General features: G+C 48.5%; 1 protein-coding gene across 1 annotated transcript; it reads left to right on the top strand.

The window, feature by feature from the left end:
* The first annotated feature begins 79,833 nt into the window (after positions 1-79,833).
* LOC132588759 (26S proteasome regulatory subunit 10B) lies at positions 79,834-125,462 on the top strand. The gene is made up of 14 exons (XM_060261173.1): positions 79,834-80,006; positions 88,303-88,382; positions 89,885-89,924; positions 91,069-91,121; positions 93,399-93,466; positions 97,976-98,090; positions 102,287-102,374; positions 102,712-102,773; positions 102,871-102,994; positions 107,035-107,096; positions 109,999-110,119; positions 111,359-111,439; positions 119,066-119,137; positions 124,956-125,462. The coding sequence occupies exons 1-14, from the start codon at positions 79,922-79,924 to the stop codon at positions 125,072-125,074; spliced, it is 1,170 nt and encodes a 389-aa protein (XP_060117156.1). The 5' UTR covers positions 79,834-79,921; the 3' UTR covers positions 125,075-125,462.
* The last annotated feature ends 18,403 nt before the right edge of the window (positions 125,463-143,865 follow it).

The raw sequence follows: 143,865 nt of genomic DNA, 5'->3' as shown, positions 1-143,865 counted from the left end.
TAGATTCTTTTCACACAGACTACTGCTAAGACAAGTCTCCCCCATCCTATAACCATGCATTGGATTTTTCCTACCTAAGTGCAGAACTTGACATTTATCCCCGTTAAAATTCATGATATTGGTTTCAGCCCAGTTTTCCAGCCTGTCAAGATCATCCTGTTTTTGTCTTCTACTGTATTTGATGACTAACACAAATTAAACTTTCAATTTAGCATCATCTGCAAATTTAATAAGCATTCCCTCCATTCCTTTATCCAAATCATTGACAAAGATGTTGGAACAAAAGAGGTCTAAAAATACTGGTGTCCAGGAGACAAAGGGGGCCCACCCACCACGATAAGGCTATCGTTTCGTTTTTATAGGAAATAAAATTTTCAAAAAAAATACGTAAGCGGAACAAAGGTACAATTAAAACTTTTGCAAAAGAAATGTATATACATATTTTAGTAATTATAGTGCACGTATATTGTACATTTTACTGGCAGTATGCAGTAGATATTAAATGTCAATACAGATTGCATTTTCTCCAAGGGAGCCGATCTCTGCCAGCTGGAGATCAGTTGCCAAAGCGGGAGATCCCCAGGCCCCACCTGGAGGCTGGCAACCCTAAATACCAGGGATGGCCAATGGTAGCTCTCCAGACGTTTTCTACCTACAACTCCCATCAGCCCCAGTCAGCATAGCCAATGGCTGGGGTTGATGGGAGTTGTAGGCAGAAAAAAAACCATCTGGAGAGCTACCGTCGGCCACCCCTGCTAAATACAATGCAAATTTTAATTGCATTACAGTAATAATACCGGAACTTCTATTTTCAAGCGACTAAAAGGACATAAACATTTTTAACACATTGTTTAAGGGGGCCCAAACTTCATCAGGGACCCACTTGCCATCCAGCAAGCTGACACCCTAGCCAGTCCATAGAGTTGCCAAGTCCAATTAAAGAAATATCTGGGGACTTTGGGGGTGGAGCCTGGAGACTTTAGGGGTGGAGCCTGGAGCAAGGTTGTGACAAGCATCATTGAACTCCAAAGGGAGTTCTGGCCATCACATTGAAAGGGACGGCACACCTTTTCAATGCCTTCTTTCCGTAGGAAATAATGAAGGATAGGGGCCCCTTCTTTTGGGGCTCATAGAATTGGACCCCCTGGTCCAATCTATTTGAAACTTGGAGGGTATTTTGGGGAGAGGCACTGGATGCTATGCTGCAAATGTGGTGCCTCTATCTCAAAAAACAGCCCCCCGCCAAAAGCCCCAGATACCCGCAGATAAATTTTCCATTATACCCTATGGCAGGGGTGGCCAAAAACTGTGGCTCTTTCACACATATTGTGTGGCTCTTGAAGCCCCCACTGCCCCGTTGGCCAACTTGGAGCAGGTATTTGTCTCTTTCATTCACTTCTCCAAGCCAAGCCAGCAGGCAGTCTGGAGAATTCATTTAAAGTTGCTTTCTTTCCACCTCCACATCTATTTGCATCCCTTCCTTTGCTTCCTTCCTCGCGGCTCTCGGACGTCTGACATTCATGTCTTGTGGCTCTCAAACATCTGAGATTTATTCGATGTGGTTCTTACGTTAAGCAAGTTTAACCGCCCCTGCCCTATGGGAATTGGGTCTCCAAAGGGAAGAATGGAGGGCCCAGAAGACACTTCTCCCGCTCCACCCTGCTTTCTGATGATCCTGAAGCGGGGGGGGGGCTCCAAAACCAGGGGGGGATCCCCCACCTGGGGATTAGGTAACCAAAAAGAGTCACACAGGATGTGGAACCGAAGATCAAGTGTTGGCACCGTGTACCACTGACTCCTGCAGTGTTGGCCCTTGAAGATAAGACCCCAATCCAAAAGTACATGAAAACATTTCCAGTCATTTTTATTAATTTGCTCAGGGCGGCTCACGTGGACCAAAAGGGTATGGAAAAAATCCTTCCGTATCAAAAATTAATTTCCACAAGGGAATGAAGCCGACAGGAAGAACCGATCTCTTTCCTGTTTCACTGGAGGCTTTATCCAAGCCATTGCTTAATTCTATTTATACTACAATTTCCTCTCACAGAACGTCTCGCTCGAAACACTTCCAAGAATCTACTGCTTCATTCCCTTGTGAAATTAATTTTTGATACTGAAGAATCTTTTTCCATACCCTTTGGGTCGACGTGCGTCACCCTGAACAATTAATAAAATTACTGGAAATCTTTTCCTATACTTTTGGATTGGTTCTTCAAGGGCTAACTCTGCTAGCCAGTTTGGTGTGTCCTGGTGAAGTGAGCGGACTCTTATCTGGGGGGGGGGGGAAGGAAAAGGAGATTGTAGGCCGCTCTGCGACTCTGTCCTTGAAAGGGCAGCTTCTGGGAGAGCCCCTCTCACCCCACCCACCTCACAGGGTGTCTGTTGTGGGGGAGGAAGGTAAAGGAGATTGTGAACTGCTCTCAGACTCTGTCCTTGGAAGGGCAGCTTCTGGGAGAGCCCTCTCAGCCCCACCCACCTCACAGGGTGTCTGTTGTGGGGGAGGAAGGAAAAGGAGATTGTGAGCTGCTCTCAGACTCTGTCCTTGGAAGGGCAGCTTCTGGGAGAGCCCTCTCAGCCCCACCCACCTCACAGGGTGGTCTGTTGTGGGGGAGGAAGGAAAAGGAGATTGTGAGCTGCTCTCAGACTCTGTCCATGGAAGGGCAGCTTCTGGAGAGCCCTCTCAGCCTCACAGGTGTCTGTTGGGGGGGGCGAGGGAGGAAGGGAAAAGGAGATTGTGAGTTGTTCTGGGACTCCAGTATCATCATCATACTCTTCTGTCAGTGGTACACGGTGCCAACGCTTGATCTGCAGTCCCGCCAGGGGATTAGCAACCCCCTGCCAGTCCGCCACGGCCAACAACTCCCTCCCCCCCAAGCCTTGAAGGAGAGGCGACCGAAGGCAAACTCACCGCAGGAAAGTTGCCGCGCATGATTGCAGCTTCCAAGGGCGCGGGGCAGCGCAGCCAGCAGACGGTCACGAAGGCGGAGGGGAGCCCAGACGGGGGCGCAGGTTTCTCTGGACTCGCTCGCGCTTCGCCTCCTGCTGCTGCTGCCTCCGCCAGCCCTCCGGTATTTATCAGCGGCTCAGCCGGGGAAGCGCCGGGAGGGGCCCGCCCGCAGGCAGGGAGGCAGGCGGATTCTGGGCTTCCGCCGCAGCAGCCGCCAGGGGGCGTGTTGACCCAGCGACGCCTCCTTTTTCCCCGGGCCGGGCGCAGGGAGCCGTCCAGTGGGCAGATTGGGTTTCGGAATTTATCACTTTTGCAGGATGGATCCAGAGTAGGGTCGCCAATCCCCAGGTGGGGAGGAATAAGCAACAAGAAGTAAAAGTCCTCCTTCACCCAAAGGGGGATTAACGCGTGGAATTCACTGCCACAGGCGGTGGTGGTGGCTACAAGCATAGCCAGCTTCAAGAGGGGATTGGATAAAAATATGGAGCTGTGGTCCATCACTGGCTATTAGCCACAGTGTGTGTGTGAGTGTGAAGTGTGTGTGTATATATATATATATATAATTTTTTTGGCCACTGTGTGACACAGAGTGTTGGACTGGATGGGCCTTGGCCTGATCCAACATGGCTTCTCTTATGTTCTTAAGTGACACAGAGTGTTGGACTGGATGGGCCTTGGCCTGATCCAACATGGCTTCTCTTATGTTCTTAAGTGACACAGAGTGTTGGACTGGATGGGCCGTTGGCCTGATCCAAAATGGCTTCTCTTATGTTCTTAAGTGACACAGAGTGTTGGACTGGATGGGCCTTGGCCTGATCCAACATGGCTTCTCTTATGTTCTTAAGTGACACAGAGTGTTGGACTGGATGGGCCTTGGCCTGATCCAACATGGCTTCTCTTATGTTCTTAAGTGACACAGAGTGTTGGACTGGATGGGCCGTTGGCCTGATCCAAAATGGCTTCTCTTATGTTCTTAAGTGACACAGAGTGCTGGACTGGATGGGCCATTGGCCTGATCCAACATGGCTTCTCTTATGTTCTTATGTGACACACGGTGTTGGACTGGATGGGCCATTGGCCTGATCCAACATGGCTTCTCTTATGTTCTTATGTGACACAGAATGTTGGACTGGATGGGCCATTGGCCTGATACAACAGGGCTTCTCTTATGTTCTTATGTGACACAGAGTGTTGGACTGGATGGGCCATTGGCCTGATCCAACATGGCTTCTCTTATGTTCTTATGTGACACAGAGTGTCGGAGTGGATGGGCCATTGGACTGATCCACCCCCCTCCTCCCCTTATTTGTCAACCCACCGGGGGATTGGCAACCCCACCAGTTCACCACTGCCACTAAAGGCAAACTCACCGGAGGCATCATGATTGCGGCTTCCAAGGGCGGGGGGCAGCGCAGCCAGCAGACGGGCCTGATCCAAAATGTCTTCTCTTATGTTCTTAAGTGACACAGAGTGTTGGACTGGATGGGCCGTTGGCTTGATCCAAAATGGCTTCTCTTATATTCTTATGTGACACAGAGTGTTGGACTGGATGGGCCGCTGGCCTGATCCAAAATGGCTTCTCTTATGTTCTTATGTTCTAACTCGGAACAAAACGAGGCTCTGTGAATGCTGTTTTGCACCTAGGCTGGCCAGTCTCCAGGTCCCAGCGGGGGTTCTCCCGCTTTCCCAGGCTCCTTCCCACCTCCTCCCATCAACCGGCCAGCAGGGGGAAGCCCTGCCCCCACAACCATCATGTGACTTTCCACTTCCGGAGGCTTCAGTCTTTACCTGGAAAGCCTTCCTCTTGGGATGGTGCGTCTGTGTCTTTAAGGCTGAAGGGGAGCGGGGCGGGGAGGCAGAACAACATGGCTATGAAAGGAGCCCAGACCCTCTGTTTGTTGCACAATCCTTGCAGAGGTTGTTTGCATAGTGGGAAGGTAAATTTGAACCTTTGCTTGCCCTGTGTTACTGTGAAAAACTTAGAAGTTCAGCAACTCGTGAATAGAGGTGTCAATCCTAGGGTTGCCAAGTCCAATTCAAGAAATATCTGGGGACTTTGGGGGTGGAGCCAGGAGACATCAGGGCGGAGCCAGGAACAAGGGTGTGACAAGCATAATTGAACTCCAAAGGAGTTCTGGCCATCACATTTAAAGGAACTGCACACCTTTTAAAATGTCTTCCTTCCATAGGAAATACTGAAGGATAGGGGCACCTTCTTTTGGGACTCATAGAATGGGACTCCCTGGTCCAATCGTTTTGAAACTTGGGAGATACTTTGGGGAGAGTGACTAGATACTATACTGAAAATTTGGTGCCTCTACCTCAAAAAACAGCTCCCCCAGAGCCCCTGAAACCTCCAGATCAATTCCCCATTATACCCTATGAGAATCAATCTCCACTTAGAGAATAATGCTCAGCAGACGTGTTCCCCCCCCCCCATTTCTGGCGACTCTGAAGGGGATGGGTCTTTCTACTCACAAGTTGCTGCCAACTTCTTCAAAGTAACACAGACACACCATCCCAAGAGGAAGCCTTTCAATCAGCGACTGAAGCCTCCGGAGGTAGAAACGCACATGGTCCTCCGGGGGCGGAGCTCCCCCCCCCGCCAGCCAGACTCCCCAAGGAGACGCCACCCAGCAGCCGGAGAGGATGCAAGGACTACAAGTCCCAGAATGCACCTCGCGAAGGGAGGCAGGACTGGAGCGAATAGCAGGCCGGCGGTGGGTGGGTCTTTGTGACCCGGAGGAAGGGAGAAGCCTGAAGCCAGGCAGGGAAAGAGACACGGCACTGTTCCACCCCCCCCACCCCCGCTATCAGATTTTTAGAGAGCGGAGGATTAGGCTGCTAATTCAGGGGTCTCCCAGCAGGGCGGGGGGGGGGGTTGGGAAGCCTAGTCAATCCCCAGGTGGGGCCAGGAGATCCTCGGTTTGGAGGCCCTCTGGAGCGTCAGGGTCATCATAAACAAGGGGGGTGGGAAGGCAGGGAAATGTCTGCTGGGCCATAGGGTATAATTGAGAAGTAATCCCGGGGTATCTGGGGCTCTGGAGGGATGGTGTTTTGAGGTAGAGGTACCACATTTTCAGCGTAGCATCTGATGATTTCCCTCAAAATGCTCTCCACGTTTCAAACAGATTGGACCAGGGGGTCCAATTCTATGAGCCCCAAAAGAAGGTGCCCCTATCCTTCATTATTTCTAATGTAGGGAAGGCATTAAAAAGGTATGTGGTCTCCTTAAATGTGATGGCCAGAACTCCCTTTGGAGTTCAATTGTGCTTGTCACAACTTTGCTTATGGCTCCACCCCCAATGTCTCCTGGCTCCGCCCCCAAAGTCCCCAGATATTTCTTGAATTGGACTTGGCAACCCTATTTGCACCAGAGTGCAGAACTTCTAGAGTGCTTTTAGGTTTTCCACTCTCCTGCCAATGCTTTTCCATCCCTACTAGTTCTTGATTTGAAATATTTGATTGGTTTCAAAGTAGATGGGGGGAAAGGGGTGAAAAGGGGAGAGAAGCAAGGGGGCATGCTATTATGTTTCTACAGGGCTTTTTTTGTATCAGGAACTCCTTTGCATATTAGGCCACATCCCCTTAATGTAGCCAATCCTCCAAGAGCTTACAGGGCTCTTAGTACAGGACCTACTGTAAGCTCTTGGAGGATTGGCTACACCAGAAGCGTGTGGCCTAATATGCAAAGGAGTTCCTGCTACAAAAAAAGCCCTGTGTTTCTACAATATCAATATAGAAGAAGAAGAAGATATTGATTTTATATCCCGCCCTCCACTCAGAAGAGTCTCAGAGTGGCTCACAATCTCCTTTACCTTCCTCCCCCACGACAGACACCCTGTGAGGGGGGTGCAGCTGGAGAGGGCTCTCACAGCAGCGGCCCTTTTAAGGACAACCTCTGCCAGAGCTATGGGTGATCCAAGGCCATGCTAGCAGGTGTAAGTGGAGGAGTGGGGAATCAAATCCAGTTCTCCCAGATAAGAGTCCGCACACTTAACCACTACACCAAACTGGCTCTCCTGGTGTAGCCAATCCTCCAAGAGCTTACAGTAGGTTCTGTACTAAAAGCCCTGTAAGCTCTTGGAGGATTGGCTACATCAGGGGGATGTGGCCTAATATGCAAAGGAGTTCCTGCTACAAAAATGACCACTACACCAAACTGGCTCTCCTGGTGTAGCCAATCCTCCAGGAGCTTACAGTAGGTCTTGTACTAAAAGCCCTGTAAGCTTTTGGAGGATTGGCTACATCAGGGAGATATGGCCTCATATGCAAAGGAGTTCCTGCTACAAAAATGATGTATATACAGAAAATTCATCAGCCAAGTCCATGTACAAATAGAAATAGTAATTGTGAGTCATAAAACAGACAAACTTATGATCTATAATCAGCATCTTAAAGTAAGTATGGGTCAGTCAGAGTACATAACTTCTTTCTACTACTATTCCATGTAGCGAACAGGTTATGTCTGTACATGAAACCATGATAAAAAGGATTCCAAGGGTTTTTTTCCTATCTTGTATGGTACTATCTTTCAGAAAGATGAAAGTGAGTTCAGTTCTGCTGTCCCTAGTATTTTTTTTCAATCAGTTCTTGCTTTTTTGGCATTTCTGGGTATTTTCATTGTTTTGCAATTAAAATCCTTGCTGCAGTGATAATGTGTGCCGTCAAATGTCATATTTCCCTTGAGTATTCCGTGGGGAAAATATTCAGTAAAAACAATTCCGTCTTAAATTGAATTTGTATTGAATTTAATTGAATTTCTCAATATCTTTTGCAGTAATTCATGAGCCGTTTCCCAATATTTTTTCACTGTATCACAAGACCACCACATATGATAACATGTCCCCATCTGTTCCCATTTCCAACACTTATTGGATACATTAGCATACATCTTAGACAATTTTTCAGGAGTCGTGTACCGTCTATAAAACATTTTATGCAAATTTTCTTTAAAAGTAACAGTTCTAGTCATGTTTATATTAAATTTCCAAAAAGCTCCCCAAGTGTCCATATCAGCATTATGGCCCATGTTCTGAGCCCATTTAGTTAATCTTTTACAATCTCATCTTGCATCTTCATTTGCAACAATAAGGACTATATTTTCTTAATCATGTTATTCTGTCAAACCCATTTTGTTCCTTGGAAAAACCCACAGACTTGTCTTTAGCATCTCTAGAATCAATTTGTAATCTCAGCCACCAGTCTAAAATCACATTTTGTGATTTGAGCTCCTCATTAGATTTTAAGTTGTCAGTATCTTTCAGAAGTTGTTCATATCTTAATATCATATCTTGAGATGATAAGGCAGATTGAACAAAAGCTTCCACTGGTGAGACTCATTTTGGGATCTTTTGATACATTTGCAGTTTCAGCCATGCCCACGTTGTGTAGAGGGATTTTCTCAACAAATGATTTTTAAAATAGCTATGACCCTCTGTTTTTTGATATCACAAATAAGCATGGCACCCCATAGTGAGATCATGGCCTTCTAATAGCAAGAGGCGGCTGAGAGGTGATATAATCACCATCTTCAAGTACTTGAAGGGCTGTCATATAGAGGATGGTGTGGAATTGTTTTCTGTGGCCCTGGAAGTTAGGACCAGAACCAATGGGTTGAAATTAAATCAAAAGAGTTTCTGGCTCAACATTAGGAAGAACTTCCTGACCGTTAGAGCGATTCCTCAGTGGAACAGGCTTCCATGGGAGGTGGTGGGCTCCCCTGCCTTGGAGGTTTTTATACAGAGGCTAGATGGCCATCTGACAGTAATGAGGATCCTGTGAATTAGGGGAAGGTATTTGTGAATTTCCTGAATTGTGCAGGGGGGGTTGGACTAGATGACTCTGGAGGTCCCTTCCATCTCTATGGTTCTATGATTCAGTCAAACAAAATATTTATTATGATCATAGATCAGAATAAAACAAAAAGGTATCAATCGAGGGAAATAATATAAAACTAGATAGAAATTTTATCTTGCCCTGAAATAAAACAAATCAACTTGTTGCTGTGGATCTCTGACCTATAACCAGCTGCAAAAATTTTTGCAGTTAATAGTTGTTCGAGAGTTTGTCTCTTTCAGAAGACTCTGCAGAATTCTAATTATTCTAATACTGCAGATTGTTATTTTTCAGTACCACTATTGCAAATTTATTCTAACTTAATTGGCTAACATACCTCAGTTATTTTCTAAATTGTCTAGGGACAGTGTGTTCTAGTTAATGACAACAATTTCTCCACATGTAAACACAATCACCAAATTATTTTAAAATAGTATGTTCTAGTTAATGACAACTGCCCCACTTGTAAGATAAACACTGGTAAATATAAAATGCTTATGGCTTGGTGACTGTGTTTATCTTACATGTGGGGCAATTGCTGTCATTAACTAAAACATACTATTTTAAAAATAATTTGGTGATTGTGTTTTCATGTGGGGAAATTGTTGTCATTAACTAGAACACACTGTCCCTAGACAATTTAGAAAATAACTAAGGTATGTTAGCCATTAAGTTAGAATAAATTTGCAATAGTGCTACTGAAAAATGACAATCTGCAGTATTAGAATAATTAAATACTAATACTAAATAATTAAACATACCCCCCCACTCTTAACCCAAACTACAGGTGGTATTATGCCAACAACAGGAAATGAATCTCATCCCCCCTTCTTCCGGCCTGAAAGTCCAGGATACACTGTAGCCTTATAGTTCTCTAATATGGTTCTTTTGGTTTGCTGGAATTCGAAAAGTCAATGTGAAGCAGACTTTTTCAATGCCTTACGCTGCTTTCAGTCATAGATGCAAATAAAACGACAATCCAAATTTTTATAATCCTTCCATGAAAGAAATAGTCACTGCAGTTAGGTACTGTAACCCAATAGAAGAAGAAGAAGAAGAAGAAGAAGAAGAAGAAGAAGAAGAAGAAGAAGAAGAAGAAGAAGAAGAAGAAGAAGAAGAAGATGATGATGATGATGATGATGATATTGGATTTATATCCCGCCTTCCACTCCGAGTCTCAGAGCGGCTCACAATCTCCTTTATCTTCCTCCCCAACAACAGACACCCTGTGAGGTGGGTGGGGTTGAGAGGTGTCCAGCAGCTGCCCTTTCAAGGACGACCTCTGCTAGAGCTACAGCTGACCCAAGGCCATGCTAGCAGGTGCAAGTGGAGGAGTGGGGAATCAAACCCGGTTCTCCCAGATAAGAATCCGCGCACTTCACCACTACACCAAACTGGCTCACCAAATAGGCCCCAGAAGTTTGCAAAACTTAAAAATCAAAGCCAAAACTGGCCAAACCCTTATAAGAGCCAAGTGAAAGTAAGTTATAGATCTAGAAAGACAAATGCAAAGGATATTCCAGATATTCCATTTATCTTCAGATCAGCCAGGAAACTTTAAGTAAAAGTAGACATCCATAACTAGGTAACATCCAAACAGAGAGTAGTAGTCAAAATAAAGCTTCATTGGAACAGAATCAAAGTTAAAATCTCCAGTAAAGAGAAGTCGGTTGAAACCCAGATCTTCAGGTAAGGGTGGCCTGCCAAACTTCTGCCAACCCCCCCTTCCCTTTTCAATATCAGTCTATCTTTGTTCCATGGTAATAAATCCCAACACTATTCCAGTCCAAGTAAAGTAAAATAACTTACAGTCAGATTTAGGGGAGGGACAGTGGCTCAGTGGTAGAGCATCTGCTTGGTAAGCAGAAGGTCCCAGGTTCAATCCCCAGCATCTCCAACTAAAAAGGGTCCAGGCAAATTGGTTTGAAAAATCTCAGCTTGAGACCCTGGAGAGCTGCTGCCAGTCTGAGTAGACAATACTGACTTTGATGGAACGGGGGTCTGATTCAGTAGAAGGCAGCTTCATATGTTCATATATATGCAGACCAATTTTGCACTCACCCTACGTTGCTCTGATGTTCCTCTTTTTCAGCGCGGGGTTCTTCTGATTTCCCTCTATCTCCCCGGGGCTTCAGCCTGTATCGCCGTTTTTACATGGCAAAGAGAAACCGCTAAAAACTGCTTTCTCTTTGCCATGCAAAAACAGTGACGCGGGCTGAAGTCCTGGAGCAGATAGTGGGAAATCGGAAGGATGCCGCACTGAAAAGAGGAACGTCAGAGCAACGTAGGGTGAGTGGGAAATCGGTCTCAGAGCTGCGTAGAGAAACTGTCAAGATCCAGCAGGAATCAGCAGAAGCGCTTGAGTCAATTTAAGCTGTGTGGGTGTTCGCTTCTAATGCCATTTAAAATGGCAATTGCATCGGTGGAGCGTAGGGACAACTGAGCGTTCGAGGACCCGACCGCCATCGAGACCCTCGGCTCTCGCCAAGCTCCCTGCTTCAGGAGACCTTCACCTGAGTCTCTGTTTGAGTTCTCCTTCTGGGGAACCCCTCCAAGTGCTCGATATAGGGGGTCGACAGAACAGCGCTCTGCAATCGGCCCTGTCAGCAAGGCTCCAAAACCCGGAACTCCAATCCCCAGTAGTCCTCACGTGGAGCAAAATGGCTGGAGAAAGGATGTCTCCGATGCATTGATGCTGCATCTCTCTGGAGCATAGATCCAGGTGGGCAGCTGTGTTGGTCTGAAGGACAAGGTTTGAGTCCAGTGGCACCTTTAAGACCAGCAAAGTTTTATTCAAAGTATGAGCTTCTTTGTGCAATCACACTTCACATTCAGTGAGGAAGTGTGCTTGCACAGGGAAGATTATACCTTGAATAAAACTTTGTTAGGCTCAGGGCCAGTTTGGTGTAGTGGTGAAGTGCATGGACTCTTATCTGGGAGAACCGGGTTTGATTCCCCACTCCTCCACTTGCATCTGCTGGAATGTCCTTAGGTCAGCCATAGCTCTTGTAGGAGTTGTCCTTGAAAGGGCAGCTGCTGGGAGAGCCCTCTCAGCCCTCACCCACCTCACAGGGTGTCTGTTATGCGGGGAGAAGATATAGGAGATTGTAAGCCACTCTGAGTCTCTGATTCAGAGAGAAGGGCGGGGTATAAATCTGCAATTCTTTTTGTGCAGGAACGCACAGGAACACAGTTCCAGTTGGCTTGGCGGCAAGGTGTGTGGCCTAATATGCAAATGAGTTCCTGCTGGGCTTTTTCTACAAAAAAATCCCTTTGTGAAACAATGGTGATACCAGGGGATGTGAGCTAATATGCAGGTAAGTTCCTGCTGGGCTTCTACAAATAAAGCCTTGGTTAGTTTCATAGGTGCCCCTGGACACAAATACTGTTTTCTTTGGAACATGGAAGTGACACGGGCAATGATTTGGGAATGTTCCCAATCTCTATGGATTTTACCATTGAGACTGGGCAAAATCCTAGAGTGTTGATGACGTCACTTCCAGTTTTCAGCCAAACATGACATTTGATGCATCAGAAGCATCTCTGTTTTCTCAGGCCCCCTAGAAGAACTGCAGCTTGAGTACCTCAACCTCAGCCAACTTTCATAACTCTTTCTTTCCCCACCCCTCTCTCATATGTGTCCGCACACACACACAAAGACACCCAGGGAAGAATAATCCATGAGGGAAGAATAATCCAGAGCAACGGTGGCCAAACTGCAGCTTGGGAGCCACATGCGGCTCTTTCACACATATTGTGTGGCTCCTGGTGGCTGAGGATTAACTGAATGCAGGCTTACTCTCACATAAGTGTGCTTAGCATCAGAACCTCAGTCAGCCTCTGGGCGACTATTTCTTCCGTGTGTGAAGCAGGAAATAGGCAGGCTTCCAAGCTCTTCTCCTCCACCATAGAGGTCACCCAGAGACCTAGAGTGGAGAAAGAGAGTGCAAGAGCCAAGGGTGCCACTGCTAGGAGGGATGGCATTAAAGAGGGTGGTGCAGGATTCCCCCCGAATTTCATAGCTGTTGTAGGAGCTGTACCTACTATCCTTGGAGTCCACACAAAGAGATGTGTAAGGATGCAAATGGGGGTCAGTGATTCATATGGTACATGTGTGCTTCCTTCTCCCACTGGTGACAAACAAAAATTCCCTAACTTTTCCCTATGCAAGTCTTATGGGGACTGTTATTCCCAGCTATTGTTTTTTTTACTTTCTCTCAAAAGTCTCCCTCTAGCACGGTCGTGGTGTACAGTGCATACCTTTGTATTTTATCCTTCTGTGTAAAGTATTAAGAGTTTTAATAAAGATGTGTGTGTAATATTTGTTCTTGTCTTGGGGCTCTGAAACATCGGACGTTTATTCTATATGGCTCTTACGTTAAGCAAATTTGGCCACCCCCGATCCAGAGAGTCTTGCAGAAACAAAGAGCAAATGTGGGAAAAGGTTATTTCTTTTATTCCAAACGCACGCAAATAAGCCAATGGGAAAATCTAAGTGGTAAAAAATAGAAGGCAAAAAGTGAAAGCATTCAGTTTATTGCTATTTAAAATAAAACATCCATGACATCAGATATTTCCTGCGCACACACCCGGAAAAGGATCACTGTTCCCCCAGCAGGCATTCTGGAAGAGAAAAGGCCAAAGAATGACCAAAGTCGGCTTCTGGCTAGTCCAAAGAGCTTCTCTTCAGTCAGCCAGAAAGCAGGGGGCTGTTCATTCATCAAATAATATCAGTGGCAGTGCCAGAAATGTGGAATGTTTCCCCTGGGGGCCATAAAGGCCCTGTGGGATCTCTCCCAATTCCGCAGGGCCTGTAAGACTGAACTATTTCGGCAGGCCTTTAACACCTAAACCGGCAGAGGACTGCCACCCTACACTGCTGAGGAACGACGATCACTGTGGGATCACTGTGAGGAAGGAATACAAAAAAAGAGAGAAAGGAAATCATGACCTCCAGGGTTCTTTTTCTAGCAGGAGCTCCTCTGCATATTAGGCCACGCCCCCCTGATGTAGCTAGGGTTGCCAAGTCCAATTCACGAAATATCTGGGGACATTGGGGGTGGAGCCAGGAGTCTTTGAGGGTGCAGCCAGGAGACATTAGGGGTGGAGCCAAGATCAAGGCTGTGACAAGCATAATTGAACTCCAAAGGGAGTTCTGGCCATCACATTTAAATGGACGGCACACCTTTTCAATTCCTTCCTTCCAGAGGAAATAATGAAGGGTAGGGGCACCTTCTTTGGGGGCTCATAGAATTGGACTCCCTGGTCCAATCTTTTTGACACTTGGGGGGTTTTTTGGGGAGAGGCACTAAATGCTATACTGAAAATTTAGTGCCTCTACCCCAAAAAACAGCCCCCCCAGAGCCCCAGATACCCGCGGATCAATTCTCCATTATTTTCTATGGGAATAAATCTCCATAGGGAATAATAGAGTTCCCAGAAGACATTTCCCTCCCCCCCCCCCCCGCTTTCTGACAAAGCGGGGGGCGGGCCTCCAAACCGGGGAATCCCCTGCCCCCACCTGGGGATTGGCAACCCTAGATGTAGCGAATCCTCCTGGAACTTACAGTAGGCCCTGTACTAAGAGCTCTCTAAGCTCTTGGAGGATTGGCTACAGCAGGGGGGAGTGACCTAATATGCAGAGGAGTTCCTGCTACAAAAAGACCCTTGAACTCCCCAATGTCCTGTTGTTGACAGCCTTGCCCAAGTCCTACCGCCTGACGGCCACGGCTTCCTTGGGTCTTCCTGTTTCCCTGCTGCCACTTTCAACTTCTCCCAGCCAGGGCCCGTGCCAGGATTTTTGGCACCATAGGTGAAGCTACCTACTTGCGCCCCACCCCTAACAAATTTTAAAAAAGAGAATTAATGAGCTAATGAAGGGTACTTTAAGAACATAAGAGAAGCCCTGTTGGATCAGGCCAGTGGCCCATCCAGTCCAACACTCTGTGTCACATAAGAACATAAGAGAAGCCATGTTGGATCAGGCCAGTGGCCCATCCAGTCCAACACTCCGTGTCACATAAGAACGTAGGAGAAGCCATGTTGGATCAGGCCAATGGCCCATCCAGTCCAACACTCTGTGTCACATAAGAACATAAGAGAAGCCATGTTGGATCAGGCCAGTGGCCCATCCAGTCCAACACTCCGTGTCACATAAGAACGTAGGAGAAGCCATGTTGGATCAGGCCAATGGCCCATCCAGTCCAACACTCTGTGTCACATAAGAACAGAAGAGAAGCCATATTCGATCAGGCCCATCCAGTCCAACACTCCGTGTCACATAAGGACGTAAGAGAAGCCATGTTGGATCAGGCCAGTGGCCCATCCAGTCCAACACTCTGTGTCACATAAGAACATAAGAGAAGCCATGTTGGATCAGGCCAGTGGCCCATCCAGTCCAACACTCCGTGTCACATAAGAACGTAGGAGAAGCCATATTGGATCAGGCCAATGGCCCATCCAGTCCAACACTCTGTGTCACATAAGAACAGAAGAGAAGCCATATTCGATCAGGCCCATCCAGTCCAACACTCCGTGTCACATAAGGACGTAAGAGAAGCCCTGTTGGATCAGGCCAATGGCCCCTCCAGTCCAACACTCCGTGTCACATAAGAACAGAAGAGAAGCCCTGTTGGATCAGGCCAATGGCCCCTCCAGTCCAACACTCCGTGTCACATAAGAACATGAGAGAAGCCCTGTTGGATCAGGCCAGTGGCTCATCTAGTCCAACACTCTGGGTCACATAAGAGCATAAGAGAAGCCGTGTTGGATCAGGCCAATGGCCCATCCAGTCCAACACTCCGTGTCACATAAGAACATAGGAGAAGCCATGTTGGATCTGGCCAATGGCCCATGCACTCCAACTCTCTGTGGCACACAGTGGCCAAGAAAACCAAGTGCCATCAGGAGGTCCACCAGTGGGGCCAGGACACTAGAAGGCCTCCCACTGTGCCCCCCCCCCCTCAAGGACCAAGAATACAGAGCATCCCTGTCCCAGCCATAAGAACATAAGAGAAGCCACGTTGGATCAAGCCAATGGCCCATCCAGTCCAACACTCTGTGTCACACAGTGACCCAAAAAACCAGGTGCCATCAGGAGGTCCACTAGTGGGGCCAGGACACTAGAAGCCCTTCCACAGTTGCCGCCCCCCCCCCAAGCACCAAGAATTCAGAGCATCACTGCCCCAGACATAAGAACATAAGAGAAGCCATGTTGGATCAGGCCAATGGCCTATCTAGTCCAACTGTGGCACACAGTGGCCAAGAAAACCAAATGCCATCAGGAGGTCCACCAGTGGGGCCAGGACACTAGAAGCCCTCCCACTGTGCCCCCCAAAGCACCAAGAATACAGAGCATCACTGCCCCAGATAGAGAGTTCCAACAATATGCTGTGGCTAATAGCCACTGATGGACCTCTGTTCCAGATGTTTATCCAATCCCTTCTTGAAGCTGTCTATGCTTGTAGCCACCACCACCTCCTGTGGCAGTGAATGCCATGTGTTAATCACCCTTTGGGGGAGAAGGACTTCATTACATCTGTTCTAACCCAGCTGCTCAGCAATTTCATTGAATGCCCATGAGGGCTCATATTTTAATGCTTTGATGTTTTACAGGTAGTGATGGTCCAACATTTGTGAGCAGGGCCTTTCCTAGAACAGGAAATTAAATCCAACTGAATAGTTATTGGAGAAGTTTACCCACCCTACTGTTATCACCCTGTCTTTAGCTGCTTTTCAAACAAAATGAATACGCCAACTTTCATTAAGACATCTCTCAATGTATCAAGAGTGTACAGAAAAACACAGGCTCATTTCGCACTAGGCTTTTTCCAGGTGGAGAGCCCTTTTGTTCCTGGCGCTCCTCTCCATTTTCGCGCGTGCTGTTTTCCTGCAGCAAGCAAGATCCTCTCACAAGCGGTTTCTGCTTACCGCAGAAAAGCAGCACGCCAACTCACAACTCTGCAGCGGCGTCTGCAAAAACAGATTTTACACTTGACCTTTAAGCCTGGTTTAGCCCTGTCCCCAAGCTGACATTCTACACTAAAATCATAGAGTCATAGAATTGGTTTCTCTGATTCTACAATTCTAGGGCAGAATGTCATTTTGGGGACAGGGCTAAACCAGGATTAAAGGTATAGTGCAGAGAGAGACGCACTGGAAGCAAAAGGGCTCTCCACCCAGAACAAGCCCTAGTGCGAAAATCAGTCACGGTCAGCTAAGCAACTGCTGCCCGCTACAGACAATAATCTTTCTATAATAAAACTGTAGTTGTATTGGGAAAATCAAACTCCCCCATTGGTTGAAACGTGAGCTCCAGAAACCATTGGCCCCATCATCTGTCACTCTGCACCACTGCACACCTATTGGCTCACGCCCCTGTCCCCCACCCAATTCAGCCACAGAATGTTGGAACGAACTGCCGAAACTGTCAGAGGCACTCTTACCTCAGACAAAGACACATCTCCCTGCCCGTAAATGGCCCACACAGGTGGCCAAAGGCAACACACAGCCCTCTCTCTCTCCTAGGGTTGCCAAGTCCCTTGCAGCCTCCGGCGGGGGAAGTTCTTCAAGCACGCACGGTGCGATGACATCACCCTGAAGTGACAACATCGCTCCAGCAACGTCACGCGCCGGCCGCTGTAATAATAATAATAATAATAATAATAATAATAATAATAATAATAATAATAATAATAATAATAATAATAATAAATTTATTTTTGTATCCCGCCCTCCCCCGCCAAAGGCAGGCTCAAGACGGCTCACAGGACATGGTGTAACCATGATTTCAATAAAATACAATCAGTACAATAAAACAGATTAAAATACAGTTGAATTACATTTATAAATTAAGTTAAAAATTAGATAGAGCAATTAGCCATTATGAGTTATTGATTGAGGTGCTACAACTGTGGCACACAGTGGCCAAGAAAACCAAATGCCATCAGGAGGTCCATCAGTGGGGCCAGGACACTAGAAGCCCTCCCACTGTGCCCCCCAAAGCACCAAGAATACAGAGCATCACTGCCCCAGATAGAGAGTTCCAACAATATGCTGTGGCTAATAGCCACTGATGGACCTCTGCTCCAGATGTTTATCCAATCCCTTCTTGAAGCTGTCTATGCTTGTAGCCACCACCACCTCCTGTGGCTACAAGCAGATTTTTTACACCAACTTAATACTTGGTACACCATAGAGTTTCCCCTCCCAAATGGCTAGAGCATCTGGGGATAAACATAGAGTTTTCCCGGGAATGCCTAGAGTGGCCAGCACACAACATTGCTGGTGCGATGACATCACCTCCGCGTGACGTCATCACGCTGGTGGCATTGGGGGAGGCTCCCCCCACCGGCCCAATGTGGGCCAGCAGGTTGGGAACCTCCCAGGCGGGGGAATGCCCACCCGGACCGGGGTCTTCGCAGCTCTACTCTCTCCCCAATGGCCTTGCCACTCTGCCACACACTCATCAATGCCCTTGGGGCCTATGCCACCAACACTGCTCTGACTCCCCCTTCATGGCACACAAACAGGCCCAGTGTCTACACAGGTAGGCAGCAACTGCCAGAGCCTCTGCTACTTGTGTCTGCCATGCCATGATTTGTGTGAGGAGGTTGCTCCTTTGCACGCTGGGTTGGAGAGCGAGGATTCTGTGCTGAAGGGGGACAGAGTCTGCCTCCGTTTCACAATCACACTGCTAACTGCAGAGGAATGCTTTACCTCGCCTGAGAAAGGCAGGAGCCCTGGCCTGGTGGTAGAGCCAGCCTAGGTTGGGGAGGAGGTTCGTTTACACAATGGGCTGGAGATTGAGGGTGCTGTGCTGAGGAGAAAGACACACCGTCCCCAGCCTCTGCAGGAAATCCCATCAAGAACTCCAGTTTCCTAAATTTCCTACAATTCCTATCTTAACACTCACTGGAAATACCTTCAGATTCTCTGCACGTGACACAGGCAGGCGGCTAACAGGTGCAGCAGAATGAGAAGGGCAGGGTGGCGGCTCGCTGGGAGAGCATCTGCTTAAGGATTTGCATTTATATAAGTGGGAGTAGCAGCCCACCTCACCTGTCTCCTGAGATACCTGTATAAGGGTCGAGAAGCGACTGTCAGAACAGGATCTGGAACAACTGATTGGTTTAGAATAGGGAAAGGAGTTCGACAAGGATGTATATTGTTGCCCTGCTTATTTAATTTATATGCAGAGTACATCATGCGGAACGCTGGCCTCGATGAAGCAGAAGTCAGAATTAAGATTGCTGGAAAGAACATCAATGATGTCAGTTATGCAGATGACACCACTCTAATGGCAGAAAGTGAGGCGGACCTAAAGCAGGGGTGTCAAACATGCAGTCTGGGGGCCGAATATGGCCCCTGCAGGGCTCCTATCAGCCCCCCCAAGCAACTGGCTGTCATCTGCTTACTTCTCCCTATATCTTGCTTCCCTCTGCATAACAGTTTGCTTTGCAAACCTTGCTCAGTTGCACAGAAACTAATTAGCAAAACCTCTATTTCTGCATCGGCTGAGGCTCCTCCCTTGGGAAGGAAGGGTGGGAGGCAAAGTTTGTTTTTCCAAGCTCTCTCAATTGCACAGCAGAGCTACTGAGCCAAGCCTCTCTTCCTTCTGTTGGCTGAGGCTCCCCCTCCCAGCCCCCTGGAGAAGGAAGGAAAGAGTCACAGCTTCCATACCCAGTTCCGTGGATCCCATGGGAGAGATACAAAGAAAGTACCTTTAAGACCAACAAGTGCTAACGTTTTCAGCAAGTTTTAAGTTTTAAAAAAAAAATATTTAACTGTGTTTGTCCATGTCCTTTGTAAAGTTTATATCTCTGCTATCTAATCTTAAATAGATAAACACATTGCCCGGTCCAACCCGACATGGCCCGGCCCAGCAAGGTCTCATTTATGTCAAATTTGGTCCTCAAAACAAATGAATTCAACACCCTTGACCTAAAGAAGGTCTTGTTGCGGAAGAAAAAGGAGAGCGCAAAAGTAGGCTTGCAACTCAACATCAAAAAAACTAAGATCATGGCATCCGGCCCCATCACTCCCTGACAAATAGAAGGGGAAGACGTGGAAGTAGTGACAGACTTCACATTTCTGGGATCCAAGATCACTGCAGATGGTGACTGTAGCCATGAAATTAAAAGACATTTGCTCCTTGGGAGGACAGCTATGGAGAACCTGGGCAGCATAATAAAATGTAGAGACATCACCCTGCCAACAAAAGTCCATGTAGACAATGTATGGCACACAAATGAAAAGAGAAACTGTGACAATCCGCTGGGCATGCAGAAGCACACAGCTTCAGTCTCTGCGATGTCCTATGAAAACTCTGCATGAGACACAGAGGGGCTACTGCCAATCTGAGTACGCAACATTTACCCTGCTGGAGCAGCGTCTCATCAGGATCAGCCTCTGTCATGTCCAGAGTTCCCTGTAAGCTGAGTTAGTGTGAACTAGTTCAGTTTTGTAACCTCTTACGTATCCTTTCTACATAATTCCCTTGTGGCAGCGGCAAAATTGAGCATCCTCATTAGTTGGAACTATGTTTTTTAGGCACTGGGATACTTTCTGAAACAAGCGGGAGATGTACAAAAGAGACAGTCTCCACTTGTCCCCAGATGGAACCAGGCTGCTGGCGCTTAAAATCAAAAAGGTGGCAGAGCAGTTTTTAAACTAAATCTTGGGGGAAAGCCGACAGGAGATGAAATGTCTCTGGTTCGGGAGGACTCATCTCAAAGAGATGAAGGGTTGGCTGCTATTTTTCTACCGGGTAACAGACCAGAGTTGTCCACTGTGATGGCGACAAACAGTATGGACTGTCTGCCAAAGTCTCGAGGCGGCAGGAGGAAGGTAGCGGGCCTAGCTTGCCTGGGAAATTATAGATGTTTGTATGCAAATGCTAGAAGTGTTCGAAGTAAAATTGGTGAATTGGAATGTTTAGTGTTGGGAGAAAACATTGACATTGTGGGAATTTCAGAAACTTGGTGGAATGAGGAGAATCAGTGGGACGCGGTGATTCCTGGATATAAGTTATATCGGAAGGATAGGGAGGGAAGGGTTGGAGGTGGGGTGGCTCTGTATGTCAGAGAGGATATACGGTCCAGTAAGACTGAGGTCAGAGAATTAGATTCCCTTTTAGAAATGCTTTGGGTTGAAATAGAGGGCCCAAAAGGAAATCTAACTATGGGAATTTGTTATCGCCCACCAAATCAAAAGAGAGAAGACGATTATAATATAATGGAAGGCTTAAAGATAGCAGCAAAACGTAAAAACTGTGTCGTAATAGGTGATTTTAACTACCCACAGATTGATTGGGTCAATATGTGTTCTGGTCATGAGGAAGAGATTGAGTTTCTTGATGCTCTCAATTACTGTGCTATGGAACAGATGGTCTCAGGACCTACCAGGGGTGGGGCGATCCTGGATTTGGTCCTAAGTAATGCCCAAGACTTGGTGAGAGATGTAAAAGTGATTCCGCCGCTTGGGATCAGTGGCAATAATGTTACTGTTTTCACCGTTTGTATAAATAGGGAGTTGCCCAAAAAGACCGCCACAACCACATTTAACTTTAAAAGTGGTAAATTCTCTGAGATGAGGAGGCATGTGAAGAGGAAATTGAAAGGAAAGGTAAACACAGTAAAAACCCTTGGGGAAGCTTGGAGACTATTGAAAACTATAATCCTAGAAGCTCAGATAAAATACATACCACAAGTTAGGAAAGGCACAAACAGGCATAAGAAAAGGCCTGCATGGATAACAAACAAAGTAATGGAAGTTGTAAAAGGTAAGAAGGACTCCTTTAAGCGGTGGAAAACCAGTCCAAGTGAGATTAATAAAAGGGAACAGAGGCTGTGGCAAATCAAATGCAAGACTGTGATCAGGCAGGCAAAAAGGGACTATGAGGAGCATATTGCTAAAAACATGAAGACCAACAATAAAAATTTCTTCAAATATATTAGAAGTAGGAAACCAGCCAGAGAGACAGTGGGGCCCTTTGATGACCATGGGGTAAAAGGATTACTGAGGGAGGATAGGGAAATGTGAGGAAAAAGCCCCTTTTCCGAACATCATAGTCACCAGTATGGTTGCCAGGGCGCCTGGAGAAGTGAGCTCGCACACGTCTGGCCAGAGAGTGTGGGCAAAACTATCCAGGAATATAAGGGACTTATGTGTACAAGGAGCCACAAGTTATGTAGGCACTCTAAACCGGTGCAGAGTGCCTGCAAGCACAACGGACGTCTTCCCGTCGTCTCATGGGCCAGCCATGGAACGGAAGAGTCTGCGCCGCCAAGGAGCTATCCAGGCGATCGGTTATGAAGCGCTGAACATGGAATCCACCATGTAACGCTAACACCACTTGTAGCCATCTTCCCACCAGGCTGGACTTCATCTCATCATAGTGAAAGGCTCACTTACACACCAAATGTCACCTTTAGCCTGCAAGCAACCCGTCTGCCCCATGAATGGATTATCAACTCAACTGTCGCTCCTTTTGTCTATCGAAACCCTGGACAAAGACTCATACCCAGGAGAAGATAGGAAAAGAGGAAGACCATCTCCTGCCTGAGCCAAGTCTTTTGTCTAAACCGGGTGATACCTAGGTCAATATTTGATTCTCTATTATCACCTTCCCAGATAAGTCCATCTAATCTTAAGTATTTCCCACCCAGTAGCCACTTCCATTCTTCTTCCCGACTGTCACCTTGGAGCTGCCCCAGGGCCTTTTGCAATCTGGAAGTTCTTTTAGGTACACAGGACCCAGGCAAAGTTCATTGGTCAAGAGCGGGTACCCAAATAGGTGCCACCAAGGAACTTTCTATTGGCTCTGCAATAGTCCATCCCTCATGGTCACTGCAGAGCCTCCCCTTTCTCCTCCCTCATACTTCCCATTCCCTGAGGGCTCAAGAGAGTCCTTATAACCTGTGGACTAGCTACCCACAGATGTGCTTCTAGCAGTATCCCACCTTCTGCTGCATAGATCCATCCCCAATTCCTGATCAGTTTCGGGTCCCTTACCCACTCCCTCTTTTGTCGCCATTGGAGCCTTCCTCGAAGACGACGATAGGTAAATATTACCCTGTGTGTCTACCCTTATATGTTCCCCTATCCATCTATCTATATTTCCTAGGACTGTATGTATGATTGTATGTGTATTTTTATCTTGTATGGAAGACTATACTTTTCTTAATAAATTATAATTGTTTTTACTAAATTAGAGTCCCATTATTTAAGCATCACTCTCTGGTTGGTTAATCTTGTATACATAGGTGAAAAGATTCCGAGTGAGCCAGGTGCCCACCTAACTAATTCCCCAACCTCGTTTTGAGGGCATTTCGGCTTACAGATATTGGTGGAGAATGCGGGCATACCCTGAACGTGTGAACACACGGGAGTCGACACGCGTGTCTTCACATAGACAGACGTGAGGTTACACCATCCAGAAAGTCTAGCTAGTTAGGCTATTGTGTGAGTGAATGAGTGACTGAATTCTGTGTGAACGGCTCTAGTGAGCATTTCTATTTCGTGGGTTGGGCTGCTCCCGCTCTGTCATTCAGCGCAGACTCTCCAGCCGCACCTAGAAGGCCTGACACCTTGCAAAAGGACTGAGCCGGATAGACCGCAAGGGGGGAGTCTCGTGAAGCCTGGCCATCGTCCCGAGGCCATCCTAAACGTGTCTATCGTGGGAGGGAATGTCAGGATAGGTCAGGTTATTTAAGATCTGGATAGAGAACCCTTCCCTCTTTCCTTTTTCTTGGAGCCTATTGCACACACGCACACACACTGCACACACATCCATACACTCATACACACCTCAGGTCCTTACACAGTCTAGGATAAGGCTAGTCTAAGGCACCACAGCAAGTCCTAGGCCAGTTAGGATAAACTCCCTAGGCATCAAAGTCTCGGGGCCAGTGGATAAGAGACCACTGTGACCTTTAGTTCGGGCCAATTGTCCTAGGTGGAATTGCTGGGAGTAGCATTCCCCTGGGTTAGAAACCCAAAGTCTCGGCGCCAGTGGATAAGAGACCACTGCGACCTTTAGTTCGGGCCAATTGTCCTAGACGGAATCGCTGGGAGTAGCACTCCTCTAGGTTAGAAAAAAACATAAGATTGCAAACCTGAGCATCTTCATGGATCTTAGGGCCAAGGAAGAAAAAGACCTCCCCAGGCTAGAGAAGTGGCTGGTAAGGAAGGGAAGCAACCCTTGGAAATCGGGCGCTTTCAAAGAACCCAACCCCCTACAATTCCTTAGAGACACATTCGAGGACCATTGTACTAATAAAAAGATTAGCTCAGGGAAAAGAGACCTTTTCGCATCATGGGGGCTGTTCCTAGCCTTGCAGGAAAGCTCCAATATGAACAAACAGCTTAGGGAACAAGTTAAGCAGCAAGAACAAGAGAAGGAACAATTGATTAACAGAAATGCAATTAATATAAAGGAACTAATGGAAGAAAATAATAACCTGGATTTGGAATGGCAAGAAGCAAATAAAACCATAGAGAAACTTAAATTGGAGAAACGTGCTTTAACATTGGCACAGCAAGATACGCTACCTGCTCTAAAAAAGGCCCAGATGCAGGTGGCCACTTTGGTGAAAGAGTTGGAGGAAATTAAGGCACAGAATAGCAAATTACAGCATGCTATCGAGTACGTGTCCGAGAAAAATCGGAAGGTACGAGAAGCAGCTAGCCATGAGGCCTGTAAAAGGAAATAGCAGCCTTCAAAAAGAAAATAGAGATTAAAAAGACCCTGATAGCCACTGTTTCGGCCCCTGCCCTCTACGATTTCACCTCGGACGAAGAGAGCGAGGACGAAGAAGTGGTAGATGTAAACAAAAGTGGCTCAGCCCCGGTCCGCTCGGTAATTACTAGAAAGACCACCACTAGGACAGAGGACGGGTCTGAGACTTTCAAAATAGTCAAGGAAACTAGGGATTAGAAGATGGAAGATGTTAAAATGGCCCATCAGATACTTGGGCCATATACCCGGGATACCTCCATCATGTGGATGGCACTAGCCCGCAGGGAGTATCCGGGTATAACAATTAAGGAATTAAACCAGGTCCTGAAGGTAGCAGCAACCGGCCAGGACTTGCATAAAATAAATCAGATCATGGGACGTAGACACGCAGACGTCCTTACCACTCTCGAGTGGATGGCTGAGATATTGGCGGCCACTTGGGATGGGGATACAGTAAAATATCTATACAATCAGACAGTGCAAGGTCCAGATGAAGACCCCATGGATTATATCGCTAAGACACAATTTCTTGCGGCAGCAGCCGATGTAGTGTTTCCTGAGGAAGATGCAAACACTGAATATGATAACATGGAGTTTGTATGTGATGTCATTATGGGTCTCAACATGGCTACCCAACAACTACTGGGTATTGATAATCTAGCAGACCCCGAGTGGGACGCCCTAGAATCCAAAATAGCCTGTGTAAGTAAATTTATGGGCAAGCTAAAAAGGAGCAATAAGCCAGTAAAGAAAGAAAAGAGCAAGGAGGCAGTGGATGCTGTGATATATGCAAATAATGGCCCCCATTCCCAATACCAAAAAAGGAATGCCAATTCACAAAATCCCCAAGCAAATCCCGCCGAGCTCCCGCAAGGTCAAAATGGGAAAAGCCAGGCAAGGACAAATGAGAGGCAAGGGAGACGGAGGCCACCAGCCTTGGTGCAGCGGAACAATCCCTTTGTGGACTACAACGTGGTACCACAAGCCCCACCACAAGTGGCGCTTCAAGGCGCACAGCAAGGCTTTAATCAAGGGATCCCCCAGGCACCCCAAGGGCAGGGACAACAGTATGCGCAACCGCAAAAACTGTACCCTGATTGGAGGGAGCCTCGTCACCAAATAACACCAGAGGAAAGGGCAGCAAGGAATGCAGCATGGGGATTCATAGCAAGCACTGGAGAAAACATGACCCCGTACAACGGCGCCCCCACCTCAGTGCTAGTATGGAAACAGCAACAGATAATAAAGGAAAGAGGGAGAGTATGGCCTTCCGCACCTCGACTCCCTCCAGCCCAAGCTCTACTCCCACCAGCCCAAGCTCCATTCCTCCAAACTCAAGCCCCTCCACAACCTGTGGCTATGGTAACGCAACAGGAAGTAAATAACAATCCCTTCCACGAAGACCCAGATTTGTGCTAGGGCTGCCCGGAGCCCACTGATCTCCCCAACGGAGTTGTGGCAAAGCTTAAGCCAGACGCATGGGGGAGACCAATGGTACAGGCAGGCATTGGGGCTCCAGGGAACGCTAAACCTGCCAATTTATTAATAGACACAGGAGCCTCCATTAACGTGCTCCATCCTAGGCTAGTGACCCAGGGCACCCAGACAGAAAGGACCATGGAACTGGCCGGATATGCAGGCAGTAGTCACGCCTCGCATATCTGGGAAAAGATCCCAGTTAACATAGGGAAACTTCAAGCAGTCATGAAATCCTGCAGTAATCAGAGAGAAGACGACAGTATGTTAGGGGCTCCATTCCTAACTAGGAATAAGCTAACAATAGACATGGCCAATTGTCTCCTGTGGCAAATCCCAGGAGGCCCAGACTTTATTAACGCGGTGCACCGATGTGCAGCGTTAAAAGCACCCCTTCCCTTGTCGCCTGTTAATGGCGATATATGGGTTCAGAAATTCCCTGAGGTATGGATTACAGATAAGGTGGAGTGTGGGACCGTAAGAAATGCTTGTCTTCTTATAGAAGGACGAGATCCCCCTCCCCAGCGGCAGTGCAAATACCCCGCGGAGGCAGAAATAGGCATAGGAAAGACCATATAGGGGCTACTGAAGTGGGATGTCATTCTTTCGATGCAATCCATCTGCAATGCTCCCTTGTGGCCAGTTTTGAAAGCAGATGGAGTGACTTGGAGGATGACAGTTGATTTCAGAGCCCTAAATGCAGTGACTCCCCCGGTAGCTCCAGTGGTCACCAAGTATAATGAAATTGTGGCCACTATTGCGGCAGGGTCCAAATTCTACAGCATTGTGGACCTGGCCAACGCGTTTCGATCCGCCTGCATGAGTCCTGCTGGTACAAATTCGCGTTTACTTTTCGCGGCCAGCAGTACGTATTCAAGCGGATGCCTCAGGGCTTCCACTCGAGTCCAAGCATCTGTCACGCGCATGTAGTGCAGATGTGGGAGCGCTTGCAACCTGGGTCAAGGGATTGCATGTTAAGCTACGTTGATGACATGCTTATACACGCAGAGACAGAGGAGAAGGTCCGGGAGGTCACTGAAGAAGTGCTTAACCTTATACAAGAGACTGGATTTAAGGCCAGTAGAGAAAAAGCCCAGTTGGTAAAAACTGAGGTGAAATACCTAGGGATCACTTTAGGGGCAGAAGGGAGAACACCAGATTCACAGAGAGTGGAGGTTATTTCCAAACTCCCTGCGCCCACAGACACACATTCTTTGAGAGCCCTTCTGGGCACTTTCAACTTTTCCAGAGACTTCATAGAGATGTTTTCTGAGAAAGCTCGCCCTCTTTACGGGCTCCTGAAGAAGGACGTGGGGTGGCACTGGGGACCGGAACAGCAGCGAGAATTTGCAGAGCTCAAAGGAGACCTGGCAAAGGCCCCGGCGCTCGCGCACCCAGACGTCACTCAACCGTTCTTTATTCAATTGGCTATCTCAGAACACAGCCTAGGAGAGACTCTGATCCAGCGACAGGCAGGGTCTCAGCAGGTAGTAGCTTATGCCTCCAAAAATCTGTCAACTGTGGAGGAGAAGTTCTCCCCATGTGAGAAGGTCTGCCTGGAGCTCTTTTGGAGCCTCACTCACTGGGAATTTATTATAGGAGGAGCGAGAGTGGTGGTACAGACCACTCACTCCCCTCTTAAATATATCTTATCTGGAAAAATGAAAGATGGACAGGTTTCCAACCAACGTATTGCTCAGTGGAGACTGGCATTGACTAATAGGGGGTAGACTTCCAGAAGGAGCAAAAGGAACCACCTTCACCTTATGGCCTTATTGTGGAAGAGCATGAGTGTCCATTGCCCGTTGTGCAACATACACCCTGGCCGGCCGATGGAGGGATCACACTAGCAGAAGCCCAGCAACAAGGATTTGTTTGTTGGTTCTGTGACGGGTCCTCCTTCCATGTGGATGGCTCGGCTCGAACCGGCTATGGGGCCATTCGGGTGCAAGACTCCTTTGTTCTTAAAGGAACAGTCCGCCCTCACTCCAGCCAAGCTGCCGAAGTGGAGGCTGTACTAGCCATCCTTCACTTTGAGCCCTTAGACGTGCCACTGGCAATCTTCACTGACTCGCACTAGACGGTGCAAGCAGTAACCATCTGGCTACCAATCTGGAAGAAGCAAGGGTGGCAGAATAGTGAGGGAAACCTGTTGCACATTCCCCGAAATGGATGCAGATAGCAGAAAGAATAGAAGCTAGAACAGAGCCTACCTATATAACACAGGTAAAAGGACACCAAAGAACTTGTACAGAAGTAAGCATGTGGAATAATAGAGTGGACGCCATTGCCAAGGAAGCCGCTTTCGCGGACACAAACCCTTTCCACTCACCCCCAACCTTTCCCCTGCACCCGGTCACCACCCAGAAGCAGAACAAGGAAAGAGAAATCCTAATGGATCTAGCCGAGTTGCAAAAGGACGACCCAGAGATAATAAGACTCACTCAAGCCCAAAAGGATGAGACAGGCAAATATACCATCAAACAGCAAGATGGGATTTACTGGGCACTGGATAGCAAGGAAGAACAACACTGGATAGCACCCATGCAGGTTAGGGGTGATCTAATCAAATTTGTGCATGAGCAAGGGCACAGAGGGAGAGATCTAACTTTGGAGCGGGTAAAGGAGACGGGCTGGTGGCCAGGCATGTGCCAAGAAGTCACGCAATGGGTAAACAATTGCCTAGCGTGCGCTATGGTAAATGCCGATTCCTCCAGTCCTAAAGCTCCTATCCAGCACCAAAGAACAGAAGGACCCTGGGCACGGATACAAATCGATTATATCGGTCCCCTCCCCCGCACAGCTAGAGGAAATCGATACTGTCTCACGGTAATCGATCCCTTCAGCAAGTGGGTAGAAGCCTTCCCCTGTAAATATAATACTGCTGCTACTACAGCAAAAATCCTGTTCAACCATATCTGGACCTGTTGGGGAATCCCCAGAGTCATGGACTCCGATTTGGGCCCGCACTTCATTGGAGAAGTCACCAAGGAATTCTGCAAGGCCCTCGGAGTAGAACAGCGATTTCATATTGCTGGGCACCCACAAGCCTCAGGAGCAATTGAAAGGACAAACCGGACAATCAAGGAAGCCTTGCTCAAGGTAGTTAAATCCTCAGGCAGGGATTGGGACGACAAACTCCCAATTATCCTCATGGCCATTAGGGGAACTACCGCTGTTCACGGCCATACGCCACACATGGTAATGACTGGAAGGAAAATGGTGTTGCCAGAAGCTTTTTGGCTTAAAACACAACTTCCATCTGCCTGGCTTAAAACACAACTTCCATCTGCCAGCGGTGTACCAAATTGCAATCAAATCACTGGGTGCCAGTGGTAGTGAACGATGCATGGGTGCAGTCCTTAGTCACGGAAGTCCACAACATCCATCTGGAGGTAGCAAAACAACTGGGAAAGGCGCAGCACAGCATGGATCAACGACTAGGCTGGGTCAAGAACCCACGTGTATGGGATCCGGAACAACTAGTGCTGTATAGGAGATTCTCGCAAAACGAGCACTCTCTGGAAGCCAAGTGGCAAGGTCCAGTCCCAATAACACAGAGAATCAGCCCAGCGGTGTACCAAATTGCAATCAAAAAGAAGAACGGGGAGACCTGGCAGAAGTATTTCCACTGTTCACAACTCAAAGAATGGAAAGGGAATGCTCCCGTCAGCGCAAATCCAGCTCAACAACCTGAGACTGTACAGCCACCACAGAAGGTGGAAATTAGGCAAATTTCAGTAATGCAATGCCCAGACTTAGTAGATTTCTCCATAGGAGATACATTTCTGACCTTAGGAGTAACCTGAACAATTAAAGTTATAAGAAGATTTCTGAGACATAGGCATGTACACAGAAATCTACGGGGGGGGGGGGGGGGTATAGGAAAAGGAACACAGAAACACCTCAGAATTCACAGTTATTTTTTTTTTATTTTAAATTTCTCCTGTCTTCCTATCCATACCTTCCTGCCTTAACCCTTTACTGTCTCCAGAGGCAACAATGAGGGTCTACAGTGCAGCTTTATTTTTATCCTAGGTACACAGTATGGAATACAAGGAAACAAAGGTGAGATTGGTATGGGGGACAATGTATGTAATGTATTTTATGCTAATGCAAAAGGAATATGCAGCCGGTAGAGCCATGCTGCCTACCATAGTTCCTTTCTCCCATTGAAGAAGAAGAAGATATTGGATTTATATCCCGCCCTCCACTCCGAAGAGTCTCAGAGCGGCTCACAATCTCCTTTACCTTCCTCCCCCACAACAGACACCCTGTGAGGTGGGTGGGGCTGGAGAGGGCTCTCCCAGCAGCTGCCCTTTCAAGGACAACTTCTGCCAGAGCTCTGGCTGACCCAAGGCCATTCCAGCAGGTGCAAGTGGAGGAGTGGGGAATCAAACCCGGTTCTCCCAGATAAGAGTCCACACACTTAACCACTACACCAAACTGGAGATGCAGAACAAGCTTGTACCCTAAAGAAGTCATGCTATGTAAAGTTATAAAATCTAACTATGGGGGAAATGATAGCAGATTCCCCACTAGCAGTTATGACTTTCGCAGCTGCGACGAAGAATGGGTTAGACCACCAAATATGATCTTATTGTGTGTAGGAACCAGAATGTCAACTCAAGAATTGTATTGCTTCTCTCATGAGGATACTGTAAGACCTTTGGTGCCAATGCATTGCGCCTACGTTCCAAAAGGCCCACGCAAATTGACAACAACACCAAAGATAACCCCTAGCACCACTCCAACCTCTAAAGGGTTTACTGAGGACATGGGGCCATACTGTGACATAGCCATTGTGTTGACCACAGTATGGAAAGCAGGGGATCCATTTAAATTTATGATACCAATTGGCTCCAGGATAGAAAAAGAAATTGCGCTCTCCAGACCCCTAGTGGAGAGACACACCAACACCATTTAACTGCATGGGTAGACAAAAATTGGATCGTCACTGAATTTGAATTGGGAACACAGGGACCCCCAGATTGGTTTATAGTATTAGACATCTGTGCCAACGGGAACCTGTGACTGCCATGAAATTCACAAAATTGGGCATTTTTAGCACAAAACTCCAATCTGAGGAAGGGAACTACACTCTCACAATAGGGAATTCTACACAGCTTCAATTTAGCCCGCTCATAACGGATAGTGGGATTACATTGAATACAAGCTCACATATAATTGGCTCCCATGTAATCAAGCAAGATATAAAAGAACAAGTCCTGATTCACCCGCAGATGATACTAAAAGAAATCCGGGTCAGTCTTACTGGACTAAATACCACAGAAAGGCTGCCACAATGTGCTCCATACTTGGAATCCAGTCAAAAGGGCTGGGAGGCTTGGCTACAGTTATGGTTAGGAAATACACCACACAGATCCAAAAGATCTGTAGGAGACTGGGTAGCACCAGTCACAGAAGGAGTGGCCGTCTTAGACTCTATAAATATAGAAACGCTAGCAAATAAATTTGCCTATGCCACCTCCTATATTTCTCAGCTAGGAAAACCCATCAATGATTCTTTTCATACTATATCTGAGGTCCAACACTCCATCAGCTCCATTCTGGTCAATTGGGAAAACCAAATTGAAAGAGACTTTGCCCTTTTACTAAGGGGCACTCAATCTCTGCAGGTTAATATATCCTTGGCACTAGCATGTACCCAGGCTCAGGCTATGAATTTGGCAATGACTATGGGTATAATTAGACAGGCCACGGAAGGAAATATTCCTCTAGAGATAAAACAATTAATTAGACCTGAAATCCCCACCCCAGAATTAGAATTGGAAGCATGGTGGACTCTAGTTAATACCTCTTTTTCACTGGACACACAGGAACTGAGACTTCTCCTCCTGATGCCCACTGCAAAAAGATTCTTTTACGTACATCCCGTTGTACTGCTAGGACTACAAGCGGGACCCACTGAAGTGTTATATTCACTAGACTCAGATAAATGGGCTAGGAATGATAACGGGAGTTGGGAAGCAGTCAATTTGCAAACTTGTGTGCATAAGGACAACCTGGGTTTTATTTGTGATGAACAAACTCTACAAACTCACCACCCCTGCGTGAACCCCCTAAGGGACTCCCCGCAAGAATGCCAGTACACGTTAAGGCAGGAGAATACATCTGCCTTCCTATACTTGGGGAGAGGATGCGCTTGCGTGAGAACGTACTGCGAGTACCTAGTCATAAACACTTTCCATATACAGCCTATGTTACGGGGTATTAACTGATGTTTCTGTAACCTGTCATCAATTGCAGGATGTGATATCCAATTCACAGTCCCCATATGGACTAGGGAAGAAATTTTGATAGCCCCTAGCCTGTTCAAATTTGTTCGACCAGTCTTCCTAGGTATGGGACTGCGAGCGATCTGATCCTTGCTGGCTCATCCTCTATTAAGACAAACTTTGCAGGAAATTAAGAGAAGCGGAGACACCGCAGCCATGGTGGTAAAACATGGTGGGCACGAGATCTCTAATCTTTTAACTAAAATCAAGGACACAGGAAAACACTCGTTCCTTGACTCTCTTTTAGTCTGCAGTCCGACATCCAGTGCAATATTGAATGTGTTCTTGCACCCCATTGTGGTTATTCTAGCTCTCCAAATTATCCTGTGTATAACACTAAATGTCTTAGGGTGCTGGCTACGAAAACAACTTAAGAAGGTGGACGATCTCCGTGCCATGTGGAAGTATCGCCCCCTCACCATCGAGAAACAGTAAAAGTCTCTCGGTGTCCCACGGGTGTAGTTTTAGATTTTCTTTTTTTTCATTTCCTTTTTCTCTTTTCTCTTTTCCCCAAGATCTTTCTTTTACTTTTAAGGAAGGGCTTGAGAGCCCTAGGAATAGGGGACACGAACCAGAGAGTATGTCAGCAAGAAAGAAGCACTTGGCAGACTCATACAGAAACTGACCCTTTGAGACCCCGGTTGTGCAGCCCTGTAAGCCCAACGGCAGAAGGGACCGGTCTGGTCTGAGGCTAAAATTTCTCGACTTTCCTCTGGTGCCCCTATCATAGCGACTGACTGCTAGGTCACAAGGAGGCCAAAGTCAGATTGATTCCTTCCTATGTAACAACTCTCCCTACCTTATCTATAGGTTTGGGAACCCCCCTCTCCTCCTATTCGCCCCCACGTGAAAGTTTATATATAGATAAAGGCCATTGTTCCGCCGCTCCCATAATGCAATAGGCTTGAGGCATTTGCATGATCCCCTTTTGCACATGCCCCAACTCTTGGCTGGGAAGCAAAGAACGATGAGAGATGGAGTCCATAAGCCATCTCTCCAGTATTATTTTTTTCCCTTTCTTTCTTTCTTTCCCCTCTTTTGTCTTTCTTCTTTTACAGTCCAAGTCTATCTTTTACCAAGTAAAGGGTGGGCTTGCTAGCCCAAAGGGGTAGAAGGGAGGGAGGAAGCCCAAAATGGTCAGAACAAACTCCAGGCACCCTAGCGAGTGCAGGATTGCTCTGTGGAGACTTAAATGGCAGCTTTGGAGCGCCAGCGTCCCACAAAGTAACCCATCACTACAAGGTCCATAGTTTGACACTTGGGCAGAAATTGTCTTGGCCCTTTGAGCCACCCAGGAATCTAGCAATCAACTCAACCATTTTCCCGGCACTCCATGACCCTGAAGTATTAGAGGGACATGGAGAGGGGAAGAAGTGGCATCCATTGAAAGCAAGAGGGACCTGCAGAGAATTTGTTCTGACCCACTGGACCGTCTGGATGTGCAGCCCTTGCTCGCATAACTGCGGAAGGGATCCAGACCGGGCGCCGGTAACCGAACCAGGGAGTTAAGCGTGGCCGCCTTCCCCGGAGGGTCCATGTCCACCAACTTGCTTGCAGGTCAACATGAAAATTAGGCGAAGACCAGTCTGGACTCAACAGGTCACTCAACCATTAAGACTTCGGGAGGTTGTCATTTCCGGAAGCAAGGTCTAAAGGTTCTGTCCACTTTTAATGAAATTGTCTTGTGCCCCCTTTGTCCCGACTTGCCTCGGTCTTGGCTCATTTGCATGAATGCACTCTGCACATGCTCCAATGCGACACACAGGAACAAGAGGAGCTGGGACAGAGAGTTCTAGTATAAGATTTTATTTGTTGTTTATTTCTGTCTTTCACTAAGAAGAGTTGGGCCGTACCAGCAGCCCTGAGGTTTAAAAGAGGGCAAGCAGTGACACTTGCCCCCCGGAGCGCGGAGCCCCAGCTAAAAGTTCCGCTCCTCCGGGGTCTCAGAGGGCCAGAACAAACTCTTTACAGGTGCCAGCATGCAAGGGCGGCTGGAGTCTGTAATAGTGCCCACGAGCCCGGAAGGGAACAGAATGGATGGGTCCAGTCACTCCGAGTGAAGCCAAGCATAGAGAAGCTTCTGCCAGTCACAGTGACTTAAAGTTGCCTTAAAGGAGCGTAGGCATGATGATGTCGCTACTGTATATGTTATTATAAAGTCCCCTGGGTGTATTTATAAAAGGTATACCTCTACCAAAGTCCAGAAAGTCCTATCTCTGGGCAGAACAGTATTTACATGTCCTCCTCCTCCTCTTTGTACAACAACATGCAATCCCCTCCCTGGCGCCTTGGTAAACCGCCCTGTCTGCCGATGGGAGGCAGCACTTAACAGAATACATGACGTGACAGGTTTCCGGTTACCATATCCCGGGCGGGAGGGGTGGCTGAAAATGTAATTTTGACCCGATATGTTTATTATAAGTCTATTCTTTACCGGGGAAAGGATGCCAGCCCTTAAATGGGCCGGCTTTGGAAAAATTGTGAGGTCCGAACCAAGGAGTGTGGGACCAGACTAGTTGTCACCGTTTACAGTGCCTATTGTGGTGGTGGTGTGTTGGTGCTCTAGAGAGCAGAGCACAGATCCACCAAAGCAAGAGGCGGTGAGGCCGGGCCTCTGCCATTGCTGTATGGGTTCGGAGAAGTCCGCCCAACGCAGTATCAGTCCCACTCAGCATACCCATCACTCGTAGCCTCCACTGTACTGTCAAGTTGAAGTGATTAAGGAAGTAAATCTCCCAGAATACCTTGCAGAGATTCATTAGCATTTTCCCTGCCCATGATCGAACTATGTCTAGTGGACTCTGGGAATGACTTCACATTACAGGAAATGGATGACACCAAACGGCCAAGATCCCTCCCCCATACAGCTAAAACTGACTGATGGAGAGACGAATCTTGGACTAAGTGACAGTTGGATCTAGGAATATACCATTCTATTTTTCACCAAGTAAAGGGGGAGTCCCCCCCTCCCAGCCAGGGAGAGACTCCAAGTCGGCCCTAAAAGAGGGCCAGGCTTAATGCTGGCCCTCCGGAGCCGCAAAGGCTCCAATTAAAAATGGAAAAAGCGACGCATTGAGCTAGCTTCCCCGAATCCATTGCAATGGAAGAGACCTTTCGGTGCCATACTCCCTGGTTCGGGATGCTAACTCAATGGCCGGGAATTTCTGGTGAACATAACCCCCACCGCCTCCAGGGCTTGAGGATATGGGCACCAACTCACTCCTATTTAGGAGTGAGGAGGTACAGGAAAAGACAGAAATCCTTGTAGGATCTGGTTATGCCGAACTTGTTATGCTTATTGTGTGTATTGTTTTCCAAAACATGAAAACCCGCAACAAAAAGTGTGTATATCTTCTCCCAGAATCCTTTTCTTCTCATTGTTTCATGAATATACAGAGACCCCTCAGGATAGGGTCTCTCCAGACCATGTGAGCCTAAACACGAATGGATTCGGATGAAATCGGAGCCCCCCGCATTGAGCATGCTCTGCGGAGGCTCTAACTTCACTTTGGGCATTGCTTGAAACTTAGGGTGACCATAATGTCTGAAGGCCAGCCAGGGACACCTTTGGGGGGGGAAGGTAGGGGTGTGCGCGCGCGAAGCGCGCGCGCCGCCGGAAACAGGAAGTGACGTCACTTCCGGTGATGTCACTTCCGGTGATGTCATGCCACCGCCGGAAACAGGAAGTGACATCACTTCCTGTGACATCATTTCCCCCGCGCCACCTGCCAGAAACAGGAAGTGACGTCACTTCCGGTGATGTCATGCCACCGCCGGAAACAGGAAGTGACATCACTTCCTGTGACATCATTTCCCCCAAATGCCACTGCCAGAAACAGGAAGTGACTTCACAGCACTTCCTGTGACGTCCCCAAAAATCCCCCAAATATCACTGCCGGAAACACCAAGATTATTTATAGAGAGGGAAAGGGGGAAATAAAGTTAAATAAAACTCTTTTTTTACTTTTTTCAACGTGAGAAGACTAGAGAGAACGGGTTCCGCGCTGAGAAGCCAGACAGATTCCAGTGAGATTCCAGGGGAAGTTCTCCAAGAGAGTTATGCCTACACTATTAGTACAGTGTAATGAAGCAGAATTACAGAAATCCTAAAAAGGAGCTCCTTTGATGTATCACTACTGCATTTTTACATGCAAAACTGGTATGAACCTCTCTCTGGGTCCACACTACTTACATACAACTCTCTATCACAGATCTGTAGGAAAAACAGTATGCTAAGACACTAGGGTCAGGTTCCCTGCATAAGAACATAAGAGAAGCCACGTTGGATCAGGCCAGTGGCCCCTCCAGTCCAACACTCTGTGTCACATAAGAGAAGCCATGTTGGATCAGGCCAGTGGAGGGAGGGAGCTCCCTCCAAGTGGGAGAAAAAATCAAGAAGGTAGGCTGGAAATGGGGCCTGCAAACCAGAGCAGGCACGTTCTACCACACTCTCCATTCTCTGCATGGTTCTGCCTAGAGTCACATGTCTTTACAGGTCTCTCATGTAAAAATAATTCCGTCATGCTTCCAAGCACATAGTGCCACATTTAGCTTGTGATAGGTGCTCTTGAGATTAGTGCCCTTTAGATTGTTTTAGAAATGCTCTTTAGTTTAGGCTTCTTTCTTTCCTTTCAACTGCAACCTGAATGTGAACTGAATCTACTTTAATAAATGTAATCTTTATTTTGTAATATTCTTCTTGGGAGATTTATTTTCTTCACTCAATATCACACTTCTGTGACTGGACGAACTCTGCTGTATTAACCAAATATCACAATAATAACACCCAATGAGGCTGATGGGCAGTAGATTCAAGACAGACAAAGGAAGCAGTTTTTTTTAACTCAACAGGTGATTTAAATGTAGAATTCATGACCAGAGGATGTAGCAATGCCCACAAGCATAGATAGCTTTAAAAGGGGAGCAGTTAAATTATAAAGGCTAGGTCTATCAGTGGCTACTAGCCATCATGGCTGAAGAGCACCTCCATGTTCAGAGGCAGTAAACCTCTGCATCCCAGAGCCAGGAGGCAACTATCAGGGGAAGGCCTCAGCCTCTGTGCTCTGTCATTGGACCTCCAGAGGAACTGGTGGGCCACTGTGTGAGGCAGGATGCTGGACTAGATGGACCACTGAGCTATGGCCTCTTTCCAAATTCAATTAATTTGAGTATATTAAAAATTGTACTTGTACAAAAAAAACTGTACAAATTGTAAGAATATCAGAACTGATGACAGTAAATAAAAGAAGCCACTTCAGTCGACCATCATCCCCTCCAGCCATTAAAGAATTATGGAAATTTTAATTTCAAAACACAAACACCATTGCTTGCCTCTGCATAGCAACCCTTTCTAAATAGTCTCCTGATCCCCATCCAAGTAAAAACTGGGATAACCCTGCTTAGCTTCATGAAATCTAATAAGACCAGGCTAGCCTATCTACACAGGTCAGAAATATGAGGACTTTAAGAAACTGGTCAACATCAGCCCAAAAGCTGTTAAGACTGGTACTGCACAAATGACAACATTCTAACAGTCACATTCACTCAAAACGACTGCTTATAAATGAAATCTCAACCCTTTTATACAAAAGAGAGACCTGGGAATATAAGATTTCATTAAAAGGCACTTTTTTGCGACAAGTTAAGATATTTTACCATGCAAGTATTGATTCAGTTGAGGATTGTGTGGCAAAAATATGAGCTAGCTCTACAAAATGCAAAATACACACACTGGGGTCAGTTCCATTATAGGGCATCTGACCTCTCTAAGGACCTGCTCCATTTTTTGGAGAGTGCTGCATGACATAAAGCACAGGTCATTTGTCTGTCTTCCTCTCCTCTTCAAAGTCCATCCATTTGCAGTTTCCCTCACTTGCTAAAATTTAAAAGGAATGTCCATCTGGGAAACCCAAGAAGCCTCCCAGTCTCCAGAATCTACCTTACATCAGATGGCAAAGTTATAAATATCAAAACATTCCGTATCTAGCAGAACTCAAAACAGACAAGCTGCATGCTGTCTGTTCTGCTTAAAATACCACAATGCATTTGATAAGCAGCATTTATTTCAATTCCAGGAGATGCATGATCAAAATGCAAGCTTCAAGCCCCCACAGTGCATGCACATTGAGAATTACCAGTCCCAACACACTATTTATTTGCTGTTTTCAGCCTACTATCACATCTGAGCCTGGCTTAATGGAAATAACTTGTTTCATCTACATCCAAGCTCATGAGGAGACAACTAATGGGACAAATGAAGTCTATTTGCACTCAGTTCAGAACAGATAAATGAAAGCAGATACAGTGGAGGAAAGCTGTTGCCTTCAACAGGGCTTTTTTGTAGGGGGGGAAGCAGGAACTCATTTGCATATTATGCCACACACCCTGACAACACCATTGTTTCGTTCAGGGCTTTTTTTTTTTTTTTTTAGAGAAAGCCCAGCAGGAACTCATTTGCACATTAGGCCACACTAGGGTTGCCAAGTCCAATTAAAGAAAAATCTGGGTACTTTGGGGGCGGAGCCAGGAGACTTTGGGGGTGGAGCCAGGAACAAGGATGTGACAAGCATAATTGAACTCCAAAGGAGTTCTGGCCATCACATTTAAAGGGACGGCACACCTTTTCAATGCTTTCCTTCCATAGGAAATAATGAAGGATAGGGGCACCATCTTTTGGGGCTCATAGAATTGGACCCCCTGGTCCAATCTTCTTGAAACTTGGGGGGTATTTTGGGGAGAGGCACTAGATATTATACTAAAAATTTGGTGCCTCTACCTCAAAAAATAGCCCCCCCATAGCCCCCAAAACCCACGGATCAATTCCCTATTATTCCCTATGGGAATCGTTCTCCATAGGGAATAATAGAGTGCCCAGTAGACATTTCCCTCCCCCCCCCACGCTTTCTAAAGCAGGGAATCCCCTCCCCCCTCCCTCTCACACACACAAATACTTACAAGATTGGGGAACTCTACTTGCTGTGAAAACGAAAGGGGAAAAAAAGGGAGGGGCTGTTCTCCGAAGCTCTTCCTGCCCAGCCTTAAAGGAGCCACACATTTTACAAACGGCTCAGGATCTCAACAATATGAAGCCTGCAGGTATGTTCTCCCCCCCCACCCACCCCTTCCCGATTTCTGGGGGGCGGGAGATTAGGCTGCGAACCCAGAAGTCCCCTGCCAGAGCAGAGGGGGTTGGGAAGCCTAGGCCACACCGCTTTCAGCCCCCTCCCTGCCTGCCGGGGGGGGGGGGGAAGAAAACAAAAACAAACAGAACTCCCCAGAAAACAAAAAGCTTACCTTCTTGCAGGCAGGGCTATAGATATAGCCAGCAGGCGGGCGAAGCGGGAAGGGAAGGGAAGGGAAAGGAAAGGCAGGCCGGAGACTGCTGGGCTGCCGCCCGGCCCAGGCAGCCACCCAGCAGGCGGGAGGGAAGGGAAGGGAAGGGAAAGGCAGGCCCGAGACCGCTGGGCCGCCGCGCGGCCCAGGCAACCATCCAGCAGGCAGGCCGGGGTCTACTTCCCCGTGGAGAGACCCCCTGCCCGCCCGGAAGCCCCAACAGGAAGCCACGGCTCAGCGCCGCCGCCTCCTTCTCCTCCGAGGCCGCCCCAGCATGCCCCTTGCCGCCCGCGCAGCAGAGGGGCCGGGCGGAGAAGCGAAGCAGGCCCACGCATGCCGCCTTTGCCCCTGCAGAGAGTGGAGGGGCGGGGCGCAAGTCCGGCCTGCTCCTGCTCCTCCAGCGTTGCTGCTCAGGGTCCTAGAAGGACCCAGATTCGGGACTTTCCACGCTTCTCCGCAGCTGCTCCTCCGAGATGGGCTCAGGAGGAGCAGCTACGGAGAAGAGGCAGCAGCAGCAGCGCAGCCTCCGCCCGCTTCCGCCGGCTCCTCTCGCTGGCTGGCTAAACCGGGACTTATAATGGTCCCGGTATAGCCAGTCCGGGAGCCGGGAATTGGGACCCAAAAGAGGGACATTCCCGGCTGACCGGGACGATCTGGCCACCCCAAACTAGGGGAGGGTGGGACGACTATTGCTCGCCGCCCGGCGCCCTCTACCTCCTCGCCTCCAGAACAAGATGCTTGACAAGCCGGAATGTGCAAAAGAGCCTCTTCCAGCCCCAACATAAGAAGCTTATCGAGGGGGGGAGAAGAAGAAAACTGAAGAACAAGGTCAGAAATAGATAGGAAAACTTTGTATTAGTCTAGCTATAGGAGATATGAATTCATATGTAACCCTGAATGCAAATGTGATTGTGTGTCTTTATAATCGATTGCCATTATCTAATGTGTTCTTTAACAAATCTAATATTGCGGTCTAGCTGGTCTAGACAGCACTTATGATTTTATTCTTTTCTAATCTATGATTTTGATCTTTTTATAACTTGTGCGTTTATGAAATTTTTATAATGTAATGCTTTTATGAATGCTAACTGTTATACAATGTAGCCAATGTAGGTATCCTCCAAATCGTAGCATTTGAAGAAGCATCCTTTGGCCTATTGGAATGCTAAAAATTGATTTTTGAGTAGTTTAGATAGTGGCTCCAACCCGTTTTAGATAGAAGGTACACCCCGGTAGACACTTAGCGCTACATGGACTCGCCGCCTGTCAACAACAGCTGTGGACTTTTGTAATGATTACAAGACCTCGCCGCCGGATGGTGACGTAGGTCTTGAGGGAGGGAATTGTGAGGGAAAAGCCCTTTTCTGAACATCGTAGTCACCAGTATGGTTGCCAGGGCACCTGGAGAAGTGAGCTCGCACACGTCTGGCCAAAGAGTGTGGGCAAAACTATAAAGGAATATAAGGGACTTATGTGTACAAGGAGCCACAAGTTATGTAGGCACTCTAAACCGGTGCAGAGCGCCTGCAAGCACAACGGACGTCTTTCCGTCGTCGCATGGGCCAGCCATAGAACGGAAGAGTCTGCGCCGCCAAGGAGCTATCCAGGCGATCGGTTATGAAGCGCTGAACATGGAATCCACCGTGTAACACTTACACCACTCGTAGCGATCTTCCCGCCAGGCTGGACTTCATCTCATCATAGTGAAAGGCTCACTTACACACCAAATGTCACCTTTAGCCTGCAAGCAACCCATCTGCCCCATGAATGGATTATCAACTCAACTGTCGCTCCTTTTGTCTATCGAAACCCTGGACAAAGACTCATACCCAGGAGAAGATAGGAAAAGAGGAAGAATATCTCCTGCCTGAGCCAAGTCTTTTGTCTAAACCGGGTGATACCACCTAGGTCAATATTTGATTCTCTATTATCACCTTCCCAGATAAGTCCATCTAATCTTAAGTATTTCCCACCCAGTAGCCACTTCCATTCTTCTTCCCGACTGTCACCCTGGAGCCGCCCCACGGCCTGTTGCAATCTGGAAGTTCTTTCGGGTACACAGGACCCAGGCAAAGTTCATTGGTCAAGAGTGGGTACCCAATTAGGTGCCAACAAGGAACTTTCTATTGGCTCTGCAATAGTCCATCCCTCATGGTCACTGCTTAGGGTGGCCAGATCGTCCCGGTCACCCGGGAAAGTCCCGATTCTGGCCCCCAATTCCCGCCTCCCGGGCTGGCTATACCGGGACCATTAGAGGTCCCGGTTTAGCCAGCGGGGAGCCAGCAGGCCGCGCGCGTGGTCGGGGAAGGCGGCGAGTGAGGGAGCCGAGCGTCCCTGTGGGTGCGCACGGCAGTGTGGCGGGCTCTACGCATGCGCGGGGGCCAGGAGAGTGGGCGGCGTAGGGCCCGCCACACCGCCGTCTGCACGCGCAGGGACGTTCGGTCCCTCACTCGCCGCCTTCCCCGACCACGCGCGCAGCCCGCCGGCTCCTCTTGCTGGTGTAGGGCCCCGGCGGCGGCAGAGGGGGAGGCGGCGGAGACGGCTGCGGAGGCGATGGCGGAGGCCGTGGCCGGAGCGGGAGGCGGGCCGGCGGCGCCTGCGGCGGCGTGGCAGTAGGCCCCGGGTCGGTGGGCTCGGCCGCCTCCTCCTCAGCCGCTGCCAGCCCCGCCAGCAGCACCAGCCGCCGCTGCGCCTCCTGGCCAGCCCGCCCGCCCGGAGGGGAGGCCGCGCCCTGGGAGAAGGTAAGCCGGCAGGCAGGGAGGGAGGGGGCCGAAAGCGGGGGGACGGCTGGCGGGAGGGGGCGGCCGGCCTTCCTTCCTTCCTTCCCTCCCTCCCTCCCTCATTCCTTCCTTCCTCCTTCCTTCCTTTCTTCCTTCCTCCCTCCTTCCCTGCTTCCTTCTCTCCTTCCCTCCCTCCCTCCTTCCTTCCTCCTTCCTTCCTTTCTTTCTTTCTTCCTTCCTCCCCTCCCTCCCTCCCTCCCTCCTTCCTTCCTTCCCTCCTTCCCTCCCTCCCTCCTTCCCTCCCTCCCTCCTTCCTTCCCTCCCTCCTCCCTTCCTTCCCTCCCTCCTCCCTTCCTTCCCTCCCTCCCTCCTTCCTTCCTCCCTTTCTTCCTTCCTCCCTCCTTCCCTCATTCCTTCCCTCCCTCCTTCCTTCCTCCCCTCCTTCCCTCCCTCCCTCCTTCCTTCCTCCCTCCCTCCTTCCTTTCCTCCCTCCTGCCTTCCTTCCTTCCCTCCCTCCTCCCTTCCTTCCCTCCCTCCCTTCCTTCCCTCCCTCCCTTCCTTCCTCCCTCCTTCCCTTCTTCCTTCCTTCCTTCCCTCCTTCCCTCCCTCCCTCCTCCCTTCTTTCCCTCCCTCCCTCCCTCCTTCCTTCCTTCCTTCCTCCCTTTCTTCCTTCCTTCCTTCCCTCCCTCCCTCCTTCCCTCCTTCCTTCCTTCCCTCCTCCCTCCCTCCCTCCCTCCACCCTTCCTTCCCTCCTCCCTCCTTCCTTCCTCCCTCCCTCCCTCCTTCCTTCCTTCCTTCCTTCCTTCCTTCCTTCCTTCCTTCCTTCCTTCCTTCCTTCCTTCCTTCCGTCGCTCTCAAATAGCCGATGTTCATGTCTTGCGGCTCTCAAACATCTGACCTTTATTCTGTGTTGCTCTTTTGTTAAGCAACTCTGGCCACCCCTGGAGTAGACAATACTGACTTTGGTGGACCCAAGCAATGATTCAGTGTAAGGGAGCTTTGTGTTTGTGTCTTCTGGTGCAATTTTGTTCTCAAATCCTGTATTTACTTCATCAGTATATGGGATAAGGCACTTTCTCAACTGTGCTGCATAATGCAGCCTATTTATTTTGTCCTGTTTGCTCTGTTGGCTCTATCTGCGCCACCTTCATCACTTTCGGGGTGTGGATCCCCCAGTGGGGTGGTCTCCCGACTCCCTCCGCCGGCTGTTTCTGATAGCCCTGCGCCCCCTCTTTCATTTGATATGTGTCCCGTGCGGGTGCCACCCTCCCGCAGGGAGATGCCGCAGAATGAGCCCCCTTGAGGCTTATGGCGGCAGGGCTCGGGGGAAGCGAGCTAGACTGCTGTTCTTTTGAGGGGTTATAGAGTGTTTCGAGCCCGTCCCTGTGGCATCGGTCCCATCATTGTGGGACCCAGGGGGCCGGCGCAGCGGCCCGCTGAAGCAGCCTGTCAGTCACTTCCGGGTTCCTGTCCTGCATCTCGACCTGTGTTATTAGTGACAGGCTGCTTTGGCGGGTCAGACATAGCTCTGACAGCTGCTGTGAGTGCCCTCTCAGCCCCACCCACCTCACAGGGTGCCTGTTGTACGTGAGGAAGGTAAAGGAGATTGTGAGCCGCTCTGAGACTCTTCGTAGTGGAGGGCGGGATATAAATCCAATATCTTCTTCTTCTTTTAAAAGATTATGCATGGGATGGAGATGGTAGAGAAAGAAGTACTTTTCTCCCTTTCTCACAATACAAGAACTCATGGGCATTCAATGAAATTGCTGAGCAGTCGGGTTAGAACGGATAAAAGGAGGTACTTCTTCACCCAAAGGGTGATTAACATGTGGAATTCACTGCCACAGGAGGTGGGGGTGGCTACAAGCATAGCCAGCTTCAAGAGGGGGTTAGATAAAAATGTTCTTCTTCTATTTGGCTAGTTCCAAATATCTTTCATCTTCAGATTGCAAAAGAGAGCCCTGCAGTCTGCTGTGGGAAGAAGACAAAGAAATCAAGAAGTTGGAAGATAAATGCTGTTTACTCCTGTTATGTAGAAAGGAATGTAACTACAATTTATTCTGGAGTAAACCTCACTGAACACAATGGGACTAACTTCCAAACACATATGCAGGAAATGAGCTGTGCGGTTGTGATCCTCTGCAACAACCGGCTCTATTTATGGGGAGGGAGACTAGGAATGATGGACAAGACTGCTGCACTTAACTTTGAAGGAAGACAATGTAAAAACTCATAAGTCACCAGCCCAGGATATCATACATCCAAGAGTTCTGAATTCACTGCCAAGGAGATGGTGGTGGCTGCAAGCACAGACAGCTTCAAGACTGGATTGGATAAACATCTGGAGCAGAGGTCCATCAGTGGGTATTAGCCACAGCGTATTGTTGGAACTCTCTGTCTGGGGAAAGTGATGCTCTGTATTCTTGGTGCTTGGGAGGGGGGCAACAGTGGAAGGGCTTCTAGTCTCCTGGCCCCCACTGGTGGACCTCTTGATGGCATCTGGTTTTTTGGCCCCTGTGTGAAACAGAGTGTTGGATTGGATGGGCCATTGGCCTGATCCAACATGGCTTCTCTTATGTTCTTATCGACCTGAAGTTTTAGTGTTTTGAAAAAGCAAGGTAGAGTACTTAAACCCACATATTTGGAAATAAATTACACGGGAGTTTAAAAGAGACTTTCACTCTCTAGATCCTATAACAGCAAACTGTGCTCAGGGGGGAAAGCAGCATTGTGGTGGAAAGTGCTTCCATCTCAAATTTTAATCTTTTTCTTCTTCAGGAATTTGAAAAAGAAGACTGCAGATTTACACCCCGCCCTTCTCTCCGAATCAAAGACTCAGAGTGTCTTACAATCTCCCAGAAGCTGCCCTTTCAAGGACAACCTCTGTCAGAGCTATGGCTGACCCAAGGCCATTCCAGCAGCTGCGAGTGGAGGAGTGGGGAATCAAACCCGGTTCTCCCAGATAAGAGTCCGCACACTTAACCACTACACCAAACTGGCTGATAGAATGAGGAAGAGACGAGTGCCAGCTAAGGAAGCGACTGGACATGTAGGGACATCTGTGGGCTTAATGAAGGGTCACCCACCACACTGGAATTGGGCATGCTGGGAAATGAGAGAAAGTGAGACAGGCAGGACTTTAGCACCATGGCGCTCGCTGAGCAGGGCACAAACCTCAGCCTGGCGGAGGAAGGCTCCGCCCCAGGGGTACTTATATATCCTTTATACATAATTCCCTTGTAGTGGTGGCAAAATTGAGCATCCTCATTGGTGGGAAGTTTTCTGCATGAACTACTGGCTCATGAACCGTCTGTCACCATCTCTGGCCTCCCATTGGCTGACTCCCTTTCCCCAGCCTCCCGCAGGCTCAGGGATGTCGAACAAACGGCCAAAACAGTCTTACCTCAGAGACAGACACATCTCTGACGCTTCTCTGTGTCTTCGCTGTCGACCGACCTCGGAAAGGCCTGCCGCTCTACTGCAGCCTCACAAAAGGAATCGCAGCCACTGCCGCCCCATCAATGCCCCACACAAATAGTTTCCTGTTGGGGGAGTTCCCAAAGTTGCGGCTATCCAAATAGCTTGAGAAGCAATGCCATGGTTAAAGTCAGAAACAAGGAACAGCGTGAACTTCTGCAGGAACAGGCAATTACTGACAAATGTAAAGAATCAACGATATTCTGTCCCTTTTCCCAACTATGTTTTGTCCCTATATTCCAACCGGGCATGTCAGATCACCTCCCTTTTACACAGACACTGGCGCAGAGTGGCTAGCCTACCTGGGTGCTTTATCTTTCCTAGTACTGCCTGGAAGAGACGAAAGACTTTGCAGGATACTTTGGTTCATTCGGATGTGTGTAAGGAATCCTCACCTACAAGCACTTTACCGGTTGGGCATTTGAAAGGTAAAAATTGTTCTATATGTGCCAGCACCGTAGAAGGAGTTCAGATCACTATTGATGGGTTCACATGGAAATTAAAGCAGTTTAGAAGAAGAAGATATTGGATTTATATCCCGCCCTATACTCTGAAATTCAGCATCTCAGAGCGGCTCACAATCTCCTTTACCTTCCTCCCCCACAACAGACACCCTGTGAGGTGGGTGTGGCTGAGAGAACTCTTACAGCAGCTGCCCTTTCAAGGACAACTCCTGCGAGAGCTATGGCTGACCCAAGGCCATTCCATCAGGAGCAAGTGGAGGAGTGGGGAATCAAACCCAGGTCTCCCAGATAAGAGTCCGTGCATTTAACCACTGCACCAAACTGGCTCTGTTTTAGCACATGTAGGACTTCTAGAATTATTTATACTCGGAGATGTCCACGTCCCAAATATTATATTGGATCCAGTATGCGGAGTCTTAGAGTTCATGTTTTGGAGCATAGGTCCCAGGTGAGGCTGGGTGTCCAGAAAGCCCCAATTGTCCAATATTGTCTGGATTTTAATAATTCCTGGGAGGAAATTAACGTATGAAGCTGCCTTATACTGAATCAGACCCTTGGTCCATCCAAGTCAGTATTGTCTACTCAGACTGGCAGCGGCTCTCCAGGGTCTCAAGCGGAGGTTTTTCACACCTATTTTCCTGGACCCTTTTTTAGTTGGAGATGCCGGGGATTTAACCTGGGACCTTCTGCTTACCAAGCAGATGCTCTACCACTGAACCACCGTCCCTCCCCATTACAATATACAATACAATGTACAGTAATATATGTTTATAGAGGAAATTGCTATAACCATGAGAATGTATCCAAAATCCTGTTGCAAATAGAAGCATTCATCATTCAGAAATCTTGGACTCTAACCCCTTGGGGCTTGAATGCATCTTTAGACTTACCAGACTTTGTGTGAACTAAGTATGTTATTTACTTTTTTGTGTATTGGGGCTCTAGTAGGCTAATTGGAAACAGGTGCTCTTTTACATTTAATTAAGAATGTTCTTACGGTCACACCCTAGAACATAGCATGCCAAAGAAGCAATAAAAATAACATTGTATGAGCATTTAGCCTTGAGCACTATGTAACCTGGGACACATACTTGCTATTAAATATTTTGAAATGAATGTTTTGGATAGACTGTGTCAACATAGCTTTTTATTTTGTCACTTTCTCATTTCCAGTTGAATTGCAGCCAGAGGAAGATGGCATATGGGAAGAAGAAGAAATAGGAGGAGGATATTGGATTTATATCCCGCCCTCCACTCTGAATCTCAGAGACTCAGAGCGGCTCGCAATCTCCTTTCCCTTCCTCCCCCACAACAGACACCCTGTGAAGTGGGTGGGGCTGAGAGGGCTCTCTCAGAAGCTGTCCTTTCAAGGACAGAGGCTCAGAGTGGCCTACAATCTCCTATATCTTCTCCCACCACAACAGACACCCTGTGAGGTGGGTGGGGCTGAGAGAGCTCTGACAGCAGCTGCCCTTTCAAGGACAACTCCTGCGAGAGCCATGGCTGACCCAAGGCCATTCCAGCAGCTGCAAGTGGAAGAGTGGGGAATCAAACCCAGTTCTCCCAGATAAGAGTCCGCACACTTAACCACTACACCAAACTGGCTCTTTAACTAGGGGTGTGTTGCTGCATACTTTTTGTTGAAGTTCTTACTGTCAAGTAGAACTGTTATCTACTAACGAGCAAGATTGACTCCGGGATCCAACAATCATTTCCAGACACGGATAACTAAGAAACTACATGTTGGAGAACGGTGTTGCCAACAGGACTGAATATACAGGAGACTGCTGTTTTGAGCTGTAGCGGATGTGAAATTGCTGCTGGAGATGCTCTGCGTCCCTCTTTTTTGAAAATTGTGTAAAGAATCTATATAATTGAATCAATATTGGCCCCAGGTCTGATGAAGACTGGAAAGAAACAAGTACTTCATCGATTGGCTTGTCACCACACTACTTTGGGACTTGAATGTACACGTTTTGGACATTTGGACTGGTTTCTATATCCTTCTTAGTAAATTGGTCCCTAGCTTGCATTTTTTGTTGTGTTATCCGTTATAGTGACCTCTCTCGGATTGTATTCTATTCCGTTTTGAGAACATGAACATTCTCAGTCTTCTCAACCTGTGCACTGTGGTCTCCCGAGTGTTGTAATCTCCAGGTCAGGGCTGGAGATCACTCAGAATTACAACTGCTCTCCAGATGGCCTAGATCAGCTCCTCTTGAGGTGGAGGGGGGAGTGAATGCCTTCACTTGGGTGGGTGGGAAGACATCAAGGGTGGGACTCAGAGCCTCTTTCTAGAGCCCACTGTATTTTTTTTCGCCATACGGGCCTTATTCCTAGTCTATTCATAAGAGTCCTGAGGCAGCTGCAATCCATGGGAAGGCACAGGGCAACTCAGGGCCGTAGCCAGGATTTTGTGTTTAGTGGGTCAGGATTTGTTATTTGTGAGGGCGGGGAAGCCACCCAGTTTGGTGGCTCTGGGCTCTTGGCACTGTAAGAAGAAGAAGAAGATATTGGATTTATATCCCGCTCTCCACTCCGAAGAGTCTCAGAGCGGCTCACAATCTCCTTTACCTTCCTCCCCCACAACAGACACCCTGTGAGGTGGGTGGGGCTGGAGAGGGCTCTCACAGCAGCTGCCCTTTCAAGGACAACCTCTGCCAGGGCTATGGCTGACCCAAGGCCATGCTAGCAGGTGCAAGTGGAGGAGTGGGGAATCAAACCCGGTTCTCCCAGATAAGAGTCCAGACACTTAACCACTACACCAAACTGGCTACACCAAACTGTAAGCTGTCTTGAGTTCCACAAGCTAACCCCTCTGGGCAGTCACAGCAGCTCTGCTCCCCCCACCCCTTTCTTACGTGCCCCTCTCTCAGAGAGACAAATCTCTGATGCGTTTCTGTGTCTTCACTGTCGACAGAAAGGCCTGCCCCTATATTGCAGCCTCCCAAAAGGCATCACTGCCGCTGCCAGCAGCAGACTTCTGCCGCCCCATCAGTGGCCCACACAAATAGAATCATAGTATCATAGAGTTGGAAGGGACCTCCAGGGTCTTCTAGTCCAACCCCCTGCACCATGCAGGAAACTCACAAATGCCTCCCCCTTAATTCACAGGATCTTCATCGCTGTCAGATGGCCATCTAGCCTCTGTTTATAAACCTCCAAGGAAGGAGAACCCACCACCTCTCGAGGAAGCCTTTTCCACTGTGGAATCGCTCTAACAGTCATAGAATCATAGAGTTGGAAGGGACCTCCAGGGTCATCTAGTCCAACCCCCTGCACAATGCAGGAAACTCACAAACGCCTCCCCCTAAATTCACAGGATCTTCATTGCTGTCAGATGGCCATCCAGCTTCTGTTTAAAAACCTCCAAGGAAGGAAAGCCCACCACCTCCTGAAGAATCCTAGACTCCTAGACTTGGAAGGGACCTCCAAGGTCATCTAGTCCAATCCCCTGCACAATGCAGGAAACTCACAAATACCTCCCCCTTAATTCACAGGATCTTCATCACTGTCAGATGGCCATCCAGCCTCTGTTTTAAAAACCTCCAAGGAAGGAGAACCCACCACCTCCCAAGGAGGAAGCCTTTTCCGCTGAGGAATCGCTCTAACCATCATAGAATCATAGAATCCTAGAGTTGGAAGGAACCTCCAGGGTCATCTAGTCCAACCCCCTGCGCAATGCAGGAAACTCACAAATGCCTTCCCCTTAATTCACAGGATCTTCATCACTGTCAGATGGCCATCCAGCCTCTGTGTAAAAACCTCTAAGGAAGGAATTTAGAGGGAGGTGTTTGTGAGTTTCCTGCATTGTGCAGGGGCTTGGGATGCATGGAGGTCCCTTCCAACTCTGATTCTATGGTGCAGAGGTGGCACTTTGCCTGGGGCGCTGGCCTTGGGCCGGCATCCTAGCACTGCCTCTGCAATTAACAAAGGAAACAGTGTTCTATAATAGCCTACGTACAAAAATGTGCAAAATAATTCATCCAGTATAAATGGTACATAATACATAACAAATAGTAAAACTCCCGAAGGCTCAGCTGTATATAGGCAATGTCCTCGAAGTAATTGCAAAGTTCTCTCGGCTTGGCTTCGCGAACGAAGATTTAGGAAGGGTGCAATAGTCCACGTCTGCTGCAGGCTCGCTGGTGGCTGACAAGACCAATGTGGGACAGGCAGGTCCGGCCACAGCGGCTGCAGGGAAAAGTCTGATTTGGGGTTGGTGCTGTAGCAGTGCGATTCTTCCCCAATCTCCTTTTGTCCTCAAGACCAGCTATGCGTGCGTTCTCAAAGGAAGAGACAGCCTGGTGGATGGTGTGCCTCCATGCTTTGCGATCTGAGGCTAGGTCAGACCACTGGTGATGGTTGATGTGACAGGTGCTAAGGGATTTCTTCAAGGAGTCCTTGTACCTCTTCTTTGGTGCCCCTCTATTTCGATGGCCGGTGGAGAGTTCGCCAAACAGGGCAATCTTGGGAAGGCGGTGGTTTTCCATCCTAGAAATATGCCCTGCCCAGCGCAGCTGCGTCTTCAACAGCAGTGCCTCGATGCTGGTAACCTCCGCCCGCTTGAGAACTTCAGTGTTGGTCACAAAGTCACTCCAGTGGATGTTGAGGATAGTGCGAAGGCAGCGCTGATGAAAGCGCTCAAGGAGTCGCAGATGATGACGGTATAAAATCCACGATTCGGAGCCGTAGATGAGGGTTGTCATCACAACCGCTTTGTAAACATTGATCTTTGTGCCTTTTTTCAGATGCTTGTTGCTCCACACTCTTTTGTGCAGTCGGCCAAAGGCACGGTTTGCCTTTGCCAGCCTGTTGTCGATCTCCTTGTCGATCTTAGCATCTGAGGAGATGATGCACCCCAGGTAGCTGAACTGCTGGACTGTCTTCAGAACTGATTCACCCACAGTGATGCAGGGAGGGTGATAATCTTCCTGGGGTGCAGGCTGGTGGAGAACTTCTGTCTTCTTCAGACTAACTTCTAGGCCGAATAGCTTGGCAGCCTCTGCAAAGCAGGACGTCCTATGCTGCAGAGCTGATACCGAGTGGGAGACGAGTGCAGCATCATCAGCAAACAGTAGCTCTCGGATGAGTTTTTCCATTGTCTTGGAGTGGGCCTTTAGTCGCCTCAGGTTGAACAGGCTGCCATCGGTGCGATAGCAGATGTAGACACCATCGTCATCATCTAGATCTACTGCGGCTCTTTGAAGCATCATGCTAAAGAAGATCGTAAAGAGAGTTGGCGCGAGAACGCAGCCTTGCTTTACACCTGTGCCTATTGGGAAGGTCTCCGAGAGGTCATTGCAGTGTCTGACTTGGCCTCGCTGGTCTTCGTATAGCTGGATGATCATGCTGAGGAACCTTGGGGGACATCCTAAACGTTCCAAGATTTGCCACAGGCCTTTCCTGCTAACGGTATCGAAAGCTTTGGTAAGGTCGACAAAAGTCACATACAGAGCCTTGTTCTGTTCCCTGCATTTCTCTTGGAGCTGCCTGAGAACAAATACCATGTCGGTGGTGCTCCTGTTAGCTCTGAAGCCGCACTGGCTCTCTGGGAGGAGTTCTTCTGCAATGGCGGGCACCAGTCTGTTCAGGAGTATTCTGGCAAGGATTTTGCCTGCGATGGAGAGCAGGGTTATCCCCCGGTAGTTGGAGCAGTCTGACTTTTCCCCTTTGTTCTTGTATAGGGTGATGATGATTGCATCGCGAAAGTCCTGTGGTAATTTGCCTTGTTCCCAGCAGGTGACAAGTACTTTGTGAAGTGAGCTATGTAGTACTGTGCCCCCATGCTTCCAGATCTCTGGTGGAATTCCATCAACTCCTGCTGCCTTGCCACTTTTCAGTTGCTTGATGGCTTTAACAGTCTCTTCTAGAGTGGGGATCTCATCCAACTCTGTTTTCACTGGTTGAAGTGGGGTGAGGTGAATTGCTGAATCTTGAACTATGCAGTTGGCACTGAAGAGAACCTGAAAATACTCCGACCACCGGTTCAATATGGATGCCTTGTCTGTGAGGAGCACTTGGCCGTCTGCACTACGCAAGGGACTCTGAGTCTGATATGATGGACCATATACTGCCTTCAGGGCTTCGTAGAACCCTCTTAAATCACCAGTGTCTGCACACAGCTGGGTTCTCTCTGCAAGCTTGGTCCACCACTCGTTCTGAATGTCTCGAAGCTTGCACTGGAGGTTGCTACATGCAGCGCGAAAGGTTGCTTTTTTCCCAGGACAGGAGGGCTGAGCAAGATGTGCTTGGTAGGCAGATCTCTTTTTCGCCAGTAAATCTTTGATCTCTTGATTGTTCTCATCAAACCAGTCCTTGTTCTTCCTTGTGGAGAACCCGAGGACTTCTTCAGAGATCTGCAGGACGGTAGTTTTTAGGTGTTCCCAGAGTGCTTCTGGAGAAGGGTCTGTGGGGCAACTGGGGTCCTCAATTCTTGACTGGAGTTTTGCCTGGAAGGCAGCTTTAACTTCGGCTGACTGGAGACTGCCAACCTGAAACTTCCTCCGAGGGATACCTCCTCTCCTGGGTGTGGGTTTAAAGTGAAGACGGAGATTGCAGCGGACAAGACGATGATCCGTATGACATTCTGCACTGGGCATTACTCGGGTGTGTAAGACATCTCGAAGGTCTCTCTGGCGCACCAGAATGTAATCGATAAGGTGCCAGTGCTTGGACCGTGGGTGCATCCAGGTTGTCTTCAGGCTGTTCTTCTGCTGGAAGATAGTGTTGGTGATGGTGAGCTGGTGCTCCATGCAGAATTCTAGCAGGAGGCGCCCGTTGTCATTGCAGTTGCCAATGCCGTGTTTGCCAAGTACTCCTTTCCAGGCTTCCGAGTCTTTACCTACTCTGGCATTGAAGTCGCCAAGGATGATCACCTTGTCCTTTGTAGGGGTCTTCCGTACGAGGTTGTGTAGATCAGCATAGAACTTGTTCTTTTCTGCAGGATCTGCTTGAAGGGTTGGGGCATACACACTGAAGAGTGTTGCATGCTGCTTGTTTTGAAGTGGGAGGCGCATGGACATGATGCGATCTGAGTGACCTGTTGGCAGGTTTTCGAGTTTGGAGGCAATGGAGTTCCTGACCATGAAGCCAACGCCAGAAAGGCGGCTCTCAGCCTTTGACTTACCTGACCAGTAGAGGGTATAGCCAGCCCCGTGTTCTTGAAGACTACCTTCCTCAGGGAAACGGACCTCACTGAGAGCTGCTATGTCGATATTCAACCTGAGAAGTTCGTGGGCAACTAGAGCAGAGCGTCATTCAGGGCGACCACTGTCTACTGTGTCTGTCAAGTCTGCTATGAATTACTCAATACCTGTATTAAGTTTGGTTCTGAAGTGAAGGAGTCTGGGTACTTTACAGTGTACACCGATTGCTGCTAGCTCACTTTCCTGCCCCCTCACTAGAGAGGCCTTTGTTGTGTAGTCTGCTTTGAAATGCTAACATGTGAATAAGATAAGGGCGCCTTCCCAGCCTTGTTCTCTGTGGGAGGATGGGGCGTCGAGGCTTCAGCCTGGGAATGAAGGGAGTAGCATCCTAGTGTGAAAATGTGTTGCATAGATTACCCCCACCGTAGGAATTCCTTTCATCCATACCTTAAATGCTGGTTTAGTGCCTATGTATTTCAGTCCTTCAATCTCTGCCATGGTCTCTAGTTCTGTTTACAATAAACTTGTTACTCTGTTTCACCAAGAGACTCGTTATTGAATTCAGCCGACTTGACAGTGTCAAGCATGGTTCTGATGTTCCAACACGCAAGCTTGCAAAGTAATCTTCCTCAAAAATATATGTTTTCCGTATCCTTGTAACAAGTAGAATTCCTTGTGGATATTCTACAGTTTATTAAAGCCCCCAAATATGTACACATAACACAACGCAATTTCTGGACATCTAGCATGTTTCAGAATGTAGCCCTTGATCCAGCAGTCTTATTCCTCTCAAGGAATTCTCTTAATCTAATTTTCACATGCAATAAATTTCCTTTCGGGGATCCCTACTAATGATGTCTCTTGGCCATGCAGCTTCACAGAATTCAAAGGCTCGTGTATGAAAGGGACCATTACGTGAGCCTTTGAATTATGGGGAGCTGCAGGGCTGAGAGATGTTGTCAATCAGGATTGTGGAAAGGGAATTTATTGTATGAGCGAGAACTTGGTTACCAATCAACTAGACCTGCTTTGCTGCCAGAAGTGTATAAATGTTACGACTTTGTGAAAATGGCTCTGAGGAAAAACACAGGAAGGATGTTGGTACAGAGAGAGAGAGAGAGAGAGGAAAAAGACAGGAAGGATGTTGGTACAGAGAGAGAGAGAGAGAGGAAAAAGACAGGAAGGATGTTGGTACAGAGAAAGAGAGAGGAAAAACACAGGAAGGATGTTGGTACAGAGAGAGAGAGAGGAAAAACACAGGAAGGATGTTGGTACAGAGAGAGAGAGAGAAAGAGAGAAAACAAGGGAGAGAGAGAATTGCTTTTCCTCCTGGTGGCAATAAAAGAATCTCTTATATCAACTCACTTGAACCTCTGGCTGTTGAGTCAGAACTTGAATTGGGCTTGGGACACAACTCTTGGCATGGATGGTGTGTGCAACAATGGTGAGGTACCAAATTCACCACAAGATTACAGCTCCCCCAGCTAGTTGATTGAGGTCACAACGTTCTCGCTTCTGGCCCTTTGTGGTATCTCATTTTAGAAATGAAAGATGAAGTGATCCCTCCAATCCTTTACTTCATGGTATCTTGCATTTGTGGTTTTCTGGGAATGCACAGATGGCCAAGGGGTGTTCGTTCAGGCTCTTTGTCTTCTTTTTGTGGTCACTTGGCCTAATTCCAGAAAATATGTAAGAGGCAAAACTTCTACCTTTGTAATATGTTTCCAGAAATAGGGAGAATGTTAACTTTCTTGTGGGGACCACGTGGTTGTAATGTTACCTGATCATCTGCACCCCACAAAGTCTGAAAGCAGAAGTGTGGGAGGTTTATGCGTCTGGCATGACGCCCAGTCACCCAAACATCTGCTATGTCTGGGGACACAAAGAGCACAGGCTTTTCACAATCAACCACATTCTTGCTTTCCTTCACAAGTTCCCCTTCACAACTTTCTCTTCTTGGCAAATGTATTTCTGGAAGCTGCTAGTTGGTATTAAATCTTTGTAGACTATGCAAACACCATCTCCTTGTATGGAACAGATGTTTCCTGTTATGCTTTGTCCTCTATGATGCTGTAAGCTTGGATAATTTTGGTACAACTGGAGCAGATATAAATAAAGGAGGCTTGCACAGAGGCCAAGTCTTTTTCCTCTCTCAATACACGTGTCAAGTGATCAGTCCTACAAGTTGCGCCCGAAAAGGGATAGCTCAGCTCCTACTTATCAACGCCTGGCATAGCCCCCTGAGTGCACTCCTCGTCGTTCGCGACCCCTTCATTGGTAAGTATGGGAGGACAATTACTGCAGGCTGAGTGGAAACATTTAGAGGAATTGAAGTATTTGATTCAGAAGTCCGGCAGGTCCATGACTTCTGGCCAACTTAAGACTCTGTTACAAGCGATCAGTAAGCAATGCCCCTGGTACCCGGAAGGAGGTTCTCTTCAACTTCGGGACTGGGAGAAGATAGGGAAGACCTTTCATGCAGAGCCTCAAGCTTCTGTCAAACTGCTTCAAGCCTGGCATCAATGTCAGTATGCAGTAGAGAAATTTATGCTTCTAACACAAGCCAGCTCTCCAAAGATTGCCCCCTAAAATGCACTGGTGTCCAACTAGTGCCTCCTGCCCCATCTCTTCTTCCTCCTCCTTTTTCCCCTCCTCCACCAGTGGATCCACCCGTGGGCCCACCATCTAACGCCCCAGGACGCATGGTCTGTGAAGTTTTGGAGAAGGAACTTGATCAGGCTAAATTGGAAAATGTCCCAGAATTGGCAGAAATGTTGTCTATTTGCCCTGCACATTTGACAGGGGAAGAGTTGCCTGACCTTTTATCGGTATGCCCAGTAACATATGCACAGAATGAGACTAGGCAACAGGCTGTTAACTATACTGTGTTGCCCCACTTTGTTTTGAGTGAAATTCAAAAGGCTATCAGAGATACGGGCATAGTGGGAACCAATGTGCTGAGTCTTTTAGAAGGACTCTCTAATGGATATAGTGTGATTCCTCAAGAATGGAAAATATGATGAGGATGATGTTAACTCCTAAACAATATGTGGTATGGGACAGTGAATATTGTAATTTGGCTGATGTTCAAGGGCGTGTCTCCAATAGGGTTTATACTGCTGAACAACTATATGAATCTAGACAGTTCAGTACTATTGAAGCACAGGCTGTGATCTCTGTTGCAACCCTTGCTATAATATCTAAATGTGCTTTACAGGCATTTGCCAAGGTGCTTACAGAAGGGCGGCTAGCCCATAGTTTTGCAACTGTCTGTCAAAAGCCACAAAAGCCCTATTTAGACCTTATCAACTGTCTTCAGGCAGCAATCAGAAGACAGGTTGATAATCCTGATGCAGCAGGAGAACTGATGATGAAATTGGCCAAGGAAAATGCTAATTTGGATTCAAAAAGAGCCCCGTGGTACAAAGTGTTAAAGCTACAGTATTGCAGTCTTGAACTCTGCTTACAGCCTGAGTTTGATCCCAGCGGAAGCTGGATTCAGGTAGCTGCCTCAGAGTTACTCAGTCTACCATTCTTCTGAGGTTGGTCAAATGAGTACTCAGTTTGCTGGGGAGAAAGTGTAAAAGACACACTTTACTTTTCGGCAGCGCTCAGCACAGCAGGCTGAAATTGCTTCTAGAGCAATGGCTTTTTCTGCTCTATTCACAACAGCTTTTCAACTTGATAGTTGACACCTTATATGCATTGAATTTGATTCATTAACTTCCTGGTGCATGTATCACTCCTCAAATTGACTCTTATTTGTTGGCTGTATTTTTTTTTAATCTTGCAGTTTTTAATTTCTTGCTGTGAGTTACCTCTTTTCTGTTGCTCATACTGGAAGCTATCCTAATCTTCCTGGTGTGATTGCTCAGGGCAATGATTGCTGATAAGACCTTAAAAAGTGTTGTCTCTCTATTTACTTTTCCTTTCTCAGCCATAGCAATTTTCACCTAAATGCCAAAGCACTAGACAAACAGTTCTTGTTGCTTTAGATCAGGCTCAGCACATTGTAACTCTACTAATATTTCTGATCATGCTGTTAACCTCATGGTTTGCAAACTAACATAAGAACATAAGAGAAGCTGTGTTGGATCAGGCCAACAGCCCATCCAGTCCAGCACTCTTTGTCATACAGTGACCAATATATGTGTCAGTTTGGTGTCATGGTTAAGTGTGTGGGCAGGAGAGACAGGCACAAATTAGAAGTCTCAATGTGTGGATGAGATGATGGTGTAAGGAGGAAGGGTTTAAGTTTGTTAGGCACTGGGATGCTTTCTGGAACAAGCGGGAGCTGTACAAAAGAGACGGTCTCCACTTGTCTCCGGATGGAACCAGGCTGCTGGCGCTTAAAATCAAAAAGGTGGCAGAGCAGTTTTTAAACTAAATCTTGGGGGAAAGCCGACAGGAGATGAAATGTCTCTGGTTTGGGAGGACTCGTCTCAAAGAGATGAAGGGTTGGCTGCTATTTTTCTACCGGGTAACGGATCTGAGTTGTCCACTGTGATGGTGACAAACAGTATGGACTGTCTGCCAGATTCACGAGGCAGCAGGAGGGAGGTGGTGGGCCTAGCTTGCCTGGGAAATTATAGATGTTTGTATGCAAATGCTAGAAGTGTTCGAAGTAAAATTGGTGAATTGGAATGTTTACTGTTGGAAGAAAACATAGACATTGTGGGAATTTCAGAAACTTGGTGGAATGAGGAGAATCAGTGGGACAAGGTGATCCCTGGATATAAGTTATATCGGAAGGATAGGGAGGAAAGGGTTGGAGGTGGGGTGGCTCTGTATGTCAGAGAGGGTATACAGTCCAGTAAGACTGAGGTCAGAGAATTAGATTCACTTTTAGAAATGCTTTGGGTTGAAATAGAGGGCCCAAAAGGAAATTTAACTATGGGAGTATTATCGCCCACCAAATCAAAAGATAGAGGACGATTATAATATGATGGAAGGCTTAAAGATAGCGGCTAAATGTAAAAACTGTGTCATAATAGGTGATTTTAACTACCCACAGATTGATTGGGTCAATATGTGTTCTGGTCGAATACTCTTAATGGGAGACCTTAATGGAACAGTCGAGAACTCATTGGATAGATCTGGAGGGAAAAAGAACGATGGGAAAGAAGGGAAACTGCCAAAGTCTTTCTTTGATTTAGTTAAACAAGAAAATTTAGAAGATATATGGAGGAAGTTCAATCCTGAAGTGCGGGACTATACTTTTTTCTCTGCAAGACATAAGACCTTTTCCAGAATTGACATGCTGTGGGGAACCAGAGACTTAGGTCTCATCACAAGGAAGATAGAGATTCTACCTAAAATTGGGGCTGATCACAACCCAATAATGTGGATTACAAAACTGTCCAAAAGATTGAGGAGATGGAGACTGAATGAAGATTTGCTTCAGAGTAAAGAAACAGTGACATTTCTAGAAAAAGAAACTAAGGAATTTTCCCAAATGAATGATAAAGAAGATATTGACTTTCAGACGGTATGGGATGCTTATAAAGCAGTAATGAGAGGATTGTTGATTACTTTGAATAATAAAGACAAAAGGAAAAAAGAAAAACAATTATTGGACATACAAAACGAAATAAAGAAAAAAGAAGGGGAGCTCAGAAAAAGACCAGGGGAAAAGAAAATTCTAAGGGAAATTTCAATATTACAAACTCAAATGAGACATTTGTTAAACAAAGAAGTGGAATGGAGTCTGAAAAGGCTCCAGCAGAAAGCGTTTGAAGGGGCAAATAAGACGGGAAAGTATTTGGCGTGGCAATTGAAGAAAAAGAGAGAAAACAAAATAATTAGTAGGATTGTGATAGATGGAAGAGAAGTAGTTACTCAAGAGGGAATAAAAAGAGAATTTTTTAAGTATTATGCCAAGCTGTTTAAAGGTGCTGAAGTAAAGAGAGAGAAGGTAGATGAATATCTACAAAAAATAAAAATTGAGCCCCTAACTGAAAATATGAGAAAAGTCTTAAATGACCCAATTGAAAAAATAGAAATTGAAGCAGCAATCAACGCGATGAAAAATGAGAAAGCTCCCGGGCCAGATGGATATACAGCTAAATATTATAAAACTTTTAAGGATGAACTAATACCAAAATTGCAGAAGTTGATGAATGTAATAAGAACAAAAGGGAATGTACCAAATACATGGAAAGAAGCCGTTATCTCTTTGATACCTAAAGAAGATAGAGATGCTACAAATGTGAAAAACTACAGACCAATTTCGCTTTTGAATAACGACTACAAAATATTTACAAGAATTCTGGCAGAACGACTTAAACAATATTTGATCAATTTTATAAAGGAAGATCAAGCTGGTTTTCTTCCCAAAAGACAAATAAGAGACAATATTAGAACTGTTGTAAATATTGTAGAATATTATGATAAACATCCAGAAAAAGAAGTAGCATTATTCTTTGCGGATGCAGAGAAAGCTTTTGATAATTTAAACTGGGACTTTATGTTTGCAGTAATGGATAAGATGGAGCTTGGAGAAAACTTTATAAGAATGATAAAAGCAATATATTCTGAACAAAGGGCAAGGTTGTGTGTCAACGCAGATCTTACAGACGAAATGAAAATCAGCAAAGGTACTAGACAAGGCTGCCCGCTTTCACCATTGTTGTTCATAATGACTCTTGAAATCTTATTGATGCAGATTCAAGAAGAAAAAGATCTAGTAGGATTACAAATAGAAGGCTATACCTACAAGTACAGAGCATTTGCTGATGACATAATGTTTATAAATGAAAACCCCATACAAGTTACACCTTTGGTATTAATGAAAATACAAGAGTTTGGGGAGTTGGCGGGACTGTACATAAATAAAGAAAAATCTAAAATTTTGTGCAAGAATATGCAGATAAATAGACAACAAGAATTACAAAGATTAACGGGCTGTGAAGTTACCTCTAAGGTAAAGTACCTAGGGGTAGAGATAACAATGAAAAATATGGATTTGTTTAAGAATAATTATGAGAAGTTATGGCGTAGAATAGAGGAAGATATGTTAAAATGGAACAAGCTCAACTTGTCATTGCTGGGCAGAATAGCTGCGATAAAAATGAACATTCTACCAAGGATAATGTATCTGTTTCAAACTATTCTCATTGTGAAAGATGCTAAACAGTTCGATAAATAGCGAAGGAAAATCTCAGAATTTGTGTGGGCTGGGAAGAAACCAAGGATTAAAATGAAAATCTTGACAGATGCAAAAGAGAGAGGTGGATTCCAATTACCAGATTTGAAACTGTATCATGAAGCAGTTTGTTTAGTATGGATGAAAGAATGGATAACACTGTTAAATAAAAAACTTTTAATGCTGGAAGGCCATGGAAAAAAATTTGGCTGGCATGCATACTTATATTATGGAAAAAAGAAGATAGATGGCCTTTTCTCTCACCATTATATAAGGAGTAATCTATTAAATGCATGGATGAAGTATAAGAAATATGGTGATGAGAGGAGACCTTTGTGGATAGTGCCAGCTGAAGTGATAAAGATAACGGCTAAAACAGCCAAAGAAAAACAGCTATCATACAATCAGATACTAAAAATACAAAGTGGAAAAATAGAACTGAAAACTGCAGAAGAACTGAGTTATAAATATGACTGGTTTCAAATGCAACAAATAAAAAGTTTGGTGGAGAATGATATTAAAACTGAAGGAATAAGGAAGGAGCAAACAGAAATGGAAAGAGTTCTGCTTGGGGATAATGAGAAATTAATTTCAAAAGTATACAAATTACTCTTACAATGGTCTACAGAAGATGAAGTAGTAAAATCTCAAATGATAAAATGGGCAATTAATGTAAATAAAGAAATAAAGATGGAATCTTGGGAATATTTGTGGAAAAATTCTATGAAACTTGCAACATGTCATAGTATTAAAGAAAACTGTTTTAAGATGATGTATAGATGGTATATAACTCCAAAAAAATTAGCAAAGATGAACAACAAGATGCCAGATAAGTGTTGGAAATGTAAAAAGCATGAAGGTTCTTTCTACCATATGTGGTGGACTTGTGAAAGGGCTAAAACGTTTTGGCAAATGATTCAGCAAGAGATTTCTAAGATTTTGGGATATGAATTTAATAAAGTGGCAGAGACTTTTCTGCTGGGATTACAAATGGAAAAATTTCCAAAAGAAGACAGAACTTTAATATGGTACTTGCTCTCAGCTGCTAGGACATTATATGCGCAGCTGTGGAAGCAAGAAAAAATACCAGAGAAATGGGACTGGATTACAAAAGTTATGTCATGGAGTGAAATGGACAAATTAACAAGAAAATTAAGAGACTATGATTTGGAACTTTTTAAGTTGGAGTGGAAGAAATTCAGAAGATACGTAGAAAAAGAGTGGAAAATAAAAGGACATTGGACAATCTTTGATAATGATTAAGGTTTTTTAAATAAGAATATAACTTTTGGGGGTTTTTTTCTTCTTTTCTTCTCTTTCTTCTTTTTAATAGTTAAGGGTACCTTTAATATTTGCTTTCTTTAAGTAAAGAACACTGGCGGGGGTCAAGTAATGGGGGGAGGGGTGGGGGAAAAGTAAGATGGGGGGCAGAAAGTTTTTTCTTTCATTTTAAGCTTTTATAAGTTGTAGATATAGTTTTGCTACCATATGTTACTAATAAAAAATTTTGCCACAAAAAATATGTGTTCTGGTCGAGAGAAAGAGATTGAGTTTCTTGATGCTCTCAATGACTGTGCTATGGAGCAGATGGTCTCAGAACCTACCAGGGGTGGGGCGATCCTGGATCTGGTCCTAAGTAATGCCCAAGACTTGGTGAGAGATGTAAAAGTGATTGCGCCGCTTGGGAGCAGTGACCATAATGTTATTGATTTCACCATTTGTATAAATAGGGAGTTGCCCAAAAAGACCGCCACAACCACATTTAACTTTAAAAGGGGTAAATTCTCTGAGATGAGGAGGCATGTGAGGAGGAAACTGAAAGGAAAGGTAAATACGATCAAAACCCTTGGGGAAGCTTGGACACTATTTAAAACTATAATCCTAGAAGCTCAGATAAAATACATACCACAAGTTAGGAAAGGCACAAACAGGTATAAGAAGAGGCCAGCATGGTTAACAAACAAAGTAATGGAAGCTGTAAAAGGTAAGAAGGACTCCTTTAAGCGGTGGAAAACCAGTCCAAGTGAGATTAATAAAAGGGAACACAGGCAGTGGCAAATCAAATGCAAGACTGCGATCAGGCAGGCAAAAAGGGACTATGAGGAGCATATTGCAAAAAACATAAAAACCAACAATAAAAATTTCTTCAAATATATTAGAAGTAGGAAACCAGCCAGGGAAGCAGTGGGGCCCTTAGATGACCATGGGGTAAAAGGATTACTGAAGGAGGATAGGGAAATGGCGGTGAAGCTGAATGCATTTTTTGCCTCCGTCTTCACCGTGGAAGATGAGAAGTGTTTGCCCGCCCCAGAACCACTAATGTTGGAAGGGGTGTTGAAAGACCTGAGTCAGATTGAGGTGACAAAAGAGGAGGTCCTACAACTAATAGACGAATTAAAAACTAATAAGTCACCGGGTCCGGATGGCATACATCCGAGAGTTCTGAAAGAACTCAAAGTTGAACTTGTGGATCTTCTAACAAAAATCTGTAATCTTTCATTGAAATCTGCCTCCGTTCCTGAGGACTGGAAGGTAGCAAATGGTTCCAGAGGAGATCCGGGAAATTACAGGCCAGTCAGTCTGACTTCAATACTGGGAAAGTTGGTAGAAACCATTATCAAGGACAAAATGAGTAGGCACATTGATGAACACGGGTTATTGAGGAAGACTCAGCATGGGTTCTGTAGGGGAAGATCTTGCCTCACTAACCTGCTACATTTCTTTGAGGGGGTGAACAAACATGTGGGCAAAGGAGACCCGATAGATGTTGTTTACCTTGACTTCCAGAAAGCTTTTGATAAAGTTCCTCATCAAAGGCTCCTTAGAAAGCTTGAGAGTCATGGAGTAAAAGGACAGGTCCTCTTGTGGATCAAAAACTGGCTGAGTAATAGGAAGCAGAGAGTGAGTATAAATGGGCAGTCTTCGCAGTGGAGGACGGTAAGCAGTGGGGTGCCGCAGGACTCGGTACTGGGTCCCATGCTCTTTAACTTGTTCATAAATGATTTAGAGTTGGGAGTGAGCAGTGAAGTGGCCAAATTTGCGGATGACACTAAATTGTTCAGGTTGGTGAGAACCAGAGAGGATTGTGAGGAACTCCAAAGGGATCTGTTGAGGCTGGGTGAGTGGGCGTCAACGTGGCGGATGCCGTTCAATGTGGCCAAGTGCAAAGTAATGCACATTGGGGCCAAGAATCCCAGCTACAAATACAAGTTGATGGTGTGTGAACTGGCAGAGACTGACCATGAGAGAGATCTTGGGGTCATGGTAGATAATTCACTGAAAATGTCAAGACAGTGTGCATTTGCAATAAAAAAGGCCAACGCCATGCTGGGAATTATTAGGAAGGGAATTGAAAACAAATCAGCCAGTATCATAATGCCCCTGTATAAATCGATGGTGCGGTCTCATTTGGAGTACTGTGTGCAGTTCTGGTCGCCGCACCTCAAAAAGGATATTATAGCATTGGAGAAAGTCCAGAAAAGGGCAACTAGAATGATTAAAGGGCTGGAACACTTTCCCTATGAAGAAAGGTTGAAATGCTTGGGGCTCTTTAGCTTGGAGAAACGTCGACTGCGGGGTGACATGATAGAGGTTTACAAGATAATGCACGGGATGGAGAAAGTAGAGAAAGAAGTACTTTTCTCCCTTTCTCACAATATAAGAACTCGTGGGCATTCGATGAAATTGCTGAGCAGACAGGTTAAAACGGATAAAAGGAAGTACTTCTTCACCCAAAAAGTGATTAACATGTGGAATTCACTGCCACAGGAGGTGGTGGCAGCAACAAGCATGGCCACCTTCAAGAGGGGGTTAGATAAAAATATGGAGCAGAGGTCCATCAGTGGCTATTAGCCACAGTGTGTGTGTGTGTGTGTGTGTGTGTGTGTGTGTGTGTATTTGGCCGCTGTGTGACACAGAATGTTGGACTGGATGGGCCATTGGCCTGATCTAACATGGCTTCTCTTATGTTCTTATCTGGGAGAGCCAGGTTTGGTTCCCCACTCCTCCACTCGCAGCTGCTGGAGTGACCTTGGGTGGTCATAGCCCTCTCAGAGGTTGTTCTGGTTAAGAGCGGTTTCTGTCAGTGCTCTCTCAGTCCCACCCACCTCACAGGGTGTCTGTTGTGGGGGAGGGAGATAAAGGAGATTGTGAGCTGCTCTGAGACTCTAGACTGGAGGGCAGAATATAGATCCAATGTATTCTTCTATGCCTACACACATACACACACACGTGTGTGTGTGTGTGTGTGTATGTATATATATATATATATATATATATATATATATATATATATATATATATATATATATATATATGTACTGTGGTTAATGATAACTGATGGACCTCTGCTCCATATTTTTATCCAGTCCCCTCTTGGGGCTGGCTATTCTTGTGGCTGCCGCCACCTCCTGTAGCAGTGAATTCCACATGTTAATCACCCTTTGGGTGAAGAAGTACTTCCTTTTATCTGTTTTAACCTGACTACTTAGCAATTTCATTGAATGCTCACAAGTTTTTATATTGTGAGAAAGGGAGAAAAATACTTCTTTCTCTACTTTCTCCATCCCGTGCATAATCTTGTAAACCTCTTATCATGTCACCCCGCAGTCAATGTTTCTCCAAGCTAAAGAGCCCCAGGCATTTTAGTCTTTTCTTCATAGGCAAAGTGTTCCCTAACAAACTTTGGCAAATGGATGTTATTCATATAGCTTCCTTAAAACCCTGGCACTGAGTCCATGTTTGCACTGTGTCCATGTTTGGGCTACTGCTCACTATGGTGAAGCCACAAAACATGTCATGGCTCAGCTTATTTCTGCCTTTGTGGTAGAGTGGGCCACTCCTCAAAGAGGGGAGTCTGCTACTCTTGTTATTGCTCACTTAATTGCTGCCATCAGTTTCCTGGGCAAACCTCAAAAACTCAGGACAGACAATGGCCCTGCCTACTGTTCTGCTGGTTTCCAAGAATTTTGTATCCAATGAGACATCAGTCTCGGTCCTGGTATTCCTTATAATTCCACAGGTCAAGCTATTGTGGAACATGCTAATCAGACATTAAAAACCACTCTTCAAAAACCATTAAAAGGAGTGAAAAATGAAGGTTCCTACCCAAATGTGGGTTCAGGAACAATTGAATTTGGGCTTATTAACTTGGCATGGTCCACTCCCCCTTTTTACCTGGGGGCGCAGGCATGCTGCTGTGTTTTCTCTTGCAGGTCCTTTGTGGGTTTTGAAGTGCATTGCGTTCGCCCAGCTAAAGATCGTGTGGCATCAGGGTCTTCCACATCTGGTTCCCAATTTCAATCTCAGCCTCAAACGAGAGATTGTGCTATGCACACACACCCAGACAGCTCGTGATATCACATGGGGGGATGTGAAGCGTCTAACTAATCACGCTCAACAAACGTCGGAAAAGGCTGGACGAGAACCATCTCCAGAGAATTTGGTGGCTGCTGTTTTTACAACTCACAGTGAAATCCATGATTTTGTCTCCTGTCAAGGCTATTAGTTTTGGAGATCGTCTTCAGCTTAATATTTGGGAATGTTTAGGTAACATCTGCACATGCACAGAGGAAAATTGTTCTCTGGCACAACTTAAGTCTGGAGCATTGTGCCACCAGACCGTTCTGCCTTTTACTCTATAAAAGGTTTCTTCCTCAAAGGAAGGAGTATGCCCCGCAACCTGATTTTTATACATCAATCTTTCTTTTGACTTGTTTTACAACATCTCAAGATTTTCTGGCAGCACAGATTCCCTGCCTCGTCTTTTCTCTTTTTATGCTTATATATTGCGTGCTTATTAAAAGTAGATTTAAGAATTATTTTGTGTTTTTGACCAGGTAACCATAATTTGATTTCTAGGATTTTCTCATTGTTTTGATAAGTTTGCTCATCTTTTCTTTCAATATCGCTGTGAAGGAAATCTGGACCTGCAAGTCAAGTTTAAATGCATGTTCATTATGATAGTTTTAAGAATTATTGGTAGGTCTGTTAAGAATTGTTTTATGTATGTATAACCATTATGTTGCTTTTCAGAATTTTTGTTTTAAGCTTTGTTGAAATCTATTCCAGGAGGTTTTGGCTGAACTGGCACAGAGAAAGACTGAATTCAGTGGGATTTGATCACCTCACTTATGTCCATGTTTTTAATTTCTCTGATCTAGCTCACCTATCATCTTGGGTCTGATCCCTCTCATATAAAGCTAGCTAGCATGGTTCTATCGAGGCCTCCGTTTTCGTTTTTGAAGTTTTTCTATTGTTTTGACAATTTATTATACTCCAAAAAGCTATAGCAAAGGTTTTTCTTCCCTCCCTTGTGGGACTATTTTCATTTTATGGGGGACGCCCCAACTCTGGTCATTTTCCTGAAGCTCCAACCTTGTGCACAATATTTTATTTTAAGTTTTATGTTGCAACAAAGTATATTTGGGGTTGTGTTTTCTGAATCGTGTATGTTCTTTCCCTTCCTTAAAAAGGAAAAAAGCCTCCTAAAGTTCTGAATGTTTAGTTTGATAGGTAAACCTGCCCAATGCAAGCCGCTATCGTGACATCTGCAAGTAGGGTTGCCAAGTCCAAGTCAAGAAATATCTGGGGACTTTGGGGGTGGAGCCAGGAGACTTTGGGGGCGGAGCCAGGAGACATTGGGGGCAGAGCCAGGAACAAGGGTGTGACAAGCATAACTGAACTCCAAAGGAGTTCTGGCCATCACATTTAAAGGGACGGCACACTTTTTAAAATGTCTTCCTTCCATAGGAAATCATGAAGGATAGGGGCACCTTCTTTTGGGGCTCATAGAATTGGACCCCCTGGTCCAATCGTTTTGAAACTTGGAGGGTATGTTGGGGAGAGACACTAGATACTATACTGAAAATTTGGTGCTTCTACCTCAAAAAATAGCTCCCCCAGAGCCCCCGAAACCTCCAGATCAATTCCCCATTATACCCTATGAGAAACAATTCACAAATAGGGAATAATGAAGACGTTTCCCTCTCCTCCACACACACACACACACCCCTTCTCGCAAATGTAGGGGATTGGCCTCTCTACTCACCAGCCAGCTTCTTCACAGACACAGGAAGTTGAAGCCTTTCACCACCTCTGGAGGTGCAAAGGCACATGGTCCTTTGGGGCGGGGCAGGAAGCAGCCTGGGAAAGCTTTCTGAATTTTTGGCCAGCGGGGGGAGGAGGCTCCAAAACTGGGGTCCCCCGCCCAGGCGGGGGATTTGAGAAGCCTATGTGCAAGCTTGTGACGTAAAAGCTCACTGGTCGCCATACCCTGAGGACACTTTACTAATAGCTTTTTAAGACTCCTTTCTTCATGGTTGAATGTATGCATTTTGGTGTAGTGGTTAAGCCAGTTTGGTGTAGTGGTTAAGTGTGCGGACTCTTATCTGGGAGAACCGGGTTTGATTCCGCACTCCTCCGCTTGCACCTGCTAGCATGGCCTTGGGTCAGCCATAGCTCTGGCAGAGGTTGTCCTTGAAAGGGCAGCTGCTGTGAGAGCCCTCTCCAGCCCCACCCACCTCACAGGGTGTCTGTTGTGGGGGAGGAAGGTAAAGGAGATTGTGAGCCGCTCTGAGACTCTTTGGAATGGAGGGCGGGATATAAATCCAATATCTTCTTCATCTTCTTCTTCTTTCTGCTTTCACTGCTCCCCGAAATGGTACATAATCATCTTCCATGTTGTCCTATGTGAATGTTTCGTTCCTTTCTGTTTCTTTTTCCCCAATTCCACACGGTCGCTCTATGGATCATAGGTGATACAGGCTGAAAAGCACCATTGCCAATTCCATGCTGGGTTACAAGACGAATTCCTTTTTGACAACAATAAAGACAGATTTCGCTGGGTGCTGGGGGTGGGGGGGAGAAATTAACAATGAAATTGTTTTTCTAATGTAAACAATGTAGCCAGTATGGACTGCCCATCTCTGGCAATGCTCTCACCTATGTCTGAATGTGTCATCCTGATCACCCCTACCACAATAAGTTGCTTGCCAAAAAAAGTACATGAGCTAATTCATTACATAGTCTAACTTGCCTACATATGTCTCATATTGCACACGCTCGGTATTATTACTTTTCCTCTCATTGGCATATGTTTTAGGAATTTGGATACGTTCTTCTCTGTTGTTGTGTTAGTTTTCATAACTAGGGGAACAAGGAATTAGAAAATGGTTTTTGTATCGTAATAACGTGGCCAAATGTGGACCGCCCACAACTGGCAATGTTTCCAAGTATGTCTGAATGTGTGTATCTTAATCACCCAGGCAACAAGGTGTTTGCCATAAAGGCACATGAGTTGATTCAGTAAATAGCATGTCACCTGCATATGTCCCTCATTATTGCTTATGCGCCTAGAAATTGAGATGAGTTCTTGCATTTTTTGCATCATAGCTAGTAATGATTGTTGATAAAGAATTGTCAGTATCAAGACACATAGTTTTTTTATATATATACATGTAGAGCTTACTTTTTGGTGGTTGACATTCCAAAGCCCTTTACCTTTGTCCCAAATGTGTCTCAACCCTGATTGTTTGAAGTCGGAATAGCAGTGCATCGTAAAATGTGGCACACATCTTTTTATACACCAAAAAAAAAGTGTGTGGGGGAATTGATACTGGAGTGCTGCCAAATAAAGAGGATAGCCATAAAAGTCATGGGGGGGGGCCTCTCAAGCTAGTCTGTGTGCCCAGAAAGGCCTCATGATGGAGACCAGGAAAACTCCATACTAGAAGGCTGAGTTGCATAGCCAAGGCATGCCTCTGAGTGACTTTTTCCCTTCCACACACACATCTTTTCTAGATGGAACAATCCTGAGATGTGCCAGTGTGAATGGATAGTCCTATCACTGTCTCTTTCCTTCGTGACCATCTTTACCCTATCTCTGTCAATATACTATTTCATTACCCCATTGTAGTGTCATTTCAGTCTTTCTTGGGAATGTCAAAAACCAAATTGTCACCTAGCTGCCCTTCCTGAGCGGTCATACAGAATTACTTTGTCTAATGAAATAGGCTTTCAGAAGGAAATAAAAAAGAGTGGAATGTGGGGACCACGCGGTTGTAATGTTACCTGATCATCTGCACCCCACAAAGTCTGAAAGCAGAAGTGTGGGAGGATTATGTGTCTGGCATTATGTTTGGGGACTAGGGTGGCCAGATCATCCCGGTTGCCCAGGAAAGTCCCGATTCTGGTCCCCAATTCCCGCCTCCCGGGCTGGCTATACCGGGACCATTAGAGGTCCCGGTTTAGCCAGCGAGGAGCCGGCGGGCCGCGTGCGCGGTCGGGGAAGGCGGCGAGTGAGGGACCGAGCGTCCCTGCGCGTGCGCACGGCGGTATGCCGGGCTCTGCACATGCGCGGGGCCAGGAGAGTGGGCGGCGTAGGGCCCGCCACACACCGCCGTGCGCACACGCACGGACGCTCGGTCCCTTACTCGCCGCCTTCCCCTGACCGCGCGCGCGCGGCCCGCCAGCTCCTCTCGCTGGCTTAGGGCCCCGGCGGCGGCAGAGGGGGAGGCCGCGGCGGAGGCCGCAGTGGAGGCGGCGGCAGAGTCCGCGGCGGAGGCCGTGGTGGAGGCCACGGAGGAGGCGGCGGAGGCCCTCCGCGGGCCGTGGCCAGAGCTGGAGGCGGGCCGGCGGCGCCTGCAGCGGCGGCGGCATGGCGGGAGGCCCCGGGTCGCCACCAGCACCAGCCGCCGCTGCGCCTCCTGGCCAGCCCGCCCGCCCGGAGGGGAGGCCGCGCCCTGGGAGAAGGTAAGCCGGCAGGGAGGGAGGGGGCCAAAAGCGGGGGGGGCGGCTGGCGGGAAGGGGCGGCCGGCCTTCCTTCCTTTCCTTCCCTCCCTCCCTCCCTCCTTCCTTCCTCCCTCCCTCCTTCCTTCCTTTCTCCCTCCTTCCTTCCTTCCCTCCCTCCCTCCTTCTTCCCTCCCTCCCTCCTTCCTCCCTCCCTCCCTCCTTCCTTCCTCCTCCTTCCTTCTTCCTTCCTTCCCTCCCTCCTTCCTCCCTTCCTCTTCCCTCCCTTCCTCTTCCCTCCCTCCTTCCTTCCTCCTTCCTTCCTTCCTTCCTCCCTCCTTCCTTCCCTCCTTCCCTCCCTCCCTCTTTCCTTCCCTCCTTCCCTCCCTCCTCCCTTCCTTCCCTCCCTCCTCCCTTCCTTCCCTCCCTCCTTCCTTCCTTTCTTCCTTCCTCCCTCCCTCCTTCCCTCCCTCCCTCCTTCCCTCCCTCCCTCCTCCCTTCCTTCCCTCCCTCCTTCCTTCCTTCCTCCCTTTCTTTCTTCCTCCGTCCTTCCCTCCTTCCTTCCTTCTCTCCCTCTCTCCTTCTTCCCTCCCTCCTTCCTTCCTCCCTCCTTCCTTCCTTCCTCCCTCCTTCCTTCCTTCCCTCCTTCCCTCCTTCCCTCCCTCCCTCCTCCCTTCCCTCCCTCCTTCCTTTCTTCCTTCCTCCCTCCCTCCTTCCTTCCTTCCCTCCCTCCCTCCTTCCCTCCCTCCTTCTTCCCTCCTTCCCTCCTTCCCTCCCTCCCGCCTTCTTCCCTCCCTCCCTCCTTCCCTCCTCCCTTCCTTCCCTCCTCCCTTCCTTCCCTCCCTCCCTCCTTCCCTCCCTCCCTCCTTCCTTCCCTCCCTCCCTCCTTCTTCCCTCCCTCCCTCCCTCCTTCCCTCCCTCCCTCTTTCCTTCCTTCCCTCCCTCCATCCTTCTTCCCTCCCTCCCTCCTTCCTTCCCTCCCTCCTTCCTTCCTTCCCTCCTTCCCTCCTCCCTTCCTTCCCTCCCTTCCTCCTTCCTTCCCTCCTTCCCTCCCTCCTTCCTTCCTTCCCTCCTTCCTTCCCTCCCTCCCTCCTTCCCTCCCTCCCTCCTTCTTCCCTCCCTCCTTCCTTCCCTCCTTCCCTCCTTCTTCCCTCCCTCCCTCCTTCCCTCCCTCCCTCCTTCTTCCCTCCCTCCTTCCTTCCCTCCCTCCCTCCTTCCTTCCCTCCCTCCCTCCTTCCTTCCTTCCCTCCCTCCCTTCTTCCTTCCTTCCCTCCTTCCTTCCTTCCTTCCCTCCCTCCCTCCTTCCTTCCTTCCTTCCCTCCTTCTCTCCCTCCCTCCTTCTTCCCTCCCTCCTTCCTTCCTTCCCTCCTTCTTCCCTCCCTCCCTCCTTCCCTCCCTCCCTCCTTCCTTCCTTCCTTCCCTCCTCCCTCCCTTCCCTCCCTCCCTCCTTCCTTCCCTCCTTCCCTCCCTCCCTCCTCCCTCCCTTCCCTCCCTCCCTCCCTCCTTCTTTCCTCCCTCCTTCCTTCCTTTCTTCCTCCCTCCCTCCCTCCTTCCTTCCTTCCTTCCTTCCCTCCCTCCTTCCCTCCCTCCTTCCTCCCTCCCTTTCTTTCTTCCTCCCTCCTTCCCTCCTCCCTTCCCTCCCTCCCTCCTCCCTTCCCTCCCTCCCTCCTTCCTTCCTCTCTTTCTTCCTTTCTCCCTCCCTCCTTCCCTCCTTCCCTTCTTTCTTCCTTCCTTCCCTCCTTCCCTCCCTCCCTCCTCCCTTCTTTCCCTCCCTCCCTCCTTCCTTCCTTCCTTCCTTCCTTCCTTCCTTCCTCCCTTTCTTTCTTCCTTCCTCCCTCCCTCCTTCCCTCCTTCCTTCCCTCCCTCCTTCCTTCCTTCCTTCCCTCCTTCCCTCCCTCCCTCCCTCCACCCTTCCTTCCCTCCTCCCTCCTTCCTTCCTTCCTCCTCCCTCCCTCTTTCCTTCCTTCCTTCCTTCCTTCCTTCCTTCCTTCCTTCCTTCCTTCCTTCCTTCCTTCCTTCCTTCCTTCCTTCCTTCCGTCCGTCGCTCTCAAATAGCCGATGTTCATGTCTTGCGGCTCTCAAACATCTGACCTTTATTCTGTGTTGCTCTTTTGTTAAGCAACTCTGGCCACCCCTGGAGTAGACAATACTGACTTTGGTGGACCCAAGCACTGATTCAGTGTAAGGGAGCTTTGTGTTTGTGTCTTCTGGTGCAATTTTGTTCTCAAATCCTGTATTTACTTCATCAGTATATGGGATAAGGCACTTTCTCAACTGTGCTGCATAATGCAGCCTATTTATTTTGTCCTGTTTGCTCTGTTGGCTCTATCTGCGCCACCTTCATCACTTTCGGGGTGTGGATCCCCCAGTGGGGTGGTCTCCCGACTCCCTCCGCTGGCTGTTTCTGATAGCCCTGCGCCCCCTCTTTCATTTGATATGTGTCCCGTGCCACCCTCCTGCCAGGAGATGCCGCAAAATGAGCCCCCTTGAGGCTTATGGCGGCAGGGCTCGGGGGAAGCGAGCTAGACTGCTGTTCTTTTGAGGGGTTATAGAGTGTTTCGAGCCCGTCCCTGTGGCATCGGTCCCATCGTTGTGGGACCCAGGGGGCCGGCGCAGCGGCCTGCTGAAGCAGCCTGTCGGTCACTTCCGGGTTCCTGTCCTGCATCTCGACCTGTGTTATTAGTGACAGGTGGTGAGAGCCCTCTCAGCCCCACCCACCTGACAGGGTGTCTGTTGTGGGGGAGGAAGGGAAAGGAGATTGTAGGCCACTCTGAGACTCTGTCCTTGAAAGGGCAGCTGCTGGGAGAGCCCTCTCAGCCCCACCCACCTCACAGGGTGTCTGTTGTGGGGGAGAACGGGAAAGGAGATTGTAGGCCACTCTGAGACTCTGTCCTTGAAAAGGCAGCTGCTGTGAGAGCCCTCTCAGCCCCACCCACCTCACAGGGTGTCTGTTGTGGAGGAGGAAGAGAAAGAAGATTGTAGGCCGCTCTGATAGTCTGTCCTTGAAAGGGCAGCTGCTGTGAGAGCTTTCTCAGCCCCACCCACCTCACAGGGTGTCTGTTGTGGGGGAGGAAGGGAAAGGCGACTGTAGGCTGCTCTGAGACTCTGTCCTTGGAAGGGCAGCTGCTGGGAGAGCCCTCTCAGCCCCATCCACCTCACAGGGTGTCTGTTGTGGGAGAGGAAGGGAAAGGCGACTGTAGGCTGCTCTGAGACTCTGTCCTTGGAAGGGCAGCTGCTGGGAGAGCCCTCTCAGCCCCACCCACCTCACAGGGGAGGAAGGGAAAGGAGATTGTGAGCCGCTCTGAGACTCTTCGGAGTGGAGAGCAGGATATAAATGCAATATCTTCGTCTTCTCTTTAAAGGGGGAAATTGGAGCAAATCCCGATATGGCGGCATTACAAAAAAACGTCCACCAGGTGGCACCCCGGTTCTAGGTCTGTATTTCGCTCTAAAAGGAAATGAAGACAAACGGCCACAAGGTGGCAGCAGAACTGCCCCTCCCGCCTTGCGGCGAAGAGAACCATCGGGAGGGACGAGGCGGACCCGCCAGGAGGAGGTGGTCATTGGGTGGGTGATTGGGTGGGGAGGCCCATGAAGGTTGCAAGCCCAGCGACCGGGGGGGGGGGATCTGTGGGTGTGAGCCGGCTCCCCGAAGTCCGGGGCTCCACGACCCCTTCCAGGACCCTCCGTCCCGGCGCCGGAGACCAGCATCAGGATAGAGGGGGCGGCTGAACCGGCAAGACCGAGCTCGGTCCTGTAGCTTCCCCCGGAGGGCTTCATTCACGCCCGGGGAGAAGCCGCAGCCGCGTCTCCGACTCAGCTCGCCCGGTTGAATCGCTGCCCTCCCTCCTCCCAGGCGCCGCAGCCGTCGGGGGGGGGGAGCTTTTGCAGCCCCGCAGCCGCCCCCCCCCCGCCTGGCCCTGCCAGCCTCCCCCCCCCCGGCGTGACAAGGAGGGGCTTCCTGGGCGTTCCCCCCAACTGCACTCCCGGGTGGCATTTTGAAGGCCTCCCTCCCACCCACCCCCACCAGGCTGGACGGTCTGGGATCGGTCTCCAGCGCCTGTTTCCTTAGGGTACTACTAGGAGCGTGTAGTTGGGAGGGGGTCGCATCCGGATCAGGGCTAGGCGGGGGGGGGGGAGGGGGTTGCTGCTTAGCCCGTGGCCCTCCCAGTTTTTTTTCCGGGGACGCCCCGTCGGGTGGGGAGGAGTGCAGCCCTATGCTAATAAAAGAGCTACGATCGCCACCACTTCGCCTCTTCATTGCGGTGAACCCACTACATTATAAAGAAAAAAGGTTAAATGCGCCTCCCCCCCCCCTCCTGCAAAGGCTGAATAGAGCAAAACCCCGCACCCCCCCCCCCCCCCCCAATTTAGCATTTTAAAAGACATGGGAAAAACCCAATCACAGATCCACCAGGTCAAGGTAGTCCCTTGTGCAAGCACCAGTCGTTTCCGACTCTGGACTCTGGGGTGACGTTGCTTTCAGAACATTTTCACGGCAGACTTTTTACGGATTGGTTTGCCCTTGCCTTCCCCGGTCATCTACACTTCCCACCCCCCCCCCACCCCCAGCAAGCTGGGGACTCCTTTGACCAACCTCGGAAGGATGGAAGGCTGAGTCAACCTGGAGCCGGCTACCTGAACCCAGCTTCCACTGGGATCGAACTCAGGTCGTGAGCAGAGGGCTCCGACTGCAGGACTGCAGCTTTACCACTCTGCACCACGGGGCTCTTATAAAGGTAAAGGTCATCCCCTGTGCAAGCACCAGTCGTTTTCAACTGGAGTGACGTTGCTTTCACAGCATTTTCATGGCAGACTTTTTATGGGGTGGTTTGCCATTGCCTTCCCCAGTCATCTACACTCTTCCCCCGGAAAGCTGGGTACTCATTTGACCGACTTCGGGAGGATGGAAGGCTGAGTCAACCTGGAACCGGCGACCTGAACCCAGCTTCCACCGGGATTGACCTCAGGTCATGAGCAGAGGGCTCCGACTGCAGGACTGCAGCTTTACCACTCTGCAGCAGGGGACTCCTTGCCTTAAGGTTTGGCTGACCCCAAATCCGTGGGAGAAAGGGGCCACCAACCTGGGTTTGCCATCTCCTGGAGATCTGGGGATGGACCCCAGGGGGGGCAGGGACCTCCGTGGGGCTATGGGGCTATAGAGCCCTCCCTAGTCTGAAGCATCCACTGTCCCCAGGGGAGCTGATCTCTGTGGGCTGGGAGGTCCGTTGTAATTGTAGGGCATCCGCAGGTCCCGCCTGGAGGTTGGCATCGCTATGGGATGCATCCATCAGCCTAACTCTCCAGTAGCTATTTTCTTTTTTCTTTTTAAAAATCATTTCAGCATAACCACTTCTTTCAGTGTGATTTATTCTTCTCTTGTGCTTTCGATATATTTTTGTTCATTGTTATTTTCCACACATGCATTCTCACATCCTTTCAATGAAAGCACTCAGTTGCGCTTGAGGGTTTTAAGGTTTCTACCCATCTTGCCACCTGCTATGCCACAATATCTGTGCAGATTAAAGAATCCTAAATCCCTCTTCGGGTGCTGAGAAATGTTGGCCCAGTACATTGTGGAGGGCTGGGAGTGGGGGAGGGGGTGGATCGTGTAGAGGACGTGACCAAACACCCCACGTAGGCACAGCCTGTTTCTACAGTTGTGTGCTGTAGGAACCCCTCTTCTCCTTACGGGTAACTCTGTGAGACAAACGAAGGGGGAATGAATCACCCACAAATCTTAGCAAACTGCTCTGTTTACCTCCCCTGTACAGTGCTTTTGTCCAGCCAAAAAGGGGTGCCAACAGCCTCTCTCTGTGGAGAGCCAGTTTGGTATAGTGGTTAAGTGTGTGGACTCTTATCTGGGAGAACCAGGTTTGATTCCCCACTCCTCCACTTGCACCTGCTGGAATGGCCTTGGGTCAGCCATAGCTCTGGCAGAGGTTGTCCTTGAAAGGGAAGCTGCTGTGAAAGCCCTCTCCAGCCCCACCCACCTCACAGGGTGTCTGTTGTGGGGGAGAAAGATAAAGGAGATTGTGAGCCACTCTGAGACTCTTCAGAGTGGAGGGCGGGATATAAATCTAATATCTTCATCTACCTCACAGGGTGTCTGTTGTGGGGGAGGAAGGGAAAGGAGATTGTGAGCCGCTCTGAGACTCTTCGGAGTGGAGGGCGGGATATAAATCTAATATCTTCATCTACCTCACAGGGTGTCTGTTGTGGGGGAGGAAGGGAAAGGAGATTGTGAGCCACTCTGAGACTCTGTCCTTGAAAGGGCAGCTGCTGGGAGACCCCTCTCAGCCCCACCCACCTCACAGGGTGTCTGTTGTGGGAGGCGAAGATATAGGAGATTGTAAGCCGCTCTGAGTCTCTGACGGGGTTTAAACCTGCAGTCTTCTTCTTCTTCCATTGCTGCATTCAAATCCACAGATGACAGCTGGCTTCTTTGTGTCCATTTTCTAAAATGACGCACCCCCTGGGGACAGATTCTTCTGGCGTTCTGTCCAGATTCACGCCTCCCTCTTCTTTTCTGCAGATTCCACAACACGGTGTAGTGGTTAAGAGAGGTGGACTCTGATTTGGAGAGCTGGATTCGAATCCCCATTCCTCCTCCACTGTGAAGCCAGCTGGGTGACCTTGGGCCAGTCACAGTTCCCTCGGGACTCTCTCAGCCCCACCTGCCTCACGGGGTGACTGTTGTGTGGAGTGGGAGGGGGAGGTGATCGTAAACCCCTGAGACTCCTTAAGGCAGAGAAATGCAGGGTATAAAAACTAGGCATTCTTCATTTTCCAGTGGTAAATCCTTTATTAATCCAGTGAGTAGCATTTAAGTAGCATGAAACACTGGGTCAGTAGTAGAACAGAAACAAATTAAGGACAAATTTAAGAAGGCTCAACACTTGAGATCCCAAAGGCAGGGAAGGGAAATGGTTAATAGCGACTTCAAACAAATCACAGACCCGTGAAAAGATTTTTGAAGAACAGCAATTCCAAGCATTTGTAAGAAGAAGAAAATCGCCAAGGGAAGACCATCTCAAATGTCCCCATTCTCCATCAATGCGGCAAGAATCCTTTTCATAGACATGAAAACAAGGTCTTGTTCGCACTCCCTTAAAATGCCAATGAAGTGAGCTTACAACAAATAGCCACGAGATGGCACTCAGGCTCTGGTCCTTTTCCTCTTAAACTGCAATATAAAGGGAAATGACCACAAGGCGGCGCCCTGGCATCAATGCCTGGTCTCTCTTGGTTGAAATTAGAACAAAACCCCGATAAGGTGGCATTACAAGAAATGGCCACAAGGTGGCATCCCGGCTCTAAGTCTCTTATTTCTCCTAAAGCGGAGATAAAGTGAAATGAAGACAAACGGCCACAAGGTGGCAGCAGAACTTGCCACTCTGGCTTTGTGCCAAACAGAAATCTGAAGACTCACCAGGAGATTAAGTTAGGGGTGTCGAACTTATTTGTTATGAGGGCCGGATATGACATAAAAGAGACCTTGTTGAGCCAGGCCGGGCCACATGTCTACCTATTTACGATTAGGTAGCAGCAGGAACTCATTTACATATTAGGCCACACACCCCCTGCCGTCACCATTGTTTTACATAGGGGGGGTTTTGAGAAAAAGCCCAGCAGGAACTCATTCACATGTTAGGCCACACCCCCTGCCATCACCATTGTTTCACATAGGACTTTTTTTGTAGAAAAAGCCCAGCAGGAACTCATTTGCATATTAGGCCACACCCTCTGATACCAAGTCAGCCGGAGCTGTGTTCCTGTGCGATTCAGCTCAAAAATAGCCCTGGGTAGCAGAGATATAAACTTTTTAAAGGACACAGACAAACATGACTAATTTTTTAAAAAAAAAAACAACCTTAAAATAAAACATGCTTAAAACATTAGCACTTGTTGGTCTTAAAAGGTGCTTTCGTTGTATTTCTTTCAGGGGATCCAGGGAACTCGGCAAAGGAGGCTCTGCCTCTTTCCTTCCTTCCCCAGGGGACCAGGAGTGGAGAAAATGGAGAAAACAGCCAATTGAGAAAACAGAGGTTTTGCTCTGTAGTTCTGCTGTGCGATTGAGCGAGCCTTGCAAAGCAAGCTGAGATGCAGAAGGAAGCAAGAGAGAGGGAGAAGGAAGCAGACGACAGCTAGTTGTTCAGGGGCCTGATAGGAGCCCTCCGGGGGCCTGATTTGGCCCTCAGGCCGCATGTTTGACACCCCTGTATTAAGTCATGGGGGGACTCAAGAGATGGCAAGAAGAAGAAGCCTGCAGTTTTATATGTAGCAGGGAAATAAACAAGGCGCACACTTACTGATTGAAAACGAGGTATTTTACTATTTGGCACCAATAGCAAGGTTCATTCGAGCATCAAGGCTCCCAAAAATAATGAACCCCGGACACTTCTCAAACCATCAGCTTAAAGCAAAAGTGAGCCTTCAGCCTGGCCCCTTACACATTATCTGATTCACTTCCCCCCTCCCCTTTTCTCCCTGGTATTCCAGTGCGTCTGCTTATCTTTATTCAACAAGGAGTTTCCTGTTATCAATACACATTCGTCTCACACCCATTTGGGCTGCCTGGCTTTTGACAGTTTAGCAGAAATTCCTCTGAGGGGCCTCCCAACACACTCTCAATGTTGCATCAGACATTCTCTTTTGAAGGCATAAACCCATATTTTCATTTATTATTATTACAGGGGTGTTCATAATTATTCAGGGGTCTCCCCTTCATATACCCCGCCTTTCTCACTGAATCAGAGACTCAGAGTGGCTCACAATCTCCAATCTTCTCCCCCCACAACAGACACCCTGTGAGGTGGGTGGGGCTGAGAGAGCTCTCCCAGCAGCTGCCCTTTCAAGGACCACCTCTGCTCTGCCAGAGCTATGGCTGACCCAAGGCCATTCCAGCAGGTGCAAGTGGAGGAGTGGGGAATCAAACCCGGTTCTCCCAGATAAGAGAGCTCTGGCTGACCCAAGGCCATTCCAGCAGGTGCAAGTGGAGGAGTGGGGAATCAAACCCGGTTCTCCCAGATAAGAGAGCTCTGGCTGACCCAAGGCCATTCCAGCAGCTGCAAGTGGAGGAGTGGGGAATCAAACCCGGTTCTCCCAGATAAGAGAGCTCTGGCTGACCCAAGGCCATTCCAGCAGCTGCAAGTGGAGGAGTGGGGAATCAAACCCGGTTCTCCCAGATCAGAGTCTGCACACTTCACCACTACACCAAACTGGCTCTCTAGGTTACCAACTATTCTGGCGATGAAAATGCCCCTTCTTTTTAACTGCATTATAATATAATATAGTTCTGATGATACGCTACTAAGGGAAAGTAGCTGATCATTCAGGGTCCGGCGAGATGATTTAATCGCGTATTAATTTATTCACCAAGCCCCGCCTCCACTTTGCCTGCCCGGGGAGCCTGTGCGTGCAGTTCCACTCCACGCCGCCCGGGGGCGCTGGCCAGAAGCCTGCGCATGCGCGCGTGTCTAGGCCACAGGGAGGACGACGCCTGCAAAGGCCCACTTCCTTTCCCGCCCCCGCTTGGCCGGCGTTCCCGGCGTGCCTAGCGCCGCGCCTGCGCAGTGGCCCCAGACCGGCTCTGCTTCGGCCGCATCATCATGGCGGAGCCGCGGGACAAGGCGCTGCAGGATTACCGCAAGAAGCTGCTGGAGCACAAGGAGATCGACGGGCGCCTCAAGGAGCGTGAGTGGCTCCCCCTGGCCGCCTCCTTCTCCTCCGGGGTGTTTGTGGCGGGTTGGGCCTGCGGTGGGGGGGGCAGGTTCGCCCGGCTGGGCCCGCAGGTAGACTGCTCGTGCACGGGGAGGCTCGGCAGGGGGAGAGCGGGTGAGGAGGTCGCCTGGCTGGGCCCAGGGCAGGGCTGCCAGGTCCAATTCAAGACCTATCTGGGGACTTTGGGGGTGGAGCCGGGAGACTTTGGGGGTGGAGCCAGAAGCAAGGGTGTGACGAACGCGACTGAACACCGACGGGAGTTCTGGCATTCAGATTTAAAGGGTCTTCGCACCTCTTAAATGCCTTCCCTCCATTAGAAATAATGGAGGATAGGGCTAGCTTCTTTGGGGGCTTATAGAATTGGACCCTAGGATCCTATCTTTTGGAAACTTCTTGGAGGTACTTCTTCACCCAAAGGGTGATTAACACGTGGAATTCACTGCCACAGGAGGTGGTGGCGGCTACAGGCATAGCCTGCTTCAAGAGGGGGTTAGATAAAAATATGGAGCAGAGGTACATCAGTGGCTATTAGCCACAATGTCTGTGTATATATATAAATTATTGGCCACTGTGTGATACAGAGTGTTGGACTGGATGGGCCATTGGCCTGATCCAACATGGCTTCTCTTATGTTCTTATGTGACACAGAATGTTGGACTGGATGGGCCATTGGCCTGACCCAACGTGGCTTCTCTTAGGTACTTATGTGACAGAGTATTGGACTGGCTGGGCCATTGGCCTGATCCAACATGGCTTCTCTTATGTGACACAGAGTGTTGGACTGGATGGGCCGTTGGCCTGATCCAACATGGCTTCTCTTATGTTCTTAAACTTGGGGGGGGGGGTCTTTTGAGGAGAAGCCCCAGATGCTATGCTGAAAATCTGGTGCCACTGCTTCAAAAACCAGCCCCCCCCCAATAGCCCCAGATACCCACGGATCAATTCTCCATTATACCCTATGAGAATCGGTCTCCATAGGGAATAATGGAATGCCCAGCAGACACTTCCCTCCCCCTCTCCCCCCCCCCGCTTTCTGATGACCCTGAAGCAGGGGGAGGGCTTCCAAACGGGAGGATCCCCTGCCCCCACCTGGGGATTGGCAACCCTAGCCCAGAGGTCGGTTGCTTCTGTACAAGGAGGCTTCACAAGTAGGAACGAATGGGAGTGTCATTTGGTTGGGCCAGAAAGCTCTGTACAGGGAGGCTCCACAGATAGAGAGCAAATGGGAGAGTAACCTGGCTGGGCCCACAGGTAGGCTGCCTCTGTACTGAGGGGTTTCTTACGTAAGGAGCAGATAGCCTTCCCAGAGACCTGTTTCTCTGCAGGAATTTGCCTCCTCTCCTTTGGAGTCCGCCTATCCTTGCCACATCTTATGCTTAAGAGTTCTGCATAGCAACCAATGCGTCCCCCTGGCTTAGCATCTTTTTCCCTATAGGGGCCACCCAAAGCCTAATCCTGTTCACTGATGCTTGGGTGAATAGACTGTTTCTGTACTTGGAGGTCTGGCTTAGCTAATGACAGTTGATAATAGGGGTCTTTTATAAGGGCCAAAGATTCCCCCGACCCCAGTGTTCTGTTTCTATCTGTAGTTTACCAGTTGCTTCTGGGAAACCCACGAGTCGGCCTTGCCTTGTTTTGTGGTAATCCTAAGAAAGAGCCCTGTGGCACAGAAAGAGTCCCGTGGCGCAGAGTGTTAAAGCTGCAGTCCTAAGCTCTGCTCACGACCTGAGTTCGATCCCCAGTGGAAGCTGGGTTTTCAGGTAGCCGGCTCGAGGTTGACTCAGCCTTCCATCCTTCCGAGGTCGGTCAGATGAGTCCCCAGCTTGCTGGGGGGGGAAAGCGTAGAGGACTGGGGAAGGCGAGGGCAAACCACCCCGTCAAAAGTCTGCCGTGAAAACGTTGTGAAAGCGACGTCACCCCAGAGTCGGAAACGACTGGTGCTTGCACGGGGGACCATTCCTTGCCTTTCCCAATCCTAAGAAAATCAGCAGGATGTGGAGAAAGCAAAGCTACAGCTGCCTTGACAGGCCAGCTTTCTATGTGGCGGGCGCCTGGGGTGGATATTATGGAGCATTCAGAGGTGTGGGTATTGCCTATAGTTGTCTGAAGTCATTGACAAGAGATACAAGTTGGTTGCCGCATTGAGAACTTGACTTGAGTGTCAGAACAAAAGGCGAAGAATGAAGTCGGAGGCCAGTGGCACCTTTAAGACCAACAAAGTTTAATTCTGGGTGTAAACCTTTGTTCTCACCATAAAATCAGTGCCCTTTTAAGACAGTTGACCTTTTACGACAGTTTGTGGGGTTAAATACTTTTGTCTCACAATTAGCGATATATAAGATCGATCGACTTAGAAGGTGGGAAACGATACTTTGGAATTCACTTTCCCAGACATGGTTCTGTGAGAACTCATTTGCAAGGTTGTGCATTTTGTTTTGACAGCCAGTGCTAGATTCTCCAGCCGTGGAGACTGGCAAGCTCCCTGAGTGCTTGCAGAGAACAAGATACAATCTTCATGATCATCTGAGAACAGGTTGCTGAAGCTGCTAGAAAGATAGGTTTTAATGTTAATAAGAAACTGTAGGTGTTTGCAATTAATAATTAACGGGGCAGTGTTAACTTCTTCGCTTCTTCATAGCCATTTATAATATATGACAACAAATATGGGAGAGCTCTTGCAGCCCCACCTACTTCACAGGGTGTCTGTTGTGGGGGAAGAAAATAAAGGCGATTGTAAGCCGCTCTGAGACTCTGATTCAGAGAGAAGAGTGGAGTATAAATCTCTAGTCTTCTTCTTATCCAAGTACGACCCTGCCTTAACATGCTCTGGTTTCTTTCCCTGTGCACCAGGGCCAGTAACTGATGCTTGGTGTAGCGGTGAAGTGTGCAGACTCTTCTCTCAGAGAACCAAGTTAGATTCCCCTCGCCTCCATTTGCACCTGCTGGAATGGCCTTGGGTCAGCCATAGCTCTGACAGAGGTTGTCCTTGAAAGGGCAGCTGCTGTGAGAGCCCTCTCCAGCCCCACCCACCTCACAGGGTGTCTGTTGTGGGGGGAGAAGATATAGGAGATTGTAAGGCGCTCTGAGTCTCTGATTCAGAGAGAAGGGCGGGGTATAAATCTGCCCCCACCTCACAGGGTGTCTGTTGTGGGGGGAGGAAGATATAGGAGATTGTAAGGTGCTCTGAGTCTCTGATTCAGAGAGAAGGGCAGGGTATAAATCTGCAGTCTTCTTCTAATAGCAGCAAGGGTTGAGTGCCATTGGAAGCAGGAACTACTGCTTGGCCTTGGGAGAAGAGGGCACATTGTTTCTTTATTTTCTGTCTCTTGGCCTTTCCTCTCATGCACCAAACCACGCAGCCTCTTGGAAGGAAAAGCCATGAATGGGAGATAATCAACAAAAAGGGATCACAGTTAATAAGACAGGTGATACAAAAAACAACTACTGTGATGTGCTGGCTAACAATATTAAAAATCTCTTCGAAACCTTTGCAAATATCTTTTTGTACTTCATATTACAGCAGAGATCCATTTTCACATTTCAATATGAGGATGTAAGCTCATTTCGTCAATAGACTTCCTCAGGAGTACTCTTTCATACATTTCTTCCGGGGTTACCAGCCTTTTTGTTGCAACCCCGTGTAAATGCTCTTCTGCACCGTCTTCAAGTTCTTTCATCCTGGAACAAACCAAAATACACTCAGTAACACTTAAGTGCATGCACTTCTATTAGGAGCTAAAGTCAGTCCAAACTATTTTTTTTTTTTTACCAGATGCACAAGCCTTCTGAAGTTTGCTGGCCTTTAATATTTTTGTTGGACGCGAGGTGTTCTTTTGGATGGCCAATTGCTCTCCTGCTCTCTCTATTTAATTATTTTCAATTTTTATTTCGAGCGAGCCGTTCCTTTGGCAGCAGATTTGCTCAAGCCGCTCAAGTGTACGATTCAAAACAGGCCAGTCCTGCGCCTCTACTAAATGCAAAAATCTCTTAAGAGTCCACCAGCAATGGCCTTTCATTAGGCCATTGCCAGTAGACCCTTAAGTGACTTGAGCAAATTTGCTGTCAAAGAAACGGCTTGCGCGAAATAAAAATTAAAAATAATTAAATAGCGAGAGCAGGAGAGCAATTGGCCATCCAAAAGAACACCTCGCGTCCAACAAAAATATTGCAGAGAGCCTTAAAGGCCAGCAAACTCCAGAAGGCTTGTGCATCTGGTAAAAAAAAATAGTTTGGTAAAAAAAAATCCCTCACTCAACGCACAGCAGCCAAGAAGGTCTGAGCGCCTGCTCCGGCTGCAACGCCACTGAGGATGTTCTCCGCAGCCGCGAACGAAACGTCTGGAAGAAAAGCTTTCTCCAGTAGAACAAGGCACTTGAGCCCGAAAGATTCTGCAAACCCTAATGAGTTTGGACTGACTTTAGCTCCTAATAGAAGTGCATGCACTTAAGTGTTATTGAGTGTATTTTGGTTTGTTCCAGGATGAAAGAACTTGAAGATGGTGTAGAAGAGCATTTACACGGGGTTGCAACAAAAAGGCTGGTAACCCCGGAAGAATTGTATGAAAGAGTACTCCTGAGGAAGTCCATTGACAAAATGAGCTTACATCCGGGTCCTCATTGGACTTTTTTGTCACACGGAAACGTGAAAATGGATCTCTTGTCATAATACGAAATACAAAAAGATATTTGCAAAGGTTTCGAAATGGTTTTTAATAAATATTGTTAGCCAACACATCGCAGTAGCTGGTTTTTTTTGTTGTATTAATAGGAGATGACATGAAGGATTCTGCTGCCTCATCTCTGCACATGACCCACAGAGAGTAGAAGGCCCCACTGGCATCTGTGAAGCTCCTTTTGCCACACATGTCCCCCAGAGACGGATGCCGGGCTCTGAGAGCCGGGGTGGAGCAATCATTTTCTGGCAAAGGCTGACTCCGAATTTGTATCGTCAAAGGCCTTGGTCTGATCCTCAGGTCATGGCCCTGAGCTTGTGTAGCCCAGGATCGGGATGGGGTCATTCTCTGCCTTGACATTCAAGAGCTTGCTTTCCCCCCTCTTGTTTGCACCTATTCCATTTTGTTCAGTGGTTCTTGCTCCCCAGTAAGCGTCTGCAGGATTATATGGGAACCGGAATCGATTTCCTTCCGAGAAACGAGAAAAATAGACTTTCAAAGAAGAATGTGGTGGCCAAGCTCGCTTGGATAGAAGAAGACGACCGCAGATTTATACCCTGTCCTTCTCTCTGAATCAGAGAGAGCGGCTCACAATCTCCTTTATCTCCTCCCCCCCCCCCAACAGACGCCCTGTGAGGTGGGTGTGGCTGAGAGAGCTCTCCCAGAAGCTGCCCTTTCAAGGACAGGGTCTCAGAGCAGCCTACAATCTCCTTTCCCTTCCTCCCCCACAACAGACACCCAGTGAGGTGGGTGGGACTGGAGAGGGCTCTCACAGCAGCTGCCCTTTCAAGCGGCCTACAATCTCCTTTCCCTTCCTCCCCCACAACAGACACCCGGTGAGGTGGGTGGGACTGGAGAGGGCTCTCACAGCAGCTGCCCTTTCAAGGACAGAGTCTCAGAGCGGCTCACAATCTCCTTTCCCTTCCTCCCCCACAACAGACACCCAGTGAGGTGGGTGAGGCTGAGAGAGCTCTGCCAGAAGCTGCCCTTTCAAGGACAACTCTGCGAGAGCTATGGCTGACCCAACAGGTGCAAGTGGAGGAGTGGGGGATCCAACCCGGTTCTCCCGGATAAGAGTCCTCACGCTGAACCACTACACCAAACTGGCTGTCAGCAGCTGCTTGGAAACCCACAGGAAGAGAGGAGGCTGGGGCTGGAGGTGGTTCTTGATCTTAGCAGAAGGCTCCAAGGGGGCAGAATATTGGGAGCCGGTGTGTCAGACGAGCCAGGAACTTGCTTACCTGATCAGCTGGGAGGAGGCGGTGAGAAAAGCTGCAGCAGTCTCTCCTAGGCCAAAGTCTTGCTGGTGGAGATGATGGTCCAAGGTGACGCCAGAGGTGCCGTGATGTCGTCATCCAGCAAGCAGCTGACCATCTGGAAGAACTTGGTCTGAAGGAGACAGTGGAGGTTGGGACTGGCTGGTATGCAGAAGAGAGGGAGAAATGGGGTGGCAGAGAATGCAGAGAAGGAAGGAGTGTGGGGAGGATGAAGAGGTGAAAGGCAGAGAGAGAGAGAGAGAGAGAGAGAGACCAAACTGGGTTGAAGAGCATTTGGAGGCAGAGAAGGAAATCCGAGAGGGGGGAGCGTCTGAGCCAAAGGTGAAAGAACAGAGAAGAGTTGCAAAGAAAGCCAGAAGAGGGAAGATCTGCTGTGGATCTTGGCAAGGTGGACCTCTCTGCGGGGACCTCCTCAAGAGGTTTTGTGAGGCATCCTTAAGGTGTTACTCTCCTAGGGTAGCAAGGAGTTTGCAGTCTGCTAGTTTATTTGCATGTTTATTTGATTGTTGCTGGTTTCTTCAGAGCAAAGGATTTAGCACATATCTGCAAGAACATAAGAGAAGCCTTGTTGGATCAGGCCAATGGCCCATCCAGTCCAACACTCTGTGTCACACAGTGGCCAAAAAAATTATATATATATACACACACACAAACACACACACACACACATACACACACTGTGTCTAATAGCCACTGATGGACCTCTGCTCCATATTTTTATCTAACCCCCTCTTGAAGCTGTCTATGCTTGTAGCCGCCACCACCTCCTGTGGCAGTGAATTCAACATGTTAATCACCCTTGGGGTGAAGAAGGACTTCCTTTTATCCGTTCTAACCCGACTGCTCAGCAATTTCATTGAATGCCCATGAGTTCTTGTATTGTGAGAAAGGGAGAAAAGTAATAAGGCGCTCCGGGCCATAGGACGCACCTCCCTTCTGGGGGGCGATCCACTGCCTCCGCCTCCGATCCCAGCGCTTGCTGTAAGAATCAGAGCTGGAGCCAGGCAGACAGGCACGGAGGAAGCACGCTGCCCTCTCCGCAGCCAGCGCTCGCGAAGCGCTGGGTTTGCGGTGGGGGCAGCATGGAGCGATCCCAGCGCTTGCTGGAAGCAGAGCTGGAGGCAGGCAGGCGCGTGGGAAGCACCGGGATCGGAGGCGGAGGCAGCGGATTCCGCCCCCCGGAGGAAGGTACGCCCTATCGTCCCTTCGCTCCATAAGACGCACACACTTCCCCCCCACTTTTTTTGGGGGGGGAGTGCGTCTTATGGTCCGAAAAATACGGTACTTCTTTCTCTACTTTCTCCATCCCATGCATTATCTTATAAACCTCGATCATGTCACCCCGCAGTCGACGTTTCTCCAAGCTAAAAAGCCCCAAGCGTTTCAACCTTTCTTCATAGGGAAAGTGTACCAGCCCTTTAATCATTCTAGTTGCCCTTTTCTGGACTTTTTCCAGTGCTATAATATCCTTTTTGAGGTGCGGTGACCAGAATTGTACACAGTATTCCAAATGAGACCGCACCATTGATTTATACAGGGGCATTATGATACTGGCTGATTTGTTTTCAATTCCCTTCCTAATAATTCCCAGCATGGCGTTGGCCTTTTTTTTTGCAATCGCACACTGTCTTGACATTTTCAGTGAGTTCTCTACCACGACCCCAAGATCTCTCTCTTGGTCAGTCTCTGCCAGTTCACACTCTGCCAGTACTGTGTCATGCGTTGAGCTGCCTCGGACTGAATCTCAAGCCCTTGGTCCATCAAGGCCAGTGGTGTCTACTCAGACTGGCAATGGCTCTCTTTGGTCTCAACTTGAGGAATTTCACATCAACCTGACCCTTGTGGGGATTGAACTTGGGGCATTCAGCATGCCAAACAGATTTTTTTTCCGCTGAGCCACAGCTCCTCCCTACAAGACACAGAGAAGTCAAACTATTTTAATCCCCACCCCCAAATAATGTCTTGCATTTGCCCGGTTTTTTTGCTCATTGTTAGTATACACCAGGGGTGGCCAAACTTGCTTAATGTAAGAGCCACGTGGAATAAACATTAGATGTTTGAGAGCCGCAAGACATAAATGTCAGATGTTTGAGAACCAGAAGAAGGAAGAAAGGCAAATAGATGAGGGAGGGAAGGGGAGGGTGAGGTGGAAAGAAAACAACTTTGACTTTAAATGCATTCTCCAAGCCGTTCCAACAGTGTGGTGGGGGGCTTTGAGCGCTACACAGTATGTGTGAAAGAGTCACACGTGGCTCCTGAACCACAGTTTGGCCACCCCTGGTATACACAGTGTTTTTTCCTCTACCGTTTCTCTTTGTAGTGAGGGAACAGCTGAAGGAGCTGACCAAGCAGTATGAAAAATCTGAGAATGACCTCAAGGCTCTGCAGAGCGTTGGCCAGGTAAATGTTTATGGGATATGGGAGCATCCAGCGGGCGCCTAATGTGTGAATGTGGACTGCGTTTGGAACTGGGTTGAGCAAGAAAACAGACTGCGGAAGCATGCGAACGTGAAAAAAAAAACACTCAGCTAGATCAGACCACCTTGTTCCGTCATCCTGTTGATAGCAGACAAGCAGGGCGTGAGGAGGACGGTGTCCCCCCGCACTTCCCCCTTGTAACTGGAAATCAGGTAGATAGTCTGTGAACATGGAGGCTAATAGACATATCTTCCACTAGTTTGTCTGGTTCCCTGTGTTGGCTGTGTTGCCGTAGTAAATATTGCACTAATATGCAATATTTGCAGTAGTTTGCAGTAATATTGCACTGATATTAACTCTGTAACTAGTTTTAGTCTATTTCTGTAGGTTAAAAAAAGGACACATAGTCTCAAAACATCTTTCACATCGGCATGTGCTTGAAATGGCTCAAGGCCAACGATAAACTAGCCATAAATTAGTTGTTTATGGAAGGTGAAATTAGCACTTTTCAAGCTGTCTTTTTTTGAGCAACTAAGAAGTGGAGCACATTGCGTGAAAACTCGTCGAAGCAGGAGTTACAAGTCGACACCCTGCACTCTGGCGCTCTGTGCTTTTCTATATTACACTCAGAGTTTGGGACTCTTTCATAAGAACATAAAAGAAGCCATGTTGGATCAGGCCAATGGCCCATCCAGTCCAACACTCTGTGTCACATAAGAACATAAGAGAAGCCATGCTGGATCAGGCCAATGGCCCATCCAGTCCAACACTCTGTGTCACATAAGAACATAAGAGAAGCAATGTTGGATCAGGCCAATGGCCCATCCAGTCCAACACTCTGTGTCACACAGTGGCCAAAAAAATTATATATATATATACACACACACACACACACACTGTGGCTAATAGCCACTGATGGACCTCTGCTCCATATTTTTATCTAACCTCCTTTTGAAGCTGGCTATGCCTCCCGTGGCAGTGAATTCCACATGTTAATCACCCTTTGGGTGAAGGACTTCCTTTTATCCGTTTTAACCTGACTGCTCAGCAATTTCATCGAATGCCCATGAGTTCTTGTATTGTGAGAAAGGGAGAAAAGGACTTCTTTCTCTACTTTCTCCATCCCATGCAGACTTTTCCATTTCTGTTATATATTTATGTCCTCGTGTGTTCTTTGTATATTTAGTATATTAGAATTTAGTAATTTTGGTCGCTATAACCTTCGTGTTGTGTGTGTATACATACATATTTTGTCCGCTCATATGGGCAGTGGCTCTCTGAGTCTCAGGCTGAGGTTTTTCATATTGTCTGCAGCCAGATCCTTTTGAGTGGAGATGCCGAGGATTGAACCTGGGACCTTCTGCATGCCAAGCAGAGCCTGTACTGCTGAGCTACAGACCCTCCCCAGTGTGCATTCAAGATGACAGTCGGGAAGAGAGCTTCCATATGTGTGCCTAATTTTTCCTTTCTCGCTTATTTAACAGATCGTCGGTGAGGTTCTCAAACAGTTAACAGAAGAGAAGTGTAAGTAGTCTGGGTGGGAAGTGGCTGGCTTTCCTAATCTTGGCCTTACCCTGATGTGCCTGCCTCTGATCAGTGTTCCCTCTAAGCTGAGTTGGTGTGAGCTAGCTCACAGATTTTTAGCCTCCAGCTCACACATTTTTGTCTTAGCTCAGGAAGGATGACCCCAGAGCACACTAATTTATCCAGGAGCTCACAACTTTAATGCCAGTAGCTCCCAAAGAAGAATTTTTGCTCACAAGACTCTGCAGCTTAGAGCAGGGGTGTCGAACATCCGGCCTGGGGGCCAAATCAGGCCCTTGGAGGGCTCCCATCAGGCCCCGAGCAACTGCCTGCCATCTGCTCCTTTCTCCCTCTTGCTTCTTTCTGTGTCACAGCTTGCTTTGCGAGGCTTGCTCAATCGCACAGCAGAGCTACAGAGCAAAGCCTCCATTTTCTCCATTGGCTGAGGCTCCTCCCTTAGGGAGGGAGAGCTTGCTGTGTCAGGCTCTCTCAATCACACAGCAGAGCTACTGAGCCAAGCCTCTCTTCCTTCTGTTGGCTGAGGCTCCTCCCCCTCCCTGTCCTCTGGGGAAGGAAGGAAAGAGCCAGAGCTTCCTTTGCCCAGTTCCCTCGATCCCATGGGAGGAATACAAAGAAAGCACCTTTAAGACCAAGTTTGACACCCCTGGCTTAGAGGGGACATTACCTCTGATATAAGCCTCTTGGGCGGGAGGGTGGCAGCGCTGTGAGCAGAAGGCGCAAACCTCACTCTTTAATGTGGCAGAAGCATAAAGCTGTCTCCTATTGAATCTGACCCTCGGTCCATCAAGGTCAGTGTTGTCTACTCAGACTGGCAGGAGCTCCCCAGAGTCTCAGGCAGGGGTCCTTCCCACCACCTTCCACCTGAACTCTTTTAAAGTGGAGATGCCCAGGAGGGAACCTGTGACCTTCTGCGTGCAAAGCAGAGGCTCTGCCACTGAGCCGCAGTCCCTCTTCCCTGAAAGGAGTCCTTTGGCTTAAATCAACAATGACGAGGGCCAGGCACAAAGGAGCGGGACCTGCTGTCAAACGGCGCAGCCTTCCTCCCTTTTGCTGGCCTTGTCCCAGATAGCTTCTGAGTCACTGATGTATGGTGGGTTTTTTTTGTTCCCTTTGCTGCCTGCAGTCATCGTCAAAGCTACAAATGGACCGAGATACGTTGTCGGTTGTCGGCGCCAGGTAAGCGGCCTCTGGAATTCGCTCATCGGTGTCTAAAATCGTCACTTTGGTGAATGCGTTCGAGGCTTTAAGCCAAGGGGTTTCAGCATGGGGCCAGTGGGCACCTCGGTGCCTGCCAACGCTGTTCCTGGTGCTGGCCAAGGGTTTTTGAAAAGTGAGCAGAGCCAGGTGGGGTGTTTGTCTAGGAAGGCTTCTGATTGGCCAGTGACTCTCAGAAGCCCCTCCTTCCATAAATATTAGTCTTTTTTTTGCCATCAAGTCAAGCTGATGTCTGGCGACCCCTAGTGGGGCTGAAAGGCAAGAGATGTTCAGAGGTGGCTTGCCGTCGCCTGCCTCTGTAATTCAGCCCTGGTATGCCTTGGAGGTCTCTCATCCAAATACAAGCCAGGGCCGACCCGGCTTAGCTTCAGAGATCTGATGAGATCGGGCTCGCCTGTTAGTTTTGAAGGTTCTCCTGGACTCTTTTTTCTCACAGGTTTTTAAAAACCGAAATGAGCTATTCGCTTTTGGGCTGGGGACTGTTTTGAGTACTCTGTACTGGGGAGGGGCAGAACTATAAGATGGTGAGGTCTTACTAGTGACTCTACAGCAGGGGTCCCCAACCCCCCTGGGCTGCGGACCTGCCCGGTCCGTAGGCTATTAACAATTGGGCTGCACAGGCATGGTGCTCTCAGCTTCCCAGGTCATAGACTTGGGAAGCTGAGAGGGGTAGGATGGTGTGTTGGCGTGTGCTCTCCTCCAAGCACGGCTTCCCAGCAACCTCAGCTGATTGGTGAGGGTCTTTCAATGGGTGGGGGAGGCAGATTGGCTGCTTCTGCTGCCTTGCTGCCTGGTGGGGACATGGCAGAAGAAGCCCCAGTCTCTCCTCATAAGAGAAGCCATGTTGGATCAGGCCAATGGCCCATCCAGTCCAACACTCTGTGTCACGTAAGAACATAAGAGAAGTCATGTTGGATCAGGCCAATGGCCCATCCAGTCCAACACTCTGTGTCACATAAGAACATAAGAGAAGGCATGTTGGATCAGGCCAATGGCCCATCCAGTCCAACACTCTGTGTTACATAAGAACGTAAGAGAACCCATGTTGGATCAGGCCAATGGCCCCTCCAGTCCAACACTCTGTGTCACATAAGAACTTAAGAGAAGCCATGTTGGATCAGGCCAATGGCCCCTCCAGTCCAACACTCTGTGTCACATAAGAACTTAAGAGAAGCCATGTTGGATCAGGCCAATGGCCCCTCCAGTCCAACACTCTGAGTCACATAAGAACTTAAGAGAAGCCATGTTGGATCAGGCCAATGGCCCCTCCAGTCCAACACTCTGAGTCACATAAGAACTTAAGAGAAACCATGTTGGATCAGGCCAATGGCCCCTCCAGTCCAACACTCTGTGTCATATAAGAACTTAAGAGAAACTATGTTGGATCAGGCTAATGGCCCATCCAGTCCAACACTCTGTGTCGCACAGTGGCCAAAAAAATTATATTTTTATTTATATATATATGTGTGTGTGTGTATGTATATTTACACACACACACACACACACATATATATATATACACACTGTGGCTAATAGCCACTGATGGACCTCTGCTCCATAGTTTTATCCAATCCCTTCTTGAAGCTGGCTATGCTTGTAGCCGCCACCACCTCCTGTGGCAGTGAATTCCACATGTTAATCACCCTTTGGGTGAAGAAGTACTTCCTTTCATCAGTTCTAACCCGACTGCTCAGCAATTTCATCGAATGCCTGCGAGTTCTTGTATTGTGAGAAAGGGAGAAAAGTACTTCTTTCTCTACTCTACATACCATGCATTATCTTATAAACCTCTATCATGTCACCCCGCAGTCGACGTTTCTCCAAGCTAAAGAGCCCCAAGCGTTTCAACCTTTCTTCATAGGGAAAGTGTTCCAACCCTTTAATCATTCTAGTTGCCCTTTTCTGGACTTTTTCCAATGCTATGATATCCTTTTTGAGGTGCATTGACCAGAATTGTACACGATATTCCAAATGAGACCGCACCATCGATTTATACCGGGGCATTATTTAAAGACCCCCATAGGGGGCAGGGACGTAGCAGAAACCCCAGTGCCACGCTCCCAGCCCTTGGAAAAATTGTCTTCTACAAAACCAGTCCCTGGTGCCAAAAAGGTTGGGAGCCGCTGCCCTATAGGACAAGGAGGTCAGACAAGCACTGCCCTCCTCCATTAAGATATTCTCTGTTTGGGCATTCTTTTAACAGTTGGGCTTTGGGGTTGTTTCTTTTCCTGCCTCCAGCTGGATAAAAGCAAGCTGAAGCCGGGCACGAGAGTCGCCCTGGATATGACCACCCTGACCATTATGAGGTAAGGTCGTGCATCAAATTGGGGGAGAGCAGGTAGAGCCATGAAGAGGGCTGTTATTTTTTTAAAGGAAAAGTATTCTTTAAAATTTGTATCTCAGAGACTTGCATTCTCGGCAGTACAATGGAACCAAATGCTTTAAAAATAAGAAGGGACTGAAACAATGTGGAATGTTGAAGCCGCTTGTGGGGAGGGGAGATGTCTTTGGATAAAAGTAGGGATTTGGGCGAGATGGCTTGCCTTAGCAGGGGAAGCCACGGCCTTCAGTTTGCAAGACTTGTGCGAGAGCATTAATTCATAGGATCACCCTCCGTGGGAAGCAAATTGACATCAGTTAACGCGCACAGAAAATGAGAGGAAATCAAAATATAGGCAGTATTTACATTGCTAAGCTTATGCTTTATTTTATTTTGCTCTGTTTTACTGCTTTAACAGCTTCAAAAGCATAAAGTACAACTTATTTACAATAGTACCAGTGGGCTTATCTTCAGAAATGAAAAGTCTGAATGCTTGAGTTTTGTGCAAGCAAATGTTCACGGTATATGCGCAAAACCTTTTTTTGTGTGTGCGGTCTTAGAGCATGGAGCTTTTGCTATCTGAAAAGCAGGAAAAATAAAAGTTGAAATGAGAACTCAGGTGTAGTAAACAAGTGCATTTCTGCCCACATAATCAACCCCCACGCAGGCTGAATACTTAAGAAGCATATTTAGATTTCAAGTTAAACTTTATTATGCGGAACTAACTGTTCAGTAATGTATTGTAAACCTACATGTTACAGCATGTTAATTGGCCCAAAATGTCTTGCATGTATCTGTAGCATACACAGGTGTAATTCTAGCAGGAGCTTCTTTGCATATTAGGCCCCACCCCCCTGATGTAGCCAATCCTCCTGGAGCTTCCACTAGGCCCTGTACTGAGAGCCCTGTAAGGAATTCCAGCAGGACCTCCTTTGCATATTAGGCCACACCCCCTGATGTAGCCAATCCTCCTGGAGCTTCCAGTAGGCCCTGTACTGAGAGCCCTGTAAGGAATTCTAGCAGGACCTCCTTTGCATATTAGGCCACACACCCCTGATGCAGCCAGTCCTCCTGGAGCTTGCAGAAGGCCCTGTGCAAAGAGCCCTGTAAGGAATTCTAGCAGGACCTCCTTTGCATATTAGGCCACACACCCCTGATGTAGCCAATCCTCCTGGAGCTTGCAGAATGCCCTGTGCAAAGAGCCTTGTAAGGAATTCCAGCAGGACCTCCTTTGCATATTAGGCCACACACCCCTGATGTAGCCAATCCTCCTGGAGCTTCCAGTAGGCCCTGTACTGAGAGCCCTGTAAGGAATTCTAGCAGGACCTCCTTTGCATATTAGGCCACACACCCCCTGATGTAGCCAATCCTCCAGGAGCTTCCAGTAGGCCCTGTACTGAGAGCCCTGTAAGGAATTCTAGCAGGACCTCCTTTGCATATTAGGCCACACACCCCTGATGTAACCAATCCTCCTGGAGCTTCCAGTAGGCCCTGTACTGAGAGCCCTGTAAGGAATTCTAGCAGGACCTCCTTTGCATATTAGGCCACACACACCCTGATGTAGCCAATCCTCCAGGAGCTTCCAGTAGGCCCTGTACGAAGAGCCCTGTAAGGAATTCTAGCAGGACCTCCTTTGCATATTAGGCCACACACCCCCTGATGTAGCCAATCCTCCAAGAGCTTACAGTAAGCCCTGTACTGAGAGCCCTGTAAGGAATTCTAGCAGGACCTCCTTTGCATATTAGGCCACACCCCCTGATGCAGCCAATCCTCCTGGAGCTTCCAGTAGGCCCTGTACTGAGAGCCCTGTAAGGAATTCTAGCAGGACCTCCTTTGCATATTAGGCCACACACCCCTGATGCAGCCAATCCTCCAGGAGCTTCCAGTAGGCCCTGTACTGAGAGCCCTGTAAGGAATTCTAGCAGGACCTCCTTTGCATATTAGGCCACACACCCCTGATGTAGCCAATCCTCCAGGAGCTTCCAGTAGGCCCTGTACTGACAGCCTTGTAAGGAATTCTAGCAGGACCTCCTTTGCATATTAGGCCACACACCCCTGATGTAGCCAATCCTCCTGGAGCTTCCAGTAGGCCCTGTACTGAGAGCCCTGTAAGGAATTCTAGCAGGACCTCCTTTGCATATTAGGCCACACCCCCTGATGCAGCCAATCCTCCAAGAGCGTACAAAAAAGAACCTTGTAAGGTGGAATTCTAGCAGGACCTCCTTTGCATATTAGGCCACACACCCCTGATGTAGCCAATCCTCCAAGAGCTTACAAAAAAGAACCTTGTAAGGTGGAATTCTAGCAGGAGCTCCTTTGCATATTAGGCCACACACCCCTGATGTAGCCAATCCTCCAAGAGCTTACAAAAAAGAACCTTGTAAGGTGAAATTCTAGCAGGAGCTTTTTTGCATATTAGGCCACACACCCCTGATGTAGCCAATCCTCCAAGAGCTTACAAAAAGAACCTTGTAAGGTGGAATTCTAGCAGGAGCTCCTTTGCATATTAGGCCACACACCCCTGATGTAGCCAATCCTCCCAAGAGCTTACAAAAAAGAATCTTGTAAACTCTTGGAGGATTGGCCTAATATGCAAAGGAGCTCCTGCTAGAATTCCACCTCTGAGCATGCATACATAGAATACATATTACTAAATGCTGCGTATTGCCTCCCATAAAAACCTTCATACTACGTTTTGAGAGAGTGAAACTATGCCATGAAAGCATTTTGCTAATCCTGCACTGCCCATTAGCTGAATTCTTAAATTTTTGCTACTTGGATCGTATATATTTTTAACACACACCCACACACCGGTTTACAAAACAATAAAACACAATTTCTATAAATAGTCATTTGGAAAACATTTGATTACAGCTTTGAAACTGGCCAAGCTTTCTGTAACATTTTGTTGAGAGTGGCATCCGTCCCTTCTTAAAGTTTATGAAGCAGCGACGCTTTAGTGATGAAGAAAATTTCCACGGTGGGGGGTGGGGAGAGAAACACGTGAACATTTCCTGTGGAGAACATTCCGTCACCCCACTCTCTGGTGACGTGTTTTGAATATTAAGGAAAAACACTTTATAGACCGGGAGTTCTGAATGTGGTGCCCATGGATCCCTCAACACCTTTCTTGGTGCCCATCAAGTGTCTTTAGAAAGTGGGCAGGGCCAGGTGGGCCTCCAGCCCAGCAGGGCTTCTGATTGGCCGTTGGAGATCTGATCGGCTGGGCAGATTAAAACGATGCCGTTTCGGCGGCAGCTGCCACTATTACGTTGGCTTCATTCTCTCTTTTACTTCTCTTTTCCCAGCTGGTTCTCAAAATTATTCCTTGCTCATCTGCGTAGGAGTGACGCTGTGTGTACCTCCCACAGGGGCTGCTCTCTGGTGGTGCCCACCACCTGGCATCAGGAATCAAACGGTGCCCCAATGCTCAAAAAGGTTGGGGAGCGGTGTGCCCTCTAAGCTGAGTTGGCGTGAGCTAGCTCACAGATTTTTAGCCTCCAGCTCACACGTTTTTGTCTGAGCTGAGGAAGGACGACCCCAGAGCACACTAATTTATGCAGTAGCTCACAACTTTAATGCCAGTCGCTCGCAAAGTAGAATTTTTGCTCACAAGACTCTGCGCCTTAGAGGGAACATTATTGGAGACCCTGGTTATAGATATTTTATAACAAATGCAGGTGTCTCCCATTTTTCCTGCGAGGGTTACAGCTGTTTGGGAAAAGGCACTGGAGTTGTTCTTAAGAATTTTTTTTTAATAACTCACCATTTTTATTATTTTTTAGCATCGTAAAACCAATACTGAGTATATAAAAACAACATCACTTACAGTTATAAGACATACAGAAGAAGTGCAAAAAGATAAACATAAATAAAACTTACATACAGAAAACCTTAACTCGGGTTACATGTTAACAACATATTCGGAGATCCAATTAATACAGAATGTAGTCCAGATATTTAGTTGGAATAGATGAACTGGATGATGGATTTTCATTTATGTATGCAAAAAACCCAAACCATCTTTCAACGAAGGTATCTGCTAATAATGGATTTTCGTATTTCGGTATGCAGGATGCCAACTTATCTTGAATCGAGATCCCATTGACAAATACTAGGACTTTTGTCAGATTTCCAACATTGTGCCACATTGATTTTAGCCGCCATTAATAAAATAGAGAGTACATATGGACATAGGAAGCTGCCTTATACTGAATCAGACCCTCGGTCCATCAAAGTCAGTCTTGTCTTCTCAGACTGGCAGCGGCTCTCCAGGGTCTCAAGCTGAGGTTTTTCACATCTATTTGCCTGGACCCTTTTTTGGAGATGCCGGGGATTGAACCTGGGACCTTCTGCTTCCCAAGCAGATGCTCTACCACTGAGCCACCGTCCCTCCAATTTCAAATTAGAACATGGTTTCAAGAAATTTTTTTTAAAAATGGTTGGGCCAGAATGCAATAGTAGAGAGTATTGTGTCGCCCCTTCTCCAATGTAGATATTTGCCAAGGGAGGTGGACCCGTTGGTTTACAATATGTCTCACGAAGATCCTGGAAACGTCTCCTACTCCGAGATCGGAGGACTGTCGGAACAAATCCGGGAACTGAGAGAGGTACTCGTCCGTTTCATCATGGGTGTGGGGAATGGGTCTGATGCGGCGGGAAGCTGGTGAACTTCGGGATAGCAGGGCAAGAGGCTTGAATCCTTGGCTCATTTTGGCCACCAGACAGTGATCCTCCCCACCACGGTTTCCCATCCTGTGGGTCATGAAGCCTCTGAAAGTAGTTTGCAGGCCGTCCCTCCCTAATGCCCCCCCACCCGCCCTTTCCATTTGCTCTCGTATTTTGGAAATCAAGCTCTGACCCTCAAAACAGTATTTTCAATGTCATACTTTCGGCAGTATTTTTTCTTCATTGCGTATACATATGGATCGAGTCAAACATGTCCTGATGGCTATGCAAGTGAGCTCCTTGGATTCTTACGGGGGCTTAGAGGGAGGAGTAAGAACGTAAGAGAAGCCGTGTTGGATCAGGCCAATGGTCCATCCAGTCCAACACTCTGTGTCACACATAAGAACATAAGGGAAGCCATGTTGGATCAGGCCAATGGCCCATCCAGTCCAACAGTCTGTGTCACATAAGAACATAAGGGAAGCCATGTTGGATCAGGCCAATGGCCCATCCAGTCCAACACTCTGTGTCACATAAGAACATAAGGGAAGCCATGTTGGATCAGGCCAATGGCCCATCCAGTCCAACACTCTGTGTCACATAAGAACATAAGAGAAGCCATGTTAGATCAGGCCAATGGCCCCTCCAGTCCAACACTCTGTGTCACATAAGAACAGAAGAGAAGCCATGTTGGATCAGGCCAATGGCTCATCCAGTCCAACACTCTGTGTCACATAAGAACATAAGAGAAGCCATGTTGGATCAGGCCAGTGGACCCTCCAGTCCAACACTCTGTGTCATATAAGAACATAAGAGAAGCCATGTTGGATCAGGCCAATGGCCCATCCAGTCCAACACTCCGTGTCACATAAGAACATAAGAGAAGCCATGTTGGATCAGGCCAATGGCCCATCCAGTCCAACACTCTGTGTCACATAAGAGAAGCCATATTGGATCAGACCAATGGCCCATCCAGTCCAACACTCCGTGTCACATAAGAACATAAGAGAAGCCATGTTGGATCAGGCCAATGGCCCCTCCAGTCCAACACTCTGTGTCACATAAGAACATAAGAGAAGCCATGTTGGATCAGGCCAATGGCCCCTCCAGTCCAACACTCTGTGTCACATAAGAACATAAGGGAAGCCATGTTGGATCAGGCCAATGGCCCCTCCAGTCCAACACTCCGTGTCACATAGGAACATAAGAGAAGCCATGTTGGGTCAGGCCAATGGCCCATCCAGTCCAACACTCCGTGTCACATAAGAACATAAGAGAAGCCATGTTGGATCAGGCCAATGGCCTATCCAGTCCAACACTCTGTGTCACACAGTGGCCAATATATGTGTGTGTATAGACACACACACACACACACAGAATGCATGCAATCTGCCCTCCTGGTAATAATAATAATGATAACCACATTCCAAAAGTCAATCAGTCCTACCAAAAGATTGTTTCTGGCCACTCAGCTAATGGCGGTGCTCAGGGAGACGCCCCCTTGTTCGAGGGACTCTTCTGCTCAGCGGGAGACCCTCTTCCGCGAAGGAAGTTCCCTCGGGCTGCAGGAGGGTGCCAGCCACCATTCACTGAGCAGACCGGTAGACTAAAAGCTCCGAAAAACTAAGTGGCATGTTGGGGAACCTGTCATGCCAGAGGGTAGCCTTCATCCCTGCCCCTGGACTGAGATCTTCCTGATGGGTGGTGGGGATATTTTTAAAATTGCATGCAAGAACATTCCATCACCTGAGGGGCCCTGGCTCAGGGGGGGAAGAGCCTCTGCATTCCGTGGACAGTGGTGGTGGAAATTGCATCAAATCACAGCCAACGTTTGGCAGCTCCATAGAGCAGAGGTGTCGAACATACAGTTCGGGTTCTGAATCGGGCCCCCGGAGGGCTCCTATCAGGCCCCCGAGCAACTGGTTGTCATCTGCTTCCTTCTCTCTTGCTTCCTTCTGCATCACAGCTTGCTTTGCCAGGCTTGCTCAATCACACAGGAGCTACAGAGCAAAACCTCTGTTTTCTCCATTGGCGGAGGCTCCTCTCTTGGGGAGGAAGGGGGTAGAAAGAGCTTGCTTTGCCAGGCTTGCTCAATCGCACAGGAGCTACAGAGCAAAACCTCTGTTTTCTCCATTGGCGGAGGCTCCTCTATTGGGGAGGAAGGGGGTAGAAAGAGCTTGCTGTTCTAGGCTTGCTCAATTGCACAGGAGCTACAGAGCAAAACCTCTGTTTTCTCCATTGGCTGAGGCTCCTCTCTTGGGGAGGAAGAGGGTAGAAAGAGCTTGCTGTTCCAGGCTTGCTCAATCGCACAGGAGCTACAGAGCAAAACCTCTGTTTTCTCCATTGGCAGAGGCTCCTCTCTTAGGGAGGAAGGGGGTAGAAAGAGCTTGCTTTGCCAGGCTTGCTCAATCGCACAGGAGCTACAGAGCAAAACCTCTGTTTTCTCCATTGGCTGAGGCTCCTCTCTTGGGGAGGAAGGGGGTAGAAAGAGCTTGCTTTGCCTGGCTTGCTCAATCGCACAGGAGCTACAGAGCAAAACCTCTGTTTTCTCCATTGGCGGAGGCTCCTCTATTGGGGAGGAAGGGGGTAGAAAGAGCTTGCTGTTCCAGGCTTGCTCAATCGCACAGGAGCTACAGAGCAAAACCTCTGTTTTCTCCATTGGCTGAGGCTCCTCTCTTGGGGAGGAAGGGGGTAGAAAGAGCTTGCTTTGCCAGGCTTGCTCAATCACACAGGAGCTACAGAGCAAAACCTCCATTGGCGGAGGCTCCTCCCTTGGGGAGGAAGGAGGGGTGGGGGGAAGGCAGAGCTTCCTTTGCCAGGGTCTCTCAGTCACACAGGAAGGCTACTGAACCAAGCCTCTCTTCCTTCTCTCTCTCGGTCCGCTGGGGAAGGAAGGAAAGAGCCAGAGCTTCCTTTGCCCAGTTCCCTGGATCCCATGGGAGAGATACGAAGAAAGCACCTATAAGACCAACGAGGGCTAACGTTTTAAGCATGTTTTAAGGGTTTTGTTTTAAAAAACGTATTTGTGTTTGTCGGTGTTCTTTATAAAATTTATATCTCTGCTACCTAATCTTAAGCAAGTACACACACGGCCCGGCCTGGCATGGCCCGCCCCAACAAGATCTCATTTATGTCAGATCTGACCCCCACAGCAAATGAGTTTGACACCCCTGCCATGGAGTTTTCGGGGCAAGAGGTGTGCGGAGGTGGCTTGCCGTTGCCTGCCTCTGCATAGTGACCCCTTGGTCTTTTCCTCTCCAAATGCTAACGAGGGCTGACCCTGCTTCATTTCTGAAATCCCACGACATTGAGCTAACCTGGGCTTCCCAGGTCACGGCCTGCATGAATAGAGGGGCCGTGAAAGACCTCCGCATAAGGCCTTGGAGAGCTGCCGCTACTCTTTGGGCAATCCTGACCTTAACAAATCAGTAGGGTGATTTGATATCTCGCAAGTTCACCTGTGAGTCCCCCCTCCGTCCCATTTGAACAGCTGAAGTTCAGTTAAATGTGCGGACTCTTATCTGGGAGAACCGGGTTCGATTCCCCCACTCCTCCACTTGCAGCTGCTGGGATGGCCTTGGGTCAGCCAGAGCTCTCACAGGAGTTGTCCTTGAAAGGGCAGCTTCTGTCAGAGCTCTCTCAGCCCCGCCCGCCTCACAGGGTGTCTGTTGTGGGGGGAGAAGATATAGGAGATTGTAGGCCACTCTGAGCCTCTATCCTTGAAAGGGCGGCTTCTGAGAGAGACCTCTCAGCCCCACCCACCTCACAGGGTGTCTGTTGTGGGGGGAGAAGATATAGGAGATTGTAAGCCGCTCTGAGTCTCTGATTCAGAGAGAAGGGTGGGTATAAATCTGCAGTCTTCTTCTCTCAGACCCACCCACCTCACAGGGTGTCTGTTGTGGGGGGAGAAGATATAGGAGATTGTAAGCCGCTCTGAGTCTCTGATTCAGAGAGAAGAGCGGGGTATAAATCTGCAATTCTTCTCTTCTTCTCCTTAAGGCTTGCCATCCCAGATGGAGCAAAACTATGGGGGGGAAGCGGTTTCTTGCCTCCCACTGTTCTTTAGACGGACTTCAGCGTGGACAGCGAATCTTCCATTCTGGAACCCCAACCGACATTTTGCTTCTTCCCCTTGCAGGTTATAGAACTGCCTCTGACAAATCCAGAATTGTTCCAGCGGGTGGGGATCATCCCCCCCAAAGGCTGCTTGCTGTACGGCCCACCAGGTCAGTGTCCCTTTGGCACAACTTCACGCTTGCCCAGATTGAACAGGCCGTCTCTTTGCGGGGGGGGGGGAGTGGGCGGTGTTAATTGGCAGGAATCTTTTAAAGGGCTTTTAAAAGGGATTTGGGGTTTGCTTCTTGACCTTTGGTTTTAATGGAAAATTTTAAACTGTCACCGTAAGCTGCCTTAAATCACGAAGAAAGGCAGAATATAAATGTTGCAATAAATAAATTTGAACCCAGGGCCAGGACTCACAGTCCCATTGCACCCTGCCAGTTCTCGTCCTCATTTCTCTGTCGTGGCCCTCTCACTTTGCCATTTTCCGTGTCGTCCGTCCAGGTACGGGGAAAACTCTCCTGGCCCGAGCTGTCGCCAGCCAGCTAGACTGCAATTTCTTAAAGGTAAAACAAACAAACAAACCCCGGTTGTTGTTGTTTTCTGGAAAGTGAAGTGTGACGTGATTGGCTGCCATTCCGATGACCCAATTTCTTCCTACAGGTTGTGTCCAGTTCCATTGTGGACAAGTACATCGGCGAAAGCGCTCGGCTGATCCGGGAGATGTTCAACTACGCCAGGGACCATCAGCCGTGCATCATTTTCATGGATGAAATCGATGCCATCGGTAAGGCAGGAGGTGGCGGCAGCTAGAAGCATAGCCAGCTTCAAGAGGGAATTAGATAAACATCTGGAGCAGAGGTCCATCAGTGGCTGTTAGCCACAGCGTATTCTTGGAACTCTGTTTGGGGCAGTGATGCTCTGGATTCTTGGTGCTTGTGGGGGGGCAGCAATGGGGGGGCTTCTAGTGTCCTGGTCTCACTGGTGGACCTCCTGAGGGTGCTTGGGGTTTTTTGGCCACTGTGTGACACAGAGTGTTGGACTGGATGGGCCATTGGCCTCATCCAACGTGGCTTCTCTTATGTTATTATGTGACATTGGCCTGATCCAACATGGCTTCTCTTATGTGACACAGAGTGTTGGGCTGGAGGGGCCATTGGCCTGATCCAACATGGCTTCTTTTATGTTCTTCTGTGACACAGAGTGTAGGACTGGATGGTCCATTGGCTGATCCAACATGGCTTCTCTTATGTTCTTCTGTGACACAGAGTGTTGAACTGGATGGGCCATTGGCCTGATCCAACATGGCTTCTCTTATGTTCTTATGTGACACAGAGTGTTGGACTGGAGGGGCCATTGGCCTGATCCAACAGGGCTTCTCTTATGTTCTTATGTGACACAGAGTGTTGGACTGGATGGGCCATTGGCCTGACCCAACATGGCTTCTCTTATGTTCTTAAAGCTCTGTGAGGATTTGTCGTATTAGAGGAAGAGAGAGTAGAAATCTCACTGTCTAATTGTTTCAGCAGCTGATTATCAATATCTATATTCTGTTTCTCTGGGAGGGGGAGGAAGTTCCCAGCTTCTAATATCAGTGGTTCCGAGGTTTTGCCGAAATAGCTTAGCAGTCCGACCAGCATCTTGCTGTATAAAGATCAGAATAGTCCTATCAGGGCAAAGAAAATCACCTGGTCTGTTTAAAAACACGAAGAAAAAAACTAAAATGGTGGAGCAGCTTGATAAAGCTGTTTATCTGCCATCATCTCGCCCACTTCCTCTCAGATGACTTCCAAAACACGTCACATATTTGGTCAGATCCCATCTCCTCCATTGATGGCGCTGCCGTCCAGTTCATGGAGCCATTCATAGTAAATGTACCGTCCTCCAAAATCCAGAGAAGATGATGATATTGGATATTTGAGCCAGTTTGGTGTAGTGCTATTAAGGTCCATACCATACCAAACCTTCAATGGCATAACAGTTGCAAATAAAAATACACAGAATATAAAAATTTCAACATTGGAGATAAAATCAAAATGAAACCGAGCTTGCAGATGCATTCATACATGGCCAGATTTAAATTTAAGGATGTCAGCCAAGAATTTTGCCACCGCCTTGCTAACCTCCCCCTCAGTATCGTTCAATGAATAATAACAGGGTGGCAGAATAGACAACTCTGGGGAGAAAGAAAGCTTGCAAAATAAATCTTTACGGAGATTATGATAAAAGGAACAATCAAGCGATATATGCTGAGTTGAGTCGGGAATATTCGCTCCACAGGAACGGAGTCTGTCGCCTAAAGGGACTCGATGATATCTCCGTTGTAGAACTTTGGAGGGAAACGCGTTTAGTCTAGCCAACATAGATGCCCTGCGATGACTTGGAATGGTTAAGTCTGATAGATAATGGGGCATTTTGCCACAGAAAGTATAAAGACCCAAGGAAGCTGGGGAGCAAATATAAGGGTCTGTTGGACGTAGTTTGGTGTAGTGGTTAAGTGTGTGGACTCTTATCTGGGAGAACTGGGTTTGATTCCCCACTTCTCCACTTGCAGCTGCTGGAATGGCCTTGCAGGAGTTGTCCTTGAAAGGGCAGCTGCTGTGAAAGCCCTCTCAGTCCCAACCACCCCTCAGGATGTTGTGGGGGGAGAAGATATAGGAGATAGTAATCCGCTCTTAGTCTTTAATACAGAGAGAAGGGCGGGGTATAAATCTGCAGTCATCGTCGTGGATTTATATCCCACCTGAATCTCAGAGTCTCGCAGCAGCTCGCAATCTACTTTACTTCCCCCTCCCCCCCAACAGACACCCTATGAGGGAGGTGGGGCTGTGAGACCTCCGACAGAAACTGCCCTTTCAAGACAGCTCTGCGAGAGCTATGGCTTACCCAAGGCCATTCCAGCAGTTGCGAGTGGAGGAGTGGGGAGTCAAACCCGGTTCTCCCAGATAAGAGTCCGCGCACTACACCAAGCTGCCTCGTGATTGAAGGAAGTCCCTCTATTTACAGGCCAATGCTTCAGGACAGCCCTGAAGCAGATTTTTCTACTTACTGATCTAAAACCTTGTGCCTGACTTGACCACTTTGGGAATTGGGGCTGTGGCTCAGTAGCAGAGCATCTGGCATGCGGGAAGGTCTCAGGTTCCATCCCTGGCAGCCTCTCCATTTGAAAGTACCAGGCAGGAGGTGGTGAGAAGGACCTCTGCAAGAGACCTGCCAGCCTGTCTGAACAAGACAGACCTTGAGGGGCTGATCCAGCACAAGGGAGCTTCCATTGCTTATGGATTTTGGCATACTGCCTTTGGGGGTTAAGAACATAAGAGCCCTGCTGGATCAGACCAGTGAGAGTCCATCCAGTCCATCATCCTGTCTCTGTCTGTGGCCAGCCAGTTCCTCTGGAAGGCCAACAACAGGTCATGGAGGCTGAGGCCTTCATAAGAACATCAGAAGAGCCCTGCTGGATCAGACCAGCAGTCCATCATCCTGTCTCCGTCTGTAGTCAACCAGTTCCTCTGGAGGGCCAACAACAGGGCAGAGAGGCCGAGGCCTTCATAAGAACCTCAGAAGAGCCCTGCTGGATCAGACCAGTGAAGGTCCATCTAGTCCAGCATCCTGTCTCACACAGTGGCCAGCCAGTTCCTCTGGAGGGCCAACAACAGGACATGGAGGCTGAGGCCTTCATAAGAACATCAGAAGAGCCCTGCTGGATCAGACCAGTGAGAGTCCATCATCCTGTCTCTGTCTGTGGCCAGCCAGTTCCTCTGGAGGGCCAACAACAGGTCATGGAGGCTGAGGCCTTCATAAGAACATCAGAAGAGCCCTGCTGGATCAGACCAGTGATCCACCTAGTCCAGCATCCTGTCTCTGTCTGTGGCCAGCCAGTTCCTCTGGAGGGCCAACAACAGGGCAGAGAGGCCGAGGCCTTCATAAGAACCTCAGAAGAGCCCTGCTGGATCAGACCAGTGAAGGTCCATCTAGTCCAGCATCCTGTCTCACACAGTGGCCCCCAACCAGTTCCTCTGGAGGGCCAACAGCAGAGCAGAGAGGCCGAGACCTTCATAAGAACATCAGATGAGCCCTGCTGGATGAGAGCACGGAGGGTCCATCTAGTCCAGCCTCCTGTCTCACACAGTGGCCAGCCAGTTCCTCTGGAGGGCCAACAACAGGGCATGGAGGCTGAGGCCTTCATAAGAACATCAGAAGAGCCCTGCAGGGTCAGGCCAGTGAGGGTCCATCTAGTCCAGCCTCCTGTCTCACACAGCAGCCAACCAGTTCCTCTGGAGGTCCAACAACAGGGCAGAGAGGCCAAGGCCTTCCTAAGAACATCAGAAGAGCCCTGCTGGATCAGACCAGTGAGGGTCCATCTAGTCCAGCCTCCTGTCTCACACAATGGCCAACCAATTTTTCCGGAGGGCCAACAACAGGGGAGAGAGGCCGAGGCCTTCCTAAGAACATCAGAAGAGAACATCTTTATCTTGCGCAGGAAAGCTTATAATACCTCGAATAAAATTTAGTTGGTCTTAAAGGTGCCTTGATGGGCTGAGGGGACTCGGAACTTTGTTCTGCGGCTTCAAGCCGACGTCACTCACCTGGATCTGTCTGTTAAAGCTGTTTATTCCAGTGGCCACCACTACACCCTCTGACAGCAGATTCCACATTTTAGTTACTCTCTCATATGTAAAGAAGTATCCTTGTTGTCTGTCCTGAATCTCCTGCCCTTCAGTTTCATTGGATGCCCTTTGAGTTGTAGCATTTGGGGAGAGGGGGGGGAATGGCTCTTTGTTCAGCTTTCTGTCCCCCCTACTGATGGCGTTCTGGTTTTTCTCTTAGGCGGCCGTCGTTTTTCCGAGGGAACTTCAGCCGATAGAGAAATTCAGAGGACTCTAATGGAGGTAACGTTTCCCCGTCTTGCGGCTGCCCTTGCAGGGTCTTCTTCCTTGCCTCCCCTGGCTAGTTTCTCTCTCTCTGGTAAGCAGCAGAAGCCAGTCCGCCTCTGCGTCTCGTTCTGCCCTCCAGGCGTCCAGGGCGGGTGGCACACGCATGGCAGGCAGTCAGCCCTGCTGGCTTTGATTGCAGAGATGAGAATATGGGGCGCTTAGAAAGTGAAGGCCCAAACCTTAAGCAAATAAGGGTCTGATTCAATGTAAGGCAGCTTCATGTGTGTTTGGGGAGGGGCTGCAGGTCAGAGGAAGAGCATCTGCTTGGCATGCAGAAGGTCCCAGGTTCAATCCCCAGCACCTGCAGTTAAAGGGAACAGGCAGGAGGTGATGGGAAAGACCTTGACCTGAGACCCTGGAGAGTCATGAAGTGGGGCTGTAGCTCCGTGGCAGAGCATCTGCTTGGCATGCAGGAAGTCCCAGGTTCAATCCCCGACATCTCCAGTTAGAAAGGTCCAGGGAGGAGGTGATGGGGATGACCTCAGCCTGAGACCCCGGAGAGTCATGAAGTGGGGCTATAGCTCAGTGGCAGAGCATCTGCCTGGCATGCAGAAGGCCCCAGGCTCAATCCCTGGCATCTCCAGTTAGATAGATAGATAGATAGATAGATAGATAGATAGATAGATAGATAGATAGATAGATAGATTGTCATTGTTCTCAAGAAAATGAGAGCAACGAAATGAGGTGCTCTTCCACAAACATACCAACACATCAACACCCACAAAAGGACATATACATAGACCATTTAAATGGACCAGGCAGGAGGTGATGGGAAGGACCTTGACCTGAGACCCTGGAGAGCCATGGAGTGGGGCTGTAGTTCCGTGGCAGAGCATCTGCTTGGCATGCAGAAGGTCCCAGGTTCAATCCCTGGCAGCTCCCGTGAAAAGGACCAGGCAGGAGGTGATGGGAAAGACCTCAGCCTGAGACCCTGGAGAGCCATGAAGTGGGGCTGTAGCTCAGTGGCTGAGCATCTGCTTGGCATGCAGAAGGTCCCAGGTTCAATCCCCGGCATCTCCAGTTAAAGGGACCAGGCAGGAGGGGATGGGAAAGACCTCAGCCTGAGACCCTGGAGAGTCATAAAGTGGGGCTGTAGCTCAGTGGCTGAGCATCTGCTTGGCATGCAGGAGGTCCCATGTTCAATCCCCAGCATCTCCAGTTAAAGGGACCAGGCAGGAGGTGATGGGAAAGACCTTGACCTGAGACCCTGGAGAGCCATGAAGTGGGGCTACAGTTCAGTGGCAGAGCTTTGCTTGGCATGCAGGAGGTCCCAGGTTCAATCCCTGGCATCTCCAGTTAAAGGGACCAGGCAGGAGGTGATGGGAAAGACCTTGACCTGAGACCCTGGAGAGCCATGAAGTGGGGCTACAGCTCAGTGGCAGAGCTTCTGCTTGGCATGCAGGAGGTCCCAGGTTCAATCCCTGGCATCTCCAGTTAAAGGGACCAGGCAGGAGGGGATGGGAAAGACCTCAGCCTGAGACCCTGGAGAGTCATGAAGTGGGGCTGTAGCTCAGTGGCAGAGCTTCTGCTTGGCGTGCAGGAGGTCCCAGGTTCAATCCCTGGCATCTCCAGTTAAAGGGACCAGGCAGGAGGGGATGGGAAAGACCTCAGCCTGAGACCCTGGAGAGTCATGAAGTGGGGCTGTAGCTCAGTGGCTGAGCATCTGCTTGGCATGCAGAAGGTCCCAGGTTCAATCCCCGGCATCTCCAGTTAAAAAGGACCAGGCAGGAGGTGATGGGAAAGACCTTGACCTGAGACCCTGGAGAGCCATGAAGTGGGGCTACAGCTCAGTGGCAGAGCATCTGCTTGGCATGCAGAAGGTCCCAGGTTCAATCCCTGGCATCTCCAGTTAGAAAGGAGCAGGCAGGAGGTGATGGGAAAGACCTCAGCCTGAGACCCTGGAGAGCCATGAAGTGGGGCTGTAGCTCCATGGCAGAGCATCTGCTTGGCATGCAGAAGGTCCCAGGTTCAATCCCCGGCATCTCCAGTTAAAAGGACGAGGAAGGAGGTGATGGGAAAGAGCCTGAAACCCTGGAGAGCAGCTGTTAGTCTGAGTAGACCAGACTGCCCCTGATGGACCAGTGGGCCATTACATCATTGAGATCCAGTGTGGCATTGTGCAGGGGTAGCCAAACTTGCTTAACATAAGAGCCGCATAGAATAAAGGTCAGGTCTTTGAGAGCCACAAGACATGAATGTCGGATGTTTAAGGGAAGGAAGGCAAATAAATGGGGGAGGAAGGAGGGAGCGGTAGGAAGAAAGCCACTTTAATTTTAAATGCATTTTCCAAACTGCCAGCTGGGTTGGCTTGGAGAAGTGATTTAAAGAGGCAGATGCCTCCTCCAAGCTGGCCAACAGAGCAGTGGGAGCTTTGAGAGCCCCACAATACGTGTGAAAGAGCCACATGTGGCTCCTGAGCCGCATTTTGGCCACCCCTGGCATAGAGTTCAGGACTCTAATGTGGAGAACCGAGTTCCGTTCTCGACACCTTCTGGTGAAGCCTCCTGGGTGACCTTGGGTCAGTCCCAGATCTCAGAACTCTCAGCCCCGCCTGCCCCGCAAGGCGCCTGTTGTGGGGAGAGGAAAGGAAGGTGATTGTCCGCTGCTGTGAGACTCCTTAGGGTAGAGAAAAACAGGATATAGAAACCTACTTCTACCTGGCAGCTTCACGGTGGGACAGCGGGAATCTCCGTAGCCGCTCTTAAAGCCGTGGCTGACTTCATGTAGCCGTGTCTGGGAGCTTCCTAGGGTGATCCTAGCCGTAATTCTCCACCTGTTGGTTGATCGGCAGTCTCAAATTGACCGGTCGGAATTGGTTTAAAGGCTTTAAGGCTTGTTTTTGCAACGTCTTTTCCAGTTGTTGAATCAGATGGATGGATTTGACACTCTGCACAGAGTGAAGATGATAATGGCTACGAACAGGCCCGATACTCTGGATCCGGCGTTATTGCGTCCTGGAAGACTGGACAGGAAAATCCGTGAGTAGAGTTTCTAGATGCTATGCTGTACCTCTCGCTAAGGAGCCCCGTGGCGCAGAGTGGTCAAGCTGCGGTACTGCAGTCCGAACTCTCTGCTCATGACCTGAGGTCAATTCCGGCAGAAGCTGGGTTCAGGTAGCCGACTCAAGGTGGACTCAGCCTTCCATCCTTCCGAGGTCGGTAAAATGAGTCCCCAGCTTGGTGGGGGGAAAGTATAGATGGCTGGGGAAGGCAATGGCAAACCACCCCGTAAAACAGGGGTGGGGAACCTTTTTTCTGCCGAGGGCCATATGGATATTTATAACATCATCCGCGGGCCTTGCTGGGGGGAAAGTGTAGATGGCTGGGGAAGGCAATGGCAAACCACCCCGTAAAACGGGTGGGGAACCTTTTTTTCTGCCAAGGGCCATATGGATATTTATAACATCATCTGCGGGCATTGCTGGGGGGAAAGTGTAGATGGCTGGGGAAGGCAATGGCAAACCACCCCGTAAAATGGGTGGGGAACCTTTTTTCTGCCGAGGGCCATATGGATATTTATAACATCATCCGCGGGCCTTGCTGGGGGGAAAGTGTAGATGGCTGGGGAAGGCAATGGCAAACCACCCCGTAAAACGGGTGGGGAACCTTTTTTTCTGCCAAGGGCCATATGGATATTTATAACATCATCTGCGGGCCTTGCTGGGGGGAAAGTGTAGATGTCCGGGGAAGGCAATGGCAAACCACCCCGTAAAACGGGTGGGGAACCTTTTTTTCTGCCAAGGGCCATATGGATATTTATAACATCATCTGCGGGCCTTGCTGGGGGGAAAGTGTAGATGACTGGGAAAGGCAATGGCAAACCACCCCGTAAAATGGGTGGGGAACCTTTTTTTTCTGCCGAGGGCCATATGGATATTTATAACATCATCCGCGGGCCTTGCTGGGGGGAAAGTGTAGATGGCTGGGAAAGGCAATGGCAAACCACCCAGTAAAACAGGGGTGGGGAACCTTTTTTTCTGCAAGGGCCATATGGATATTTATAACATCATCCGCGGGCCTTGCTGGGGGGAAAGTGTAGATGGCTGGGGAAGGCAACGGCAAACCACCCTGTAAAAAAAGCCTGCTGTGAAAGCCTCACGATGCGACGTCACCCCAGAGTCGGAAACGACTGGTGCTTGCACAGGGGACTTTTTTTTTAAACTCTCGCTCCCCTGCCCCTGTTTCATGTTAACAAAGCTCTTTTCCCCTTCCTTTTAGATATTGACTTGCCAAATGAGCAAGCCCGATTGGACATACTGAAGATTCACGCTGGCCCTATAACTAAACATGGTGAAATAGGTAAGTGCCCCACGGACTTGGGAACGCTGTTTGAGCAGACGGAGGTTGGTTTTTGCTGCCCAAGTAACACGCTGATAGATTGCTGTCTCTAGAGTAGCGGCTTTCTGGGGTCCTCCCCATCGCCGACTGCCTGGTCTTTTTTAGAACTGGAGATGCCGGGGGTCGAACATGCGACCTTCTGTGTGCTGAGCAGAAGCCCCTCCACTAAGCCACAGCCCTTCCCCAGATAATGCTAGAAGAAAACATGAAGCTGCATTACGCCCTTAAGAACATGAGAGAAGCCATGTTGGATCAGGCCAGTGGCCCCTCCAGTCCAGCACTCTGTGTCACATAAGAACATAAGAGAAGCCATGTTGGATCAGGCCAGTGGCCCTTCCAGTCCAACACTCTGTGTCACATAAGAACATAAGAGAAGCCATGTTGGATCAGGCCAGTGGCCCCTCCAGTCCAACACTCTGTGTCACATAAGAACATGAGAGAAGCCATGTTGGATCAGGCCAGTGGCCCTTCCAGTCAAACACTCTGTGTCACATAAGAACATAAGAGAAGCCATGTTGGATCAGGCCAGTGGCCCCTCCAGTCCAACACTCTGTGTCACATAAGAACATGAGAGAAGCCATGTTGGATCAGGCCAGTGGCCCTTCCAGTCAAACACTCTGTGTCACATAAGAACATAAGAGAAGCCATGTTGGATCAGGCCAATGGCCCCTCCAGTCCAACACTCTGTGTCACATAAGAACATAAGAGAAGCCATGTTGGATCAGGCCAATGGCCCCTCCAGTCCAACACTCTGTGTCACATAAGAACATAAGAGAAGCCATGTTGGATCAGGCCAATGGCCCCTCCAGTCCAACACTCTGTGTCACATAAGAACATAAGAGAAGCCATGTTGGATCAGGCCAGTGGCCCCTCCAGTCCAACACTCTGTGTCACATAAGAACATGAGAGAAGCCATGTTGGATCAGGCCAATGGCCCATCCAGTCCAAACACTCTGTGTCACTTAAGAACATAAGAGAAGCCATGTTGGATCAGGCCAATGGCCCATCCAGTCCAGCACTCTGTGTCACACAGTGGCCAAAAAAAATTATATATATATATACACACACACACACACACACACACACACACACACTGTGGCTAATTGCCACTGATGGACCTCTGCTCCATATTTTTATCTAAACCCCTCTTGAAGGTGTCCTTGATCTATCCAAGTCAGTTTTGTCCACTCAGACTAGCAGGCGCTGGCCGGGGTCTCAAGGTCTTCCACATTACCCACGGCCAGATCCTTTTAAGCGGAGATGCTGGGGGTTGAACGGAGTCACTGGCCCCCTCCTCTGTGAGGTGCTGATGCCCTTTAGGGGAATCTCTGGGGGCAATTTTGCTCGGGAGAGCTTTATGACATATTTATGAGTTCAGCGAGCTCTCTGCTTGCTTTGCGGGTCTCTCCGATTTGAAGCAGCTTTTATAGGCCTTGTGTATTGATTCGTTGCTTGAGAAGCACTTTGAGGTGCAAAGGCGATGCGGTAAACAAATGCCATTAATGAATGGAGGAAAGGCGCACGTGTGTTATCCCTGTTTGTCCTCTCGGCAGCCCAACAAGGTAGATTAGGCTAAGTGCATTGGACTGTTCCAGGCCTGCCCAGAGTTGCTTCCTGGTTGCAGCAAAGATCTGAACCCACATCTCCCTGGTTCAGGTCTTGCCCTTAAAGAAGAAGATGATGATGATATTGGATTTATATCCCACCGTATACTCTGAATCTCAGAGCTCCTTTACCTTCCCCCCTCTCCCACAACAGACACCTTGTGAGGTAAGTGGGGCTGAGAGAGCTCTGACAGAAGCTGCCCTTTCAAGGACAACTACGAGAGGTATGGCTGACCCAAGGCCATTCCAGCAGCTGCAAGTGGAGGAGGGGGGAATCAAACCCGGTTCTCCCAGATAAGAGAGCTATGGCTGACCCAAGGCCATTCCAGCAGCTGCAAGTGGAGGAGTGGGGAATCAAACCTGGTTCTCCCCGATAAGAGTCCGCGCACTTACCCACTACACCAAACTGGCCAACTACACCAAAAAAACTAACTCGTAACAGTTTGGGATGTTGGCCCAAGACCATAACTAGTATGATAAAGCTGGGAAATGCCATTCAACGCAGCCAAAAGCAGTCTGATCAGACCTTACATAGCCAAAGAACGCTATACTGGGTCTCATTTGGGAGCTGGCGACAAGTCACTCTGCATGTTCAAAATAACATAAGAGAAGCTGTGTTGGATCAGGCCAATGGCCCATCCAGTCCAACACTCTGTATCATACAGTGGCCAATATATACACACACACACACACTCTCTCTCTCTCTCTCTGTGGCTAATAGCCGCTGATGGACCTCTGCTCCATATTTTTATCCAATCCCTTCTTGAAGCTGGCTATGCTTGTAGCCGCCACCACCACCACCTCCTGTGGCAGTGAATTCCACTTGTTAATCACCCTTTGGGTGAAGAATAATTTGCTTTTATCCGTTTTAACCTGACCGCTCAGCAATTTCATCGAATGCCCACAAGTTCTTGTATTGTGAGAAAGGGAGAAAAGGACTTCTTTCACTACTTTCTCCATCCCATGCATAATCTTGTACTCTTGTAAATCGACATTTCTCCAAGCTAAAGAGCCCCAAGCGTTTTAACCTTTCTTCATAGGGAAAGTTCTCCAACTCTTTAATCATTCTAGTAGCCCTTTTCTGCACTTTTTCCAATGCTATAATATCCTTTTTGAGGTACGGTGACCAGAATCTCCAAATGAGACCGCACCATCGATTTATACAGGGGCATTATGATACTGGCTGATTTGTTTTCAATTCCCTTCCTAATAATTCCCAGCATGGCGTTGGCCTTTTTTATTGCAGTAGCACACTTTCTTGACATTTTCAGTGAGTTATCTACCACGACCCCAAGATCTCTTGGTCAGTCTTCGCCAGTTCACAACCCATCAACTTGTATTTGTACCTGGGATTCTTGGCCCCCATGTGCATTACTTTGCACTTGGCCGCATTGAACCTCATCTGCCACGTTGACGCCCACTCATCCAGCCTCAACAGATCTCTTTGGAGTGCCTCAAAATCCTCTCTGGTTCTCTGAACAATTTAGTGTCATCTGCAAACTTGGCCACTTCACTGCTTATTCCCAACTCCAGATAATTAATGAACAAGTTAAAGAGCATGGGACCCAGTACTGAGCCCTGCGGCACTCCACTGCTTACCGTCCTCCACTGTGAAGACTGCCTATTTATACTCACTCTCTGCTTTCTATTAATGATCCACAAGAGGACCTGTCCTTTTACTCCATGACTCTCGAGCTTATTAAGGAGCCTTTGATGAGGAACTTTATCAAAAGCTTTCTGGAAGTCAAGGTAAACAATATCTATCGGGTCTCCTTTGTCCACATGCTTGTTCACCCTCTCAAAGAAATGTAACAGGTTAGTGAGGCAAGATCTTCCCTTGCAGAACCCATGCTGAGTCTTCCTCAATAACCTGTGTTCATCAATGTGCCTACTCATTCTGTCCTTGATAATAGTTTCTACCAACTTTCCCGGTATTGAAGTCAAACTGACTGGTCTGTAGTTTTCCGGATCTCCTCTGGAACCCTTTTTAAAGATGGGGGTGACATTTGCTACCTTCCAGTCCTCAGGAATGGAGGCAGATTTCAATGAAAGATTACATATTTTTATCAGAAGATCCACAAGTTCAACTTTGAATTCTTTCAGAACTCTTGGATGTATTCCATCTGGACCTGGTGACTTATTAGTTTGTAATTCATCAGTCAGTTGCAGGACCTTTCTTGTCACCTCAATCTGACTCAGGTTTTTCAACCCCCCTTTCAAAATTAGTGGTTCTGGAGCGGGCAAACACTTCTCATCTTCCACAGTGAAGATGGAGGCAAAAAATGCATTCAGCTTCTCAGCCATTTCCCTATCCTCCTTCAATAACCCTTTGACCCCTTGGTCATCCAAGGGCCCCACTGCCTCCCTCACTGGTTTCCTGCTTCTAATACATTTGAAGAAATTTTTATTGTTGGTTATGTTTTTTGCAATACGCTCCTCATAGTCCCTTTTTGCCTGCCTGATCACAGTCTTACATTTGATTTGCCATTGCCTGTGTTCCCTTTAATTAATCTCACTTGGACTAGCTTTCCACCACTTAAAGGAGTCTTTCTTACCTTTTATAGCTTCCATTACTTTGTTGTTAACCATGCAGGCCTTCTCTTATACCTGTTTGTGCCTTTCCTAACTTGTGGTATCTGAGCTTCTAGGATTGTAGTTTTAAATTGCCTCCAAGCTTCCCCAAAGGTTTTGACTGTATTTACCTTTCCTTTCAGTTTCCTCTTCACATGCCTCCTCATCTCAAAGAATTTACCCCTTTTAAAGTTAAATGTGGTTGTGCTGGTCTTTTGGGGCAACTCCCTATTTATACAAATGGTGAAATCGATAACGTTATGGTCACTGCTCCCAAGTGGTGCGATCACTATTACATCTCTCACCAAGTCTTGGGCATTACTTAGGACCAAATCCAGGATCGCCCCACCCCTGGTAGGTTCAGAGACCATCTGCTCCATAGCACAGTCATTGAGAGCATCTTGAAACTCAATCTCTTTCTCTCAACCGAAACACATATTGACACAATCAATCTGCGGGTAGTTAAAATCACCTATTACGACACAGTTTTTATGTTTAGCCGCTATCTTTAAGCCTTCCATCATATTATAATCATCCTCTCTCTCTTGATTTGGTGGGCGATAACAAACTCCCATAGTTAAATTTCCTTTTGGGCTCTCTGTTTTGACCCAGAGCATTTCTAGAAGGGAATCTAATTCTTTGACCTCAGTCTTACCGGAATGTATACCCTCTCTGACATACAGAGCCACCCCACCTCCAACCCTTCCCTCCCTATCCTTCCGATATAACTTATATCCAGGAATCACCGTGTCCCACTGATTCTCCTCATTCCACCAAGTTTCTGAAATTCCCGCAATGTCTGTGTTTTCTCCCAACACTAAACATTCCAACTCACCAATTTTACTTTGAACACTTCTAGCATTTGTATACAAACATCTATAATTTCCCAGACAAATTAGGCCCGCAACCTTCCTCCTGCTGCCTCGAGACTTTGGTAGGCAGCCCATACTGTTTGTCACCATCTCAGTGGACAACTCTGATCCATTACCCGGTAGAAAAGTAACAGCTAACCCTTCGTCTCTTTGAGATGAGTCCTCCTGAACCAGAGACATTTCATCTCCTGTCAGCTTTCCCCCAAGATTTAGTTTAAAAACTGCTCTGCCACCTTTTTGATTTTAAGTGCCAGCAGCCTGGTTCCATCTGGAGACAAGTGGAGACCGTCTTTTGTGCAGCTCCCGCTTGTTCCAGAAAGCGTCCCAGTGCCTAACAAACTTAAACCCTTCCTCCTTGCACCATCGTCTCATCCACACATTGAGACTTCAAATTTGTGCCTGTCTCTTCAGCCCTGCACGTGGAACAGGTAGGACTTCTGAGAAGGCTACCTTGGAGGTCCTGGCCTTAAGTCTCCCGCCTAGCAGCCTAAATTTTTCCTCCAGGACCTCACGACTGCATTTCCCCACATCGTTGGTGCCAACATGCACCACGACCACTGGCTCCTCCGCAGCACTGTCTATCAGCCTATCTACTACACATGTAATGCCCGCTACCTTCGCACCAGGCAGGCAAGTCACCATGCGGTCAGTACGCGGTTTTGCCACCCAGCTGTCTACTTGCCTAAGGATCGAATGACCAACTACCAAGACCCGCCCCCTCTCTCCCTGCCCAGGGATGGTTCCTTGGCGCGAAAGGATACCTGCTCACCAACTGAAGAAGAGGTCCCAACTGAGGGCGCATTCCCCTTATCCTCAGCATGGTGCCCTGTTCTCTCTCGACCCTCACGCTCCCTGGCAGCAATGGGGCTGCTACGTTCAGAGCGGGGCTCATCTAATACGTCCCCGAGAGTCTTCTCCGAATGCCTAACCGACTGTCTCTGCTTCTCCAGGGCAGTCACCTCGGCCTCAAGGGTACGAACTCGTTCCCTGAGGACCAGGCGCTCCTTGCATCGAGCACACACCCAAGACTTCTGTCCTGTGGCAGATAGTCATACATGTGGTGCTCAGTGCAAAACACTGGAAAGCCCCCACCCCCCTGCTGGCATTCTACCTTCATGATAGCTTTTTTTAAAATATACAGTACCCTTTTAAATCCTGTTTGTTTATGTGGCTCTCCTTCTGGAGGGTCTACTTACCTTATTGGGAGAACAAGGAAATTAGGGATCTGGGTTCCTGGTCCTTACAGAGCCCCCAGGCTAAGAGCCACAGGCCAAGAGCCCTTTAGCTCTCGCCCTGGCAAGGCGCAGTTTAATAATGCAAAGATGGTGGGGAACACAGCCACTTCTAATCAATCAGCAACAGTCACCTTCAGCCCACTCAAACCAAACAAACAGCAGTTCCCCAGCAACCACAAACTCAGAATTTTCAGCAATCACACAGTCACACAAACTCAGAAATTCTGAGCAACTTCCCCAGCTGCTTAGAAAGACAAACTTCACCCTTGTAGCACTTCTTCTCTGCTCTCTCTCAGAGCTCTCTGAAAGACATTTATTTAGCAACACATTTGGTTTGTTATTTATTTTATTTATTTATAGGCCACCTTTCCCCCTGAGGCTTAAGATGGATTATACAGAGTGAGTCAAGATAGTCAACAAGATGAGACATTCAGTAACTTAAGAACATCAGAGAAGCCATGTTGGATCAGGCTGAAGGCCCATCCAGTACAACACTCGGTGTCACACTGTAGCCAAAAAACTCAGGTGCCATCAGGAGGTCCATCAGTGGGGCCAGGGCACTAGAAGCCCTCCCACTGTTGCCCCCCCCTCCAAGCACCAAGAATACAGAGCATCGCCGCCCAGGCATAAGAACATAAGAGAAGCCGTGTTGGATCGGGCCAATGGCCCATCCAGTCCAACACTCTGTGTCACACAGTGGTCAAAAAAACCAGGTGCCATCAGGAGATCCACCAGTGTGGCCAGGACACTAGAAGCCTTTCCACTGTGCCACACAAGCACCAAGAATACAGAGCATCACTGCCCCAGACAGAGATAGGATTTATGTAGTAGAACCAACCAGAGATCTACAAAAAATAAGCCAAACCAAAGTGTGTTAATGTGATGCAAAAACTGCATAGCTCACAGCAAGCTATACACCGTAGGATGGAGCACAGTTCCTCGTAATTTGTCCAAGTAGCTTGGTGAAGCTTTTTGTACAGTGAAACTCTGTTGCCTGCAAAGAAAGATCTCTTGGATAATTCAGGTTTTTGCATCGTTTGTGAAAGACCAGGAGAGGGGGGAAGACCATTCCCCAAGGCAGGAGCCGCAGTGGAGAAAAGCGCACGTCTGCGCCGTTCTCGATCTTTCCCGTTTGCAGTTGGCACCTACAGAAAACCCTGCTTGGATGAGCGAAGCTGTCGTGGCAGAACCCAGGGGGGAGAGATGATCTCACAGATACGAGGGTGACGGTTCTTGCCGCAGGGGCGGCTTGCAGTTTGAAGCGCGTCGTCCCGATTAACCCGCAGTTCTTCCCTTTATCAACAGATTATGAAGCGATTGTGAAGCTGTCTGATGGTTTTAATGGCGCTGATCTGAGAAATGTCTGCACTGAAGCAGGTAAGGAGCAGAGGGTGACGATGAGGCTCTCCTGTTTTCTGTGTGTTGGTGTAGTGGTTAAGTATCTGGGAGAGCCGGGTTTGATCCTTCCACTTGCAGCCGCTGGAATGGCCTTGGGTCAGCCATTGCTCTCACAGAGCTGTCCTCGAAAGGGCAGTTTCTGTCAGCTCTCTCAGCCCCATCCTCCTCACAGGGTGTCTGTTGTGGGGAGAGAAGATCTAGGAGATTGTGAGCCGCTCTGAGGCAGGGAGTGGGGGGGAGGGTGTATAAATCTGCAATTCTTCTTCTCTTGGAGAACCGGTTTTGATTTCTCGCTCCTCCACTTGCAGCTGCTGGAATGGCCTTGGGTCACCCATAGCTCTTGTCCTTGAAAGGGCAGCTTCTGGGAGAGCTCTCTCAGCCCCACCCACCTCACAGGGTGTCTGTTGTGGGGGGAGAAGATATAGGAGATTGTGAGCCGTTCTGAGTCTCTGATTCAGGGAGAAGGGTGGGTATAAATCTGCAGTCTTCTTCTCTCAGACCCACCCACCTCACAGGGTGTTTGTTGTGGGGGGAGAAGATATAGGAGATTGTGAGCCGTTCTGAGTCTCTGATTCAGGGAGAAGGGTGGGTATAAATCTGCAGTCTTCTTCTCTCAGACCCACCCACCTCACAGGGTGTCTGTTGTGGGGGGAGAAGATATAGGAGATTGTGAGCCCCTCTGAGTCTCTGATTCAGGGAGAAGGGTGGGTATAAATCTGCAGTCTTCTTCTCTCAGACCCACCCACCTCACAGGGTGTCTGTTGCGGGGGGAGAAGATATAGGAGATTGTGAGCCGTTCTGAGTCTCTGATTCAGGGAGAAGGGTGGGTATAAATCTGCAGTCTTCTTCTCTCAGACCCACCCACCTCACAGGGTGTCTGTTGTGGGGGGAGAAGATATAGGAGATTGTGAGCCCCTCTGAGTCTCTGATTCAGAGAGAAGAGCAAGGTATAAATCTGCAGTCGTCTTCTTCAACTTAGCAGCACAACACAGTGGGAAGTTTTCCTGTATGAGCTTCTGATCTAAACAGGGACTGTCTTAAGGGTCCTTGTTCAGATGTTCTGGGAGAGAATGCCCAGCAGGAACAGCTTATAAGTTCCACTGCAAAAGCAGCTTCCCTTCCATGGGCTGTGTGCCTTAGGCGACAGGGTCCGATTGTGTTGCACACTTACATACCTATAGTACCCAGGTAGCTCCACTGTATGGGGCGGGCTGCTCTGCCGTGTGGCTTAACTCAGTGGGGCTGTGTCACAGTTTGTTGCGGCAGTCCTTGTGATGACCCTTGGCCCATTTCTGCTTGGGGCACTGTTTCCTGGCATTGTAAAATGGGCTTTTGAAGAAGACGACTGCAGATTTATACCCCGCCCTTCTCTCTGAATCAGAGTCTCAGAGTGGCTAACAATCTCCTTTATCTCCTTCCCCCACAGCAGACACCCAGTGAGGTGGGTGGGGCTGAGAGAGCTCTCCCAGCAGCTGCCCTTCTAAGGACAGAGTCTCAGAGCGGCCTGCAATCTCCTTTCCCTTCCTCCCCCACAATAGACACCCTGTGAGGTGGGTGGGGCTGCAGAGGGCTCTCACAGCAGCTGCCCTTTCAAGGACAACTCCTACGAGAGCTATGGCTGACCCAAGGCCATGCTAGCAGTTGCGGGTGGAGGAGTGGGGGAATCAAACCCGGTTCTCCCAGATAAGAGTTCGCGCACTTAGCCACTACAACAAACTGGCTTTAATTGGTATATCTTCAATTTAAAAAAATGGGCTGTTCACATTTAATTCCACTCTCAGCTTTCTAAGAACATCAGAAGAGCCCTGCTGGACTAGACCTATAGTCCATACTGTCTCACATAGTGGTTAGTCAGTTCCTCTGGTGGGCCAAAAACAGGGCATAGAGGCCAAGGCCTTCATAAGAACATCAGAAGAGCCCTGCTGGATCAGACCAGTGAGGGTCCATCTAGTCCAGCCTCCTGCCTCATACAGTGGCCAACCAGTTCCTCTGGAGGGCCAACAACAGGGCAGGGAGGCTGAGACCTTCATAAGAACATCAGAAGAGCTCCGCTGGATCTGACCAGTGGTCCATCTAGTCCAGCCTCCTTTCTCACACAGTGGCCCCTCAGTTCCTTTGGAGGTCCAACAACAGAGCAGAGAGGCCAGGGCCTTCATTAGACACAAGAAGAGCCCTGCTGGATCAGACCAGTGAGGGTCCATCTAACCCAGCCTCCTGTCTCACACAGAGGCCAACCAGTTCCTCTGGAGGTCCAACAGCAGGGCACAGAGGCCGAGGCCTTCCCCTGACGTTGCCTCCTGGCTCTGAGATTCAGCCGCTTAGTCCCTCTGAATGTGGAGGTTCCCCTCAGTCACCGTGGCTGAGCCTGCTGCCCAGCAGCTTCATTGGATGTCCTGGAGTTGTAGCCTTTTGGGAGAGGAAGAATTGTTTTTCTCTTTGTCATCTCCCTCCACCCCATACCTCTTGTGAGAACTGCCTGTTTGACTGCAGCTTCGCAATTCATGGGGTTGGGTCCCGTAGAAGGGAGCTTCCTCTGGGGCTAGAGCAGGGGTCCCCCTCCTGTTTGAACCCATGAGCACCTTTGGAATCCTTGTGTTCATAGGGTGGTGATCTCTCAATCGCACAGCAGAGCTACTGAGCCAAGCCTCTCTTCCTTCTATTGGCTGAAGCTCCTCCCCCTCCTGGTCCCCTGGGGAAGGAAGGAAAGAGCCAGAGCTTCCTTTGCCCAGTTCCCTGGATCCCAGAGGAGAAATACAAAGGCAGAGCTGCACCCAGAGGAAGCCCAAGTGCCAGGGAGAAGCGGGGTAATTTAAAAACACCCCGGGAAAGAGGGGCAGGGGAGAGGATAAAACAAGCACTCCGCTCGCCCCTCCCTCTAAAACAGTGTTGTTTTAATTTGCATAGCCAATCAGAAACTCCTGCTGCAAACACTCGGGGGGGGGGTGCCAAGAAAAGTGCCAGTGGGCACCAAGATACCCAAAGGCACCACGTTGGGAGACCCCTGTACTGGAAGAAAACTGTCTTGCTAGCAGAATGCAAGATTCAGCCCCATGAATTGCCTAGGTCAGGGGTGTAAAACATGCAGTTCGGGGGCCGAATCAGGCCCTCGAAGGGCTCCTATCCGGCCCCCGAGCAAGTGGCTGTTATCTGCTTCCTTCTCCCTCTCTCTTGCTTCCTTTTGCATCACAGCCTGCTTTCCCAGGCTCTCTCAGTTGCACAGCAGAGCTACTGAGCCAAGTCTCTCTTCCTTCTATTGGCTGAGACTCCCCCCCCCCCCCAGTCCCCTGGGGAAGGAAGGAAAGAGCCAGCGCTTCCTTTGCCCAGTTCCCTGGATCCCATGGGAGAATTACAAAGAAAGCATCTTTAAGACCGAGTGCTAACATTTTAAGTTTTAAAATGTTTTAAGTTTTTTTATATATATATATATATATATATATATATATATATATATATATATATATACACATATACATATATATATATACATATATATATAATTATAATTATAATATAATATAATTTAATTATATATATATATAATTATAATTATAATATAATATAATTTAATTATATATATATATAATTATAATTATATTATATATATATATATATATATATATATATATATATATATATATATATATATATATATATATATATATATATATATATATATATATATATATATATATATATATATATATAATTTATTTTTTTAATTTATTTTATTCGATTTATATCCCGCCCTACCCCACCGAGGTGGGCTCAGGGCGGCTCACAACACAAAAAGCTAACAAAATCAATTTAGAATACATTAATAATACATTAATAATTATAATTATAATTATACAATAAAATACATAAAATACATAGAAAATACATAGAAACACGTAAAATGGTGGATGCACATTTAAATTGCTTGAGCAAAACACATGGAAGAAATGACCTGATCATTTTCATATAACCGCTTCTGTGTATCTTGCCAAATAAGAAGTGGTTTGAATCTGCCCAAGTCTTTTGAAGAAATGTATATATTTGTGTTTGTGTTCTTTTTAAAATTTATATCTCTGCTACCTAATCTTAAATAGGTACACGCATGGCCCGGCCCAACAAGGTCTCATTTATGTCAGATCCGGCCCGTATAACAAATGAGTTTGACACCCCTGACCTAGGTGCTAATACAGAAATGTGACCTACAAGAATGTCATCAGGCAGTTGGAAAAAACCATGCCTGCAGCCCACCCGCCTCACCACCAAGGGCAAACAGGCCTTTCACGAAGCAGGCAGACTTTTCGGGAGCCGGCTACGGAAAGAGCCGGGCGTAGCTATGAAATTCCTGTGACGGTTCTGCAGTTAAGAGAAGCCTTGCGCTTCCGAGATCCAGGACTGTGACCCTGTTGCAAAGTAGGTTTTTTGCAACTGAAGGCTCAAAACCCAAACGAACTTTTTTCTGTCTCTGGAGAGCCAGTTTGGTGTAGTGGTGAAGTGTGCAGACTCTTATCTGGGAGAACCGGGTTTGATTCCCCACTCCTCCACTTGCAGCTGCTGGAATGGCCTTGGGTCAGCCGTAGCTCTGGCAGAGGTTGCCCTTGAAAGGGCAGCTGCTGTGAGAGCCTTCTTGGCCCCACCCACCTCACAGGGTGTCTCTTGTGGGGGAGGAAGGTAAAGGAGATTGTAGGCCGCTCTGAGACTCTGTCCTTGAAAAGGCAGCTGCTGTGAGAGCCCTCTCCAGCCCCACCCACCTCACAGGGTGTCTGTTGTGGGGGAGGAAGGGAAAGGAGATTGTGAGCTGCTCTGAGACTCTGTCCTTGGAAGGGCAAGTGCTGGGAGAGCCCTCTCCAGCCCCACCCACCTCACAGGGCGTCTGTTGTGGGGGAGGAAGGGAAAGGAGATTGTAGGCTGCTCTGAGATTCTGTCCTTGGAAGGGCAGCTGCTGTGAGAGCCCTCTCCAGCCCCACCCACCTCACAGGGTGTCTGTTGTGGGGGAGGAAGGTAAAGGAGATTGTAGGCCGCTCTGAGTCTCTGTCCTTGAAAGGGCAGCTTCTGGGAGAGCCCTCTCAGCCCCACCCACGTCACAGGGTGTCTGTTGTGGAGGAGGAAGGGAAAGGAGATTGTGAGCCGCTCTGAGACTCTGTCCTTGAAAGAGAAGCTGCTGTGAGAGCCCTCTCAGCCCCACCCACCACACAGGGTGTCTGTTGTGAGGGAGGAAGGGAAAGGAGATTGTAGGACGCTCTGAGACTCTGTGCTTGGAAAGGCAGCTACTGAGAGACCCCTCTTAGCCCCACCGACCTCACAGGGTGTCTGTTGTGGGGGAGGAAGGGAAAGGAGATTGTAGGCCGCTCTGAGACTCTGTCCTTGAAAGGGCAGCTGCTGGGAGAGCCCTCTCAGCCCCACCCACCTCACAGGGTGTCTGTTGTGGGGGAGGAAGGGAAAGGAGGTTGTGAGCCGCTCTGAGACTCTGAGTGGAGGGCGGAATATAAATTCAGTGTCGTCTTCTTCCTCCAACTCTTGCACAGAGAGCCAGTTTGGTGTAGTGGTTAAGCGTGGTACTCTTATCTGGGAGAACCGGGTTTGATTCCCCACGCCTCCACTTGCAGCTGCTGGAATGGCCTTGGGTCAGCCATAGCTCTAGCAGAGGTTATCCTTGAAAGGGCAGCTTCTGTCAGAGCTCTCTCAGCCCCGCCCACCTCACAGGGTGTCTGTTGTGGGGGAGGAAGGGAAAAGAGATTGTGAGCTGCTCTGAGATTCGGAGTGGAGGGCGGGATATAAATCCAACATCATCATCTTCTTTTTGCAGGCATGTTCGCTATCCGAGCAGACCACGACTTTGTGGTTCAGGAGGACTTCATGAAGGCGGTGAGGAAAGTGGCGGATTCCAAGAAACTGGAGTCGAAGCTGGACTACAAGCCGGTGTAAACGCCGCCGGATGGCTGCCGGAGGACGGTCTGCATGGGGGCGGCTGGGGGCTTGGGTGACACGAGAAACAAACGTATTCCCTTGATTGTGTCTCTTTTTTCCTCGAGCGTCTGCGTTAACGCCGGTAAGCTAGTTGGCAGGGCGTCTGCCACGAGGGGAGTTTGTTGCCGCTTTGGGTGAGGGGGGCGGAAACAGATCTGGAAACACGGGCCTTTGACGCAAGCCCCACTCTAGCACAGAATCAGTTGGGTGTTCTCGTACAGCGACTCGAGCCAAACCGGTTTACTTTGGCAGGTCGGAAGAGGGCGCGTTTCTTATTTTATATCATTTATTACTTTTTCTTCCCCTCTCCCCTTGAACAGTTAAATAAAACTTGTTTAAACCCTCATCAGTATACATTTCCTTGAGCTTTCTGCAGAAGCTAGGGTGGGCAAATGCCTTTTTGCTTCCCCTGAGAGCATCATCTTCAAATACTGAAACTTCCTGGCATTTATAAAAGGGCACATGTGGGCAGGGTTCTTTTTGTAGCAGGAGCTCCTTCGCATATTAGGCCACACCTCCTTGATGTAGCCAATCCTCGGAGAGCTTCCAGGGCTCTTCTGACAGGGCTACTGTAAGCTCCTTTGCATATTAGGCCACACCTCCTTGATATAGCCAATCCTCTGAGAGCTGCCAGGGCTCTTCTGACAGGGCTACTGTAAGCTCCTTTGCATATTAGGCCACACCTCCTTGATGTAGCCAATCCTCCTGGAGTTTCCAGTAGGCCCTGTAAGAAGAGCCCTGTAAGCTCTTGAAAGGATTGGCTACATCGAGGAGGTGTGGCCTAATATGCAAAGGAACTCCTGCTACAAAGAGCCCTGCGTGTGGGCTTCTGAGACTTGCTGGAGTAGGGGGAGGAATCTTTCCCACTGGGACTCTCCTGCAGCCACCAGTGGGCTTGCCCCCTGGCTCCAGTTGCCCCCCTTGTGACACTGCTTTCAGGACAAAAGGGGATCTTCTTATTCTGAAAGTGAGTGACTCAACTCTCCATTCTCCCATTCTAATGGGAGCTGTGGTGGGCTTGGCGCGAAATGGGGCGGGTTGAGAAGGGATCACCCCCACAAGTTTGTGGCCCGCTGCGGTTGCTGAGCTGCAGGTCCCTGAGCGCCAGCACAACTGACGTCAGGCCCAGTGTGGCTACCGGAATCAACCGTAGTCTGCATCTGCCATGCTCAAAGGCTGGAAAGGATGTTCTCAGTCCTTGCACAGAGAAAACTATTTCCCTTGGGGGAGAATTAATGCCCCACCACCACCACCACCACCAGTGTTTCCTCTAACCTGAGTTAGTGTGAGCGAGCTCGCAGATTTTTAGCCTCCCACTCAACCCATGGCACAGAGTGTTAAAGCTGCCGTACTGCAGGCCTAAGCTCTGCTCACGACCTGACTTCAATCCCCGGCAGAAGCTGGGTTTTCAGGTAGCCGGCTGGAGGTTGACTCAGCCTTCCATCCTTCCGAGGTCGGTCAAATGAGTCCCTAGCTTGCTGTGAGGGGAAAGTGTAGATGACTGGGGGAGACAATGGCAAACCACCCTGTAAAAAGTCTGCCATGAAAACACTGTGAAAGCAACGTCACCCCAGAGTCGGAAACGAGTGGTGCTTGCGCAGGGGACCTTTCCCTTTTCCACACGTTTTGTCTTAGCTCAGGAAAAATGACCCCAGAGCAAATTAACTCATGCAGTAGCTCGCCACTTTAATGCCAGGAGCTCACAATGAAGACTCCATAGCTTAGAAAGGAGTATTGCCCCCCCCCCCCCCGTGGGTGTATCTTTTTTTGTTTGTTTGTTTTTAAAAATTTCAGGTTTTTCTGCAAACTTGGAGGGGGTGGGGTCACCAAGGTTGCAGAAAAAAATCCGCCTTGGGTGACTTTGGCCCCAGTCTGGGTTTTGGTATCTGCAGATGGAGGGCATAGTTGGGAAACAGATACACAAAAAGGGTTTTAGCCTTTGCAATTAGACCGTTAAGCCTTCAGGCAGAGTGCATATTTTCACTTCTCGCTTTCACCTTTTTAAAACAACTGCCTCAGATCTCACGTGACAAATATTCCAGAAATCCATTGAGTCCAGATTCGGTTTGGCATCCTGATCGTCCTCTTGTTTCTCTGGAGGGCCATTTTGGAATCAGCAAGGAGGGAGGGGTCTGGGTTTTCATCCCCCACCCCCACCTCTAAAATGCCTTCCTCAGCAAGGCTGCGTGTATCTGACTGCAGCTTGGTCTCTGTTAGTAGAAGAAGATGGCGATATTGGATTTATATCCCACCGTTCACTCTGAGTTTCAGAGCGGCTTACAATCTCCTTTACCTTCCTCCCCACAACAGACACAGTGGTGGCAGTTACAAGCATAGACAGCTTTAAGAGGAGATTGGATAAAAATATGGAGCAGAGGTCCATCAGTGGCTAATAGCCACAGTATATATATGTGTGTGTAAGAGAAGCCACATTGGATCAGGCCAATGGCCCATCCACTCCAACACTCTGTGTCACTTAAGAACATAAGAGAAGCCACATTGGATCCGGCCAATGGCCCATCCACTCCAACACTCTGTGTCACATAAGAACATAAGAGAAGCCATGTTGGATCAGGCCAATGGCCCATCCAGTCCAACACTCTTTGTCACATAAGAGAAGCCATGTTGGATCAGGTCAATGGCCCCTCCAGTCCAATACTCTTTGTGACATAAGAACATAAGAGAAGCCATGTTGGATCAGGCCAATGGCCCCTCCAGTCCAACACTCTGTGTCACATAAGAACATAAGAGAAGCCATGTTGGATCAGGCCAATGGCCCCTCCAGTCCAACACTCTGTGTCACACAGTGGCCACAAAAAAAAACAAGCGCCATCAGGAGGTCCACAAGTGGGGCCAGAAGTCCTTCCATTTTGCCTCCCCCCACAGAACCAAGAAGACAGAGCATCACTTGCCCCAGACAGAGTTGCAACAATATGCTGTGGTTAATAGCCACTGATGGACCTCTGCTCCATATATTTATTCAATCTCCTCTTGAAGCTGGCTATGCTTGTAGCTGCCACCACCTCCTGTGGCAGTGAATTCCACGTGTTAATCACCCTTTGAGTGAAGAAGGACTTCCTTGTATCCATTTTAACCTGACTGCTCAGCAATTTCATCGAATGCCCGCGAGTTCTTGTATTGTGAGAAAGGGAGAAGAGTACTTCTTTCTCTACTTTCTCCATCCCATGCATAATCTTGTCAACCTCTATCATGTCACCCCGCAGTCGACGTTTCTCCAAGCTAAAGAGCCCCAAGCATTTTAACCTTTCTTCATAGGGAAAGTGTTCCAAACCTTTAATCATTCTAGTTGCCCTTTTCTGTACTTTTCCCAATGCTATAATATCCTTTTTGGCTGCTGTGCAAGACAGGATGCTGGACTAGTTGGGCTACTGGTCTCTTCCAGTGGGGCTCTTGTGATGTTTTATGAAGGTCTCGGGCCCCTATGCCCTGTTGTTGGCCCCTGTGAGAGGATGCTGGACTGGATGGACCCTCACTGGTCTGACCCAGCAGGGCTCTTCTGAGGTTCTTCGGAAGGCATCAGCCTCCATGCCCTGTTGTTGGCCCTCCAGAGGAACTGGTTGGCCACTGTGTGAGACAGGATGCTGGACTAGAAGGACCCTCACTGGTCTGATCCAGCAGAGCTCTCCTTATTTTCTTGTTAGAATGGGAATGGGCAATTTAGTCACGCTTTAAGAATACGGCCTTTTTTTGTCCTAAAAACAGTGTTGCATGTGGGATGTTGGGGAAATTTGGCTTCCTGGTCCAGAATTCACAGTGCAATTTAAGAAAATATCCATGATTTAACCTTCACCATTTGGAACTCTTGTTTTCGAATCAATAACTTCCTCCGTAAAAGCACACTGCAGGAAGCAAGGGGGAAACAGTGCTGTGCTCTTACAAGCATACCCCCTCTGCCTCCCCCTCTCCTTGGGAAAATGCCTTCATTTAATAATCAGCGGATGTGAAGCATGCCATATTGATCAGATGGTACACTGCGCTGCCCCGTGAAGTGCATTAAACTGGCTGCTCTGAAAGGCCATGGAAGAATTCAGCCTCTGGGTTGTTTAGCGTCTAACGGTAAGAACATGATCAAAGAAGACAGGAGTAGAAGATGCCCTAAGACTTATTAAGGCAAACGGGCCATTGCGTTAAATGGAGAGTGCTGCTGGTCTCTTTAAGACCTGGAAAGGTCTCAGGCTATTGCCATAAGCATAGAGTTTTGAAGAGAAGAGACTGGGTTTATACCCCGCCCTTCACTAGCCAAAGGAGTCTCAGCGCGGCTTACAAATCTCCTTTCCCTTCCCCTCCCCACAACAGAGACCATGTGAGGTAGACGGGGCTGAGAGAGCTCTGACAGAACTGCTCTTGAGCAGAACAGCTCTGAGAGAACTTGAGGCTGACCCAAGGTCACATCAGCAGGTGTATGTGGAGAAGGAGTGGGGACTCAAACTCGGTTCTCCGAGATAAGAATCTGGACACTTAACCCCTACACCAAAGAGGCCGGATCTGACATAAAGCAAGACCTTGTCAGGCCGAGCTGTGTGTATCATAAATGTAATACCAGGTAGTAGATACGTAAACTTTATAAAAGACACATTCAAACAACGATTTTTAAAGAACTTGAAACATGCTTAAAACATTAGAACTTGTTAGTCTTAAAGGTGCTTCCATTGTTTCTCTCCCGTGCGATCCAGGGAACTGGGCAAAGGAAGCTCTGGCTCTTTCCTTCCTTCCCAAATGACCAGGAGGGGGAGGAGTCTCAGCCAACAGAAGGAAGAGAGGCTTGGCGCAGTAGCTCTGCTCTGTAACTGAAAGCCTGGCAAAGCAAGTTCTCCCTCCCCCTCTTCCTCCCCAAGGGAGGAGCCGCAGCCAGTGGAGAAAATAGATGCCTTGCTCTGTCGCTCCTGTGCGATTGAGCAAGCATGGGAGAGCAAGCTGTGATGCAGAAGGAAGCAGCTGCCTGACCGTGAGCCCTCCAGGGGCCTGATTTGGCCCCTGGGTCTCATGTTTGACATGTTCAAGTCTTCAACCAGCCTGTGGCGGAACAGCTGCACAGACCAGCTTCCTTTTCCTGCGTTTCCATATTATGGCCATGCCTCATATGAGCATTTCCCACTACTTAGCATTTGGGTTGCCAGGGGGACAGATTACTACACTTGCATTTGCAGCTTGCTGACAGTCTCTCCACCACCACCTTTCACCTGACACCCATTTTAAATAGCGGGCTCAAATGTTGGAAGTCTATGTGGTACAGAGCCAGCATCAAGAATTATAAAGCGTTTTATTAAAAAGAAAAACGCCCACACATTTACTTTCTACTCAGCAACAGATTGATCCAGGGGAAAAGTGTAAACACACAGCCCTAACTGATCTTTCCCTAAGGCAGGGGTGCCAAATATGCAGCCCGGGGGCCACATCAGGCCCCCAGAGAGCTTCCTTCTCCCTCTCTTCCTTCTGTATTACGGTTTGCTTTGCCAGGCTTGCTCAATCACACAGGAGCTACAGAGCAAAACCTCTACTTTCACTATTGGCTGAGGCTCCTTCCTTAGCGGGGGAGAGTGAGAGCTTGCTTTGCCAGGCTCTTTCAATCACACGTAAGAACTACTGAGCCAAGCCTTTCTTCCTTCTATTGGCTGAGGCTCCTCCTTCCTTGTCCCCAAGGGAGGGAGGAGACGTTACAGTGTGCTAAAGGTTCACCATTGCCTTCATGTCTTTGTTCAGGAATGCAGCCTCCCACATGGTGGCCTTCGGCAAGAGCCCTGCTCTAAAAGCTCATTCCGCCTTGGTAAAAAAGGTAAAGGTAGTCCCCTGTGCAAGCACCAGTCATTTTCGACTCTGGGGTGAGACGTTGCTTTCACGTTTTGACGGCAGATTTTTTACGGGGTGGGTTGCCATTGCCTTCCCCAGTCCTCTACACTTTTCCCCCAGCAAGCTGGGGACTCCTTTGACCGACCTCGGAAGGATGGAAGGCTGAGTCAACCTCGAGCCGGCTACCTGACCCAGCTTCAGCTCGTGAGCAGAGGGCTCTGACTGCAGTACTGCAGCTGTACCACTCTGCGCCACGGGGCTCTTGCCTTGGTAGAATCAACCAAAGTGAGCTCACCCCTCCGTGCTAGAGGTTTTTCATTCTTTTTGCTTGCCTAACCCACCCACCCCTGAATTGGTCATAGATGCATTCCTGAAATATCGAGGAAGAGACTTTCTGGCAATTTAAAACATCCCCAATCTCTCTTCCCTGCTAGTAGTCCTTGTTTCAAGCCGGAGGTGTGAGCTTGAACTCCTCCCGTAGTCTTCGGTCCGGGAGGCTAATTAGCATTTCTGAAGCCTGGCTGGAAGACCAGCTGACGGACCTCTCCCCTGCTGCCTCCAGAAAGCTTTTAAAAAATAAAGGCAAGGGGGTTTGTACAGTGCAAACCTCCAAAGTAAAAAGGCATTTAAGAAGAAGACGACTTGCAGATTTATACCCCGCCCTTCTCCCTGAATCAGAGACTCAGAGCGGCTCACAATCTCCTATATCTCCTTCCCCCACAACAGACACCGTGAGGTTGGTGGGGCTGAGAGAGCTCTCACAGCAGCTGCCCTTTCCAGGACAACTGAAAGAACTGACCCAAGGCCATTCCAGCAGGTGCGAGTGGAGGAGTGGGGAATCAAACACGGTTCTCCCAGGTAAGAGTACACAGACTTAACCACTACACCAAACTGGTTCTCGTTTCTTTGATTGACAATCAACGTTGAAGCAGTTAGGGAGGCCATGTATTCCAACCCCCTACTCAATGCAGGATCAGCCCTAAAGCATCCCGGACAAGCGTTCCTCCAGAGAGCCGCTTTGGTGTTGTGGTTAAGAGTGGCAGACTCTTACTCCGGAGAGCTGGGTTTGGTTCCCCACTTCTCCTCCACAGGCAGCTGCTGGGTGACCTTGGGTCAGGCCCAGTTCTCTCAGAGCGCTCTCAGGCTCACCTACCTCACAGGGGGTCTGCTGTGAGAAGAGGAAGGGAAGGAGATTGAAAACCACTCTTGAGTAAAGGGCAAGGTATAAATCCAACCCTTCTACTGCTTGAAGCTCACCACTTCCCTAGACAGCCAATTCCACTGTTTAGCGACTCTTGCTGACTGTAAAAAAATCTCCCCTAATATACAGCTGATTTGGAGTACTGTGTACGATTCTGGTCACGGCACTACAAAAAAAGATGATATCGCCCTGGAAAAAGTGCAGAAAAGGGCAAGAATGATTAAAGGGTTGGAACACTTTCCTTAGGAAGAAAGGTTAAAACGCTTGGGGATCTTTAGCTTGGAGAAACGTCGACTGCGGGGTGACATGATAGAGGTTGACAAGATTATGCATGGGATGGAGAAAGTAGAGAAAGAGGTACTTTTCTCCCTTTCTCACAATACAAGAACTCGTGGGCATTTGATGAAAATGCTGAGCCGTCAGGTTAAAACGGATAAAAGGAAGTCCTTCTTCACCCAAAGGGTGATTAACACGTGGAATTCACTGCCACAGGAGGTGGTGGCGGCTACAAGCATAGCCTACTTCAAGAGGGGATTGGATAAAAATATGGAGCAGAGGTCCATCAGTGGTTATTAGCCATAGTATGTGTGTGTGTGTATGTATATTGGCCACTGTGTGACACAGAGTGTTGGACTGGAGGGGGCATTGGCCTGATCCAACAAGGCTTCTCTTTTGTTCTTATGTGACACAGAGTGTTGGACTGGATGGGCCATTGGCCTGATCCAACAAGGCTTCTCTTATGTTCTTATGTGACACAGAGTTTGGACTGGATGGGCCACTGGCCTGATCCAACATGGCTTCTCTTATGTTCTTATGTGACACGGAATGTTGGACTGGATGGGCCATTGGCCTGATCCAACAGGGCTTCTCTTATGTTCTTATGTGACACAGAGTGTTGGACTGGATGGGCCATTGGCCTGATCCAAAAGGGCTTCTCTTATGTTCTTATGTGACACAGTGTGTTGGACTGGATGGGCCACTGGCCTGATCCAACATGGCTTCTCTTATGTTCTTATGTGTCACAGAGTGTTGGACTGGAGGGGCCATTGGCCTGACCCAACAGGGCTTCTCTTATGTTCTTAAGTGACACAGAGTGTTGGACTGGATGGGCCATTGGCCTGATCCAACATGGCTTCTCTTATGTTCTTATGTGACACAGAGTGTTGGACTGGAGGGGCCACTGGCCTGATCCAACATGGCTTCTCTTATGTTCTTATGTGACACAGAGTGTTGGACTGTATGGGCCACTGGCCTGATCCAACATGGCTTCTCTTCTGTTCTTATGTGACACAGAGTGTTGGACTCGATGGGCCACTGGCCTGATCCAACATGGCTTCTCTTATGTTCTTATGTGACACAGAGTGTTGGACTTGATGGGCCATTGGCCTGATCCAACATGGCTTCTCTTATGTTCTTATGTGACACAGAGTGTTGGACTGGAGGGGCCATTGGCCTGATCCAACATGGCTTCTCTGATGTTCTTATGTGACACAGAGTGTTGGACTGGAGGGGCCATTGGCCTGATCCAACATGGCTTCTCTTATGTTCTTATGTGACACAGAGTGTTGGACTGGATGGGCCATTGGCCTGATCCAACATGGCTTCTCTTATGTTCTTATGTGACACAGAGTGTTGGACTGGATGGGCCATTGGCCTGATCCAACATGGCTTCTCTTATGTTCTTATGTGACACAGAGTGCTGGACTGGAGGGGCCATTGGCCTGATCCAACATGGCTTCTCTTATGTTCTTATGTGACACAGAGTGTTGGACTGGATGGGCCATTGGCCTGATCCAACATGGCTTCTCTTATGTTCTTATGTGACACAGAGTGTTGGACTGGATGGGCCATTGGCCTGATCCAACATGGCTTCTCTTATGTTCTTATGTGACACAGAGTGTTGGACTGGATGGGCCATTGGCCTGATCCAACATGGCTTCTCTTATGTTCTTATGTGACACAGAGTGTTGGACTGGAGGGGCCATTGGCCTGATCCAACATGGCTTCTCTTATGTTCTTATGTGACACAGAGTGTTGGACTGGATGGGCCATTGGCCTGATCCAACATGGCTTCTCTTATGTTCTTATGTGACACAGAGTGTTGGACTGGAGGGGCCATTGGCCTGATCCAACATGGCTTCTCTTATGTTCTTATACCTTTCTGCCTAATCTGAACTTATTGCCGTGAGTCCTCTCCTCTGCTGCCAACAGGAACAGCTCCCTAAAGTCCTGTGAAAGACATCTTTTCAAATACTACCAGAGAGCAATCCTGTCCCCCCTCAGCCTTTTCTCCAGACTGAACATTCCCAAATCCCACAGCCTTTCCTCGTAGGGCTTCTTGGTCTCCAGGCCCCTGATCATCTTTGTCAGCTGTTCTCTGCAGAGCCTTTTCCCAAAAGCTCGCTCTCCCTGCCGAAGCCCGCTCTTCCACTGAAAATAGACGTTGAGCTCTCAGCACCGTCGGCCTGCCTTCCCACAAGAGCCACGAGCAAGAGAAGTGAACTCTGGCAAAGAATACGCCAACACGCATCATGCACAACTGACCTTGGCTTATGTGTGCTGCGGGCAATGTTCCCTCTAAGCAAAGCTTGTGAGCGAAAATGCTACTTGGTGAGCAACTGGCATTCACGTTGTGCGCTACTTTATAAATTAGCTTGCTCTAGGACAGGGGTGGCCAACGGTAGCTCTCCAGATTTTTTTTTTGCCTACAACTCCCATCAGCCCCAGCCATTGGCCACGCAGGTTGGGGTTGATGGGAGTTGTAGGCAAAAAAACATCTGGAGAGCTACCGTTGGCTACCTCTGTTCTAGGACCATCTTTCCTGAGCTGAGACAAAAATCTGTGGAAGCAGCCTAGAGGGAACACTGGCTGTGGGTGAGGCAAAATTTCTCTCGTCCCTAGGTCTTGTTGCAGAGCCAGTCTGGTGTAGTGGTTACGTGCGTGGACTCTTATCTGGGAGAACCAAGTTTGATTCCCCACTCCTCCACTTGCACCTGCTGGAATGGCCTTGGGTCAGCCATAGCTCTGGCAGAGCTGTCCTTGAAACGGCAGCTGCTGGGAGAGCTCTCTCAGCCCCACCCACCTCACAGAGCCAGTTTGGTGTAGTGGTTAAGTGCGTGGACTCTTATCTGGGAGAACCGGGTTTGATTCCCCACTCCTCCACTTGCACCTGCTGGAATGGCCTTGGGTCAGCTGTAGCTCTCACAAAGGTGTCCTCAAAAGGGCAGCTTCTGGGAGAGCTCTCTCAGCCCCACCCACCTCACAGGGTGTCTGTTGTGTGTGTGTGTGGCGGGAGGGTGGGGAACAGGTAAAGGAGATTGTAAGCCACTCTGAAATTCAGAGTAAAGGATGGGATATATATCCAATATCATCTTCCTTTCAATCAGGTGCCACTCAAGTGCAGAGTGTGTGCAAAAGCTTTCGCGTTGCCAAGTGGCACACACATGTGAACCAAGAAGGTATTGGATTTATATCCCGCCCTCCACTCAGAGTCTCAGAGCAGCTCACAATCTCCTTTATCTTCCTTCCCCACAACAGACACCCTGTGAGGTGGGTGGGGCTGAGAGGGCTCTCACAGCAGCTGCCCTTTCAACGACAACCTCTGCCAGAGCTAGGGCTGACCCAAGGCCAGTCCAGCAGATGCAAGTGGAGGAGTGGGGAATCAAACCTGGTTCTCCCAGATAAGAGTCACCAAACTGGCTCTACACCAAACCAAGCAGCGATATGGATAAACATATGGAGCAGAGGTCCATCAATGGCTATTTTGTTGTTGTTCAGTCGCACTATTAGCCGCAGGTTACTGATGGAACTCTCTGTCTGGGGCAGTGATGCTCTGTATTCTTGGTGCTTGGGGGGGGAGGCGCACAGTGGGAGGGCTTCTAGTGTCCTGGCCCCACTGGTGGACCTCCTGATGGCATCTGTTTTTTTGTCCACTGTGTGACACAAAGTGTTGGACCAGATGGGCCATTGGCCTGATCCAAGATGGCTTCTCTTGTGTTCTTGTGCCCTGCTGTGAATAGCAGAGAAACATAACAAATGTGTGCTTATTGGTAGGCTCAGGCGGTGGAGTCCTCGCTGACTGGCTGCAATTCGGCCTGTGGGCCACCGAGTGACCTATATTTACTACACTGAGCGTACGTGGAAAAGGGCAAGTGAAACCTGGGAAGCGTCTTGGCTGGCAGCGCCGAAACGTTGTGCTTCAGCTGGGAAGGTTAACGTTGCTTCATTTCTAAAATGGGAAGGGCTGACCCTGAACCCTGTTGCACCCACGGTGCAATCCTTGCAAAGCGCACGAGAAAGATTTTATGCTGCCGTTTGGTCTCGCACACGACACTCCTCTGAGATAAGGTTAGACCAGATGTCCCAAATGTGGGGTCTGTGGCCGCCGTGGCACTTGCTGACACCTTTCTTAGTGCCCAGAACTTGCTCCGCCTCTCCCAGGTGGCCACAGTGTCAACGGCTGCCTGCTTGCAGGCCAGAGCTCAGAGTTCTCCTGGACGCAGCATCCCAAAGAGAGAAAGAGCTCCTTCCTCCAGCAAGGAGGTTTTATCACATCTGTTTCTCCTCCCCCTTGACCCCAGTCAGCCCAGGTCAAAGAAGCATTTCCTCCAGCGCCTTCCTGGAGATTATTCCTGGGTTCTAGCCTAAAAAGAGCAAAGGTAGAATCAAAGAACCATTGAGTTGGAAGGGATCTCCAGGGTCATCTAGTCCAACCCCCTGCACAATGCAGGAAACTCACAAACGCCTCCCCCTAAATTCACAGGATCTTCATCGCTGTCAAATGGCCATCTAGCCTCTGTTTCAAAACCTCCAAGGAAGGAGAGCCCACCACTTCCTGAGGAAGCCTGTTCCACTGAGGAACCGCTCTAACAGTCAGGAAGTTCTTCCTAATGTTGAGCCAGAAACTCTTTTGATTTAATTTCAACCCATTGGTTCTGGTCGTGCCATCTGGGGCCACAGAAAACAATTCCACACCATCCTCTATATCAATGGTCCCCAGTCTTTTTGGCACTGGGGAACGGTTTTGAGGAAGACAATTTTTCCAAGGACTGGGGGTGGGAGGGTGATGGTTTCGGGATGACACAATTGTGGACTTTATTTTGATGTGGTGGTTAAGTGTGCAGACCCTTATCTGGGAGAACCAGGTTTGATTCCCCCCTCCTCCACTTGCAGCTGCTGGAATGGCCTTGGGCCAGCCATAGCACACACAGAGTTGTCTTTGAAAGGGCAGCTTCTGGGAGAGCTCTCTCAGCCCCACCTACCTCACAGGGTGTCTGTTGTGGGGGAAGAAGATAAAGGTGATTGTGAGCCACTCTGAGATTTTGAGTGGAGGGCAGGATATTAATCCAATGTCTTATTATTATTATTACTACATTGTAATATATAACGAAATAATGATGCAACTCATGGCCCGTTTGCTAACAGGCTATGCACAGGTACTGGTCCACGGAGCGGGGGTTGGGGACCCCCGCTCTATATGACAGCCCTTCAAGTACTTGAAGGTAGTCCCCTGTGCAAGCACCAGGTCGTTACCAACCCATGGGGTGATGTTTCCTTGGCAGACTTTTTTATGAAGTGGCTTGCAACTGCCTTCCCCAGTCATCTACACTTGCCCCCCCCCCCCCAGCAAGCTGGGTACTCATTTTACCGACCTCAGAAAGATGGAAGGCTGAATCAATCTCGAGCCGGCTACCTGAACCCAGCTTCCGCCGGGATCGAACTCTGGTCATGAGCAGTTCTACAGCTTACTACTCAAAGCTCTCTAAACTCTGTTCCCTGCGGGAGAAGAAGGGGGAGGCTTGCCCACCCCTTTGTGCAAATCCATTAGCATTTCTTAAGAGGTGGGCCTGGGAAGCCATTGATGGACCTCCTTCCCAGCAGGTTCTGTGCCTCCAGAGAGAAGAGAAATGCCAACTGGAGGTTTACTGCTTTCCAAACTCTCAGGAGAAAACGCATTCCGTCACCCTCCCTAAAGGAGAAGGAAAACTGAGAGCGGGCAAAGCATAGCCTCTGTCAATGTAGGTGAATGCAGGGGGTTGACTTCAACAGAACCCAAGAGTACTGGAGTACCGTGTACAATTCTGGTCACCACACCTACAAAAACGTGATATAGCACTGGAAAAAGTGCAGAAAAGGGCCACTAGGATGATTAAAGGGTTGGAACCCTTTCCCTAGGAAGAAAGGTTGAAACGCTTGGGGCTCTTTAGCTTGGAGAAACGTCGACTGCGGGGTGACATGAGAGAGGTTGACAAGATTATGCACGGGATAGAGAAGGCAGAGAAAGAAGGACTTTTCTCCCTTTCTCGCAATATGAGAATTCATGGGCATTCAATGAAATTGCTGAGCAGTCGGGTTAGAACAGATAAAAGGAAGTCCTTCACCCAAAGGGTGATTAACGTACGGATGAATGAATACGTCACCATCCTTGTGTCTTTGCCCTGAATGTCAGTCTTGTGGACAGACGAGTGCCTCCACCGCCACCTGTCTGGATCACTCAGAAAGTTTCATCATCTGCTGGGCAAAGGGTGCGAGAGGAGGCCAAAAGGAAGCCCTTCCCAGAACTCATAATTCACTTCTGCAAACTCACCATCACAAAGGTGTACGCCCTGGCTCTGTTGATATATTTAAGTGGGCAGCCGTGTTGGCCCGAAGCAATAGAAGAAAGTAGGAGTCAAGTTGCACCTTTAAGACCAACAAAGGTTTATTCAGAATGTAAGCTTTCGTGTGCTACAAGCGCACGTCATCAGACCATAGGATGGAATGGTAAACTACTAAGTACAGAAAGAGTGGGCAGTGAATTAGTATGCAAAATCATGGACATGTCTGTTAGCAGATTAAAAGTATCACAGTTTGGGGTCTGGCGATTGTTAGTTTATGTTAACTGGGCTGCATCAACAAGGGGGCAATAGAAGTCAGAACAGCAGACTGATGTCTATGTCATTAGGTGTGAAGTGCCATAAGAACATAAGAGAAGCCATGTTGGATCAGGCCAGCGGCCCATCCAGTCCAACACTCTGTGTCACACAGTGGCCAAAAAGATTTATATATACACACACACACTGTGGTTAATAGCCACTGATGGACCTGTGCTCCATATTTTTATCTAAACCCCTCTTGAAGGTGGCTATACTTGTGGCCACCACCACCTCCTGTGGCAGTGAATTCCACATGTTAATCACCCTTTGGTTGAAGAAGTACTTCCTTTTATCCGTTTTAACCTGTCTGCTCAGCAATTTCATCGAATGCCCACGAGTTCTTGTATTGTGAGAAAGGGAGAAAAGGACTTTCTGTACTTTCTCCATCCCATGCATTATCTTGTAAACCTCTATCATGTCACCCCGCAGTCGACGTTTCTCCAAGCTAAAGAGTCCCAAGCGTTTCAACCTTTCTTCATAGGGAAAGTTTAATCTTTTAATGCACTTTAATCATTCTAGTTGCCCTTCTCTGGACTTTCTCCAATGCTATAATATCCTTTTTGAGGTGCCATAAATAAGAGTCTGTTGTAATGTTAGCTCTGAGTTTAAAATGAAGGCATTCGTTTCTCAGAGGTTTAATTTAAATATGTAACACACATATAAACATAATTCTAGTTTGCCATTAGGAAAAAAGAATACATGAAAATATAATGGAAGATGGGTTAGTATATGTATGAGATAAACAGCCAATATCCCTTGTTTGAGTACGTTAATACAAAAAACATAGTAATGCCCAGCGCAGAATGTCATACGGATCATCGTCTTGTACGCTGCAATCTCCGTCTTCACTTTAAACCCACACCCAGGAGAGGAGGTATCCCTCGGAGGAAGTTTCAGGTTGGCAGCCTTCAGTCAGCCGAAGTTAAAGCTGCCTTCCAGGCAAAACTCCAGTCAAGAATTGAGGACCTCAGTTGCCCCACAGACCCTTCTCCAGAAGCACTCTGGGAACACCTAAAAACTACCGTCCTGCAGATCTCTGAAGAAGTCCTCGGGTTCTCCACAAGGAAGAACAAGGACTGGTTTGATGAGAACAATCAAGAGATCCAAGAATTACTGGCAAAAAAGAGATCTGCCTACCAAGCACATCTTGCTCAGCCCTCCTGTCCTGGGAAAAAAGCAACCTTTCGCGCTGCATGTAGCAACCTCCAGCGCAAGCTTCGAGACATTCAGAACGAGTGGTGGACCAAGCTCGCAGAGAGAACCCAGCTGTGTGCAGACACTGGTGATTTAAGAGGGTTCTACGAAGCCCTGAAGGCAGTATATGGTCCATCATATCAGGCTCAGAGTCCCTTGCATAGTGCAGACGGCCAAGTGCTCCTCACAGACAAGGCATCCATACTGAACCGGTGGTCGGAGTATTTTCAGGTTCTCTTCAGTGCCAACCGCGTAGTTCAAGATTCAGCAATCCACCTCACCCCACTTCAACCGGTGAAAACAGAGTTGGATGAGATCCCCACCCTAGAAGAGACTGTTAAAGCCATCAAGCAACTGAAAAGTGGCAAGGCAGCAGGAGTTGATGGAATTCCACCAGAGATCTGGAAGCATGGGGGCACAGTACTACATAGCTCACTTCACAAAGTACTTGTCACCTGCTGGGAGCAAGGCAAATTACCACAGGACTTTCGCGATGCAATCATCATCACCCTATACAAGAACAAAGGGGAAAAGTCAGACTGCTCCAACTACCGGGGGATAACCCTGCTCTCCATCGCAGGCAAAATCCTTGCCAGAATACTCCTGAACAGACTGGTGCCCACCATTGCAGAAGAACTCCTCCCAGAGAGCCAGTGCGGCTTCAGAGCTAACAGGAGCACCACCGACATGGTATTTGTTCTCAGGCAGCTCCAAGAGAAATGCAGGGAACAGAACAAGGGTCTGTATGTGACTTTTGTCGACCTTACCAAAGCTTTCGATACCGTTAGCAGGAAAGGCCTGTGGCAAATCTTGGAACGTTTAGGATGTCCCCCAAGGTTCCTCAGCATGATCATCCAGCTACACGAAGACCAGCGAGGCCAAGTCAGACACTGCAACGACCTCTCGGAGCCCTTCCCAATAGGCACAGGTGTAAAGCAAGGCTGCGTTCTCGCGCCAACTCTCTTTACGATCTTCTTTAGCATGATGCTTCAAAGAGCCGCAGTAGATCTAGATGAGGACGATGGTGTCTACATCCGCTATCGCACCGATGGCAGCCTGTTCAACCTGAGGCGACTAAAGGCACACTCCAAGACAATGGAAAAACTCATCCGAGAGCTACTGTTTGCTGATGATGCTGCACTCGTCTCCCACTCGGTATCAGCTCTGCAGCATATGACGTCCTGCTTTGCAGAGGCTGCCAAGCTATTCGGCCTAGAAGTTAGTCTGAAGAAGACAGAAGTTCTCCACCAGCCTGCACCCCAGGAAGATTATCACCCTCCCTGCATCACTGTGGGTGAATCAGTTCTGAAGACAGTCCAGCAGTTCAGCTACCTGGGGTGCATCATCTCCTCAGATGCCAAGATCGACAAGGAGATTGACAACAGGCTGGCAAAGGCAAACCGTGCATTTGGCCGACTGCACAAAAGAGTGTGGAGCAACAAGCATCTGAAAAAAGGCACAAAGATCAATGTTTACAAAGCGGTTGTGATGACAACCCTCATCTATGGCTCCGAATCGTGGGTTTTATACCGTCATCACCTGCGACTCCTTGAGCGCTTTCATCAGCGCTGCCTTCGCACCATCCTCAACATCCACTGGAGTGACTTTGTGACCAACACTGAAGTCCTCAAGCGGGCAGAGGTTACCAGCATCGAGGCACTGCTGTTGAAGACGCAGCTGCGCTGGGCAGGGCATATTTCTAGGATGGAAAACCACCGCCTTCCCAAGATTGCCCTGTATGGCGAACTCTCCACCGGCCATCGAAATAGAGGGGCACCAAAGAAGAGGTACAAGGACTCCTTGAAGAAATCCCTTAGCACCTGTCACATCAACCATCACCAGTGGTCTGACCTAGCCTCAGATCGCAAAGCATGGAGGCACACCATCCACCAGGCTGTCTCTTCCTTTGAGAACGCACGCATAGCTGGTCTTGAGGACAAAAGGAGATTGAGGAAGAATCGCACTGCTACAGGACCAACCCTAAATCAGACTTTTCCCTGCAGCCGCTGTGGCCGGACCTGCCTGTCCCACATTGGTCTTGTCAGCCACCAGCGAGCCTGCAGCAAACGTGGACTATTGCACCCTTCTTAAATCTTCGTTCGCGAAGCCAAGCCGAGAGAGAGAGATTCTGATACACTATTCTAAAAGAGAAATACATTGGAATACTGTGGATATATAGCTATACTTGAGAGCCAGTTTGGTGTAGTGGTTAAATGTGCGGACTCTTATCTGGGAGAACCGGGTTTGATTCCCCACTCCTCCACTTGCAGCTGCTGGAATGGCCTTGGGTCAGCCATAGCTCTGGCAGAGGTTGTCCTTGAAAGGACAGCTGCTGTGAGAGCCCTCTCAGCCCCACCTACCTCACAGGGTGTCTGTTGTGGGGGGAGAAGATATGGGAGATTGTAAGCCTCTCTGATTCCGAAAGAAGGGCGGGGTATAAAACTGCAATTTTTCTTCTTCTTAGTGAGAGTGGGTTTAGCTCATGAGTAGATGTGACGTCACCCCAGAGTCGGAAACGACTGGTGCTTGCCCAAGGGACTACCTTTACCTTTTTTATGCAAGACTCAGCGTTCTCTCTAAGGTTACCATCTTCCAGGTGAGGGCTGAAGTTCTCCTGGGATTACAACAGATCTCTAGCCTAGAGAAAATAGTTCCCTTGGGAAAAGCAGCAGTTTCAGAGGGCAAATTCTTTGCTACCCCATAGGTTCTTGCCAGGGGTGTAAAACTCATTTGTTATGAGGGCTGGATCTGACATAAATGAGACCTTGTCAGGCTGGGCCATATATGTACCTATTTAAGATTAGGTAGCAGAGGTGTAAACTTTTTAAAGGATGCACACAAACACGACTAAATATTTTTTAAAAAACCAACTTAAAACATTAACACTTGTTGGTCTTAAAGGTGCTTGCTTTATATTTCTCCCATGGGATCCAGGAAACTGGGTAAAGGAAGCTCTGGCTCTTTCCTTCCTTCCCCAGGGGACCAGGAGGGAGAGGCGTCTCAGCCAATAGAAGGGAGAGAGGCTTGGCTCTGTAGCTCTGCTGCGCCAGTGAGAGAGCCTGGCAAAGCAAGCTTTTTCTCCTCCCTTCCTCCCCAAGAGAGGAGCGTCAGCCAATGGAGAAAACAGAGGTTTTGCTCTGTCGCTCCTGTGCAATTGAGCAAGCCTGGCAAAGCAAGCTGTGATGCAGAAGGAAGCAAGAGAGAGGGAGAAGGAAGCAAATGAGCCGGTTGCTCATGGGCCTGATAGGAGCCCTGCGGAGGCCTGATTCAGCCCCCAGACCGCATGTTTGACACCCATGTGCTAGGTGAAATCCCCACACAAAAACCCCAGTGTGGTGAAGTGGTTAAGAGTGTTGGACCAGCATCTGGAAGACCAGCTGACCTACCTCACAAGGTTGTTGTGAGGATAAAACGGAGAAGGATGTAAGCCTCTTTGGGTTCCCCTTAGAGAGGAAGGCCCCCGGGGTATAAATAAAATACTAGAATTGTGCACATTCTCAGCCTAGCCTACCTCCCAGGGGTGTTGTGGCAATAACATAAAGAAGGATGTAAGCGACTTGGGCTCGCCATTGGGTAAAACTGAGTGTCAGTTTGGTGTAGTGGTTAAGTGTGTGGACTCATCTGGGAGAACC

This window comes from Heteronotia binoei, chromosome 21 (genome assembly GCF_032191835.1).
Source record: "Heteronotia binoei isolate CCM8104 ecotype False Entrance Well chromosome 21, APGP_CSIRO_Hbin_v1, whole genome shotgun sequence".
Taxonomy (NCBI): domain Eukaryota; kingdom Metazoa; phylum Chordata; class Lepidosauria; order Squamata; family Gekkonidae; genus Heteronotia; species Heteronotia binoei.
The sequence above is the reverse complement of the archived record's forward strand: the minus strand, read 5'-3'. Positions and strand labels throughout refer to the sequence as shown.

Excerpts from the sequence above, each read along its gene's own strand:
- LOC132588759 (XM_060261173.1), top strand. The coding sequence starts at position 79,922 with ATGGCGGAGCCGCGGGACAAGGCGCTGCAGGATTACCGCAAGAAGCTG. Across the intron at positions 102,774-102,870 it reads TAGACTGCAATTTCTTAAAG|GTTGTGTCCAGTTCCATTGT; the intron begins GTAAAACAAACA and ends TTCTTCCTACAG. Across the intron at positions 102,995-107,034 it reads GGATGAAATCGATGCCATCG|GCGGCCGTCGTTTTTCCGAG; the intron begins GTAAGGCAGGAG and ends TTTTTCTCTTAG.